This window comes from Apus apus, chromosome 5, assembly GCF_020740795.1.
Source record: "Apus apus isolate bApuApu2 chromosome 5, bApuApu2.pri.cur, whole genome shotgun sequence".
NCBI classification, from domain to species: Eukaryota; Metazoa; Chordata; class Aves; order Apodiformes; family Apodidae; genus Apus; species Apus apus.
Window position 1 is genome coordinate 55,142,868 of NC_067286.1, and position 144,179 is coordinate 55,287,046.

General features: G+C 42.5%; 2 protein-coding genes across 8 annotated transcripts in view; one reads left to right on the plus strand and one right to left on the minus strand.

Annotated features, from left to right (window-relative positions):
- The window catches only part of AMN (amnion associated transmembrane protein), a 21,435-nt gene extending 5,753 nt beyond the window's left edge, over positions 1 to 15,682 (plus strand). Inside the window, exons 4-12 of the mRNA XM_051622425.1 lie at positions 5,639 to 5,726; positions 7,107 to 7,342; positions 8,783 to 8,920; positions 9,027 to 9,135; positions 10,225 to 10,307; positions 11,226 to 11,412; positions 12,754 to 12,928; positions 15,196 to 15,298; positions 15,572 to 15,682. Coding sequence (XP_051478385.1) covers positions 5,639 to 5,726; positions 7,107 to 7,342; positions 8,783 to 8,920; positions 9,027 to 9,135; positions 10,225 to 10,307; positions 11,226 to 11,412; positions 12,754 to 12,928; positions 15,196 to 15,298; positions 15,572 to 15,682 — 1,230 coding nt within the window. The remainder of the gene's footprint in view (positions 1 to 5,638; positions 5,727 to 7,106; positions 7,343 to 8,782; positions 8,921 to 9,026; positions 9,136 to 10,224; positions 10,308 to 11,225; positions 11,413 to 12,753; positions 12,929 to 15,195; positions 15,299 to 15,571) is intronic.
- A 6,005-nt stretch (positions 15,683 to 21,687) lies between these two features.
- CDC42BPB (CDC42 binding protein kinase beta) lies at positions 21,688 to 114,911 on the minus strand. Of its 7 annotated transcripts, XM_051622418.1 has the most exons (39): positions 114,420 to 114,911; positions 85,995 to 86,086; positions 73,789 to 73,872; positions 70,090 to 70,185; positions 65,583 to 65,731; positions 61,907 to 62,000; positions 60,404 to 60,604; positions 58,390 to 58,638; positions 57,358 to 57,437; positions 56,272 to 56,438; positions 56,053 to 56,172; positions 54,516 to 54,649; positions 52,963 to 53,205; positions 51,180 to 51,290; positions 50,476 to 50,720; positions 50,189 to 50,294; positions 49,724 to 49,848; positions 48,825 to 48,930; positions 47,134 to 47,282; positions 46,442 to 46,536; positions 46,275 to 46,354; positions 44,786 to 44,836; positions 43,577 to 43,666; positions 43,046 to 43,120; positions 42,529 to 42,634; positions 39,977 to 40,113; positions 39,251 to 39,390; positions 37,613 to 37,694; positions 34,181 to 34,397; positions 33,725 to 33,787; positions 30,347 to 30,943; positions 27,615 to 27,712; positions 27,419 to 27,503; positions 27,148 to 27,268; positions 26,941 to 27,058; positions 25,968 to 26,006; positions 25,722 to 25,833; positions 25,557 to 25,627; positions 21,688 to 23,460 (listed from the first exon to the last, which is right to left on the minus strand). In XM_051622418.1, exons 1-39 carry the CDS (start codon positions 114,595 to 114,597, stop codon positions 23,329 to 23,331), a joined length of 5,238 nt encoding a protein of 1,745 aa, XP_051478378.1. In that variant the 5' UTR covers positions 114,598 to 114,911; the 3' UTR covers positions 21,688 to 23,328. The 7 variants fall into 7 exon arrangements, with proteins under 7 accessions (XP_051478378.1, XP_051478373.1, XP_051478372.1 ...); XM_051622413.1 differs by lacking the exon at positions 44,786 to 44,836 and having other exon boundaries at positions 27,148 to 27,265; XM_051622412.1 differs by lacking the exon at positions 44,786 to 44,836.
- Positions 114,912 to 144,179: the final 29,268 nt, after the last annotated feature.

Here is a 144,179-nt window from a genome sequence, read left to right on the forward strand (position 1 = left end):
CCTGCACTGCCTCCCTGCAGCCCGGTGAGGGGCCACAAAGGCTGGGTGAGGGTTGGGAGTGTGTGAGGCACCGGGGTCTAGTGAGGGGCACCTCACCCAGCCTTGTTTTTTCAGCTGCCTAATTGCAAGAGCAGAATGTACTCGGCTTTGCTGCAGGATGCTCCTGCTTGGCTCCTGGCAGAGACTGATCTCAAAATGCCAATTGCTCTCCAGGGGCTCTGGCTGTAATGAATTGCCACAGTTCGTGCTAGTCCTGGGCACTAGAGCTCCCTCCCCCCTGCTTCCCAAACAGCAGGGTAATGAGACACTCGGAAAAGGGATTGCTTTTCCTTCTTCTCAGGTGAAGGTAAAAAATTTCTCAGGAGTGCATGTGTGTGTGTGTGCCAGCACTTAATTACAAGCCTGAGTCCTGCAGGCTTTCTGTGTGCCCTAAGAAAGGGGTGTGGTAAAACAGCCTTTTACAGTCACCTCCTCGGGTTTATTTGCTCCTTGCAGGCTAGTTTCCAGCAGGAGGGGTTGTTAAAGCCTGTGGTGAGTGGAGCAGCTTGCTGGCATCCCAGGCTGGAGTGGCTGCTCCATGGACCTGCTGCCATCCTTCACTGTTGGAGATGCCTCCCCTACTCACACCTTGAGCCACTTTCCAGCACTCTCTGACCCTCTCTGTGGAGGGAAGTTCAAGAAAAGAGCTGAACTAACCTGAGGTAGATTTGGCAAAGGGTTTTAAGCCTTTGTGTGCCTTCTGCATCTGTTCTTCAAGTGTCTTGGGCTGGTTTACTTTAATGGTCGCCCTGAGGGGCTCCCAGTGTCCCTGTGTCTCCCTGGGACATCAGCACCCTGCTTGGACCTGTGTGGCTCCACATCTGGAGGTGTGTGCTGTGGGGCTACAGTCAATTTAATGGCCTTTCGGGGACTGCTGCTTTTCATAACCCCTCATGGATTTTACTGGGGGCTGTTAGATGGTGGGTGGTTTGGCAGGGAGTGTGCCAGCCAGCACCCACATGGGATGGCCAGGAGCTGTGTCTCCTTTATGGGAACAGGCAGGAGCATGATGTTTTGGGAATCTGATGTGCCAGGTCACCCCTGTGCCAGGGATGCGGTGGCAAGACCAGCTTGGGCAGGTGAAGTGAGGACCCTGCATACCAAAATACAATGTAAACCATGATGAGGAGACAGGGCAGGGGAACCAGCTCCTGCATGAATGAGAGCATGGCTGCACTGCTGCCAGAGGACCCTGCCTCCTCGAAGGCAGGGCAGAGCAGCCAAGCACCTCGTTAGCTCACAGGGGATGATGCTGAAATAATGGCAACTCACCAGCCCACTGCTCCTTTTCCCATGCTCCTGTCTGCTCCTGAGGGCGACAGCAGATGGGCAAGGGGACATCTTCTGCACACTGCTGATGGGTCCTGTGGAGAGGAGCACTAGCAGAGCAGAGCAAGACCCTCTGGCCCGAGTGGACAATGGAAAACCCTCACGATTCCCACCTGTGGGCAGCAGGGGTAGGGGCTGCCTGCCTGCAGCCCTGGCTGCCAGCTGCGTGCTGCCACTGCCCCAGCAAAGCAGGACTGGGAAAGATGATGCAGGGATCATTCTCTTTGGGCATTAACACCTGTGGTGTGTTTACAGCCCTCCATGTTGGAGAAATAATCCACTCGCCATCCTACCCTAGTGATCGTTTTCAACAGGGCGCCACCAGGACTAGCCCCAAAGCTGTCCCCCAGTCTGGGTGCTGGGCAAGAGCATGTACCTGGGAGCCACATGCAGTCCTGATGGCCATGGACCTGCTTGCTGGTGCACCCATGGGTGCAGCACTGCAGAGTCCAGCACACCTGAGGAGCCTCAGCATTGTGTGATGGAGACGGTGGCATTGTCACACCCTAGCAACAAATGCAAATGTGCTGGTGCTGCAGATGAAAGCAAGGCTGGGGAAGAGCTGGCTGCAATCACGAGCATTGCTCACCTAGGTTCAAAGCAGAAGTGCTGCATTTTTTCCTGCAGTGGTGATGGTGACATGCCAGTTACATTGCTGCTGTCACTCACCTCAGCCTGATGCTCAGGAATGAAGCAGAGCTGGAATGTGCTGGATGCCCATTCAAAGCCACCCACTACAAAAACCACCTCTCAGGCTTTTGCTATTTTTTTCTTCTGGATTTTGGAGGTTAGTTTCATTTTCTCTTACGCATTGGGCAGTGGGATTTCTTCTCAGTGCTGCAGTGCTGGGGTTGCAAATGTGGTGACAGGGCTGAGAGCCATGTGGGGTCTTTCCTCTTTTTTTTGCTGACTTTGATGAGAAAAATGATGACTGTGTTTCAGTTGTCATTACACTTGATAATGATGACCAAGGAGATAAATCATTTAGCAGTGTCAGGGATGGGAAATGACTAATGGGACTCTAAGCTTGCTATATTAATGGCCCTGAAGTATGGATTGGCAGCAGCAAGGGAAAGCAGATGAAACTGCCAGCTTTTTGGCTCCTGTTCTTAGGTACATGTCATTGTGCGGTTCAAAATGTACTTGGAAAGTAGCCCAGCCTATATATGCAATTTCTATACTAAACTCTCAAATGCAGAACGCCACTGCCCAACCAGAATTTCCGTTTGTCCTCTGCGGTGAGCTGAGATGCTTAACATATGGCAGGAAAAAAGAAAGGGCAAATTACTTGCAAATTAGGATCCACTGGACAATGGAACCACTTCTGAAATGCTGCCCCTGGGGCTGCATCGTGAGGAGGACTAGTGGTGGATGGGCAACACATCTGCCTTGTTGGTTAGGGAGCTGTAACTGGGGGCCAGCCTCAGAAATCCCTGCTAAGAAGTAGAAGCACAGGGCTCTTCCTGCACTTCATGTTTGTGCTAACTCCATCCCCTGGTTTGCATTGTGTTGTGTTGCATTTTAACTACAAGGCTGGTACTAACAGCATCTGGGCAATCCTAGAGTGTGACAGGGTCAGCAGCTGGGACACCAGGTGTGCTGTGAGACTCTCATTGCCCTCTTGTTCTCAGCTTCCACTGGGCCTGGGCAGTCCAGCCAGCCTGGGGCTTTGGCCCCAGCGGTGGAGGGGGATTTCCTGTGATAGCTGGAGAAGCTACATCTTCTGCAGATAGCCCAGGGGCCAGTGTCCTCCAGAGCCCCTGCACAGGAGCTGTAGGTGTCAGGCAGGTTTAGCATGAGGCTTTTCCCTACCTCCTCTCCTGGTTGGCAGGGTTGGGGCTGCCCCTGCATCTGCTCTGCACCCCACCCAGACCCTGCTCCCCTGGGCCCTCCCCAGGCACAGGAGTTGGTTGGTCATTGGGCCAGCATTTGTGCATTTATATGTGCACATGTGTGTGTATCTCTAACCAAGCAAGACCACCTCATCCTTGTTCTTGCCACACTGAACTCAGCCACGCTGTGTGAATGCTCACCAGCATAATGTGCCACAACGCTCTTGCTTTGCTCCCTGGAGCAGCCTCAGTGATGCAGCTTACAAATGTAGGCACATCTCATTCTAAGAGTTGTCTCTGTGGCTTTTTCCTCCCTCCAAGATAATTTGTGAAGATCTGAAAGAACAAACCCCTTGACAGGAAAGCTCTTTGTGTTTTGCATGGCCACTGCAGGGCATTTGGGAAGCTCTGACCTCCAGCCATAGTCGAAGTGTTTGGTAACTACCGAGGAAAGAGCTGTCAGGCAGGCAGGGATGAGAGCAGGGACTTCCCAAAGCACTGGTCTTGATCCTGCCACAACACTCAAAAATGTCAGCTTCTGCAGCCTGGGAAAACAAGCAGAGGCCAGCCAGTCATGGCCCAGCCAGTCATGGCCCTGCTGTGCCACCCAGCCCCATCACCAGCAGCTGCTGTGTTTTTTCTTCCTGCACCTTGTGAAAGAAGCTGGTAGCATAGACCTTGCCCCTCTCAAAGCAGGCCAGGTCCTGAGCCTCAGAATATCACTGGACATGGCTTTTATATCTGCATCTAAAGGGCATGTTGCCATTTATATCCTGGCCAGACTTACAGCCTCTTTCAGTGCTTCAGTATCGGATTAATAGAAATTCAAGATTAATAGAATTTCAGAGAATCTGGTGGTGTTGTTTCCAGTTAGACATGACACATGCTGTGGTCTCATGGGCCATAGTCCATAGATAGGCAGAAACTTCTTTCCTGGCCAGTGGGCAAACTCCATACCCTTGGGGCAGACATTGCCCAGACCTCAGTTGTTCACCACCTTGTCATCCCTTCTTCTCCAGCCCAACTTACAACATTGCTGAGTCTGAAGCAGGAGCACTGCAGGGCTCTTCTCAGTGGTAGCCAACCTCTGCTTCCTGCTCTGGCTTCTCACAGTTCCTGAACCAAGAGGGGAACCTGTGCTATGGCCTTCAAAGCATCTTGCCACCAAGGCACTAAACTTCTAAACTGCTTCCTAAAGCTTGGGGATGAGGAGTTTTTGCTATGTCCACCCACCTTCCAAGGTGGTCTCTGTGTAGGGCAGAGCATCCTCAGATAAGGCAGCCCCAAGGACAGAGAGCTAGCACAGCCACCCACAGCAGTCATTTGTAAGTCTAGCTATCTCTAACCTACATGCATATTTAAAGACCAATTAAGTAGAGGAAGCCTTAAAATCCCATCTAACGTGCTTCTGCCTCAGCACAGGACCCAGTGCATAGGCCTAACACATTCCTGGAGGACTTCCAGCTGCTGTCTGGGAAGTGATGCTAAAGGCCCAGAGAGACCAAGTTATAGCAGAACAGAGTCTTGAACACCACTCACTCCTTGATACATTAAAATACGGGGGGAAAACCACCTTTCTCTCTGCTAATTTATAAACCTAAAGTAAGATGGGCTGAGCTGTGTGAACCTGTGTGCTGTGAACTAGTTGCCTGACTCAGTTGTTTGCCAAGTCCTGTCCTGGGGTTGACAGTGCCAGCTGGTGATGGGATGATGATAGGATGGCCACAGCTCCTTGCCAAAAGGACTGCCACAGCAGAGGTTTGTCCTTGTGACTCTGAGCAGAAGCCTGGCTGGGCTGAAGCAAGGCAAGTGGGGTGACTCAGACTACCTGCTCATGATGTCTTACCCAACAAGAAGAGAGTCTAACTGTGGCTGTGCCAAATGCCAATGTGTGCTTTCCTTAGTTCATGCTGAGTGTGAATCCACTGGCTGATACCTCACCAAGCATTGCTTGGGCTCCCGAGTTATTTTTTCAGGGAGAGTAAGAACCACCTTGGAGGTGGGTACCCATCAAGCAATAGAAGTTCTGGGCACTTGCAGAGTATGTCTGTGTTTTTCATGACATACCAGTATGTAAAGCCACTCCTGAGCTGCTAGACGTGTGTGCAAGAAGAGGAAGGAGCAGTCAGAAGAACTTATTTTGCTTTTTCCTTCTTCTCACTGCCCTGAACACTTCATACTTTTTGGTGTTACTGGAAGATAAAGTCAAACTGCCTCTCCCCATTGGAGCACCCCCATCTGTAAAAACAGGAGCTGATAGTTTCCCATTAATGTGGGGCATGGCAAGGGTAACTCCTAATGACTGTAAAGTGCCTCAGAGACAGCAAGTGTAATAGGCAGCCTAATAATTAGCACTGTTATTAGCTCTGTTATTTGATTGCAAGCCTGGGTGGCTGGCAGCAGGACCACACAGTAATACTCTGAATCCCTTTGTCTAGTACCTACCCCTGAATGGAGAATTCGTGCTGGCGTCAGGCGCAGGGTTCGCAGCTTTCGATGGCAGCTGGGATCCAGGCTGTGACTCAGGTATTTTTCCGCCCAGACCAATCACCCCATCAGCCCATGATTAGTCATACAAATTTAGCCCAAAGGCTTCTACAGAGGTCTTTGCTGTCCCACCTCAGAGCAAAGTGAATCACTCCTCTTGCAACTTCTGCCTTTCTTTTGATGACCTCCCTCACATCAGATCTTTTTTTCCTGCTAGATCACCTGTCTTCTAAAAAAGTAATTATGGTGGGGAAGCCTTTGAAGTTGTAGCAGAGAGGCAAATATTGTTTGTATTTCACCCTGCCTATTAAACATGTAGCCACATCAAAGCCCTCATTTTCTTTGCCATGGTATTTCTAAAGAAAACTGGTTAGGAATTACACACCGGTGAGCTGAACCACAGCCGTGCAGCTCGCTGGCCTCTGGCCCCATGCGTATGGGCACCTGGGAGCAAGAGCATCCATCCCTCCCCTCTGAGCCTCCAGCCCAGGGTTGTCGTGGCTGAGACAGAAGGTGGTTGTTTCATCAGCGCCTGTTGTTAGTCTGAAAGCTGTTTTCTAGAGAGATGTAAGTGGGGTATTTAAGAGCTACCTCATGCTTTCAGTGGAAGTAAATTTTTAGTTTGGTAGCTGAAAAGGAAGAGTCCAAGCAGAGCACCTGTGCCTGCACACTTATTTGTAAAGAAAGAGAAAAAAGAGAGAAAAAGCCCAAATGAATCTGCTCAGAGGAAGGACTGGAGCATCAGGCTGTCTGGAGCCACTCTGAAATCCTTCGTCCCTGTAATTTTTCTGATTTGGGTCTGTTTGCCCCACACCGGGGATGCTGTGGCAGCTGCGCTTTATGCTGATCTTTTCCTGCTGACCATGTGTTGCTGCCTTGAAATCAACAGGCATTTCTGGGGCAACTTTCACCAAGGGATTCTTCTGAAACATGATTTTAAAATTAATGCAAATAATGCTGTCAATGAACACCTGCAGCTGCTGGGGAAGGGTGAGAAGAAAGCAGGGCGTTGTGTGATGATACTAACTGTGACCAGCAGGGAAACAGTTAATTGTTAAATAATTAGTGGTTAAACAGGGCACTGGTTTTGGGTTTACCAGACCAGTCACATTTCTGCAGGCCTACCAGGCTGCTTGGAAACCGAAACATAAATTATCATATACGTGTTTATCCATTTCGCTGTTATTCAGCATTTGTGCTGCTGTTCCCCTCCCTAACCATAAGGATGAGCTTTAAAGAAGAGGGGGGAGATAACCTTGTGAGATCTGGGGCCAGAGGCCAGCCCTTTGCTCCCAGCCTGCAGGGTGAGCTCCTCAGCTGGGGGGTAAAGCAGTGCCTTGTTTTACCCATCCAGGTGCATCTGCTGGGGCTGTGTACTGGGGTCTGGGTCAGGTTCAACCTTTCTTATTGCTTTTCCAGGTGCAACAGTGACGTTCACTGATGCTGAGCACCACAAGTGGTTCGACCCCACTCTTTGGCAGGTTGTGTCCCCTGACGGGGAGCTTGAGCCAAGCGGGCCCATCTTCTCTGTGGATGAGGAACGTGTCCCGTGCCACTATGATGATGTTATCTTCCAGCCCGAAACCTCCTTCCGGGTAAACATCGACTCATCACAGCAAGTGATTCATCTCCGCAGCATCTCTCTCATGGGCCAGGTATCGTGGGGATGATGAGAAACCGGTTTGACACCTCCTTGCCACAGCCCCGAAGTGGGTCAAGAGAGGAAGGACCAGCTGGGGATGGAGGACCAGAGCTGTGGGGGCCGACGGACCAGTCCTGCAGCACTGCAACACCATGGGCTGCTGCTGCTGTGCATGTTCTCAATGATTTTTTTTCCTCAACTGCTTTGTTATCACCTCCCTTCCTGCAGTGGGGGAGCACAAGCCATTTCACTATTCACATTTTTAAAAGATGGAAAGTGTGCGTGGGTCAAACCACCAGCAAATGGCATCGTCTACAGCAGGCAGAGGCTACCCCCTTCCCAGGCACGTGTCTGCAGCCATGCTGCTCAGGGACCCTCTGGGGACACCTTCCTCCCATCCCTGACCTTAACATGGCTCATGGCTTGGTGATTGTTTCCCAGCTTTGCTTCAGTACTGCTCTTTAATTGATTGGAGGGATAATTATAGAAACACTGGCAGCTTGCTGTGCTTCGGGCCGGGAATCGGGCACACAACGAGCCCGGTCCCTTGCCAGTCGGAGGAATGAAAGATCACAGGCACTGCAGCAGTAAACACAGGCTTCTTCCAGGAGTGGGAAATGTGGCAGACATTTCATACGTTATTTATTATTCCTACTGCCGTGCTGCCTGGAATCTGCCATTTCGGGGCCAGGCGTTAGGTAACTGCTTTTTGAGTAATAAACTCGGTGTCCAGGCAGGTGCAGGCAAATCTGGACCAGGCAGCACCCCAACAGGGCTTTCCTCGGGCACGTGTAGCCCCAGGGATGCAGAGGTGGATGGTTATGGGTGTTTGGATGGTGCTGGTCCTGCTGATCCCTGGGGACTACCCATAACACATCATCACCCCGAAATCCACCTCTCCAGCTGGCTGTGCCCTGGGCAGTAGATTGCTGCTGAGTGATGAGATGGAAGGAGAAGGTGCTTTTTATTTTTGTATTTCCTGAAAACTGACCTTATAAGCTACTTTGACCCTTTGCAGCCGGCTCACTTCTTGCTCTGTGTGGGGCAATTTCATCCCAAGATACTAGTGCTGAGCCCGCTGAATCACCTCCCAGATCGATGAAAACACCTCAGATCCAGCCTCTTCTTCCCAGTATTTAAAGCTGGTAACTTGAATTTGCTGGGCCAGTGGAAAGAGGTAAAGCAAGAAGAAGAAGAAAACAAAAAGCTCAGCCATCTCATAATTTATTTGTGGTCCTTTTTTTGGTTTTCAGTTACAAAGGGTTTTTCTGTTGGCTCCATGGAAAAGCCCAAATGGGTGTATTGGCAGGATCTCCCTGTTGCACTCACTGCCTGTGATGGGGCTGCCCCAATCTGGCCATCAGGGGATCCAGGGGGCAGGGCTGGGTGCCTGGGGACAGCAGTGGGACCTGGCTGGGGATCCTCACCTGCTTTGCTGCTCTTCCCTTCACAGGAGCTCAGCAGCCCCAAGGCCTGGGCTGGATACCTGCGGGGTCCCTCTGCCCAGCTGCAGTTCCATGGCAATGGCACTCTCCAGGTGACGGGCACTGGCTGTCCTGACAAATCCGGCTGTGCCTGCGGGAACGCCCTGGTGAGCCCTCCAGTTGCAATTCTTTTTGGGGGGGGATACTGCAATCTAGGGGGCTGCCTTTGCGACGTGAATGGCGAGGGAATGATGCTGCCCTGCTCTCCCTTAGGATGGTCACCGCATCTGCGCGGCCCTGGTCGGGGCGCCGGGGAGGCAGTGCCCAGCGCCAGCGTGCCCGAACCCTTTGCAGCCCCTGGGCCACTGCTGCGAGGTCTGCGGTGAGTGGGGGGCACAGCCCTGCACCATCCCCCCCTGCCACACTGGCTTCCCCAGCCCCCTTCCCCTGGCTCTCAGGGCAAAGCTGGGTGCAGGGGGTGCTGGTGGGTGTGGGCTGAAGTTTTGCTGTGTCACTGTTCTTGTGGGTTCCATCCTCATCTCACGTGCCACCCTCCCAAGGCATCTCTCTGAAGAGTCAGCCTGGCTTTTGGGAGCTTGTTCTGAGCCACAGCCCTTTGTCCCTGCTTCTGGTTTATTCTGTCAGGATGTCACAGCTCGTCAAGCTAATAGGGCTCTGCTGAGTTTATGCAGCAGAAAACAGTCAGAAGAAATGCACCTTTTTCACTATAATGTCAGCTTTCCAATGGCAAGTTTGTTCCATTTCATCTAAATAAAAACATGTAGATAGACAAGTGTTCCTTCTGCAATGGGCTCTTTTCCATGAATCCACCTGTAAGATTGCTGAGGGGAATTTTTCGTGCACAATTGGACCTAGATATGAGGTATGTCATACCAAATTCATTAAAACAGCACCATATGTTTCTCCGATGTGCTGCTAAAAGCAGAGCCCCCTAAAGCCTTTAGGAGAACCTAATATTTCAATAAATGCTTACTTGCATTTTTTTTCCAAGGAAAATATTTGACTCAATGGCTGTAGTGCAGCAGCACAGGGAGTGCAGGTGTCTCCCCACTCCCCTCCCTCCACCTCCCTCTAAAGCCAGGGTAGCATTGCTGGAACACAACTTTACAGCCCCAAAACCAGGTACATGCAGAGCTTCCTGAAGGGACATGTGGGAGAAATCTTTCCAGGGAAAGCTTCTTTCTGGAATATGGTGGAAACCAAAAGCCTTTCATCAAACCCAGTCGATAGACCAGCAAAGGAGAGAGAGATTGTTGGCAGAGATGTTTATTTGGGCTGCACTGCCCAGGCAGGGCTGTGGAGGTGCCTCTCCTGAGCTCAGCCAGACTGGTTTAATGGAGGTCCTAGAGGGTCCCCAGTGCCATTGATGGCAGTCAGAGCTGTGCTGCTGTGGCAGATTTCTGCTTGGGCCTGGTGACCATCTCATGTCTGTCTGGTTTTGGGTTTGCAGGAGCCACCATTAACCTGGATTTCACTCCTGATTTTGACCTGCAGAAGTACCAGGACAGACTCGTGCAAGCCTTGCTGAGCCAGGTACATCAGCCCACCGAGCAGGAGGGGGCTAATGAAACCACAAGCCACTGGCCACATCTGCCATGGCTCAGTGCTGGTGGGGCTGTCTGGGGGACATGCAGTCCCAGTGAGAGTTCAGCCTCACTCCTCACCACCCTACAGGGCTCACCCCCACATTATGCCTCTTGGATGTGCCAACTTGCTGTGGGGCTGACACAGCCTCTCTTGTTCCTCACCATAGCCCCTCTCAGCACAGGGCAGGACCAGCATGCAGAGAGGGAAAGATGGAGGGGGGCTTGCTGGAAATCCTGGTCTAGAAAACACAGGAGGTCAGTCAGGAGGTCAGGTCTAGATAAGATGGGAGGTCAGTCCATGTGGCTGGAATCATGCAGCAGGGATCCTGTGGCCTCTAGGAGATGGCTCCCAGTGCTGGGCTGCTTTTTCATTCCCAGTAGGCAAGCACTGGGTGGGTGAAAGGGCACAGGTCAGCACGCAGATGCATGCTCTACAAGGCATCACTCCATGCTGCTGCTTGTCAGACACAGCATGACATCCCTCCTCCAGGCTGGGCGCTGCCGGGGGAGGAGGCACATAGGGAGGATGGATACAGGAGTCTTGTTCTGTTGATGCCGAGCTGAAAGCCTGCTGCCTGCCCTCCTTACAGCTGCACACATCTTAGCCTTTCATGGGTGTGTTACATGAAATTGCACTTGTGTCCATGGGGGGGACACCACGTGCTGGTCATAGTTGGAAGAGAGGGGAGATATGAACCTCTCATTTGGGAAAGGCACAGCGGTAACAGGGATGGCAGCTCTGTGGTGGCACTCACATGATTTGTAGGTGAGCCTTGCTGGTGCATCCATCATGGCTGTCTGTAGAGGTGACTAATTCTGCCTACCACTCTCATGGCTTTTACGTGTCTCCTTCTGTTTTCAAAAGCCCAAGTATGCCAACGTGCAGATGGCCATATCCAAGGTGCACAAAGTACAGACCTTCCTGGGAGTCATACCCCGAAGCTCCACTCCTCTCATCCAAATTGTGCTGATCGATGATGGAGCAGGAGTGCAGACTGGCACCACTGCAGAGCAGCTGGCAGCAGACATCATGGAGGACATAGCACAGCATGGTAATGCCACTGTCTTCCTCAGTGGCTCCCCTGTGGGTGCACCAAAACCCACTGCTATCCAGAGCTCCTTGTGCCCTGCCAGCAGCCTATGTGTCCAGTTGGGTTTTTAATGTCTCCAAGGATTGACACTCTACAACATCTCCAGGCAACCTTTCTTGTATTTAAGTGGAATTTACCGTATTTCAATTTTTGCCCATTGCTTCTTGCAATTCTTCTTCTTGCCCTTGTGGCCAAGAAGGCCAATGGCATCCTGGGGTGCATTAGAAAGGGTGTGGTTAGTCGGTCAAGAGAGGTTCTCCTCCCCCTCTATTCTGCCTTGGTGAGGCCGCATCTGGAGTATTGTGTCCAGTTCTGGGCCCCTCAGTTCAAGAAGGACAGGGAAGTGCTTGAAAGAGTCCAGCAGAGCTACTAAGATGATTAAGGGAGTGGAACATCTCCCTTATGAGGAAAGGCTGAGGGAGCTGGGTCTCTTTAGCTTGGAGAAAAGGAGACTGAGGGGTGACCTCATCAACGTTTACAAATATGTAAGGGGTGAGTGTCAGGGAGATGGAGTTAGGCTCTTCTCAGTGATGACCAGTGATAGGACAAGGGGTAATGGGTGTAAATTGGAGCATAGGAGGTTCAAGGTGAATATCCGAAAAAATTTTTTTACTGTAAGAGTGACAGAGCACTGGAACAGGCTGCCCAGGGAGGTTGTGGAGTCTCCTTCACTGGAGACATTCAAAACCCACCTGGATGCCTTCCTGTGTGATGTACTCTAGGTGACCCTGCTCTGGCAGGGGGGGTTGGACTAGATGATCTTTCGAGGTCCCTTCCAACCCCTAGGATTCTATGATTCTATGATTCTATGATTCTTGCCCTGCCACTGGACACTGCTGAGAAGAGCCTGGCTCAACACTCCAGCTGTGTCTCACCAGAGTAGCCCAGAGGGGAAGGGTCAGCTCCCTTGACCTGCTGGAAACCCTCCTTCTCATGCAGCCCAGGATGTAGTTGTCTTTCCATGCTGTACCTGGCCATGGTCACTTTGGTGCCCACCAGGTCACTGCAGAGCTCCTTTCTACCAGAATGCTGCCTGTGGAGGCAGCTGTGTAAGATGGCAGATGCTGATGAGCATGTATGTCACAGCCTGGTGGTTGTTGTGTGGGTAGCAGACCCAGATGGTCTTGTCCTGGTTGAGTCCACCCAGCTCTGTATCCCACCTCCCATCCTGGGGGAGCATGAATCAGCCAGGCAGGCAGTGCAGCTCCCAGCTGCAGGCTCCCTCTGCCCTGGGCACAAGATGATGTGCAGATGTATTGTCCTGTCCTGTTCTCAGCCCTGTTTCTTCCTGCCCTTTCCCAGGTGAAGCACTAGGCATTGCAAGCGGCAAAATGGAGGTGGCCACTGGCAGCAGTTTCAGCGGGCAAGTGGGGAGCCACACACCAAGCGGGATCACGGCGGGGTTGGTCCTGGGGCTACTCTTTGGTCTCCTGCTCCTTGGAGGAGTCCTCTTTCTCTACAGAAAGGGAAAGCTAAGGTAAGGATGGGGCTTCTGTTGGCTGTGTATTGCCAGGCTTCTTCTACCTGGGGGCAGCTGTCATGCCAGGCTGTCCTTCCAGCTAGCCTGGTGGCACAGGGGCACACAGTTCTGCCCAGAGCTCCCGGAGTCTGCTATACCAACTATTACTGCTTCATAGAATCACAGAATGGTTTGGATTGGAAGGGACCTTTGAATGATCATCTAGTCTGTCCCGCCTTCTTGTGGGCAGGGACATCTTCCAGTAGACCAGGTTGCTCAAAGCCCCACGAAGCCTGACCTCATTGAACACTTCCAGTTATGGGGAAGCCACAAATTCTCTGGGCAACCTCTTCCAGTGCCTCATTTCCCTTGTACTGAATTATTTCTTCCTTATATCTAATCGCTGTCTACCCTCTTTTTGGTTTAAAATGGTTGCCCTCATTGTTCCTCATGGTTTATTGGAGGTGAGGTGGCTGAAAGGCACTTTTATATTCTTGGACTGGTACCTCAGCCTCCTTCATAGCCAGGAGGAGTTGCTTCTTGGCATGGTGCAGCGTGCTTTAGCAGGAGCAGGGCTGCAGAAGCTCGCTTGGAGCTCTGCATAGCCTGGTCATGCTGCCCAGGGACATGTGCTGTTCATGGTAACCAGTAGCTTGCAGCCCTGCTGGGGGGTGGAGGCTTGAAACTGCCAGCTGCTAAATAGAAGTGCATCAAAATAATTCAAAACACTCATCCCACAGCTTTGTAGCCATGAAAGGGAGTGACAGCATCCAAAAGCAAATGTGGCTTCTGGTGCATTAGTTGCTTGTGTTGTGCAGGTCCCAGGGGAGAGATGGCAGGATGCATGGCCTGTGACCACACTGCAGCTGGGACCCAGTCAAAAATGTTCCTTCTCCATCACGTTTTCCCTTCACAGCTTGGAGCTGGACTCCAGCAGTGAAAAGGGCATCTCAGCAGTGCCCACAGGAGAGTTCTCAGGGCACCCACATCTGCTCCCCTCTCTCATGCATCCACCTTCATGAGGAGGGTTTTGCAGGGCTTATTCATGGATGTCTTTGTGTGTGTAACCATCTGCTGAGTGGCTACTCCTTGTCTCACCTACCTGACTGCAGGCAAGCAGGGAGTGGGAATTGCTTAAGTTTGCACATGCAAAGTGCACTGAAATCTGCCAGGGGTGGCTGAGCTCACACTGGCCATGTCAGAGGCTCACAAGTCGGGTGATCTTCTCACTCCCAGTTCCTCTGCTGGGGTTTTCTTGCTGCAGAGCAGGCCGGGGATGCTTGCCCTGCCGCTCAACACGTGCTGACATGACATTTCCTAGCAATAAACCCATGTCTTCATTTAATTTCTAAATAAAACTCCCAGCCCAGTAATTGCTACTTGATGATTTATCTTTCACTGACACTTCTTTGGAGGCTGGACAGGCCTTTGAAACCAGCTCTGTCAGCAGTGAGAGGGAAGTTCATGTAGCTACAGCAGACAGAGCTGAACCTGAGCCCAGGCCACATCCCTGGCCAACCTGCTCCTACTGTGTGTCCCCAGGTGGCTCCAGGGCAGTGCCCTTTTGAGCAGTGCTGCCTTGTGTCATGGAGGCATCCAACACCAGCAGGGATGCTGAGAATCAGACAGGAGGCTCTGGGAGCCTACAAACAGTTGGTCTCCATGCAGCACAGTCATCCTTACCACCAGCAAAACAGTGAATTTAGCTCATTTCCACCAAAAAGAGCCTGGTCCAGCCTCACTGCAGACAGCACAGCTCCTCTGGTTGCATATGTAGAGCCTGTGGTCACAGTGGTCAAGTGTCAGTGGGCTCTCAGGACCTGCAGTGATGTGTGTGTGGAACCACTGCTGAGCCCACTCGCAGCAGGTGCCTGGTGCAGGGGGGTGATGACTGGGACCCTTAGGAGAAGAATAATGAAGAAAGTAATAAAAGTAGTGATAGTGATTAAGATGATAAAATGGTAACATGATAACAGTAATGATAAAAGTAATTAATGCTTGTTGAGATTGCTGTGGGAACAGGTGTCAGCTCTGTGGCAATTCTTTTGAGGACACAGGGGGAGAGAGATGGTGCTGAAGCAAAGCCTGTGCCAGAGTTGTCTGCCTCTGACAAACTCTGGATGCAGCAGATTTTACCAGGGTAAGGATACAAACACCTCATTTCAAAGACAGCCTGAATCTTTGCCTCCGTATTTTCCCATCCACCTCTTGAAGATGCAGTTTCATCCGGGGGAGCTGCTGGGGCAGGAGGGATGAGGGTGGGTGATGCGCAGGTGTCTCCCCAGGTTGCCCACCCTGCGCCTCCCCCGGCCCTGGGACAGAGCGGAGGACCCAGCATCCCCTGCACCAGACAGTGACAAAGGCTTCGACAACCCCATGTTTGACGTGGTGAGTCACCACTGCCTGGGGACACAGGGGTGCTTGTGGCTGTGGGCAGGAGGTGGTGGGGACACAGCCAGGACCCCCTTGAGTGCCAGTGGGGCTGCAGGGGTGCAGTGCTCATGGTAGGGATCCTCCTTTCTGCAGGCTGGGAGTGGTGGGTTGTGGGATGGCCCTGGTGTCTCGCTCCTGGGCTGCCACAGGGACTCAGTGCTGGGTGGTTTTGCCACAGGTTTTGCTTTCCTTCCCAATCTGTTGCTTTTCACTCACTTGCTGCTGCAGGAGCCACCAAGTGCTGACCCTGGAGAGGAAACATCCCAGGAGATTGCTCCCAAAGACCACCAGATCTTCTACCTCAACCCTCTCTACGACGCGAGCGAGATGGACACCTGATGGTGTGGCTTCATGCTGGGGGCAGCCATGACCTCTCTGGGGACACTGCTGCCTCTTCAGCCTCACAGCACCTCACATCACTCCTGGTAGGATCTAAAACACAAGCAGATCCCACCTGAATAAAATTGTCTGTGTGGTGATGGAAACCACAGCAAACCTTTGCCGTTAGGGCTCAGACACACAAGCACAGCCTCCCTAGTGTTGCTTCTCGGTTTTAAATTTTATTTTGTAGGTATCAGTCTTTTAGACATTTCAACATTGAGATTTGGGTCTCAGATGATATCTGGGGAAGTTTGGGTCTAACTCAGCACCCCATGCTTTAGCCAGCACAGTGCTGTATTTGCCCAGGGCACGCAGCAGGTTGAAGGATGCATCCCTGGATGCATGACTGAAATCCAGTGCTCAGACACATTTCAAAATGTGGCCTGGAGCCTGCAGGGCTTGGACCCAGTAGTTGGGTTTAAAAGGAGGTGATTTTGCTTTCCAGCAGTGTGTTCAGTGCTGGGGTATGTCTTCACAGAGTCCCGTTTCTCCTCTCAGGGACCTCACTCCTGCCCCGTGGGCACAGGGGTCTGTCCTGAGCAAACATTTCCTTCCTCCTGTGCTGAACCACCTGAGCTTTCTCCTTTCCCTGGCACCTGGGCTCACGGTTCTAAGACCCTCTTGGACCTACCTAGGGATTTATCATGTTATTCCCTGCAGTGGGAGAGTCATCTTTTTGTGGTACAAGGGGAGAGAGTTTCAGTGGCAGCTTTAAGGGTTCCCTGGAAAGATGCAGGCAGGAACCCAGTGGCTGGGGAGAGTCGCTCTGGCTCATCTCTGACCAGGGTGGGGGTAGCAGCAGCACCAAGGGACCTCGTTAGTGGTGGTGTTTGGGGCCTGGTGTGTCTCACATACTCACATCTGCCTGCAATGTCAGGCAGTGCTTCATTAAGGGAGTAGATCTGATGGCTGAGGCTGTAATTATGGAGATGTATGTAAAATTATGCAAATTTGCACTCTGCTGGGTTTTCAGTAGGGCTTGTTGGCATATTCCATAAGGAAGAAGCTATTTTGAGTTTATTATATTTTGTTCTAGTCTCTGGAAGACATAATCCCTTCTCAAAGACCTGGCAATTCATCATTAGGCGCATCAGAGCCCTGACGAAAGGTGACGAGCAGCACACAGGGGTGAGACCAGCCCTGCCCACAGGGAGACCTCTGAGTGGGCTGTGTGAGCAGGCAGGACAAGAAACAGGAGCCAGGCAGGGCTCAAGGCTGCCTCTGAGCCCTGGCTTTTGCCGTTGCTCTGTGCGCTGGGACAGAGTTGGGGCTGGAGTCTGTGCTGGGGACACAGGGTGGGGATTTCACCACGTGTCTCTCCTGAGAGTCCCCCTTGGGCAGCACAGAGATGAAAAGCAACTTGCCCTTGCAGGAGCTTCTGCTGCAGCTCTCAGGCACTTGGTGCTGGAGGACACCATCACCAGCCAGGTCAAAATGCAGAGGAAGCCACTGCTGCAGGTGGTGGCTGACACTGGCAGATGACAAGTGACACTGGTGACAGTGACACCATCCCAATATCCTGTAGCAAGTGCATCTCTGTGGAGAGAAGTGAACCAGGGACAGGTCCCCAGAATTCACCCCATAGCCCGAAGAAAATCCCTGTGATGTGAATCCAAGGGACAACCCCTCACCCCAAGGTAGACAACACCCCACTGCCAGGGGGCTGGTGCAGACGTAGCGCAACATGTTCAGCCCATGCATTGCTTGCTGTTGGGGTGACAGTGCCATGATGTTTCCATGGTGCCTGGAAGGGCAGCTATAGCATCCATTGGCCACCTGGGATGGGTCTTGCTGTGGAGAGGTAAGTTCTTATCCTTTACTTGGTGCCTATGAGAGCCTTTCTGTGCTCTTTACCCCTCCCTCTCCTGTTTTTGGGCCCCTCATCCTGGCATCCCCGTGACGTGTGCTGAGTGAGAGGCAAGAGCATCCCATGGCTGCATGCCAGGGGAGGGAGAAGACCACCTGGCAGCAGCAGGGACCATTGGACAAGATGGTGGCAGGATGGTATCTTTCCCCTGCGAGCAGCTGAGGACATCAGGTCTGCACCTGCCAGGGATTTCAGTGTGAGCTGTGGGCAGGCATGTGCCCTTGGGCTGGGACGGCCTCGGGCACACACAGCTGATGGCACAGCTGGCATGGTGGGCAGCAGGTCACCCTGCAGCAGGGATCACCACCTGGCCACCCCTCCGAATTGGGGTGTATGGATTTGCTGCTAGAGAGGCTACATGTTTAAAATTCACTAGCAGCTCGAGGTCACTTCCACTAGAGGCTTTAATTAAAGTAGAGATCAATTTCTGTCAGCAGACTAGCAGAGCACATTCTGTACTTTTCCTTCAGGAGCCACGTTCCCTCGCTCGTACAGAAAGCGTCACAGGGAGGGGGGAGCTCTGCAGGAAAAGCTGAAGCACCGGAGTCACTTTGTGATGCCAGGGCCAACAGCTGCTGGAAAAGCAGCTGCATCCATGATCACTACCCTGCTCAGCAGGATGCAGACAGCCCACACTGCAGGCAGGGTAATGCAGTGGCTTTTGGTAGGTAAGGGTCTCCCCTGGGATCCTGCCTAAACAAGGAATTTAATTCGCAGACATCTTTGCTAAGCAGCACATTAGATGAGGGGTTTAGGTCACCCAGGCTGTGCATGGCACTGCTGGGCACCTGATGGCTTTGTTTTTCTCTTGGTTTTGAGAGTCAAGGGCCCCCCGCTGTGACAGACTACCACAAAATGCATTAGTGTTATTGGCAAGATCTCAGGAGTGATTGCTTCCCGGGGTTTTAAAAGAAAAAGCAACCTGCACACCAACTCCTGCCATTGTTCCTTCCCTCCACACGTCACAGCTCCTCACAGAAGTTGTGCAAATCCAGCTTCAGACAGTGCAGCAATGCTCAACATACCTTCCAGCCTACAAATACACTTGTCCCTATTTATTTATTTAATATTTTTGTTTGTTTGTTTGTTTGTTTGTTTTAGCAGGAGGTAGTAGAAAGGGAGGGGATCTGGTGGGGGTGGCACCACTGGAGAGCCAGGGCTGGCCAAGGCGCTGTGGGGTGGCAGCAGAGCTGTGGCCACCTCCTCCCCCAGCGCAGGGCTCCGCACTGCTCTCCCTCCTGGGACCTCAGAGCAGGGACTGCATTAAGAAACCGGAAAACGGGAGATGCAGCAAAAAAATCGGAGGGATTTATCTATGAGAAAACAGCCAATAAAGCTGCACAAACTTGTGCAGTCAGGTGACCAAGAAGAAAAAAAAAAAGAAAAAAAAAAAGAAAAAAAAAGTGCTGCAGCTTATTGGGGCGCAGGGAAAATATTTGCTGCAAGGACTGGGAGCTGGCTGATTCCTGAGTTCATGTTCCTCCTCTGGCTGGAGCGCAGCATTGCAGCTCTCGCTTGCTGAGCACGTCCTGCTGTCTTCGCCTCTTGTCCTCAGCTAACCCTGCCAGCAACGCTGCGCTGAGCATCTCTCGGCGCTGGGACGTGCTCTGCCACTGCTTGGCTTTCTCTGGCATCCCACAACAGGTGAGCAGCCGATGTCCAGTCTCATCACCCCATGTTCCCTGAAACACGCTAAGGAGGGCTTTGCAAGGCAGCTTTGAGCTCAACCTGGCTCTTTCCAAGCACTGTGTCTTCCCTCCTGCCTCTCAGTACTCGTGCCCATGATCCTCCTTCCCCTGAACCAGAGCCCCTCTGACCCCGTGCTCCTGCCCTGTCCTGCCAGTGGCAAGCCCCAGGTGGTGGGGCAGCAGCTCTCAACCTCTGTGAATGGGGCTGCTCCCCCCTGGGCTGGCGTGGCAGCACCTGCAGCTCCTGACCCACGGGCTGCCAGGAGCTCCAGGACAAGCCGAGGCTGCTGAGGAGGGACAGAAGGGGACACAGAGAGGGGACTCACATTTAGAGGGGTGTGAGCAGATGGCAAAAGGCAGTCCACGACACCTCCTGGTGCTGCAATGGAAGGCGAGGGCTGGGCAGGGGAGCTTTACTTTCTGGTATGTCCTCCTCACTCCTGCCTGCTGGAGCCACTTCCTACAGAGCAGGCAGGGTGCAAACTGGAACATGAGATGCTCCAGTAGCCCAGCATACAAGAATACCATCTTTTTTTTCTTTTTCCTTCTAAAATAGGCTAAACTCTGCAGCAAGACAGGATTTGTGATCATGATGTGAAACCTTCCTTTGACTATTACTTTGCTTAACTGCACCCAAGGGTGCCATTCAGATCCCACAGCCATCTCTTCCCTCGAACACTTCCCTGCTTCTCAGTGCTTTAGGATACCAGTGACAGTTCTTAAGATTTTTTATGCATCTGGTTTCTCCCAGGGAGGCCTAATCTGGCATTAAGCAGAAGAGGGAGGGTGCTTGGACCTTCAGCATTTCCACACTGAAGTCCCCTCCCTGTGATTTGGCTCTGCTAAGCATTTACACAGCAAACATAAAGCAAGTGTTTCTGCACACTCCCAGCAGACTGCACCCATTTAGGAAGCTTTAGACAGAGGTGTTGGCAGACGGATTGTTCTTGGGAAGCGAGACCAGAATGTCATCCAAAATGCACAACATTTTGTGGCAAAGATCTCTGCTAGAAGTGACCAACACGTTCTGGTGAGCTCTACACCCATCACCCCAGCTTCAGGACCTGGTGTAATGCCTCTGTGAAAACGAAATAGGCAGAGAAGCTTCTTGTTCCCTGCTTAACTCAATTCCTCACTTGTGATACTAGACTGGTAGCCTCCAGGGAGACGAAAGTGCACTGTCAGAAGAACATTTCACACTGAGTCTTGAATTTCTGCATTTCTTAAATTTCTCCTGAGGGCTTAGGAGGACTCTTGAGGTAACCAGCATCAGAAGCCTTAAGGGACTAAGAAGATTAAAAAAGGGCTGTGGTGAAGAACTTGGGCAGGAATTCTGCTCAGCCAGACTTGAGGCAAAAAGCAAAAAAAAAAAAAAAAAGAATAATGTATTCATACTGAGCAATTAATTTATTTTTCTAGAAACATTCTCCTGCTTAAATTATAACCAAGTCCTGGCACTGCTGAGTGCTATGATTTAATACCCCCATAATTAAAGACTTTGTTGTCATCCAAAGTCCTCACTGTGCAGAGAAAAATCAGCTCAAGAGCAGTAGAAATGTTTTTTACAAGTCAAAGACTGATTAGCATGAGTACTTGTGAGGCAGCTTCCGGCACACAGTCCTCAAACCTCCTGTCAGCTATCACCCCTATCCCCAGGGCAGAGTTTGGGTGCACCTGCCCCAGCCTGCTGGCCTTGCCCACATAGGTTTGGTCAAGCAAGGATCAGTGGGTTCCAAAATACTAATTTAGGCCTTCTCCATTAACATAATCTGGAGTAAGGTGGGCAAGACAAATCGCGAAGTAACTCAGGAGCACTTGGGCAGGCTATGAGGGTTGACAGATGCTTACCCAGGACATGCTAGAGAAGATGTTGGTGCTGTTCTAGGTACTGTGAACTCTCCACTGCTCAAACACTGGAGCATGAGGGGAGCTTTAAAAAATCCCATTTATTAGTCACTGCACCATTCACACACCAATACTTGAAACGTTCCTAAGTATTTCTTTGGGACTACTGCTTTGACAACAAGTCAAAAGCCTTTATTGTTTTATCACACTTAAAATGCCTGAATAGAGCCTGCAGAGTCCTTATGACGATTCAGGCATATGGAAATAGTAATAGAAATAATTTATAAATTAATTAATAGGGCCAGTGACTTGATGAAATGACAACTCTAACACAAACCGAGGGCACAAAACTTCAACACTGTATTCCATCACAAAGACTTCTATTGCTCCTCAAAATGCATTTATGGGCAAAAACACACACCTTTTTTGTAGCATTCAGGTAGGGACCTTCAAAGTATCTTGCAGTTTATGTAAAACATCCATGTGAACAAAGTGAATTTACCATGAAACTAAAGCAAGTGTCAGTTGCAGACTGTTTTCACATGTCAAGACAGACGACTATGAACTTTAAAACCTCCCTCTTCTGCTTTATTGACAGGTAAATTGTTCAAAAATGTTCTCACAATTCAATAATTACAAAGACTTAGACTTACATTAAAAAAGTAAAAACCAGAAAACCCCCAAAGCAGTAGTGTCCAGCTCTAACTGAGCCCCTTTATCAAGAATCTGAGAAAAAGAGCAAGAACTGTCGAACACTTAACGCAACAGGATTAAATGTTGACTAGAACTCTCAGTTCAAACTAAAGATAAGTGCACGTCCTATACAGTGTTTCAGAAAAGAACATTAGCCATTGGTATATCATTAGCCCATTTAAACCAAATTTTAAATAAGTGACATCCAACTGTCATAAAATTGGCACAGAAGGCACACTAGTGTGACAATGACAAACTGGATATGCCAGCCACTGAATTAATTACAAGCCTTTAATGAAACATGGTCACAAATCTTTGATTACTAAACGTATAATACATGGAAGCATGAGATTAAATATACACGCAAAACATCACCACTGCACGTGGGCCATAGCAAAATATACAGGAGTGTGTTGTGCATTTTTCTACATGATCAATACTTGATTAATAATCATGGGGTCTTCATGCAGGTGAGGATACAATTAATGAGAAAAGCAGCACCCCCAGTTACACATCCTTCATGTTCCACTTTGGTAACCAATAAAACAGACTGATGTTGTAGTGTGATAAAGTCCCCTTAGATCAAGCAGACTTCGAGGGCAATGCGTCCACAAGAAGGCTTGTTAGCTAAACCACGTAGTGTGTCCTTACACCAAAAAACCCAGGAGAAACAAACTCCTCAGAAGGAAATAGACAGGAACTAGGAATAATTTTTTTTTTTTTTTTCACAGCAGTAATTACCAATATTTTAAAAGCCCTGACTAATGACTGATTGGTGAGGACTAAAAAGCAGGGTGTGGGTAAAAGATAACTGGCAGTAGTCCTATGTACAAGACTAAAAAGTTGGTAGAAAGATAGAAAGACAGTTACGCAGCTGTATATGTAATGGCTAAATTAATTAAAAGGCCACAAAACCATAACCGACTTTTATTCAACTTCCTGGTGATTCTATTGATGTTGGAAACGACCTACAGCTTCCTAGCATTCTCCTTAAGATTTAGGAAACAAACAGTTACAGGAAAAAGGGAAAAGTGTATTCATTTGAGGATGTAACTAGACCTGCTCGCGTTTCCTACGTAGAGGTCCAAATTGTGTCTAAAAGGATTTCCTGCTAATGAGACATTACATCATTCTATAGAAAAATAATATTCCTGATATTGTAGCAACATTATCAGTATCTCTCTCTATTTCTTTTTCAGCAAAAGAATAAGACTATTTACCGGTGGCCTTAAATGCTCCTATGCAATCAAACTGTGTCACAGCTGTGCAGAAAGGAATCAACCATAACTGAGCAGTGAACAATTCTGCATAAAAAGCTCAATTGCTATTTAGCAAAGAATTCTCTTCATTTCAATAGTCTGTATCTACAATTTGGATATATAATTATTCTTGTACAACACTAGAGATTCAGTGTCAGTCTTGGCACTAAGCATCTGAGACAGCTCTGCCCTGCTCTTGAATACTCCATGGAGTAGTAGATGATTAAAGCCAGAATGGTGAGAGCGGTAGTGTTATGCATCACAGGTTGACTGGTCCAGTCCATCTAGTGTAAGCTGATTCCTATGAGGAGAGTTGGGACTCGGGGGACCACTTGGGTTTGAGCTGTTGGATGGAGTAGAATGTTTGGTGGAGTCCGAGTCAGGCTGTCAACAAGAAACATTAAAAACAGAAATTACTTAAAATAAATTCTTTACACTCAAAAGCACTCAAAAACTAGGGTGAGCAATACCTACACAGCAGTGTGTATTAGATTAATTTAATAGCTAAACATTCATGCAGATAATTCCGTTATGGTTGGACTTGATCTTAAAGATCTTTTCCAACCAGAACAATTCTGTGATTATTGTCAATATGCTGTAGTGCACTCCTCAAGGTGACATTCTGACCTAACAGGAATGATGGCAAAGTATGTGAAAACTGCTAAACCCCAGGCTGCTCTCCTTTACCACAGCAAAGCTTTTCTGACAAAGCCCACCTGTCTGTTCACTGTTGTTCTAGATTCACCAGCTCGTGTCTTTTAAGCAATTTTTAAAGCCCACGAGTAGATTTATCTGCCCATATAAACACGTAAATAATGACAGTCAAATCATCTTCAGTTTGGTGAGAAAGGAAGGAAACAAGCACATGAACTGTTTACAAAACAGCAACAGCAACAAGCGTGTGAAGTGCCTGACAAAAGAGTGAAGGTTGCCAAGTATCAGGCTGGAGATCTGGAAACAAAATATACTTACTGGAGACGCCCTACATCAATATCTAACAGTCTATCCACAGTTATTTCCCCAGTGTCAGATTGGTTGTTGGATATTTGCCTTCATGGACAGGTCTCAGTTCACCAGGATGGCTGGCAAGTTTCCCCGTATTTTGGTGAGTTACAACTCTGAGCACTGCACATGTTCACAGCTAATGAAATACTGCATGGGAGAAGCTGGTACCACTGCAGTAAGTTACTTTCAAGAAAGGGAATATATATTTAGCAAATAGACTGAAAGGTAACTTCCTTCAAGAATGCTGTTCACAAGGTTTTGCATGGATCAAACAATAATAAGATCATCTATAACAAGATTATCCTAACGTGATCCAGGTCATGCTGAGATAAAGCCAAAAGACATGGGAAAAATACTATAAAGCCAAACAGTGGCAAGAGAGCTTCTTTTTTCAAGTTTCAAGTTATTAGATTTTTTAATTTAAGCAGTTGTGAGAAATTTTAAGATCTACCAAAAAAGAAAGTGTTGTAAAAAACTTAAAATCCACCACTACTTATGACTACAAAGAGCAATAAATCATTAATCATGGATTGCAATGGAATTTAGGAAGGATACTGAAGAATAACCATTTGCCATCAGCACCTTGGAAAATTGAGACAGTCTCAGAAATACCTGTGTTTAGAGATCCCCATTTTCACAGGCTTTTAATGGCTTATTCAAGGTGACAAAGGAAGTCAGAGCATGGCTCTGGACCAATGCTTTAACTTGGGGTGACCCAAGGCAACCTGCAAAGGCCTGGCTTCAGGAAAACACCCTTCAAAATCCAGAACATTACATGGGTCTGTAGCCGGTTACCAAAAAACACTACAAAGTTGCAAAGATACTGATGTAGTTTGCCTCCCAGTCATAATTCCTAACATTTTCCTTGCACAGGCAATGCTTGAGCAAAGCTTGGAAGCAGCTACACCCATGACAAATCAAGGAAACACAAATTATACGTTTTCTCTCCTTAGATTCAGGGCCAACAGGTTTGTACATCCAAGACATTTTCAGTTTGGTGACTACTGGCACATAGTTTTACTCTTGCTAAAAGCAGTTTTACATATTTTAAAATATTACTCCTTCTCAAGTTACATGACAAAAAGTCTTCCTTAAGGCAGCACAGAAAATTACTTAACTAGTCGTATTACTTTGGTATTCTATGCTAATAGCCTGGAGAACATTTTTGAGAGTTTTGAGGACATTTCATCGATTAGTCAAATTTCCCTTGCCTACAAAGCTTAAGCCAAGACATAATACTTCTTAAAATATCATGAAAAAGAAGATCTTTTCACAGCTTTGCTTTTGTGATGGCATATCTAACTTGCAGTTGTATATTAAAGGATGGAGAAAACATCTGTGGAAGAAAAACATCTCCATAAAGACCATGGTCTTTAGGAAGTATTTCCTTAGAAATTTAATTTATTGGAAAAAGGCAATACAGCCTCCACAGCAACAGGACATTGCTGGTCTCCACTGAACAAAAGCTACTTTACCTCTTTGTCAAACTCCTGGTCAGGGTCGGACATACTTCGGGAAGGCATGGCTCCTCCCACATCACTGCCACCTGCAGAGAAGGCAGGAAAAAAGGGCAGGATTACACCTCTTGCTGAACCCATAAATTACAGCTCAGAATGGACAAGCTTGCTCCAAAGCCTTACCTGATGAGGGCCATGAGATATAGGATTTGTTTCTCTGCTGCTGCTGCTGCTGCCGTGAGAGGTTGGCTGTAGATGGACAGGGTTTTTCATCCTGTGCAGCAGGCAGGACACTCTACAGTTGAAATGAAACACCTTGTTAGCCAGCAACAAAAGCTATCCAACTAGGAGTTGTTACTCATTAAAACTTTACTGTGCTTTAGAAGTTATTAGAGCAACCCAGTGTTGGTAGAAAAACTCTGAACTTACTTGACCACATCCACATATTTTCAGTAACAGACACAAACCCTGAGAAAGACAGAGAAAGAACTAAGCCCCATAGCAGCCACTGGAACCTGTCAGCTAGCAAACCCTCTATGAAGGGGCAGGGAGGGACTGCACCAACAGCTCTGCTTTCCTTCCTCCTCCTGCTGAAAGGACAAATTTATTACCCTCATCTGGGCTAGGTGAGAAGGACAAGAGAAAGCCTGAGTAGCAGCTATAAAATGGAGGGTACAGAACATAAAGGTGTACCTTTGCCCCTTCCCCTTGTGGATTTAACACTAAAACAGCTCATAAAATGTTGTGTTTGCTAAATACAAAATAAAAGTAAAGCTATAAAGCCCTGCAACTTACATGCTTTTAGTTACCTCCACAGCATCAGATTTTTTACCCCTTGCTGTTTGCTCTATAATCAGCGCAGTGCCACAAGCACACCATCCCAGCTCCTAACAGTTTGTAGCTACTCCTACCCTTGGCTAGGGAAGCAGAGGAGGTACAGGAAGAGGAAGAAAGCAGAGGGGAGCCTTGCAGTGAGGAATGGCCACTCTGGAGAAAGATTTCAGCAGAGTTAGGGCTTGTGTGATAGACGTGCTCAAAGCCTGCTGGAGGTGATAGCAGAGCAGAATGCTGAGAGGATGAGGGGGAAGGAAATTCATTCTGTTATTTTAAGAAGACAAACAAGAAAAAGGAAGGAGGAAAGACCGATTATTTACAAAACTACTAACAAGGTCCCAGCAGTGACATCTATTTCTTTCAGTGTCTCATTCGTAAGTCAGCTAGGATTATCCCCTTACACAGGATTCAGAAGCATTGCAAATCAGGAAGGTTCACCTTTCTCAAAATGATTAAATGAATAGTTTGGTAGAGAGAGAATACTTGAACCCCATACAGGTCATCTTCACAGTTTTTCTGAGCAAGAACAAATGCACATATATCTCCCTAGCTTTTAAATATATTTTACCAGTGGGAGGTCCATGAGAACCTGCATTCCATCTCCGGGTCCCATATGAGCCACATGGTTGAAATTCGTTGGGTTAGAAATCATCTTTGACCTTAGCTCAGGGTCTCTAAGCATTTCCCTAAAGGAACAGAGTGATTTTTATTATTAGCATTCCCAGTCTGTCCATGTCCATGGATATTAAGTTACATACCACGATTAAATTCTTACCGCCTTTGCTGTAACCGCTCTTCCTCAGGAACCTTAAATACAAATCTTCTTTTGCTCCTAGTTCGAAGCATTTGCTTCTTGCTATTGTCAGATGTTTCTGGTACACTGAGGGCAGCTCCTGCTGTAACATCACAGTGCAATTTCACATAAAGGTACATGCTGACCCAGACATATCCAGTACAAGTTTCATCTCAAGCAAAGGTAACATTGCTTAAAAATACCCTATGAGCTTTGTATCATTTTCCCACTTCTCCCCTTGTTCAGAACTCACCTGCAAACTTGTTTTTGAAATATATTAGTCGGGGTGGCTCGCAGTTAAGGAGATTCAGTGTGCCATCCATGTTTAATGGTCTGATCTGTTTTGAGGAAGGAGGCAGAGAATTAACTGAAGCCTAGCATACACTGTGAAGAAACATCTCATTTGCAACGAACCCCGTGAAGTTCTATATTCAAAGAAAACTACTCACCCTTCGCAGGCCAATAGTCTGGACCCATTCCATAGTGTTAACATCAAACACATCGACACCATATTCACTATACACTGTTACGTACGAAGAATTGCAACCTGCATAGATTAAAAACATACAGAAAACACTAATGTGGCTTCAGTAGTCCAGAACTGACATTTTTGAGCAAAAATCAATAGTTACAAGTTTTACACTCTGTGCAAGATACATTTTAAAACACTTTTTCCCAGTCCCTTTTTCAAACAGATATTTTTGTGATAATAGATTTGCTAACAACAACTGCCAGCATCATGGGGAGATTTAAGTTTGACCCTGTCAGTATTTAAAACTTCAAATTATGATTTCAAGAAATTGCAGGGTGTCATCTGAAGTTTTCAGATGCATAGAAATTTGTTACTTGGTAGGAACTGAGCAGCTAGCTTTTCTACAGATGCAGATTACTTCATTTCGGAAGCAGAAAACTATATATACATCTGCTGTGTGCAGGGGAAGAGAGGGCCACCATCTGTGAGGTGGGTCATGAAGTCATGATGCAGATCTGTTCTCAGTTTCCTTCCTCTTTTGCTAACAATTATCTAGCTTTGGATGTTCATGTATGCGTTGCTTTCATCAGGTTGACAGAAAAATGTCACAATGCTCAAAGCCCACAACCCATTTTCTCAACTCAACTTTTGTTTTTAAAGCTTAAAAGGCATCAGCAGACAAGTTTATTTTAGGTCAAACAAAAAGCAGAGATCACTAGAGCTCCATATCAACATCCTTCTGCTCATATAACAACTGTGTCCTGATGCAAAGAGCAGCTACTAGAAATTTATGGAATTTAAAAGAGAAAAGAGCTGCTTCAATTAACAAAAGGAAAATAACCCAGTAGGACACTAAACACATCACAGAATCTTCTCAGAAGAACTGAGGTAAGGTTGTGGTGCTATTTTTAAAATTAATTCACAGAAAGTTCTGGGCCACTATCATAAATGTGTATGCCAGGAGTGGTTTATGGTCAAGTATTTATTCTATGGGGTTATGGTTAGCTTGGATGTCCAAATCAAGGATACCACTGAGCATCAGACAGAAACATCAACTGCTTCTGCCTGGCCAGCTGGTAGCCAAGGTCAGCCCTGCCCAGTCAGAGCTGATAAGCTTGCTCTGATCTCAACTGGTTCCCAGTGAAATACATCAATGTCTGCACTGGGCTTGCCCACACTACAGCTTTGAGACCTGCTGGCTCTGAGTCTTTGTCCCGTGCCACACTCAAGCTAAGCAGCCCCCCAACACCCACGCTGACTCAGCATAGAACCAACACATTAGGCTGGTTGAACCACAAGCTAGACAGGCCACTCAAGAGAACAGAGCTGACTGTTGTGATGCAGACCTCGGCTTCTCCTAGCATGAGGGGACTGAATGCCCTAAAGACAAATTCTCCATCATATCCTAAAACTTCTCTGCAACATGGTCCTTTGCCACAGCAGAAACTGCAACAGAGGGAGAACTATTTCCACTTGGATGATCTCCTGATGGGATAGTTAAAAAAAGCCACCATCACCAGTGACAGACACCAGGACTGAGGAGGGAGGATGAGGCTAATGGAAAGGAAAGTAATCCAGTTTTCTTTGGCAGCAAAGTTGCTCTTTCTACAAAAACAGCCCTAGGCCAAAACCACTCAGGACTGCACATATAAGAATGCCATAAAATAGTTTACAGTAAGCACAGCTTCTAATAGTAACAGACAAAACAATTAACTAGTTTGCTGAATTGCAAAAAACCTGTAAAGCTGATAAGGGAAAAGGAAACATTAGCTTTGGCTAATAGCATTTTAAAGTAAATTTGCAAATACATTGTTTCCTTAGGCCTTTGCTTCAGACTTCTGTACAAAACTAGGTCAGAATAAAGCAAGCAAACTATTTCAATTCAAGACAATTAAAATTAAACAAACTGCTATTAGAGCCTGGCCTGACCAAGCCAACTGCTCAGTGTACTATTTAAACAGAAAGCAATCTCTTGCTTTCAATCATACAAAACACTTAATTGCTATTTGAGCTTCAAACAGAAATTCTGGTTTTAAAATGGACTGCCTTTTGAGTACCAAGTACTGAGAAACATTCTGCATGTGTCTCTATCCTAATTAGCTGACAAACCAGTGTGCCTGAAAAGAGCAGAGGAGTTGAAAAATTACCTGCCTAGATTATTTTTGGAAATTCTCCCCCTAAAAACTTTCCCAACAGGGAAAAAAACGCAAAACATTTCTGTCAAAAGCAAATTTTTACCTCTTATTTTGTTATCTTTATGAACCCTTAGGGTTGCAATTACATTTTACCTTCAACTTCCTATTGAACTTTTGAGTACAGGTCACAGAAGACATCCTACAGACAACTAGACATTCACATGCTCTAGGAGAGCAAAAACCTTTACAGAATTTCACAGACCAGTAGTCTTGTACTGTCCTGCGTTCGGGACTACCCTCCGCTCCATAAAAGTTAGTTCACATTGCATTATTTATTCTTCTGTGTCCTGTAACAAGCCAGGATGCTTCTTCTCTTGCAGCATCCAGGACCTCAGCCCAGCAGATAGCCAAGTCCAAAACTCCCACCAGGAAGAACCGTGTATCCTGTTAACTCATCAAAACTTAAACTGCAGATACTGAAAGACAAACTGAAGCAATATAGAATACAATGCTGATCATTTTTAGACAAGTAAAGCAGCAACAGGGATATGGCAACAGAAAAACATATACATACTACAGGCAACAGGAGTTGCAGGCCACATAAGTTCCTGCATGCGTGACCTTCGACCTTGCGAATCGACGTATACTCCCATATGGCTGAAGCAAAGCAGGTATTCCTCATTACTGAGCTCCACAGCACAAAGGGCGTCAAAAGACTGCTGTGAGAGGAAGATAAGCGAGGGGTCATTAGGATTTACCAGGTTTATAGATTGTCCATCTCCCTGGATGGTCAACAGAGAGAACCCAGACTGGTAGCCAACACAGAGCTTGTCCTTGAACACTGCCATCCACTGTACAGTTCCTGGAGCCTGGATTTCACTGAATTTTTTGTGGAAAGGTTTAGTTCTGTGAATTTCGTAGCAAAAAACCTGTCGCTTGACAGCCACAAACAAACAAGTCGAAGAACTCTTCTTTAGTGTTCCTGTCGTAATCAACTGGCAGCCTTTAGTTTCTGCAAGCTTAATGTCAAAGTTTCCTTCTGACCCATCCAGAGAGGCCCAGGGGTAAAGGTGAACATGATGGTTCCGACCACAGATGAGGATGATAATTTTCTCTTTGGGAGCAAGCTCTATCTGGTACACCTTCTTGCAGTCAGCAGCTCGGACTATCACTGCAAAGGAAACAAGAGCTGACGTAAGTTAAACAATAAAACCACCACACTGCAGTGTTAGATACTGATCTCTGAAAATGAATCTAAAGGCAGACACACACAGGTATAGCTGAACACTTATTACACATGCTCATTGCTCTTTTCTTAATTCTCAGAACAATGCAACAAAACATTCCTGCAACTCTTTCTAGGGATATAAAATCTTGCTTCAGCAACATTTTGAAGGGAAGGCTTTTAACCTCTAAGATAAATGGAGAAAAAAAATAAATATAATAATATCTGTACTATCTATACACTGCAAGGTGGTGTTTCTTCTGAAACTGGTCCCACCTTCAGGAAAAAACATCAGCACCTTCAGTAAATTATGGAGAGAGGACCAGAAGACCAGATTAGCAGAACACAAAGAGAAGAAATACAAAGGATTTAATGCTGTTTTTTTCTCCCTAGCTCAAACTTCTGCTTGCCATTTAATTTATTTGTCAAGAACTAAGTGATACTCTGACCAAAGACCTTTGATACAAGCAGCTGGCAGTTAATTAACACTGAAAACTGCAACTGCCATTAAATGAAAAAGAGATTAAGATTTATAAAAAATGCTATTAACACGCAGGAACCGGTCACAGAAAATTCATCCAAAACATGTTTTAACTTAAAACCAAAATCATTAACTTGTTTTCACATTTACATATGAGACAGTGATGCAGATAAGAATTCCTTTACGAAATGACCCTTCAAATTACATGTACAGTTTTCTTTTATAAAAGAAGCTGTCCTGGAATCTCTGGAATTACTTGCATCTAAATTATGTTTATATCTAAGTACTTAGAGAATGGTGAGCACTGGAACTTTACTCAAAGGAATGGTATTTGTTACTGCTAAAAAGAATTTCAAATATCTGCTGTCTTTGTGTATAAAGTAGTTTTTCCTGGAATTGGCCAATGGCTTATTCTAAGCAAGAGGAAGCAGTAACATTTTGTTCTTTGCCTTAAAACTACATCCCTGACTTTGTACTTAGATTTTGGTTTGAAAGTCAAATCTTTAAAAACCTGTATTCACTGCTGTGTTTTAAACTGAAATGCAAGTTTTAGCATGACTACACTCCAAATTTCAAACAGTCACAAACTAAATTGTATTGAAAAAATGAAATTAAAATTCTTCCATCAAGTTTAAATTTAAAGAAATATCTTCTTTGAAATTTGAATGACAATGACTACAAATAGTCAAAGGGATATCTCTGGAGTGTCCCAAGGAATTTTTTCCAAAGTTGGAAAATGGATGCAGGCACTTTTTCATTTTACAAATCTCTATCACTGACCTCAACATCCTCAACTCCCAGACAGCTAAAGACACCAGAAGAACCTAAGCTCAGAGATTATAAACACAGGAGAATAAAGCATTAGTTATTTTATAAGAAACAATTCTACCAGAGAGCCAAGGCTATTAGCTCTTATATCACACAAAGTATGGATTCAGAGTGTTGATTAAATTTAGAGTGCCTCAGGAGTTATAAGAAAGGATTATTTCATCACTAGGTATGTTTGGTGCTTTTAAAGTCAGAGAGAAAGAAATAACTACTACTTCCTATGTTAACTTGGAAAAGGATAAATATTGGTAATTAGTGCACTTTAAATCTGTGCTGCTGCTTAAGAATGTATTACTTCTACAATTTAACTCAACTGTTTTTTTCCTTTTTTGTTCATCAGTTTGTTCAAAATACAAATACCTTATTTTGGAAGCAGACTGCAAAGTAAATGAGACTTGTTCTTTGCTTTTCCATGTTTAAAATTTGATTTTGTTCAGCTTGACCCCCGATGATGCCCATGCTCATGTGCCAGCAATCCTTCTGCTCTTCACACTTTGGACACCACACCAAGGCATGTCTCCCATTGTTATTTGTGTTTGTGCTCAGAACATCAGGTTAAAAGGAAAAACACTTCCCTTAGGCTCTGACAGTGATGCCTAATAATTCACCCGTAGAGGGATAGGCCTGGGCTACCCAGTGACTACACAGCACACACTCTGCTGTGGTACCTGGAGCACACTGACTTTCTGGAATGGACATGGTAAGAGTCTTCAGAAATAACAGGCTAGATTGATTCTACTTTTCCCAAGGCAGAGGGCAGAGCGATTAAGAAGAGGAAGGAAAAAGCAGGTTCAGGACGAAGCAAGGGGTCAGGGAAATGCAGAGGTTAATGGAAAGGGGCAAGCAAGGCATTTATTTGCTTTGGCCATCATCAGCCTGAAACAGAATGTGAGTGGTTGTCAGATTTCTGGAAGAAATGACAATGATGCCTAGTGGCTTTAACAGAAAGTCTACAAACTCTTGTGCTGCTTGCACTGGTTGCCTATATTCTAATTCATGGCAGCTTAAGTCCTCTGATGGTGCAGGCTGGAACAAGTCTCCTATGTCACGTTTTTCTCATTCAAGTTCTATTTAGTAAGTGCCTGACAATTCACTGTGTGTCAACTGCCTCTGTGTGTGCTGGAGCATTTTGCTACCTGCTGTGGGAACACAGCTAAGGAGAAAATGTGTCAGAATATGCCCAGTAACCCATCCCTTTAATTTCAGCCAGTCAACTGAGTGTAATGATAATGACCAAATTAGTGTTTGTATCTCACATTCACTTCTCCTTCTCACCAAATCACTGAGTGCTTAATACTTACTGTGGAGAACTTACTATAAACGAAGGGCTCTTGTGGAACCTATATTATACCAGCACTAAAAGTGATGGAGTTCATTATTCTTTATGTAATTACCATATGCATTAAGGCCCCACTTACCATCACGGGTCACCTCTATCACATACAGTCCTTCTTCCGAACCAATTGCTATTCTATCTCGATCTAAACCAGGAAGGAAAAAAAAAACAACAAACAGGCTAATAAATTCAGTTATACTTAATTTTACCTTTAAAACAGATTGTTTGCTTTAAACAGCTGGAAAAAATTTCCAGACAAACAGACTTTCAACAGTAAATCAATTTTGGTTAAGTTCACATGGTCTGCCAAAGAATGCTATATAAGGTATTCCTAAAACAACTAAACAGGATTGTTTACTCCATATGGATAAAGAAATTTGAGTATCAATGCAAGATTAGCGATTTTCCCCCATTATTAAACTGCTATGAAGGAATTCAGCTGAGGAATTTATTTCAAGGTGTCAGTGCTCTTGTTACAGAAGCCCATCTAAAAGCTCCAACAACTCTCACACACTTAAAAAAGTTAAAACAAACATACCTACAATAGCAGCAGCTAAACTTGCTTTAATAAGAGGCAGTGTACTGTCATAGGCTTCTTGTGGAATATGCACAACCTGGTTTTTCAGCCTGTTTTTGTGCAGGATTGACTGCAACCCTTCTAGAATTCCAACCCACTTTCTCTTCTCATTCTCATTTTCTGTCAGGATCAGTAGAGAACAAGACTTCGAAGGCAAACCTAGGAGAGAAGCTGTCACCTTTTAACAGATAGAGAAAGTGAAATTAGTAAGAGTAGTAAAAGCCCTTTTTGTCACTATTACATAGTTCACAGAACTGTGAAAGTAAAATACACTTTTTCATAACAATGCAATGATGTACCCATGTGATATGCAATGGCAAAAATAGCCACAGTGCTCTGAAAAAATCTCACGTGCCTCAGTGGTTTTGCTTAAAAATACTCAGTCATGTTTAATCATCCTGAATCCTAAAATATGGGCAAGGAATGCTACATTCCTTTCCTAGTAATTGGAATTAATACAAACGAGCAAAAGGCATCTTCCTGATCTAAACAGAAATTTCAGTAGCATGCAATAATTTATCCTGATCCCTTTGCCCACCAGCTTCTAGTAACTTACTGAAAATGACACCCATGCTGTGTCAGATGCATTTAAATCCAATGGAACTGCTATGTTCTAGATTTTGATTTGGATACTTGATTTTCAAAATATTTGTCCTAGAGGGAAGAGTATGTCATATCTGCATTAAAAGCTCTGGAGGAAAACAGCCTTTGAGACCTAAGTAATGCATTCTCCCACTTCCCTAAGTGAAAAGAAAATCAGAATGGCTTCACTTAATTTTCAGGAAAATCTCAATGGAGAATGTATTCTCAATAGAAAAATAATCCAGTAACTTCTGTTGGCCAAAGTATGCATCTACTAATTCTTAATGTTAGCTCAGTGTCCTGGTTGAAGAGACCATAAAAATTGTGAGATCATGGGAACTATGTTTTCAGCCACCAACAAACAGGCCATCAGCCAGTATCAGCTCTCACAACAGATTTTTAGAATAACAAGAGTCTAACAAAAAAAAGGAGCAAAAGGTGCAAAAGTGCAAAACTGAAGGCTGTGATTATTAATACACAGAATAACACAACTTCAGCTTATATATCTTGGCAAGAAAATCACCATAAAAGATGGATGATGTGGTTATGTAACACAGACTTTCTGAAAGAGTGAATTAAGCAAGAATATTAATCTTAAAGAAAAAAACAACACAACACACAACTGGAGGTAAACTTGGGACAAGAGGACAGAACTCAGAAGTAAGATCAAAGTGAAGAGCAGTAGGAAAAGAACTAGCTTGCAACTGCTTATAGCTCGTATTACTCTGCATCAAGCTTTGTTCATGTCCTAAACTGTAACTAAGCATTAATATTTTAAAGATGGATGGAGGCATAGTGGATATTTCCAAATTTGAAAACAAAGCAAAACCAGACTCCAGTGATGGTCTTCCCTTTGAAGTATCACCATGTATTACTCCTCAGTCTTTTGAAGGTGGCATCTTACATGCAGCCAAATGCAGGAAAATGGGAGAAGCTGGTCATAACAGATCAGTATTTGCTATGAAACTCAAGGCTTCTTAACTCAAACTGCTAATCTGTGGAAGGACTCCACTACAGACACTCTTACAGTATTATTAAAAATTCATTGATGGCAGCACTTAAGACTGCAGTGTCTGGATGTTAGGACAGCCTAACATTCTGCTTTAAAAACTGGTTACCAAGGAGAAATGTTCGAATTTGAGACATGTTCTTCCTCTTCTCCATTTTATGGAGGGTCAGAAATGGGAATAATCTAGTGTTTGCCAGCATTCTGGTGTTGCTTTCTGCTGGAGGAAGATCCAAAAAAATGAAAATCTATCTTTGGTGGGCCATCAATAACATCACATGTGACATGAAGTAATTAATATAAAAGAGGGACCATATTTTTACACAGATGATGAAAAGTAACAACTTTAACTGTTGTGTAGAAGCCACTCCATGTCATTATGTCAGCAAGATGCAAACCTAGAATTAAATAAAATTGAGAAAATAGACTCTCTTGTATCAGGTATCACCTGTTTCCAGTTTTAGGAGTTCCTTCTTTTGAAGTAAGGCATAAAACTGAGAAAAGTTGTGGGCTTTGACAGCACCTTCTCTGGTTCCTGTCAACAGGGTATCTAAATAGATATACTCACACAGCAGGCTTCTCATTAATTCAGCAAATCTCTTTAGCAGGGGAAAATCTTATCAGATTGTGGAGACACTCTGTCATATCCACAAAAGTATTCTCACATGAGGATATTTGGAAAAAGTTTATTTTTTTTTCCTTAGGTACTCTTTCAGTTAAAAACTGCAAGCAGAAATTGGAGCAGCAAGTCAAGCAGGCTGAACTGTACAGATGCCTTGTTCTCAAACAAATCAACCACCATTTTGCATAGCTCATTTTTACCTCCCAGAAGCCCTTTCCCATAGTATTCCACACTTGCTAATTTGAGAAGAGAGCAGGCAGATGGGAATTAAAAAAATGTGTTTATGAAGAAAAGGAAAACGAAGGTTAAAGTAGCAGGAAACCAGAGGATGAAAATCCACAGCAGAAAATATTTCAAAAAAAAAGGCAGAAAAGCAAAGCCACAGAAGTATTCAAGGAGCAAAGACATTTTTTAAGCAAAACCCTAAAGTACTAAATGATTTGGATTGCATGGGACTGTCGGCTCCTTGGCTTCCATGTTCCACTGATTTGATTCTAAATGACTCAGGATCTGAGATGCTGAAAACGGGGAGTTTCAGTATTCAAAAGTGAGGGATTGCAGATACTGGCTATTACTGTACTCTTCTCTATATTTTAACATTCCAGATTAAATATATTTCACAGAACAAAAGGAATTTCTTTCCTACATTTAAAAAACTAAATACAGCATTCAGATAGAACATGTATCACGAAGGATATTGTAACTAATTATTTTCTGTTAATTTTTTTCCTACTGTATTTAAATAAGAAACTAGGGAAACTGAAATTTCAAATGTATTTTTTTCTACAAGTCAATACATGGCAAATTAGAAGCAGTGAACAACAACCAGCTTCAGCCTATTCTGTTACAGTGTCAGTTCCTAAAGCGAGAGTCCTCCAAAGCAAAGAAAGAAAAACCAGGATCTGGAAACACCAATGGGAGAGGAAACAAAAATATACTGAATTATAGTAAAGAAAATTAAACAAAGCCAAACTTTATATACAAGAAAGCATCAAAAGAAGACTTTTCTTCTTTATAATACAGTTAAAAGAGGAGCATCATATTGTTCTTTTAAACATTTCAGCACCCATTGTAAATTCTTATAAATCTGCATTACTTAATAAACATTAAATATGGATAATGTATCAAAACAAAACACCAGTATTTATTTTCTGTTCTCTTTAAGATAAGTTGGTAGCCATACCCTGAATATACAAGGGATGTCTTTACGAGTTGCGTGTATGACATCGGATGCCAGGACAGAGCTCACACAAAAATCTTCATCTCTAGTAAGAAAGAGAGCAAGAGAATCACGTGTATGCACAGATCAGCATTATGCAGCAAGATCTAACTGACACCACAAGTGTTTCAATAGGCTGCAGTCTCCTAACAGCACACAGAGGTCACAACTGCCATCACTGCTTTGTTATGCTCTAACTTGCTCCTTGGCCCAAACGACTCACAAGCTTTAGTTATGTTTCTACAACATTCAGTAGGTGTAACTCAGTCCACCTGAAGTTAAGTGGGGTGGCTTCGTGTAGTTTTGGTTTATCAACCACACCTATTCTACAATTAGCAGCAAGATTATTGCTCTTCCAGCCCAGCAGACACATTAGAAATGAATAATTCATACCTCAATGTGTAGCAAGAGAGGGGCCTTTGGAAAAAAAGAAAAATCACATAAAAAGCTCTTGGCAACATAATTATAGTTTGTGGGATTCAAATAAAGGTTTTCAAAACAGCTGGATTTTATTCTCTTATTGCAGTAAAATAAACAGACATCAGAACAACTTTTGCATTTCTGAGTGCTCCACCCCAGAGGGCTTGCCTACACTAGCCTTCTTAAACTGAATTTGACCAAGTTGATCACCATAATTGCCAATTTTTGTGTAAAGATGACACTAATGCCTGAAACTTGCCCATGCTAGAATTCATAGCTGTGGTGGTTAACGTCTATTAAAACATCTAAAAATGCTCAGAAGACAGACTCAAAGAGGCAGCTACAATAAGCAGATGAAGAGCATAGGACGTTGGCATAATATCTGGCTGAGTAGCTTCAAGCAAGGTTCTGATGTGAATGCTGTTACTGCAAAGCCTCCAACGCCTCTGCTTCTGCTGCCAGCATGTCAGAGAGAGCCGACACTGGCGGCTCTCAGAGGGTAAATGTCAGAACAGAACAGCAGTACTGGTGAAAGCCCGTGGTTCTGCTGTCTGGAAAAAGTATAAATCAAGGTGCTTGTGCATGCAAATGTCATATTCAACAGAGACTGAAGGTGCTGTAGCATTTAAAGATATTACACTTTCTTGGTATTTCCATAAATTGACATAAAAAAAACTTCTTGGCTATTTCGATCAATGTAAGTCTCAGATCTTTTGTAGACAGTGTTCAGTGGTTCACAGGGTTCATCATGAAAAAATTACTGCTGTGAGAAGGCAGGGTGAGAGCCACTTGCACTATAAATTAGTTGCTGCTTTTCTGAAGACTACTTCAGTTTTTCTAATGTTTCTGAAATTACTGGCTATGAGATGATCTGTGACTCAATGTTGAGGTCAGAGCAAAGGGGGAAAAAACAAACTACCAAAATCTATTTGTTTGCCATTTGAGCACATGGAATTCTAGGAATACTGTAAACATTAGTGACTGCAGTGTAAGTTACTATAAAGTCACTTCTCGTTCAGCCAACTCATTCAGCCTAAATTTAGCTGCAGCCTATATTCAAAACACACAGGTCTTCTCAGAACAGAGCTCTCATGATCTTAAAGTTTCTTGTGTGCTATAAATAAATATTCCTGTTACGGAAAAAATTATAAAGAATTTCTACTCTGTCATAATACTACAAACCTGAGATCCAAGACTTGACTTGCAACAACTCCAGGCTGGGTGGATTTTCCTTCAGGCACATCATATAAGAACAGTTTGCAGTCACAGACAACTGCATAAGCCCTCTGCCACCCTTTCTTAACTCCTGTAGGCTTTGGGACCTGCGTATAAATAACTGATTGCTTATTAAATGTAAGCACATGCAGTAAACACAGAAAGCAGGGACATTTAGAAAAGCTTATATTTCAATCAACAGAATTTGAACACGTTCTATTTGCCCTTCAAAATGGAGTGAAAAATGTCAAGTAACCAAGCAATCATTTTTCCTCCCTTAAGTTCAACCATTCCCTGTTACAGTTTAATAAATATATTAAGTTAGTATTAGGACAAACAGTGGGGCTTGTATATTCCACAAATGCCAAATGTTAGGACAGTTTACCTTTCATATTATGCTTACATCAACAATAACAGAAATTCTTCCTTAAAGCTTGCTTTTTCTTTCCCCTTTGCTTCTTATGAGATTGTAGCTACTAATCTACTAACCTTTACCTCTTGTAGCAAAACCAACCTCTTCTCCCACATCTAAAGCAACAAAGGTTAAATTAAGTTACACAGATGGCACATAAAAGCCTTGAGGCTTTAGCACAATTTAGGAGAACTGTTTAAACATACTTAAGAGGTTCCAAGCTGCATAGCTGTAAGTGAAGTTTAGTATTCTTGTCTTGTCCAAGAACAAAAGACTGTTACCTTGACATAACCTTTGTAGGCAGTTCCTATTCCTCTTTGCACATCTACTCCAAGAGGCCTTTTGGCTTGCTCAGGGGGTATAGGGCAGACCTGAGGTGCACTATCCTTGCAGGAAACATGGCATGCAAATGAACACACTGAGTACAAAAGAGAAAATCCACAGTGAAACGCGTGTATGAGTCAAACATAACAGGAGATTAATTTAGTCTACCCTTATGCTTAGCAAATTAATTAATCACACTGAAATTGGCAAATACTGCAATAGCCCACTATGCTAAAGGAGTGAACACAGATCTTGTATGAGGCTCTCCAAAGTGCTTTTATTCTCTTTTTTAAGCCTATTGCTTGCATAAAGGGCAGGAACTGAGTCCACATTTCAAGGCAACTTATGACAGCATTTTCCAGAAGGAAAAGGAATTGTTCAGCCTCACTGGTGCTACACAGCAACTAACCCAGTCACCAAAAAGTATTAATGAAAGGGGAATAAAAATTATGGGGCAGTGGTAGGAGACAAGATAAACACAGTAGTTATTTAATTTGATCCAAGCATGTGAGAATGCTGCGAAGACAAAGTAAAGCTACACTGACAAAAAAACCAGAACAAGTTAAACTATGAAACACAGGCAATGGACTTAAAAGCATCATAAGAAGAAACGAGGGGACAAAGACTGAAATGCTGTGTGGTGGAAGGGGCATATCTATCAATATATATCAGAACTTAAATAAGGAGGCAAACATCTATCCTAATCATTGCACCCTTTCTTCCCATTTATACCACTTTGTGCTGCACCAGCAAGGGACAAAGGTCTCTTTGTCTGTAAAGCACAAGACAGCACACAGAAGCACCACACAGAAAAAACTCAGGATTTATGCCATTTCACATGAGACAGACTACAAGAACTGCAGAATGAACTAATATGTTAATATGTTATATAATTTCTGGGCCAGATTTTTCCACAGTGATTTTGCCTGGTTTGTCCCAGCCACCCTGTTTCTACCAGCAGACTTGGGAAGGCAGCGGAGAGCACCACAGCACTGTGATCTATCCTGTGCTTCCTTCCTCCTAAACATATACTATCAGATGTGGGCATGCAGCAGATAACCCATGTAAACCTAGTCCCATAATTATGAAGGGTGAAAGGATTCCAGAAAACCTGGAAACAGCCTGCTTCTGCTCAAGCCATGGACCGGGCAACAGATCTCCTCTGCACCATGCCCAAGGAACAGCCAGGAGTGGAGGACAGCCCAGAGCAGGCTACTCTCTGCTCCCAGAAAGAGGACAGGGATTACTAAAGAGTCACACATGCAAAGTTCTGTAGGAGCTGCCCAAGACCACTTAACAAGTCCAGCTCTTTCAGGAGGCATCATAACTATTTGGGACTGTGCATATCAAGGCACACCAGTTGCAGAAGAGGGAAAATCCACAGGATATAACCAGTTTCACAGGCTTCTTGGAAGCATAGCTGTATTTTACCATAGTCTCCAGCACTAAAAAGAGGCAGAATTGGGAAAAGCAAGTGATTGGGAGTGAACACAGCAAAGTTTTGTTGTACTGGAGTCAACTCTATTCTTACGTTAATGCGACTCTAGTTTTTTCTGTAGCTATCAAGATCTGGAGTAGAAGAGGCAAACTGGAAAACTAATGATGAGGAGCTTCATCAAAATACACAGGGGAAAAAAAAGAGTGAAGCTGACAGCTACACTAAGGGAAAAAGACAGTTTCAGACTTGCAGGAAGAAATGCAAAACAAGAGTTCAGAACTGTCAGCAACAGAAGACAAAAGGCAGCCCTAGGGCGAGTGCTGGCAGAGCAATAGGTGCTCTCAGGGAAGAACAGCCAAGGAAGACCTGCCAGGAAAAAAGCCCTGAAGGGCAGATAAGGCAATCTGAATCTGATGCTGAAGATGTCAGAGGAGAGGGTGCCACTATGAAGAATTAAGCTGGGCACAGAAATACAGTAAGGCTATCTATACTGCAGTGCATTGAACAGATTTGTGGACTGCTTACAGGCTTTGTGGTCTAATCAAGACACAGATAAGAATTTTCCAAGAAAAGTACCTCGGTATACTCACACATGGAACTCAGTGATACATACATCAGGAGACAGCATTCTAAATAAAACTATTGAAGAGCAAAGCAGGCTGCAGGCCACAAAAACTAGCAAATGGTCTTCTCAACATACAGGGTTTATGATCCAGATAGCACAAAACTTAGAGACTCTGATCCATGTTATCAGAGCATTCCTGCAGTCTTTTTTTCTATACTACACAAACAGAGATGATTCCTGCCTCCGCTGCCCCTCAGCTCACAGCGTAACAGCAATAAGGGTAGCAGAATTAACTAGTAGTATGAATGGGAACCATGCTGGCTTTTATTCATTCTTTGACTTCAGAAGTATGACCATGCAAAACAAAGAAAAGGAGAGTCATTCAGTGGTAGCCAACCCTCTCTTTCACTCCCTCCCCAAAGAAATGGTTGCTTTAAAGCACACCAGTGTTTTGGGATGATTTTTTCAGGGTCTTGCTGAAAATACAGAAAGTTCTACTGACTCACCATCGCAGGCATAACCTTGTCGAACTAATCCCACCATAAGAGAGGTGCAATGACTACACTGGGTAGGGCTCGTGAATGACTTGATACTGAGCTGGTGAGCTTTAGGCTGAAAGATACATTCAGGATAAAAAAAAAAAACAAAACACAACAATTTTTTTACTTTCTGCATTCATGAAATGCAAGCATCTCCCTTCACCACCCGCCCCCCCAGTATATCAGAGTGTACATTATGAAAACTGGGTTTCCTTTAGTAAATGCAGCTTGTAAAAGCTGCTGCAAGACAACAGTAACAGATTTCCTTCCAACTGCAAAAGACACCCAAACCCAAACCTACAACCAAATACTTTTTCTGACAAATCCAAAACCATCCACTTGCATTTAGAAACCTTTTATTAAAAACACAGACCTAACAGACATATGACAAACCCAAACAGGACAAGAACAAACAAGAAGGGCTAATTTATAAAAGATATTTTTTCCTTTGCTCTTTAGAATAAGGTTAGCACAGTCTCCCTACCTTTGGTACAGCTAGAGAAATGGACTGAATGGTGGGGGAAGGAGCAGCAGGCATCCTCTGAAGCCGAATTGGTTCCTGAATCACAAAAAACTGTAATTGAGCAAAATGAAGCTTCAAGAATTTGTTTTAAGATTTTTTGTTTAAGGTGGCAAAGCTTACTGGTTTATGTTTGTTTTTTTCTTTCTTTTTTCCTTTTTTGAAAATCATAAAAAATTGAATCGTTGTAAACATTGCCATTCTGATTTAATAAAAACAGATTGTATTTTAAAGCACTCACAGGAAAGCCTGCACACTAACAAACAAGCAGCAATACAGAAAACATATGAAAATGAGGTACATTAACATACACAGAGCCAGCGAAAAGGTTTCATTTGCAACTGTCCTCAAAGCAGGGACAAATAACACTGACACATTGTGAATAAGCAACACTGAATCCTGGTCTTCATAATGAATGCTGCAATATATATTTATCATGAACAAGACAGACTTTCTAAGGAATTATGCTTCAGGGTAAAGTAATAGCTTCCTTACTTCTTGTTGTTGCTCTGCAGTTACAATGGAAGTAGATGGTGAAACTTCTGACTTGGGACCCTGCATTTCCTGCTCACTAATAGAACTGGTCTGCAAAAGCAAGAGTAAACATGGTAGATTAGATACCACAGATCTGATGAATTGTTCTTACATCAACAAAATCGAATTTCAAGGTCCCTACAATTAACAATTCACAGTAAAAATGAAGTGAAAACCAATGCTCATTTCTGTATGCAGCACACATACATTTAACAACTTTTCACTAAAAAAATAATCTCCCCTGAAAACAAACCCTGCTTCCTGACAAAAAAGCTGTAAAGCTGGAAATATTGAAATGGAAAACATCATAGAAGGCAGCATAAATGCTGTAACAGCCTTCTTTTCCCAGCATGGCTGTGTCTAATCTCTTGCATACAGGTATGAAATGGTGTTTGAGAAGCTTGGCAATCATCCACAAAATAGCTTATGTCTCATGGTATCTTACTACACTAGGATTTTTGTAGCACACAGCAGTCAACAATTCTTTAAGAAATTAAAAAGTTGTTTAAAAATATTTTACTAAAATGTCTGTTATTAGAAGAATCATGTCTACTTAATAATGTTATCTTGTATTTCACTAAAATTTTATTCTAGCACTCATGGCAAGCCTTCTATTAATTTCACATTTACATTAGCAACTACTAATTGCCAGCACAAGGGGGAAGTATGCTACAATTGCAGAGCTAAAGAAGCTGGGTGTGGAAGCAGAATACTGTATTGCCATAATCTGAGGACATCATGAAAATCATGATTAACAAATATCAGATTAGACTTCTCATAAATTATGTAATTGGCACTATAGGCAACAAGTAATGAATCACTCGTTTCCTAGCAAGTTTAGACAGGAAGATGGCTCAAGTTCAGTTAGCTCACTAAATATGTTCAGATTGTTGTTAATTTTTTTTTTTTTGGTGATAAATTGATTGGTAGGGCTGGGCCACTGCAGACCAGACTGTAGTATCAGGTTAACAATTAAAAATGCTAAGCATGATTCAGCTTTAGCCATATAGACAGCCAAAATATAAAACAGTAAGCCTGTACAGACGTATTAAAAGAGAACTTAACTAGCTCTATTTAGTTGATTAAGTTACAGAGAAGAAGCAAATATCTAATTTTAGAAGGTGATTTTTACTATGACAGGTCACAACAAAACTACTAGCAAAAACTTACTTCTTCCCAAAAGGCTAGAAGAGAAGATGTAGACGAAGAAGAAACAGAATCCTTTGTTGTAATGGATATGAGGGATAAAAATGATCACTTATCACCCACAGGAAAACTTTAGATGGTATATTAGTAGTCTAGTTACATAAAATGTTTTATATGGCCAAATGATATTTATTCAAACTAAATCAACCCAGAGCAAATGACACAGACTAACTTTATAAGAACGCATGGAAGAAATACTGTTAATGGAAGCCATTAAATACAGAATCAGCAAATGTAATGTAATTAATAAAAAAATGTCACCTGCATTTCCATAGTGACTATATATTTGTTTCAGGATCCACAGAATGGAATCTTGATTAGTTATGGACTTGATATTCTACATGTTGTTATTTTAAGTATAGCTGGTATTTTTTAATGTAATATTTGAAAATACCAAGGTCAATATTACTATGTACAAATAGTGGCATATATCATGCTTCTCTCTCTTCCCTTCAGCTAATCCACATAGTGCATCTTGCTGCTCCAGCAAGAAAGTCAGTGTGGATATTTTTGTGACTGGGAAGAGCATGTTATGCAAAGTATGCACAGGCCAATATCCCAGCATGTCCATAGGTTTTCTTTCTGACAAGAGTGACAATTTGAAAAATATATAAATAAAAAAAATGAAACCAAAACAAATTACAGTGAGTACACATTTCAAGATAAAAATATAACCAGATTAATGAGGTTTTAACCTGAGCCCCTTAAACTCAGCTCCACAAACATAACAGCTTATTCTCTCCAGTTCCAGTTTTTGTTCTATCCTAAGCACTTTATTTGTTTTGAAAAAAAAATCCCAGAAAATCTTCATGGATCAAGAATTCATGAAGTAAGGAAATGTGATTCAGTGTTGCATTTAACAGCTGCTTCCTCTGGGAATGCACAAACCTTTTTTAACTGGAACTCCCACTTGGAGCTGTGATTTGTATGATTAGTTTTCTAAGGATCAGAGGGTGTGTCACGATAAACTTATTGTACCAACATCTGTAGGTCCTCTGATTCTCTTCCCAGTTCCTTCTACTCTAACCACTCCATTAAGATCTGGAGCCAACAATTTTACATATCTGTTTGAACACTCTTTGAACTGCGTATTTTCCCTTATATTAACCAGTATCTTCCAACTGCAAAGCATTTAATTCCTTATTTGTAACAGGGTGTGTCAGCCTTTCCAAAGAACCCTGAATATGTATTAGTCAGTCAAATGTTTGAGATTAACCTAAACAAAGAAGCTAGAATGGGAAATAATCAGTATGAACTTTTGGGAATATTTCCCAAAGGTTCCCTACAAAATGCCAAGCAATCTGACATCTACTAGACATGCAATTCTGAGTCACAATCTTTTGACTTATATGTCAGATCCCAATGTGCCATATAACGCTCAAGCATGATTTTATGTAATAAAAGTATCATTCAACTATCACACTTCTTATAGTTATTTTATGTAGTAACTCACTCTGAAAGTCAAATCACGTGCAAGAGGAGAGGTGTTGAAATACTCAAAAATGGAATCTTGAAAGTCTGGAAGTTTGAGACCTAAAATGCAAAGCAGAACAGGCTTAGCTAAAAGGCAACATCACAGGTGGTGTTAGAACTCTGTTAAAACATAGAAACTTTAATTACCTGAATCTGTTCTGTATTTTTCTTCCAGTTTTTTCTTCAAACCTTCCATCTCTTCCAACAGTTCCCTATTTTTGGCTTCTGATTCCTTTAATTTGCTAAAGCAACACAATATGATCATAATGCAGTCTGAACTATCTCAGAGACAGGAATGCCAGTGCATAAGGAAAATTTTGGAAAATTTTTTCTTTTTTATTTTTTTTAAGTACTGGTGGTGTTTTATTATCATATTTTTTTTAAGGCTGAATAATTTTATTTTTCCTATGAGTAGGCAACCTCACTACTTCAATAGACAGTGAAAACTATATTTGAAACTACTGCTACCACTGCAGATACCTGCCAAACAAAATTATTCTAATAGCAGTTTGGCTTTTAATTTCCAAGAATATCTGCTCTCCAGTTAGTCTAAGAAAAGTTACTGCATTTGCTTTGAATTTGCTCTTACACTTTTTTTGTCCTCAGATGCCCAAGATCCGTATCTTATTACCTAGCAACTCATAGCAGTGAAATGTTTACTTGAAGCAATTTTTACAGTTCTCATTTGACTATGTTAGAAATGTGCAGTTTGTAGAATGGTTTTTTCCTGGCAAAGTCCAATATGCCAGGCACATGGAGCCATTTTAAGGAAGCTACTATTCTAACTAGCAATTTAAAGCAGTGCATGAAACCCCAACCAGAACCAAGGCCCTTGTTACCTTTCAAAAGACATGTTTGCATCTTTAACTTTCCGTAGCTCTTCTTGAACTAGTTGTTTGGCACGAATTTCTGCATCAAGGGCAGACTGTAATTCCAGCCTAGCTGACATATCCAACTTCTGACTGCGTCGCACTTTCCAAAGTGGATCCTGTTGCAGTAAGTTACTGAATATTAGTATAAGCAGTCTAAAGATGTTTCTGTTCTTGCTCAAATACATGAAAATAGCTTTCACGCCGGTTCAGACAACTTTCTTTAAATTAGTTATAGGACAGTCTGCTTCCTACATGGATACTGGTCAATGGTTTGACTTTTAAACACATAAATGAAGTAATGAGCCATTTCTATACTGGTTAAACCACTAACACAATATTCTTGAAACAAAAACACTGGATTGCTGAGAAACTGAGAGAGCCCATTGAAAAAGGCTAGTTTTTATTGCCCAATCTAGGAAGAGTGTAAAACTTGCACAGCAAGATACTGGACTGTCAAGCATTAGAGAAATATAAATACTTAATGTAAAACACACTAATATAAAACATACTGTGTGTGGCGAAAACATGAAAAAATTAAATAATCTTGGGTTTTGAGACACCCAAGATACCAGTTTCCTAAACATTTCTTATACTGGTGGAGCAGCATACACTATACCTCTGCACACACCATGCAATTCCACCTTAATACCCCCAAAAGCTAATTTGTAGTTTTGGGTAAAAACGCTTTTTCAAGCATTTTTCATTCTGGACTACATTTCTGATATTCCTTTATGGATACCCGTTTAGTCACACACAAACCTGCAAGTAACAGTCAAGAAAATCTTTTATGTTGAGAAATAACTGCCTTAGATCAAGTCCTCCTGAAATTACAAAACCAGTTGTAATATAAAGAACAGACAGTTCTTTATTCCAGCAATAGCTAAGAAGAAAATGCCAACTGCGTTTGATCTGATCTTTGTTCCTATTAAACCTCTCAACATTCTAATCATCTATTGACAATGTAGCCAAGTCGTAACTTTCTCTTATTTTCTCCTATTCATAGGTTTGGAAGGGATGAGTAACTTATTATCTGTATAAACCAGCAGCAGATGCACTTTTTGCATGGCAGACTGTGCTGCCTGGCATTCCTAGGGACGTGGGCTTCCGTGTCTAGCTGCTAATGGGTCCCCCTTTCCTTACAGAGGTATTCACTACCTGCCAAGGCAAGCCAGTGCTTTAATCCTTGAAATCATACTCTTTTGTGAGGGCTCTTCTATTTTGCTGATTTTTTTGGAAATTCATGTTACTACTGTATGGGAAGATTATGGCATAAAGTCTTACTCTTCTGCATGTAAATAAAGCTACACTGCTCTCAGTGTCAGCAGGTTGTAACAAAACCAACTAGCTGATGCTTGTTCACAAAGGAAAACTTGCTTTGTTATCCCACTGTAAAAGCAATTAAAAGTTACTCACTTGCACCTAACATGCTGAGGTACATTTCTCTACTCCCATGTAACACTCTAACAATCAAATTCTGATAATATGATCCAAATGGATTTCAGAAGCAATAGCTAAAATCTAGACAGTCATTAGCAGAGCAGAAGATTTTTTAAGAAAAGAATTCTGATTATGATGAGATGTTGATAAGACAGTAGCTGAAAATAAAGTAGCTTCTTAAGATATCCTCAGAACAACCTGAATACTTGCTATTTTCTTACCAGTGTTCGTGACCCCAGACTGGAACTTCTCAATGATTCTAGTTCTTCTGTCATCTTGGAAGCTAATGCTTGGAGATAGCCACGAGCATCCTTCTCATCACTTACCCTATTGTGTAATTACAAAAACCTGTTACTTTACAGTTTCATGCCTCATAGCACCAAACACTGTACCACCAAACAATCAGTGTCTGCACTGGATTTAGAGACATAGCAGAAATGGACACTGCAGGAAAAAACTCTCCCAGCAACAGAAAACTGAATATATCCTAGATTGCCTGTTTCAGATTTTTTTTCTATCTGATTCTCTTGATTGTGGCAGTTGTCAGGGAAACTGAAGTTTCCCTTCTACCATCAGCAAGAGTTCTGCAGAGATTCACTGTTACTGTTTGGAACATGATTTGCATGTTGCTTGTTCAATTTTCATAAGGGTTACCTTCAAGGCCTTCTTGTCTTGCATGCTGAAAACACTTGCACACAGCTTGCTAAAATAGCAAGTAACAGAGGGAAGAACTGACCTGTGAATTATGTGAAAGTACTTATCTAGTATAACTAATGAGGTTCTATATGTTAACACGGACTTCTTAAATAATGACCACCTTCCTGAATTAATTTATCAAAATATTCCAAATTGGTTGATTTAATGATCACTTTAGAGACTGAAGGAAGCTGACACCAAAATCCTCTCCTTCGTACATAATAACATTTGACAGTTTCACTTGTCATTACTACACAGCAACACTAGAAAGCACAAGAGAAACAGTTAATCCACACTCAGAAGTACCATGCTTTTGTTGGTCCCCAACACAGAGAAAGGGCCTAGCTATATATTAACAACAAAAAAAGCCAGTCAAACCTGAAAAAGTTGAAAGTGGTCATCTGGATCTCTAAAAAGCACATACCATTGAATAATTTCTGCAATCTGAGCTTCCCAGTGAGCAACGGACTCCTTCTTTGCTGCTAGGTCCTGGAGCTCATCTTCTAGCTGCCTGTTCTGTGCTGTTAATTTGTCCACAAAGGAGCAAAGCTGAAATAAAAAAATAATTTCACCCATGGCTTATGTCAGTTTCAGACTTTTTACATGTGCATGCATCTACGTATCTATAGAACCTTAACAAATAAGATCTATCTGGAAGTTCTAACAGGGACTAAAGAACCAGTTCCTCTTTTGTGGAACTGGAGAACAGCTCCTGAGCATAGAACAACACATTGCCAGTTAACAAAAAAACAATCCAAAACAAAGGAAAAGAAGAAAAAGCAAGTGTAGAGGTCACTGAGAATTGTTCTGATCAGTGAGTAGACTACTTCAACATCAGAAAGTAACAAAGAATTACATTTTACTTAAAAATGTTTCCTAAAATAATTACCCTCTCATTTTCTGTTGTTAGCTTTTTGTTATCTTCCAAGAGCATAGATCTTTCACGCTCATATTTCTCTTTCATTGTTCCTACTGCTTCCTCCATTTCACTGTGCCTGAGGAGAAGGACAAGAAACAGAAACAGTTACACTGTAACACTGCTGAACCTGAAGACTGGGATTTTCTAAAAGAAATAAACACAGTTAAGGCGATATACCACCCTGCATAGACACCTATGCAACACAATACCCAAACCTCCAGATATCCAAAGCTAATGAATCACGCCCAAAATCTTACCTCTCTCGCTTTGTTTTCTCTAATTTGTCCTTTAATATCATGATCTCCTTCTGCAGTGCAAGCTGATGGCTCTCTGAATCGTGTACTTCCTTTTTCACATTTTTTACTTCCAAAACGTGTGACGCTTCTCGTCGGACCAACTCCTCTTCATAAAATAAGATTTTCTTTTCCAGCTCAGACTTAATTTTGGAAAGCTCCTGCTGGTGCTCTAGTGTGGCACCTGCTGTCCGGCCACCCTGCTTCAGCTGCAGGAGAAGAGAAACCATCAGGAAGAGACTATAATCTTTATATTTCAAGAACATGAATTCAATTTAGAATTGCTGAATTGGTGGCACTTAGGCAAATTTTTTATCTGGGCATTCAGTGATTTAAAAGGCACCTGTCTCCCAGCACTGAGCCCCATAAATGACTGCTCTGATTACATGACTCTAGTGAGGGGTTCAGATGGATTGCAGAGATAACAAATTTGGATAACATCAGTTTAGTATCTGCTTATGTTCATAAACTGGAGATTTTCAAGACATTAGTTTCCAATGATATATTAAAGTACTTTGAACAGAAAACCTCCAAAAAAATCTGAACAGGTTAGGTCAAGCTTCTAGTAATGCTGCAGTTTTTAAGCTTCCCACAGGCATCAACAGTTGAGACAGCAGAACTACTGCAGCTCTTGCATCATGAGTAAAAATTTGTCAAAAATCATGAACCTTCAGAGCTTCCAGTTCATTTTCCAATTGCTTGGAGAAGACCTCACTGTGCTCACGAAGCTTGCGTTCTTTTGATGCTTCTGCTACAACTTCTTCAAGTTGGGCTTCCAGCTGCAACAAGAGTAATTTTAAGTCACTTCAACACAAGACAGTGCTATCTGTCTCATTAACTTCCTTTCCTCCATATGGATGAGTTTTTCCTTATTTCTATTTTATGTTACACCACTACAACAGTCATCTCAGAATGTAATGATCATGGTTTTGCCTTCATTGATTGAGGCATCCATTTCACACAGTAGAACTATTACTACATGACTTTTTGTACTGATATGAAATACACAAAGTATGTGCAGGAATAACTGCACAGGTTCTATTAATGCTAAGAGAAGGAAATGCCACCAGGAAGTCAATGCAGTTGTGAAAAAAGAGTCTCCCACATTTGCAGGTCAGCTCCAAGCCTCAGGACCTACTAAGGCAGCTTAAAAGTCCTGGCCTTTAAGCCAAGTATTTTTAAAAATACTTCAGATATGAACACTGAACAATTTTATTTTGCAATTATGTAACAAAATAACCTTGATCATCCACTTACTGACTTCAGAAAGCTTATCAGAAAGACAATTTAGTGGCAACTAAGGCAACGGTTGCAATTCAAGCAATAGTAGAACAGTTTTACAACCTGACAGGAAGAGTAAGATTTATTTTTCTGAATTCAAATTCAACTAGCAAAGTTGTTTTTAAAGGGAGTGTATTCAGAATTGTGGGCCAAGACAATCAACTTATAGACTCTGTTCTGAATTGAAGATTGATACAGGTGTTAGGAAAAGGAGAACAGAGGATTTTGTAAGAACAAAGACAGGAGATTATAAAGCCCTGCATAGAAATATTTAACTGAGTAAGAAATCAGGCTTGAATGCCTACTGCCCTTCGAGGTGCCACAGCCCTATTCATCAAATATGGTGCAACAGACACCTTTGCCTTTCCCAGTTAATTACCACTTATTATTCATGAATAAAAGTCTGAGAAACTTTATCTCTTACTGCATTTTCACAGACTGCCTTTCAATTTGCTAGAAGTTTCCTAGCAATGTCTATAAAGTTCTTGAACGTATCTTCTACATTTCATGCAGATAATACATAAAATTTCATAATTTTTCAGTGATTAAAACACTTTGGGTTAACCAAAATAGCTGTTTCTTATGCCCTCTTCTGGTTATTAACTTAAACTTATGTAAAACTGCCAGCTGTCTAGAATGCTAGTTGGAAACTGACTTGCTTAAAGATATTATATTCTCTACAGTGGCTAACTACAGAGGAAGGAAAACCACCTATTTAGTCTGTATCATTATTCCTCCCTCCAGTTGAAGAGAAAAATTCAGTTGAAAAAAATTTTAAGTCAGAATACTCCAGCCTTAAAGCACATGAAGACATTAAGTTTTCTAGGTTTCAAGCTGACTTAGGAGTCAAGAATCTATACAAATCAAAACCCAAGAACTAAGATGCTTGGCATATAGCAAGAACAGATTTCCCCAGATTAACACCAGCTTGAGTACAAACCAAAAAGGAAACTCAGTTAATTTCCTGGTATATCGGTAAACCACTTGGAAACAAAATCAAGAACTATTTTGTGATTGGTAGCAAAGTTATATGGAAGAGTTAGTGGGGTAAATTCTTCTAGATAAGCAAAGTAAATTATCATTACCAACCCTGGTTTTTCAATACAATCACAAATGAGATACAGGATAAGCAGCAGCTGAAACATGTTATTGTCAACTCTATCAAGCTACCTCTTTTCTGATCTTCTCCAATTTACGGATGTCCTGTCGCATAGCATCAATCTTCTGCATGCTCATTTCCACCTCTTCTTCTTTGTCACGAAGTTGACGGGACAGCTTTTGCTTTTGGGACCGCAAGTCTCCCATCCTCTCACTGAGCTCAGCAAACTCCTGCACAGCCAGCTTCCTCTGCTGGTGCGCATCCCTCAGTTCTTTGGATTGTGTCTTTAACCTCTCCGAGGCTTCTACAAGTTGCTGGTTTAAATAACAAATATAGCAATACAAAAGTAATTTGAACTCCATATATTCTTTCCAAGAAGAAAGGAAGTGGACTTAAATGAGCATGACTTGAAATTTCAACCACCTCAAATAACTTTTAAACATTACTTAATTTATACAGTTTTTTGGGGGTAAGCAGCTGCAGTAACAAACCAAGACAGTAGTTATTCTGCTTCCAGTGTGGCAGCTGCACGAATACCTTTGCTGTTACAGAAGGTTGACTTACAAATCTGACTACACAATTCCACTTCAATTCTAAATAACTTACTTTCAGATTACCACCATGTACCCGCACAATAGTAATCTTTCTTTAAAGGAATGTTTTAGCAGAAAGTTCATTTGAGGGAGCCATCAAATACACTGTACTGGCACTGAGATGCTGCAGCAAATCTTGTGAAATTCTTCAGAAAACTGAAGAAAATTCCTTAGAGCAAACTAGGCAGCTCTAATACTTCAATTGAAAGTATAAAAGCTGTTTCCTTTATAGCAAGTAGTTAACAAAAATTAACCATACTAAGCTAGAAATTGAATGTTCAACAGAAAATAATTTGAGAGTGGGGAACAAATATAAGAGAAAGAGCACAACTACACAAGAGAATTAATGTATATTGGCCAAAGGATTTCTAAAACATTCTGCTGTTCGTAGTGACTTGAATACAGGTACATTTTTTTATATTATTTGAAGTGGTATGTAGTATATGCAAACTCCTACTTACTTTACTGCAAAATATTCTGCTGACTTAAACTAAGATGCTGTTATATTTTAGGAAGCAAACGAAGATGTAATTTACACAACAGTAATAAACTCAGCCATTACATAAAAGTCATTCCCAGCCTCAAGCAGTAATTAACCTTTTGGTATTACAAAGAGTAACTGGGCTCAAGCTGGAGCAATGATCTAGCTATATTAACTTTTTCATACATATAGACAAATATATGCCTTTTTGTATCTACAGGACTGATTACTAGCCACAGATCTGAGTTTAACTCCTGTCTATATTAAAACAATTGAGAAGAATTAAAATGTTAAATCAAAACTATTATTAAGGTGCTTGTTCCATCTAGCAAAATACATGTGAAATAAATAAGGTACCTATCAACTCCCAAAAAGGAAAGTGTGCTACTTTGGAAAACTACTGCACTGCTAACGAAATTAACAGGTTCATTAACATCTCAGTGTAGTATTTAAAAGCAGCGCTTATATCACTAAAATTGCAATCACAACAAGACTGTTCTATAGCTATTTACATGACCATTTTTAAATGTATCTATCTTCGGATCAATACCTTATGAAGATCTTCCTTCTCTTGCCGCAACACTCTGCACTGCTTTTCTAGTCCTTTCAACTTGTGCATGGAGTCTTCGTGTTCTTGTCGAAAAGCCACTGCATCTGCAAGCTGTCCTTCCAGTTTACTTATATCTGCAGATTAATCCATATTAAAGGTAACTGGTCCCAAGTTTATGCCAATAAAGCAAGCAGCATAACTCAAGCAAACTGGCATCAGTTTGGAAAATCAGCTTCTTTCCTGTTCCCATCATTTAAGACTGGTTAAGATAATTTTGGAGCATTGGCAGCTCTACAAGATAATTTTTAATTTTCTCAGCCTATTACAGAAAACCTCCCTAAGACTGTGGTCTCCTGAAATGAAAAAAAACACTTAGCACAGAGTTTTGTTTTGTTTTTGAGGAATGTAACTTCTAGCCCTTGAAAACACTGAAATAAACTTGAGTTGTTGAAATTCCAGTTCTAGTAATTTGTCTTCTAAATAGTTTTCATTATACGACAAGCAAGGCTACAGTCTTTAGTGTGTCCAGCAAGACAGGAAAGGACTATTTATTTACTAGAGTAGATAAGAACTCACAATCTGAGAAGGAAATACCATCCTGCACGAGGCAGGCTGGAAACCCAACTGCTCATATCGCTGGCAGTACATTCTCCTGGCCACTCCCTCTTTACTCTCAAAGAAAATTAAACAAATTTGATTTTAAATTACCACCTTTAATCTTACTATTTTGACTCAAACTTAATTCCAGAATATACAACAATAGCTTTTTTTTTTTTTAAGGATAACCTACTCAAAAAAGCTGAGCTGATTTTTGCAATGCATGCACCTACAAAGGGGGTATGTTGCCAAACTGTAGGAAAAAAAATAAATCAGCAACTCAACACCTGAACTCACTTATGCTATACTACAGCTCCTATAAACCTATAAACCAAGCAATTAGAATTCAAAACTACCATTTTGTTTATCATTGATTCCCACTACAAAATTAGATGCTAGCAGGAGGTTTGTATGGATAAACTAACAGCATTGTCAAGTAACAGATTTTCAGTGATATGAATGAGTCAGTCTTGTCTCAGGATAGATGCCAGTATTTGTTTTCCTGCAATGCTCAGTGCTTCCTAATTAAACTATCACCAGACAGAACCACACAGGGAGCAGGAGCTCAGAAATATTTAAATGTGTACTATTATTACACATCCTCCCACCTATCCCCTTATGTTACTAAAGAGCAACCAGTCTTCTCTCCCAGTTGTCTCTTACTCCTAGCTCCATTAAAACCCTCCAAAACAATACCTGCCCTTCCTCCCCTCACCCCAAAAGAATGAGGAATAAGAAAACAGGATCTCCTGAGATTTCTAGAGACATAACAAATAAAATCTTTAACTGAACCCATCTAGATAATTCTAGTCTAGAATTCAGTCTAGACTCCCCATTTTAGCCCCTCAAGAACATCAGTTCTACTAATTGCAAAAACACAGTACATATTTAGCTACTCCTAGTACATGAAACTGCATTAACTATAATGCCAGAGGCTTACCTGTTAATTTGTTCTTCAACCGTTCGATTTCTTCATTTAGTTTTTTAATTTCCTTATCACGGCTTGTATTTACTGGAACACACACTGGTCCCTGGAGGTTCTGCACTGTCTGTGTGGATTCTTCAAATCAGAAAAGGAAGGAGAATGTTTTGAATAAAATAAATTCCAATTTCTCCTAACGAGCAGAAGGAAGAATCCAAACAAACATAAACCACTAACCTTGCAGTTTTCTGTTCAAATCTTGCTTTTCTTGCTCTAATTTCCGTATTTTCTTCTCATAGCCTTCTATTTGTGAAGTGTTCCTTAAGTCACGCTGTGCATCCATATCTTTGGTTACAGTGTCAGACTGCATCACACTCTTTAAAGTGCCTCTATCAGATAAAGAGCTGAAAACAAATATATAAGTTTTAATAAAAAACCTCACAGTGGTCTACAGCAGTGACATGCTGGGATTCCATCAAATACTCGCTTTAAATTTACAAGAACAACTAGTGCAGTAAATGTTACTGTAGAGACAATTGTCAGGGTAGATAAACTGATTATTCCCTGCGTATGTTGCTGTAGAATTAAGATACCTGCATTCAGGACTTTAATGATGTAGATATATATTCATATTATAAATGATGGAAAATGTCGTCTCTCTTATACCAAAGACTGCTACTACCTGACAGCAGGTAAGTGTACCTGTACGGAGAGAGCCGAGGAACAAACCCCAAGGTTTAGTTTGAAGCATGACAAAGATGGATTTAAGTTAAGCCACATGATTTCACTACAGAAAGGTAACAAACCCCAGCAAAGGGAAATAACGGAGAGACAAATAGTGCAGAACAGCTAGCATATGTTTAAGGGATCTCTGAAGCCAGATGGAGGACAGTTCAAAGATGTGCAGTCAGCCACATTTTGTCCATGCTCAGAACCACCCACATTAACTTAACCTACCAGCAGGACTCTGGACCACTGAGCTAATTCTGAGCTGTTCCTGACAGACATGCAACATGGACAAGACTTGCTCCCAGCCTCTCAATACACAAACAACAAGTTTATACTCAATTACAGGTGAAATATATAGTCCCATAACTTTCATTCATTTCATAAAGATAAAATATTAAACACAAAAGTATCTAATCTTTACAGGCATGATCAAAATATGTTCAGATAATTGTAAAAAAAAAAAAGATGTGGGAGATAAAAGGTTTATCCACAGGTGCACCTATGGACATAATTTTTCTACATGTTTATGAGAATTTCCCAGTATTAGCTGCATTTGGGAAAAAAAAATTAATAACCAAGATATCCTTTGCTTACCTATCAGTTGTGTACGTAAACCCAACAAATGGCAAATGCAATCCAGAAAAGCCTGAATGAGAACTTGGTGGCACCACTTCCTGCATGAAAAAAACCACACATGAAAATCCAAAAGAGAACCCACACAGAGAAAAGGCATTTGATTTAACCTCAACAGTTAAAGAGAGACAGCTAATGGAAAGACTTTTCTTAGCACACACCAACTGACAATTGGCAGTTATGTTTATTGTAGAGTCTTCCATTGTTCCTAGATGAACTTTTTTTCAGATTAGGTCATGTAAAATAATGACAGAATTTAGCAGCTTCTTGAACTGGCACTTGAAAGGGCAGCATTTCAACAAGGTCAAAGCACAATGCAACCAGTAAAAGAAACCCCGAAATTTCAATCTCCTAATTAAAAGTGACCTGGCACCAAAATGCATGTCATTTGGTTTAGTGTGCTAGTTTCTGTTAGATACATAATAAAAAAAAATATGCCAAAAGCTCTTCATTTCTTGGAATACTATCTGATGAACAAATTACCACAAAAGCCTTCTGCTCCTCCTGACTCTAGTTTGTAAACTACTACACAACAGAAATGAGGAGTCCAACAAGAATGTTCTAGCTCTAAAAACCAACCTCCTGGTTCTTAAGTGAGTAGAGAAGTAGCACTGTGAGCTCTCTCACCTGGACAGCTGTGACAGTAGGCTGCATAGAGAATAGATGTGTGTTTCTAAAGACAGATTTATTTAATTTTTTAGCCTTTGAAAAGGAATAATTCCAAGGGCAACTGAAGATTTTTTCCCCACTGAAATGTTTTAACTTTCACCATGTAACACTAGTTCATTTTGGCAAGTGGATTTAGGAAAAGCAGCTCACGATTTCTAATAACCCAAAATGTCAAGAGATTAAAAAAAATTTCACATTTGAAATGACTTATTTTTTGATCTGTTACATTACTTATTTTGAAATAAGTTCTCACTACATCACAGTACATCACAGTGCAGCAAGGTTGCATACTTGCATTATTAGTATTTAAAAACAAAGACTCACTGGATTTCTTAGTACATCATCATCTACATCAAAGTTTGAGGTGTCAGAAGGACTGCTAACATCTGGAATGTAAGGTGCTTCTAGGTTTCGAATATTATCCCAATTAAGTCCTTCAAAAAATGCATGAGACTTAAAATCCTCTATTCCATTCTGTCCCAGTCTACGCTCCCTACTGCAGATAAGTCGCTGAATAAGATCTTTTGCTTCTTCAGATACATCTGTAACATGGGATGGAAACTGAAATCGTTCCTAGAAGACAAAACAAATAGAGAAATTATTTAGAGAATGAATCCATTTTGTCATTTTCAATGGTAACTTCAAAAAGAATGTGTTCCAGTAAAACTGGAAATGAACAGACAAACATTGCTGTAGTTCCAGCAAGCTGTGGCAGAGCACAATGAAAGTGATAGACTTTCTATCCCTGGATTTTAAGGACAAGTAATAATTTCTTAAGTTCTTTAAATCAGATGTATTTGAAACTAAAACTTCAATCACAATAACTCCATTGGGAACAGCAAATTTTTTTTAAAAAAGATACACAGGAATTTTGACACATTACAATTTATTAAAGATCATAGAACAAAGGCAGATCCTCACTGGCTTTCTTTGCCACAGATTCACCAGTCTCCTGAAGATACACTCCTCCCATGATGGTAGCAAATTCTTTACAAAATGTTATCCTTAAGGGCGTATTTTTATAATTTATAGGTTAAATACATGTTATTTTCTAATCAAAATACAATTTACATTTAGCAAAGATTTGTATTGTCACAAACAAACAGAAGATGTAAAAATTGTACTTATCACTAACATCTGAAAATACTCTAGATAAAAATTGGCATGTTTTTTTCTGTATTTTAGCTTGTTACTACTACCACTGTACAGTCAAGATGGGCTTTTTTGTTTTTGTTCAATAAAGGACAATTGCATATAGCTATCCTTTTATAATCCAACTTTTCAAGTTTAAAATGAGATTATTAGGGACAAAACCAGCATAATTGGAATTAAAGTAAAACTTCAATTGAAAAACATAAAATCATATTAATTGTGTGTCCAAATGAGATAAAAATATTAAATCTGCATGACAACAACTTCAAATTTCCTCCCAAGTAGTTTATGAGCCAAGTAGCCAGAGATTACTCTGGTTACAACTGCAATCAGTTAGTTTATTGAAGAAATTAAAGTGAGAGAGAGCTTAATATTCATCACAGCAAGGGTGTCAGCTCTGCCAAGGATTTTGCATCTTATCCATCACTGCTTCCTTGTGAGAGCACAGCATTGTAATCACCAGTAAACTGCACTCATCCTGGGGAGAAGAAAATGAAACAATACACCCTTTGCAACAACTTCTGGCTGCCTAGGATGAGTGTGCACATAAACACATCCTCCTATTTCAGCTCCTGAAAGGACACCATGAACTGTCTTATTCTGTACTGCTCAAAATGCACCCAGAAGTTCCAACCCTTCTCCGCCACACTGACTCAAGACAAACCCCTAACCTCATGTTCTTCACACAGCTCAAGTTAATGTTTTTCTGCCACTTCCATTTCGGGCAACTCCCTCTGACCTCATGTTCTTCATGCAGCTGATGTCTACACCAGCTGACTTGCCCGTTCCCTTTTTTGTGCTCTTATCAGTGTGACAGAAAACGTGTGCAGCTGTGTAAATAATGAGCTACATAATTTCTCCTGCACAGCCCAAAGGAAACTTTTAAACGGGCTCTCTTGGTTCAAACTAGGACACGGGCCTAACATAAGAGTTAATTTTAAATTTGATTTTGTGATGAATGCTTAGATTTTCCAACAATAATAACATCAGCCTTTAGAGAAAGATTTTCATTTGACAAAGAAGTAAACATTCCTAAAACCTGAATTTACAAACCTACACAATATGGCTCTAAATAATCATGAAAACACAAAGAACTACCATCACTTCAATATCTTTAAGTGATGACAGTTTCTCTGTAAACATTATAATCTCGGTGAATACATAAGAGATTTAATATTTCTCTTACTTCATGATTCATAATCTTCCCATAGGTTTCCACTAATGACTCTGCATAAAAGGGTGTTTCACCATAGAGCATTTCATACATGCAGACACCCAGTGACCACCAGTCACATTCAGGCCCATATTTTCCCATTCCATCTTCCATTGCTTGTAGTATCTCAGGGGAGATGTAGTCAGGCGTGCCCACTGCTACTGATGACTGTACCTTAAAAATAAGACAAACATAATTCTTGTAAGTTTTCAGGTTCTCTCAACAACTTTCTCACTCACACACTAGTATTTTTTTCAAACAGACACACCAAGACATGATTTTGGAAAAGGAAAAGATTTACAAAATTGTAGCAAGATAATAAGGAAGACATTAAGAAAGTAGAAAGACTGCAAAGATTAAGTTCGGGTCTATTTCTACATAAAATCAGTTGATACATTTTACTCGGAACACAGCAGAAACCTGAAATAGGCATACTTGTTGGGAGAATGCAAAAAGTCAAAAGGAGAAAACGTTCTGCCTTTGTATCTATTTATACTTTAAAATTGCAGTTGGGTGCCAGAAGTTGAAATGAGGAATGTACAAGAAGTGAGTTTAAGTCCTATGCTCAAGTTTTACAGTTTAATTTGAAGATACCAAGGGCAAGTAGACCCCTGTTTTTATTAAGTCAGAAATTGGTTTAAGGCTTGTTGCTTAGTTGTGCAACTGGATACAATACAGGGATAAGGTGGGGAATTACCCTGCACCCAAGCAGCACGGAAGCCCTGACCATTAGGGCAGTGGCAGAACAGCCATGATCTCTAGGAATATATTCTCAGGATTTACATAGTTATAATGGCTCCTTCCAATTCCTTCTGCTTTTTAAGATGGTTGATCTTTGACAAGCATTTTATGACTACAGAATGTCACCAAGACTTGAGCAATGTTGCATGCCAGATTTTGTGAAGACTGGCACCTCAGGAAGCACCCGACACTGGGCAAAACAAACAAAAAAACCCACTTCATGAATGATTTAGCTTTTAGGAGTGTATCTAATCTGGTTCACAAGATGGTCAATTACCATAATGTTGCTGTTTGATTTGTAACAGGTGTGCAAAATAAACTGCTTATTAATTATCTTCTAATTTTGAATTATTCTACTTCAGACCTGTCATGGCTGCTAGGTTCCCGGTCATCTATGATTCCAGCACATAAATAATAACAAACTTCTATTCTTTTTTAACCAGGGTTATTGGACAGCTCCTAAAAATCTCATGAGAACTCAAATGGCTAGTAGGAGAAAAAGATGCAAGATAGAAAAACATAGGAAAGGATAACTTTAAAAAGTAGCAGCCCATGAAAAAGGAGATGAAGATGTAAAAAATGTTTCTATGAATATGTTGAATTATACATTTCCCTCAATTTTTAGCATGTCATTAAACTTACAGTCTATCACCTCCCTGATGCATGCTGACAATATCTATTAGCTTTAGGACCAGCAACTCACTTAAACCCATTTCAATTTCTCTTAATACATACTGTGCCATCTTCACTCATTTTCAGACAGGATCCAAAGTCTGCCAATCGTATGTGGCCATTCATATCCAAAAGGACATTATCAGGCTTTATGTCCCTGTTATAACAGAAAGAAGTGAAAAGATGAAAAATATATACTATTAGTTCTGCTTGTAAAGATTAATCTTGCATCAGAATAACAAAGAATTTTACATTGGATACCCACTGATGCAAACTCTTTTTATTGTGCAAGTTACGACCCTCTCTCCCTGCCCAACTTTAAACTTTGCCCACAATGCCTGAGATTACATCAGATTTTCAAGCTCATCAAAGTTGAACTCTGAATGGTCAAAGGAACAAGCAGAACAATTACAGTGAGTCATACCAACTGTAACAGATAGGCAGTTTACTTCACCAACATAATTTCAAGGTTACATGCATCACAATTTATTGTTTAGAGGCAAGAAAGATAAAAGAGAAAAGGCAGTACTATAATCTCAATTTTTTTTGGCCAAGATTTATAACTAAAGTCTATTTTTCTAAATTTTGTCCAGCATTTCTGTGAGCCAGTGTTTTCCATTTGCTATTCAAGACTTTCTATACACTGCTGCACAGCACATTTGCTTCTATGGATACCTAAAGACCTTTGCATCCTGTGTACACTTGGCACTTACTCTACAAGCCACTGAATTCCTGCAGCTCTGGGATCAGATGCCATTTCAACAGGTTATGGAAACATTAGGAAGTCTCTAATATCAAACCATGTCTTTCCTATTCTTACATATATATAGTAGTATATGAAATGGTATACAGCATGTTAAATCTACTAAATTACATGGAACTAAGATTCCCGTTTCATTTTAGCTCATTACTTTATATTCTTTTTGACATCAGGAAGGCAGCCAAAAAGGACTTACTAAAGAGCATGTTAATTGAATTTAGTCCACCAATTAACCACATTTTCTTTCACCACTTTGTACTCAAATTCACACAAAATAAAGTACCAGAAAAAAAATCAATCATCCAGACAACTTAATAAGACAGTCCTGTGCTGTGCTTTTAAAACAATTAATAGCCTCAGAACACCCCAAATCATTTTAAGAGAACCTAGCTAAGATGTTGGGAAGGTGGTATGAAAGGAAGAGACAAGAGCAAGTGCAAAAAACAGAATTAACTTAGTTATGAAACAATTCTGCAGGCTAAAAAGGAGAATATTCATGTCTCCCAAGGTAACATGTATTAGTCTCCTTCTCTTTCTCTAGCCAACACCATCCAGGATCAGCTCCCAATATGCTAGCACATCACCAAGCCATTTTGAAATACCATTTAACTAAGCTAGTAAAAAACCATAACCAAACCTATAATTGACTTTTTTTTAACATCACGTTTATTAAAATATAACTATCTATTGGTAATAAATAAATCCACATATGTTTTATGTTAAATCCCCATCAAATGCACATTGGTCTTGCTGCACCATAAAATGCTGTATTTCTTTTCAAATGGGAAATTCCAAATGCTACTATGTGTACTCAAAAACTTAAAAATCATATAATGGCTTCAACTTAATTTTTGGGAAGAGACTAGAATTACTAGAAATGAGGAAAAAAAGGGTGCTCTAATACACCTTGCTACATAGAGGTGGAAGTTGAAAATGTCTGATTTTTAAGGTGCTGAATTCCACAGCTTCACACTTGAGACTTTTGAGAAAAACTGGTAATTTTTTCCAACAAAAACTTGAATTAACACCTTTTAACCAAGGACTAATGCTTTGAAATTAATTACTGTTGCTCATTATCAACATTAAGACAAAATGGTAAATGCCAATCCATGCCTGTCAACATAAATTAAATGCATACTTACTTTTAATAATACACAAAAATATGTGCTAACCCAGAAAATTAGACCATCTCACTATGTTTTTCCAATAAACACATTAGTAATTTTTCATTGTTAAAATTATACCACTCATTTCAGTTCCAGATATTGTCGACACTCCCTTACAGTCCCATGAGCACACTTCAAGTGCAGTGGGTGCAGAGGACTATTCAAGCTTATATACAACAATTTTAATTATTTTTTTTAAAGAACACTGCTCACAGCCCCATTCAAAGCATGAGCCAATCTCATCCAACACCTCTCTGCTCTTCTGCTTTGCATGCAGATCTCGCTTGCCTCAGGGAACACTGTTTCTGTTCAGAAAGGCTTAATGCCTCATCTCTGAGCTCCACTGTTTCCTATCTACAGCTAACAGGTCATATAAGCCTTTAAAGGGTCCTTGAAATCCCCTCCAGAGCAATCATGCTTCCTCCTAATCCATTCCAGTTGCCAAGCAGTAATTTCTTGGGCATTCATACATCTCCTATTCAAAGTGTATGTTTTGGCCTCAGAGCCATTCATTCTTTCTGCCACAGCAGACATTCATTCAGCCCCATGCAAAGATGTGGCTGGTCAGTTAGTCAGGCCACCTTCCTCAGAAATGTGTGCAATGGTGCCTCTGGTGCACTTCTGAGTCTGTAACAGTTTTAATTCCCCACATTTTGTCTCTAACTCACTCTAACTCACTAACACACTAACTCACAGAAGCATTACTGATTTAATGTATCTTTTATCTCTTTAATTTTTGAAACCACAATCAAAGTCCAAACAGAAGAGCTCAAAGCATTAGTTTCAGAATTCCCTGTGTCTTTTAAACTTTAGTTGTAAAAACAACCACCTTACATACCTAATGGTTTTCACCCATAAATTTCATAAAAGAGACAGTAAAACTGTCTTTATTTTACAGACTAAGAACTAAAGGCACAGAGAGGTAAAGCCACCTGGCCAAGATGCACCTGGCCAGGGCAGCTACAATGCTAGCACAAAGTCCATTTCTCTTGAGCTGGGAACTCCAGTGACCTATTGTGAAAATAACTGTATGGCCATAAAAGGAATTAGCATAATTTTGCTTTCTAATTGACATATCAAATCTGAAAAGTAAAGGGATAGAAATTCTCACTTGATCAAGAGTCTCGCAGTGATTTAAGCAAGTATTTATCAAGTGCCTCTCCTGCCCTACTCACTGCTCTTCTGAAACAGCTCCTCCAAGAGGAAGCCAGAAAAGCAGCATACAAAGCATGCTCTACCTTCCTGTCCAGTTTTATGACAGAGAATAGGGAATTTTCTTAACTACTACAGAACACAACCTAAGTCAACATGATGGCAGGCACTGATCTGGACTATATATCTTGTGTGCAGAAACAAATAGACAGGCATATGCCTACTCATTACAAAAACCATCTGAGGATGACCTCAGTTAAGTAGATACACTGATGTTATCATGGGCTGTGTGTAAATTTTGCAGAATGTCTAAACATGTGCAGAGAACTCACACTGCTTCAGACTTCTAGGTAGGCTTGGATAAAGGTAGATAAATATTGATGAAGTGACAAGACTAAATCAAGAATCCTGATTAAAAATAAAAGCCTTAGTAAAAGGTTAGTCAGATAAATGTCACTGCTTCTAATATCAATCCATCAAAACCTGATATTTAAAATGTAATCTTAATGTAATATAATGTAAAGCTATTATACAGAATATAGTAAGTACCCACAGCTGTTTGCCTGTGGCTACTGTGCCCATTTGTATACATAGCAGTAACTTTAGGATTAACATTGCATAACTCTGCAAGTATTTTCTCCCAAGTGAGATGGTATTTTACCTGTGCACATAATGCAGCTCATGTATGGAATGTATAGCAAGCACCATTTCACCAATGTAGAACCTAGCCATATCTTCAGGAAGTTTGTCTTCAAACTTACTGAGAAGTGTCAGTAAGTCACCACCAACATAGTAGTCCATCACTAGATACTGAAAAAAGAGAAATAAAGCAGTTAAGTATTGAGAGACAGGAGGTAAGAAAAAACATTCAAGCTCATCAATTTTCTGCTAAAAAAAACCCTTTTACTGTTGTGGGTATTTTTCCTGTGCCTGGGGAAAACTAAAAAATGGTAATCATTTGTGTTACCTTTATTTGCTTATTTACTATAAAAACATATCAGATTACTTTCATAACCACAGGATGGGTGATACATCAGCAGTCATTTCTTACCATAAAAAATCCTACACAAGATATGGCAGCAACAAAAGAGTAAATCAGGGTGAGTTTGTTTCTCTTAAGAAAGAAAATGGCCTATCACAAAAACTAATGAAGGTTATCAACCCTTCAACAGACAATTTCCAGAGGATGTAGGAAGAAAAAGCTAGCTAAAACTAATACTTGATGCAGCTTGGTCTAAAATATACATTTCATTACTACTTCTAGTTTTGGTACCATTTCAATACTACTAGTGGTTCCGAAAGTGGGAGTTATCACATCAGTATCTTCAAACATTGGCACATGCCATAGCATGGATGCAGAACATGGCTGGCAGGAGCTTGTCAAGACAGAGGCACTACAGCAGTAGGAAACTTAAAAATAAAACATGGATGTTCTTTTGAATACGTTTCAATGGAAAAGTAAAAAGCCTGCTAGGCCAATCAGCCATTATCCTATCCACAGAAAGAAATAACACACATAGGTCATGTGAAAGAAAAGGACTCAGACTTGCTATTTGTTTCTCATACCATAAAATGAGCATTACATTTTAGGTATTTCCTAGCAATATCCACCTGAATCTAGACTTGAAGTACAATGACTCTACCTAGTGCTACCAGCTTTAAGCCATTTTGTTCCAAGATGCACTGATACATGGTTTGAGAAATAACTTCTCTTCTTGTAGAAATAACCTTCTAAATCAGTCATCTTATTTTTCTCCTCAAGGTAAAAAAACCCACAATCCACTGTCCCTGCCACAGATTCATCTTCCACAAGGGAAGAAAAATTAAACAAGATAGGAACCTGAAGGAACACAAAGTGCAATACTAACCATTTCCTCACTATTTTTTGGCTTAGAAGAACAACTCTGAAAGGCATAGGTTTTGATATTCTTCTCCATATTATTCTAATTATAGCTTAAACTGATAGGCAAAATTTCTCACATATGTTGAAATCAATCAGTTCATATTGCACAACTCATCAAGGAATTTTAAACGTGTTGCAACACTGTACATACACAACAATTATGTTTTAAAACAAAAGGTTACAGAGAAGAACCAGCAATCTTTTAAAAGGGATGTTGTAGAGTATTTTCTCTCAAATTCAAGTATTTGAATAGGCTTGAAGAGGCTTCTGTGGGAGCAGAAAAGGCCTGCCTGTCAAAGCGACATGGTAATGCACTTTCCTCAGCTCCCACAGCATTCATAACTCAGCAAGAATTCAGCTGACCCGTGAAATGAGGCACCTGGATCAGAGAAAGATGGAAGACCTCTTCTGTAAGAAAGTCAAATTTTATTCATCTTCTGATTTATGATTTTCTTGCCAGGAGGCACACCTCCCCTCATAAGGGGTAAAAATAAAGGGTATTAAGACTCTGAGCTATCACGTTTGTCCAGGGATGTGACTACATCAAACAGAAGGAGAGTAATTTGAAATCAAGGAAAAAAAAAAACACTATCAAAATTCTCTGTTGAATACTCAGGACCCTTTAAGACTCTGACAGTACACACACACACGTCCTTCTTCATAAACAAGATTAGGAAATAACATTTTTCTGGTAAAGCACAAGAAAACTAACAGATTTGAATTTGGAAGAGATTAAGAACTTCAGGTCACATACATGTTTCTAATATTCCTGGACTATGTTTTACCTACTCCATATCCGTTTCAGCAAAATCACCAAAGGGGTAAGCTTTCTAGGAACCCAAAAAAGTCATGCTAGCATTGCCATGTAACGTCATTTAAGAGTTGGCTGTTTAGAAAACACTATCACATAGTGTATTTGCCTTGAAAACATTTTAAAACTACAGATGCAGCACCAGAAAATGAAATCAAGAACACAAATTTTCATTTTAATTTTGTGCTTCTTGCTTATATATAAGTTCTGCACCATCACAGGCTGAAACATAAAATAAAGCGAATAAAATTCCAACTACTTCTAGTCTCTGCAAGGGCAGCTACTACTTTTCTACCTTAGCATCTCATAATCTCTTTATTTGTCTCACTCGGAGTCCTTTATCATGCAGCCAAGGGAGGATGGCAAAGCCCTTGGGGTGGAAAGACACCAAGGTTCTCACCCTGCTTTACAGTTAGCCTTATGTGTTTTAGCATTTAAGAATCCTTAGCTAGAATGCACCAACATCACTAGGAACAGACACCAGAAACTTGAGCTTTCTCTCTCAGAGGACCAATGTCCACTGCATGGCGGAGAACCAAGCTCTGTTCTTGTTTTTTTCTCACCTTTGCATTCCATTCTACATGGCTCAAGGATGAGCAGCGCAGCTAAAAATTAAACCGAATCTGCTCAGGTTCTGTAACATTGCAGCACTCCCCAAAGATGTGAAAAAACGTGGCTACAAACTTCCTCGTGGAACAGAGAACTGAAAGGAAATCTTTTAGCTCCTGGGCAAGTGAACTACTAAAATGGTGTGGAAGAGAACCTTCGGTTCAAGTTTTTGGGTGAAAGTCACTTCTTGATATGTTTCACCTTTTCTTACACATATTTACAGTGGAGTGACTGAGATGCAGATATAATCCATCTGGGAGCACCAGACATTTACCTGAGGTGGATGCTGAGTAACAAACCAAATAGGAAGGCAGTGTCTCAGCACATGCACAATCAGACCTCAGGCAAGCTGGGCATCTGCTGACTTTGGCTGCCAGGCAGAGCTGTTGCCTTCTTAGATACTGGATTTTAAATTAGATACTAGATGTCTCAATTCTGCTGTCAAGTGAAACTTCAACACCTAAATGTCTTCAGTAACTCGGTGAAAAGAAATGTATTACACTGCTATGGCTGGCTTAGAACGGATTTATATAAAATGCTATTAGCAACACCAGATCTCTCTCTGTACTGTCATTTCTACTGCTTGCTATTCTGCACAGCTAACAATTTTTTTCTTAGGTAGCCCCATTCTTAAAACTACTTGGAAATACTACATTATAGGGTGTTTTAGATTATTTTTATGCAAGTTTAAAGGTTGCTTGGTACTGAAATTGGTACATTAGAAATTATGGACTATCTTCATGAAGCAGTGGCAGTGGTAATTAAACTTTGAGAAGTTGAAGATCTGCACCTATCACAAAGCATTCAGTGGAAATAGCCATAAATGAGGGTCTGAGATCCCACTACTTATTTGCTTGTGATGTGCTTGTTATTCTGAAAATACCTGTAACATGACAATCAAAATAATTTGTTTTGTTCAAGCACCTGGGAACAAGTTTGAGTATTTTCTAACTCCTTAATGAGCTTAACTCCTGAACTCATTGGCAACCTTTTATCAATATTTTTTATTTATTTATAATAATTACTTGCTATTGTGGTACTCTCTAAAAAAATGTTAAGAAAGTAAAAACTTTCGCCTTACAGCTATATCAGTTGTTACAGAAATGGCAGGCTAGCAAACCTAGCCTTGAGAAGCCACATGGAAGCAGTATGGCTCAGTACATTGCAGATGTTGGGACTTTACTGACCTTGCTCCTGACCAGCACTCTCTTGACTTCCATGACTAACATAAACATAGCTTGTTACAGTTCTGGTAGCCCATCATTAAAAAAATGTAATAGGAGTAATGAATTTGTTTATGAACAGTTGCTAAAGTATCTCAAACTACTGAGATGACCACTCTGCTGATTTAAAAACGTATTTTATGTATAAACACTTTTAAGAAACTATGTTTATTCCTGAGACTTTTAATGTATCAGTTTAATCAGTTTTTAAAATAAAATTTAAAATTACTTTCGCTGGTTTTAAACAAAATCTTGCTTCAAAAGAAATTCAGAAAGTTTGAAATAAAAATATTTCTTACTTTCAGAGTTAACACCTCCCAAATTATTTAATGGTAATGTTATCCAAAACTTTAAATTTAAGCATGAAGTATTTTATGCAAGTGTAGATTAGTTAACCTAAGGTGCTCATACAAAACTCTATACACTATAGTACTACACTTCTTTCTCACTCTCCTGTAGTTACAGTCAGCCCTTCAAAGTATCTCTTTAAGGAGGAAAGAATGTTGAAACACTGCTGCAAGGCATGAAGTGGACCTATTTATTGCACTAATATCCTTAAATGTACCAAAAAGAAAGTTCTTCCATAATCTAAAGCTTTTATTTGCTGATGAATCAAACATACCAAATAGTTCTCATCTTGAAAGGCATAGTGCAACGTAGTAATCCACTGACAGTCTCCATTCACCAAGACATTTCTCTCCTCTCGGAAGCAAGCTGTCTAAAAGGAAGAGGGGGGTGGAAAAAGCCATTGTCAACATCAACAAGTAGTTTTCACAACAAGAACATATATAGATGGTTTACGAGATTAAATAAAATTACTGAGAAGTTGTCTCTATAAATTGGAATTCAGCCTGCACAAGTGAGAAATCAGAGTCTCTGAAGGTTTGTAGTCAGGCATTCAGTCACTCTAATCCTTACTGTGACCTTAAAAAAACCCCACAAACAACCAACATAACACCTGTCCCCCAACCATTAAAAAGCCCACAAACGAATTTGAGTCAACACTGACTCAAAATTAAAATAATTAAAAATGTATTTTTAAAAGCCAGAAAAATGAAAACCTCTCACTGCAATCTGTAGCAGACAGATAACTGCTCTAGGAACATAAGTCTGGTTCATCCGAAAAAGACCTCTGTGAAAATAAGAGTTTCATGTATACTTTCTTACTTAACAGTTCCAGACACTGCCATTTCACTAAAGGAAATAAGCAGATTTTACTATTACTGTCTTATCTTTGTCCAGTATAACACATTTTCATTTTCAATAATCTTTTCTCTACTTCAAATAGCCTACTGCAACACTTCAGAGAAGCAAGTTCTGTGGAACAGGTTTTCTCAGCATCTTTACATAAAAATAACTTTCATAAACTTCAAGCGAGTCCTCCTTAATAAAAATATATTAATGTTTTTATTGGATCAGAGCTATCAAGATGCAGACCTTGGGACTTTTTCATAACTCTCAATTCAGAAAGCCATTATTAGGCTATTCAGTAGCTGCAGTTCAAGTGCTTGTGTTCTGGATAATAACTGATTTTTTTTGGTCATTGCCACTTGTCCAGATGTCTTAGAAAATGTACTATGGAAGGAACATCCCTGGGAAGCCCAAGCCTTGCCACACACTGATTGCATCCTATAAAGGATTCCCAACAATTTTTCCCCCTAAGGAAGCAAAAGTCAATTTACATTTCTACTGATGATGACCATACTGTGGCCACGTTGTAAAGTTAGTAATTACTGGCACAAAGAAATGTAAATTGTATTTAAATGTTAACTGAGAGTGGCTTAACGGTTTATGAATGCAAGGCCAAAGTATCACTCAACAAAAAGTCTGGCAGCAAGAGCAGTTCTAAGTAATCCTATCCCCTGCCCGCAGCACCAGAGCACAGCACTTCTCAGTTGTTCTGGCACAGCGATGCAAGGAGGCTGCCCACACAGAAAACTAGTTTGTTTATTTTCAAAGACATCAGTTCCTTGATCCAGCTCACTTGCAACCTCAAACAGCAAAGGGCTGTTATGAACACTTCAAAACCAGTAATGCTGTTGAACACTTTGCATCATGATTCAAAGTATAAAACTCCTTCTCTGCTTACACTAGCTTAAAAGGCCTTGAGACGTGCCTTGAAAAAGCCTGACAGGCTCCCTAACCAGCCAGTCACGACTTATTTGGAACTGTCAACAGTAACACTAACGACTATGTATTTTACTGTCAGAACAATGAATACAAATGGTCCACCTTATCAACATAAATGGCATGCCTATTTTTTCTTGCAACCCATTCACAGATGTCAGTTCACTAATCTTTCCTGTATTTTAGTGGTTTCCAACTACGTTTTCTTCCTCCAGCTGGTACACAAATAAGCAGTGTTTAGGTAACTTTTGGCTACATTTAATAAGTAATAAAATGCTTCATAATACAATTCACAAAATAAATACAAACCAATATAACAAATTGCTTCTCAGACCACTCATAAAACACCCGAAGTCTGCTTGCCAGTGGAACTGCCTGTTTAAGAGGCTACTGTATTCCCACAGGCTTAATTTTAAAATCTAACAAGTTTTACCACATCTGGGAAATTTTAACACCCAGATGTTTAATGAACTTGATATGCAGGTTAGAAAATCTTGCTTATCCAGAAAAGCTAAATCAAGTGAGCTAACCAAACAGGAAAAGACAAAGGAACATAGCAGAGAAGACAGTTCCTTTATTGTTCTTTGTAGATGAGGAAAATCAGCTGAAAGAGAACCTGACTGTTACTTGTCCTAAGTGTGTATTTGGAACCTTGTTGCTCATTATACCTCTTTCCTGGTGGAGAGGCTCCTTCTCTGGAGATTTTCAAGACCTGACTGGATGCGTTTCTGTGTGACCTGCCCTAGCTGATCCTGCTTTGGCAGGGAGGTTGGACTAGATGATCTCCAGAGGTCCCTTCCAACCTGTAACATTCTGTGATTCTGTGATAACCCTCTTCCACCTCTTGCCTGCCTGTCATAGAATTTGAATACAATTTCTAAACAGCTGTCTTCTCAGAACATGTTTACATGTAAAAGCTGCAGTTATTTAGGTAAGCCATTTAATTAAGTCACTTTAAAAATGACTGAAATAAGCCAGCATAGCTGTACTTCCATTAGTTTGAGTCTCCTACAAGTATTTGGGCTTAAAAAAATTCTATACTAACCACTGAATTAAACCAACTGAAACCTGTATAGAAAGGGCACCAAATGTCCCCCAGACAGGAGAAGGCTTAATGCAGAACTGCTGGTGCAGCACAGGCAGGAGCGTCAACACAGCTCCAAGGAAAACCGAATGGCAGCGGCTGCTGTTGCTTGTGAAGAGGAGTGTGGAACGACGGACAGAGTGTGACTAAATCAGGCAAATGCAGGGGCTTAACAAGAGGGAGGAGAATTATTCACAGGAAAAGAGGTGGCACTGACTCACTGAAAGGAAGGGAGGGACTAGGAAGGGCAGGGGAGGGAAGGATGTGTCTGGAAGGGGCCAGAAGAATGGGCCAGGGAAGGGTCAGCAGGCTCAGTTCTCTGAAATCAGTCCGTCTTCACCCCTTTACAGAACTGCTGCCAGTACTGACAGACTTCACCTATTTCCCCCTAAAATCTATTGCTCATTTAACTGCTGATTTATGTAATATTACATTTGCCATACGGTTTTCCTTTACAGTGCAAGAGTAGGGATTCTAGAAATAAGCCACTTCCCATGGCACATTCTCAGCAGGTCCTTCCCTAATCTGTGAAGTACCCATGCACATTTGCATAATTTGTTTTGACAACGTACATCTCCCTTCATCAAAAATACCGTTTTTGAACAGTTTTACCTTTTTAACATATTTTGGTTCATAATCTGAATCCATGATTCCAAAGAATTTAGCTATAGTTTCACCAGTTATACAAATCCTGTTACAAGCTGCAGGATGTAAAGCTCCTTAATGGATGCTTTCTGAATGCAAGAGAAAAGAGACCTTTTCATAATGTTTTTGTATACAGCTGTGAATGTTACAGTAGCACCAATCTCAGCTTTCATGTAGTCTCTCACTTGCCTTTATTGTAAACAAAAATCTGGCCAATAAATTCTACCCAATAGGGTAAGAACTAGGGCAGACTGTCTGGTAAACGAACACACAGTAATGCTGAGAACAACAGATGCCTGGAAGGGACTGTCAGACTTGATTGCATTAAAACAGCTTAAGGAAAAAGAAAAAAAGAATGAAGCTCCTATGCTCGTGAAATAATTCTTCCTAATCTGGAAGAGCTTCAATGTAATTTTCCTAATGCCATTTTAAAAATTCTTTGCATTAGCAAACCGTATTACTTACCTCTGCCCTTTTAAGCATTTCCCATTTATTTAGAATTTTCATTGCATAAATGCGCTCTGTGCACTTCATTTTAACAACTGCAACCTGAAATTAGAAGATAACTTCATTTAACAAAAGCATGGTCAGAGAAATACAATATTTTAAAAGTTTAATATCAACAAAACAGTAATGAAATAATTTATTAAGGAGCCATCAGTGATCTGCTCACATATGGGTAAATTTCAGCTCAAATCTTTGCTCCTACATTTCTCCTTCATTACTACAAGGTACTTGATGCACAGCACACCATGGGTGGCCAAGTGCTCATGATCAAGTACAGGGGATGATAGAGGAGGAGTATGAAGCTTTTCATATGAAGATGTGCAGTAAAGCTGCATTGTTTGCCAAGAACAAGAGATGCTTGTACACCATGTCTTCAGCCAATGAGGCAACATTCAAAAGGGCAGCCTGTGAAAACAAGGAAGGCTGCTGTCAATAGAAATACACTACATTTGACTAATTTGTTTTCACATTTCAAGTTTCAGAAACTTGAAAGATATTTGCAAATTAACATGCTTTTTTGTACTGTATGGGTATAGCTAAAAAGAAGCAAAAACAGTATTCATTTATGTATTCATCATTTTGCTTGAAGCATTTTACTACACATTCTTTGTATTAGATTGCTCAGACTGGTCTATTATGAACAGCAGTTGTGCACATAGTTGTACAGTGGAAGAAAAAACATACGAATACTGGAACTTCAAGGCTTAGGAATGCAAAGACTTTATTTTGACCAAGACTTGTATTCTCCAAGACCAAAACTAATTCTTCTTGTAGTAAAGCCATCATTTCCACAAAATTCTTCTAGTTGGCAAGGAAAAGCAGGCATCGTGACTAAGACAGCAACATTTTCACAGGACTGCTTGAATATCTCTGCTGCTTCTCAGCTTGCCTCTATTTCAGAAGTAGAAAACCAACTAGCTTTCATTGCTTTTATCAGAGCTCTAAATAACAGTGGGAAAAGTAACTAATCACATCAGCTAGCTTCTTCTCTTGCTTAAAAACTCTTACAGATAAGGGATTCAGGAACTGCAGCAACTCTAAGAAGATACCAACTATAAAACAAGGTTGGATTAATGTATCAAGAAGAGCAACACTATGAAGTCAGAAGCTCTGAGGAGGGAAGAGGGAAATAAAATACCTCCCTGCACCTTACCAGTAAAGAAGTTCCAGATGAGGGGCAGGGAGGTGACTCCTCTTTCAGTTACACAGGTATGGGATATTCACATTTAGACAGACACCTGACTTTGCAGATGAATACCTAAGCCACCCACCCCTCCATGTGTGAAGCTCCACACACCAGGTCATGTAACAAACGAGCAATACCTAGAACACACCTGCCCACAGAGCCATGTAATGGAAAGGTATCTTAAGAAAAGCACTAGCAGGTATCCATCACAGGATAGACATGGGAATCTGGCCCTAAATGCAGCTGGGAAAGACACAGCATGAATAAACAGCTTCTGTAAGCTATGTAGAACATCCACAGCTACATTATGTCCCAGTGTCTTCAGGCCTATGAACACCTCCGGCAAACACTGCTTCTGTGGCAGGGCAAGGATGAGTAAGATGAGAATGTCTCATCTCAACATGAGGTTCTTTGGGACGTATGAAAGTGTTCAACACTGACCTTTGGTAATGGCCTAAAACATTTAGCTTTGTTCCTATCCTCGTCACGGCCTTGCAGTCAAAAGCCATTGTAACAACCTCTCTGCACACCCTTAATTGAATTATTTGCCTGATACAGCTGAAGACACACTGTAAGTCAAACTCCACATTGAAAGCTTTGGGAAACTGCAAGATGCTGACATTACCTGCTATATATTTTAGCCTCTGTTCCATACAGAATGTGATGACTCTGGAAATCCTACCACCTCCACTGAAGGGACAGACCAAACTGAGCAGAAATGAACAAAAGCTATGAGAGCCCTGAAGTAGGAACACTCAGGTTTCATTGCACCACAACACTAGAACTGCTCAGCCATTTAAGTACAAATACAGTATACAAATCACAACCCAGATATGCATCTACTGCACTTTATTGAAGGCCATCACTGTCTGAAATCACTGCAGGCTGACAGAAGTTTGAAGTGTGCTCTGCTGCTGAGGAGTGATGTGAGCCTGGAACATGGAGGACATCACGGAGGACACGCACAGCTGAGGAGCTGTGCAAACCTCATAACAGAAAGTGATGAATGAGAGCAGGCCAGGACAAAGGAAAAACAAAGAAGGAAGCCAAATCTGTAGGACCTACTTAGCAATTCCCCAGTTGCTATCTATCTTAGTGCTGTTTCTTTGCAACTGAAAGAACTGCTTAAAAAAGCCCAATTTAAACTTTCTGGAGGAAGAGAATTGTCTTCTGTGGAAGAAAAAGTGGAATGAATATAAGGAAAGTTGACTCATATTTTCACCAGTGGTTATCGAGTTGTGGCACCAGTAGACACACCGCTGCTTTAGTTTTAAGGAGGACAGTTGGACAGCTTAATGTCTCAGCAGAAAAATAAACATAATCATACTGCAAAATGGGTAATTCCCCAATAATTTAGTCTCTCTGCATGAAGGGGCCTCATAGAAGTACCAGAACTTTGGCCTCACTAGAGCTGACTCCTCAAGTCACTCTAATAATTAGGATTTTTTGTACATTTTAAGAAAACCAACAGAAATTAAAAGCCCAAATCTCACTGATGTGTGAACTGAACCCAGGGAAACACAAATTCAATTATGTCTTGAGAAACTCAGTATTATTATAAGCAAGAATATTGTTGCAATACTGCAAAAAAAATCCTACATCCATGGTTCCATAAAACACAACAGCGTTTTCTCAAGTTAGCTTTCTTTTACTTCCTTCATCAGGTGGCAGCATTTTTAAGCTTACTTTTGTCATATAATGCTTTGGCTGCTTCTGAGATGCCGTGGTGTGCTTGTTTTTTCTTACTTTCATATTAATTCCTCTCTCTCTGGCATACTTCAAATTCAATTACAATAACCACACTGACCACTTTGCAAGATCAAACAGAAATCTCTTATACTGCAACTGTGCTAACCATGGAAGATGTCAGGTTTAAAATATAACGGCTCCTATACAACATACTGATCCACCACATCTACAAATGTAAGAAAAAATGTTGTGTTCAGAGGTATTCCAATGGACACAGATTTGTATACTGTTGCAAATGTCTAATTTAAGAACAAAAGCATTGCTTTTCTCTTCAAAGTTTTAAAGTCTACTGGACAAACACATGTTCATATTATGCACAAACTGTAAAAGACCAGGATTTAACTTTGGTGCTCACTCTTCATTTCCAAGGCTACTACAACACTGCAATAGAAGTTCAAAAAAAGCATGCTAAGGATAATGAGAGGAAAAAAAGGGACAATCAGAGTTATAAATAAGTTTCTGAAGAAGATTCAGTAGTCTAAAACATTCCAGGCCTAGAAGAGGTAACAACTGTGATAGGCATATAAAACCAGGAATGTTGTGGAAAAGATGAACGGAGAACAATTTGCTGTTTCTCATAACTCAGAAATTGAAAAACATTAAATAAAATTTAAAAAGCTAGCAAGATTAAGGAAGCATTTTTGTCACACAACAGTTCTGGAACTCAGCCACAGGCTGCTGTCTACACCTAAGTATTCAGAAAGTATTTCTGTACATGCTCAATACCTGAGTAACACATGTAGCAGCAGTCTCAGAGACTACTGACCACTGAGTTACAGGTGTGGTTAGGGAGTTCCTGAACCCTCTGCTGCAGGAAACTGGTAAGGTTCAGCTCTGCTTTGGCCTTGGACTTTTCCCACACCTCTCTACCAGGCCAAAGGGATGAGATATGGGCTAACTAATCCACACACCTTTGACCCAGAACAACTGTGTCAAATTAAGAAAATTAAAACTTGCCCAACTTGCCTTTCACTGTGCTAGGCTGGAATGGAGAGCTGAGGGTTCCAAACAGTGAACATCCACAGAGTGGTTTGGCAGAGATTTAGATGATTCTGTTTTACCAAGTCTTAAAACACTGGTGAGGAAAAATTCCAGAGGCAGGGGGTCCCCACCACTGCTGCCCCCCTTCCAGGCAAGCCCCTATGGGTCTGAGCTGTCAGCAGACGATTTGATTAATGTCACGGTGTCTCGTCATGCTCAAAATTCGCAGCAACTGGGACACTGTAATCAAGCACGTTTCCTCAAGGACCTCAAAAAGCCTAATGAATCCCACTGCCTACACGTCAACCAACTTTAGACATATTTATGTCAAAAAAATGTATGAGAACTGGAGCTAAAGCCTAAGTGAGAGCCAGTTGTAGCAACTACACACAACCTCCTATGGGATTTGTACTGCTTCTGCCACCCATTTTCTTCCAGTAATTTTTGCCTCAAAGCTCTGTTGCACTTGCACTTCAATAAAATAAAAATGGAACCAAGATACTAAAATAACTTTCTTAGACTTTGGCAAGAAGTAGCATTTTGCTTTTTGAATTGTTTCACAGAAGTATTCCCTGGCCTTTTCTTATTCAAAAGCCACTTGATACTGACATTTAGTGTTGCAGCGTGCAAAGCCAACTCAGGCCAAGTTCCACCTTTCCTCATGACCTGATGACATCCACAGGGTGGGAATATGAGCCAAATCAGTCTCCACAAACATGACAGAACTTCCCACCACTGTACTCTGCCCTTTGAGTGACATGATCAGCATCAGTAAGCAGTATCAAGTTACAAATTTTCTTTTATGTAAACGATAAGCACAGGGTAAAAAAAGTGGAGAAACCATTTAAATGCAAGTCTGGATTTCCAGAAAACAATTAGGATAGTTAACAAATAGACTCTCTACTGGAAAGTCTGTAAGTTCTTTGAAGTTCAACTTAGAAACCATACTGGGATTAGCTTAAAAACAAAGGTAAAATACTATTCATGTTCGTGGCACCTAAAATTTTCAGGTAAAACTTACCCTGAAGGACTGGACCTTCAGGGATAAGGTGAAACTCAAATGCAAAAGTTCTCAGCTGAACAGAAGAACGTTGACATACAGGTGTTAATCCTGCAATCAGCTCATAATGACAGGCAGTTAAGAAAAAGGCAAACACTGGAATTCACAGACAGATACACACCACTAGGGAGGGGTAAACATTACTGCCCTGTAGAAATACAAACTCATTGGAAACTCCACACACAGCCGCACCCCAGAGAAATAAACTTTATCTGAAGCAGGTGTGACAGAGGACTGTTGAGGTGATCAAGGAACTAAAGAGTCTCTCATACTACCGTGGGAATGGAAAAGCTTTGCTTGTTACAAAAAAAAAAAGTCAAAAAGTGGATTTGATTGCTACCTAAAAGTAAAATTGGAAGGAAGAACATCAGTAATAACCATGATAAAAGATAGAAGATCTGCATAGGCAATAAAATTACATGGATAAAATCGTGTCAAATTACCATGACTTACCCTTTGGCAGAAACTTGGAAGGGCTTTAGACATTTGAGCAGAGATTTTAGACAAGCCTTTCAACCAGAATAGGAGATGAAATGTCATTTCAGATGTAAACAGTTTATCCGTAATGTCTTATTACCAGATTCGTAATTTAATATTACAGTAATTTTCCTCAGTTAAGGCTTGCATTTGCTACTTCTTACTACACTATTTCTGTCTCATGCTAGTGATACCTTGGACACTAGCTACTGAAAAAACACTGCAGTTAGCTGCTTTATTCTCCTGATACTCTTGGATATGAGAGGTCTTTGATATATGGCTCATTAGGTACCAGTTTTAATACTGCAGCTCTGAGAAAAAACTGGTCTGGACTGCTATATCAGTTTTTTTATGTCTGTTTTACATTTAAAATAAGCAACCACATCGTCTTTTGGTAGGGTTCATATGCCATGGTGCACATTTCCAAAGCCAAATCATTTTTTTGAACACAGTGTGCAGCTCTTCATGTAATGCAAACAAGAAATTGCTTACAAGTGCCAGCCAGAAAGGTTCTGTAAATAAAGAATAAAGGCCCCAAATAACACCTAAGCTCTTCCTCAGCAGTCAGGGGGATTGCAGAGACAAATGGTTGGTCTCTCTGCCACTACAGTGAACTCTCTCTCTATAGCTCCTTGCAACCTGCCTGTCACCATAGTAACTTGGTGCTGCCATACAAACAGACAGGGAGCTGGGGAGGACTAAGATAGCAAGCAGCTCTTATGAAGCATTTTCAAAACAAAGCACCTTCTTTCTTTATCCACTTCCACAGCAGAAAACAGCTTTCTTAGTTGTTGGGGTTTTTTTGTTTGGGTTTTTTTTATGTGTGTGTGAAGAGCAGACTGTGGAAAAGCAAAGCTAATTAAATGCTACTTCTGCATCATATTCACAACGTTTTGACTCTGAATAGCTGGATGAAAAAAGTGTCATAATGTCGTGTGCAATACTTAGAAATTCTGTTAATCTACAGCACAGGAAGACACAGTCCCTGCCAGGTACCTAACACCAATCACCAAAGCTTCTGAATAGACAAAACAGCCCAACTTGCAGTCTGTAGGCCCACTGTGCCCCAAGTTAATTTCTAGAAGTTCATAAAAACATACAAGTCGGTACCCTGCAGCTGCAAGTGCATACGAGGTGGAGAAGGCACACACAGCTCTGTCGCATTGACAAGCATGACTGTCTGCAGGAAGCTCAGGTTTTGCATATTCATGTTGAGTCTCACAGCACCCTCAGCCAGTATATATCTCATTAGGAACCACAAAATTGATCAGAAACCCATGGCACACAGGAGATCAGTCTTGTTCTCTCAACCATTATTTATTTTCCTCTGGAAACAGATTTCTACGTCTGTTGATTCCATCTAAGACTCTGACTAAGCATCCTGGGTTGAGGTGACATGTCCTGTTACTAAACAGGATCAAGTCTGTACACAACAGCATTTATATGAAAAGGTATTTCTAGGCAATAATACTTAGGTGGGGCACATTAAGAGTTTTAGTTATTTTTGTGCTAAGCGAGACCAAGCAGTTCCACCCTTCCACTGCAACCACAGTAAGCATTGCTCATTCAAGAAATCCTTGCTAACAAACAAGGGAAGGAAAACAATTGTTTCAGTCCCATGCTGCGAAATTTCCAGGAGGTGTCAGCCACATTATACAATCCAAGCCTTCAAACAAGGTACATCTTGACACAGCTCTTCCTTGAACAACTGCTCTTCACTGAAATGTGTTAATCTACAGCATTGTGCCTAAATGGTCCTTTACACAAATGACTAAGAGTGATGTCAGAGACTTTTAAGTGCACTACTAAGAGGTCAGATGAAGCTTGCAAAGGAGCAAGTGCAAGTATTTAGAGACAGACAGTCCCCATGCACAGAATCCTCTTATCCCTCTCACTGTACTGCAGCACTAGTACTGCCAGTTCCCTTGGCATGCAGAGGCAAACACAAAGCACACAGAAGGCACTTCTTAGACTGGCATAAGTTTCTCAGGTAGGTGCAATCCCACCCAGCATAGGTTCTCAGGACATTACTTCCTTCCAAATAATGGTCCTGGACAGAAGGAGTAGTCAGGCACGTGCAAACTTCAAGCCATAGGTTTGGGATTTTTGTTTTGGTGTGGTTTTTTTAAAGGTCTAAAAGCTGCAGAATTATTCTATTCTGTGTTCATATTCTTCAAATCTTCTCCTAAATATTGCGTACTTACACTAGTTAACAAAAAACTTCAACCTACACAGCACACTCATTCTTGTCTATAAAGACAGACTTCCACATTAATTTTATTAATAGAAACCAGAATTAAGATTACACAAAACCATTTCAGTTCTGATTTTACTTCAGGGTTTTAAAAAATTATTCATGTTATTCCTCATAGAGGTTGTACCTCTAAACATGAGCTATCTGCCTATATGACCCACAAAAATTAAAGACTGAAAGTAACAGCAGGCCAATCACAAAATTTTTCCACCCAGCTGGGTATACACTCAGGCAAATACACTCTAGGAAATGGGGAAGAGTCATGAGTAGTTTATCTTTCTTACAGCAAGCATTTCAAATTACATGCCATTCTGTCATGCACTCAAAGAACATTTCAATTTTTTCTTCATAACTATGTAACTTCTGAAAAAAATTAAATTATGTTCTCAAACCAGTGACTCCAAGAGTCCAAGCCTTGCACATTGCTGTAAAGGATATTCAGAAATTCAGTTTACCCTACATGCAAAGTAGCTGGCTTACTTGATGAGAAAAGGAGAACTGCATGTTTTGGCAGGTGGCTACAGAAGAAATCTCTAGGTTCTGGGCTTGGTTATTTCTGTCCTAGCACAGTAACAAGAACTTTAAGAAACAGTTTTTCTTTTGCTTTCTCAGATCTCCCATGCTGTAAGAACTTTTATTCACGTGGTTTTTGGATTACCGGTTAGGTTTTGTTCTCAGATTGTTGGAAAAAAGTATGAAGAATCAGGTTGTGTTCTGCTGGTTTGAAAAGAAGAAAGAGAAAGGCGCCAACATGCCAGTACAGATCCATACTGGTGATTGTACCTTAAATTAAATTCTGCCTTAAATTAGATACTGATTATGTGTTCACAAAGCCAAGCTCACATGTGGTCTCAATCCTCTCTCCAAAGACCAGGTTTCCTTGGCTTACATGTGTGGCAAAAAACTGACCACTGATCCTGACTAATAACTAATATAATGCCTTTGTTTTCTTTAAGCTATCTTTCTTCAAAGCTAGTCACTTACGCAAAAGTTCTTTGGCAAGACTAAAGCCCCTGGCATTCTCCAAAAAGTCCAAATTACTTAAATTGAGAGAAATGGAATGTAGTTTTCATCCTTTTTTGAAGTCTGGCAGGCTTAGCTGTTCAATGCTTAATTTAAACTACTTAATTCTAATAGGAATATGTTCAGTTTAATTCTGATTAATTTCTTCATGCATTCTAACAAGCATCTTATAGGTATTTTCAAGATTTATTTCTAGCAGATAGTTGTGTTTGGGTTGGCTTCTTTAAAAAAGAACTAGTGAATAATCTTATAACCACAAGAATCCCATCAACTAATTTCTAACACAGTTCCCATATATGTATGAACACACTATGGAAAAAATACTTACAGCTCCCCCATTCAGTCTTCTGAACTGTTGCTTTATACAAGTCAGATGCTGTGGACTTTAATTTCTTATTATGGAATATTAAACTTCATATAATTAATATTTTATAATGCCTAAAATATTTGGCAGTTATAGCAGTGTAGTATACACAAGGGTCAGAGGATTAATTCATATGCAAAAAGAACAAAATATTCTCTGGCAAGTGGGATTAAAGTATAGTGAATATAAAATCAGTGATTTCTGCATAATTAAAATTGATGAAAAAGTTTCAAGGTGCTACAGCTACAAACAAAAACTTTTATAATTAAAAGATGAACAAGAAAGCATGATATAAACACGACTGAATTTGTGAGCACTGATAGCTCTAACAGAAGGATGGCTTTAGGACACTTTCTCATTTCACTTCTGTTAAATTTTATTTCCACTGGTGCGGATGGGATGTATGAATTGCTGTAGATAAGTTTCATGCTTTTCCAAATGGAAGAAAGAATATGAAAGACATTGTTGATTCAGGCACTCCAAACACTGTTAATACAGGCTTCCATCCAGAATTTGTGTCTCTTATACACCTTAAGACTCTTGATCCAAAGCTAAAAGGTCATCCTAAACCTCCTAGCAAGTATAAACTGAAGTCTCCTGAAGTTCATAGAAATACTTCGTCTGCTGTTGTACTGAGATTTCCAGTTGGGCAACTCCTTAAGTGGAGAAGAGCATCTTTTTGAAATAGAACAGAGCAAGTACTATTGAAAACAGTACTTCCTTAAAGTTATACTGTGTGAAGGTATTCCCAACACTGCAAGGGTTCCCTTGACCTGAAACCACTTTTGATAGCTATTGCATTCCCAAGTCTAGTTCTGAAAAGATCCAGAAACCACTTCTAATCCCACCAAAAGACAAACTGCCAAAACACTAATCTAAAATTCTTTAGATATGAGTGGTCACAGCCACTACAGTAAACAATTTGGCACAGCAAGACCAGAACAAAAGATGAAAGTAGCCTGTATTGAGCCTTCCCATCTATACTGTATGCAGTTCAAGAATTTTGCTTCAGACTATATCTAGCCTGGTCTCCTGGACCAAATGTGCTTCAAAGCTGTTAGGAGAATCAATTCTGGTGATGGATTCTTATGTCCTCCTTGGTTCCAGAAGCACATTTGGTACACAACTGGAACAGAGGTTCTGGTTCAGTTTCCTCCAAAACATATCCAGCTCATGCATAGCAACATCATTCTGCATTCTCTTCAAAACTGCCCTACTGCTTTCAATCAAAACCCTAAAGGAGAGGTAGCCAGAACATACTACAGGAAAGCTGGGGAGGGACTTTTTACAAGGCCTTGTAGCAAGAGGACAAGGGGTAATGGATTAAAACTGGAAGAGGGGAGATTCAGGTTAGACATTAGGAAGAAATTCTTGAGTGTGAGGGTGGTGAGACACTGGAACAGGTTGCCCAGGGAAGCTGTGGATGCCCCACCTTGGAAGTGTTCAAGGCCAGGCTGGATGCGTCTTGGAGCAACCTAATGTAGTGGGGCGTGTCCCTGCCTATGCAGGATCTTTAAGGTCCCTTCCAACTCAAACCATTTTATGATTCTGTGATACTACTGTTTTGGTTTTCTAGGCTTTTAATCTACTCATAAACCTCTCTGCTCAGACCTCATTTCTGGAGTTAATCTGTGGCTCTCAGCCCTTTCTTAGACTTCTCATTTTTTTTCCATTTCTGCTTTTTCCCGCTGAACTCTTTGCAGTAATTTCTCTCTCTAAAAGTCATGTTCAAATAATACATGCCAGCTAAAATCAAACACTCAAAAGAACAAACTTTTTTCATGAAGTATTTCTACTATCCTAAGATAACACTCCCTTTTTTGTAACAAATGTTGCAACTCATCAAGTTCAACATCCATTTGAAAGTGAACTTTTGTCTTACAGGTCAGGATGTTACTATTTTTCTAGACATTTTACTTAAAATAATCAAGTTCCTCCAGCAGCTACGCTCATGATGATTACACACAACTGTATGTTAATTCATTACATCATTAGATGATGGTAGAGATGAAGAGATGTTCCTGAAACACTAATTTTTGTCTCAGGTGTCATTCACCTTTGTCAAAAGCAGTCTCTGAAGTAGCTTAAAATTATGTGGATGTGAAGCTATTACTTCACCCACTACCAAGTGCATGTACATCAAAAGCTCATTGTTTTCTGAACCTAAGTCAAGTAGGGTTCTGGCATTTTTCTAGCTTAGCTACTGGTCTGCCTATGATACCTCTGTCCCACAGTCAAACCACACGTGAAAGAGTTTGATGCGTCCAGGGCACACCTTGCTTAGAGACACCATGCTGTGGAGACAACACAACATGAAGATAACGAAGCCCAGGCTTTAGTTGAAAGGGTTGTCTTTGAGGTTCTCCAGAAGTCTCAGGTATCCTGTGCCTACTGGAGAGGAGATGCTCATTAATGCTTTTGCCAGTGGCAAACCTGATCAGAATTATGTCCCTGATGAGACTTTCATCAAGCGTATTAAGAAGTGATGCTTCAATCCAAGGTCCCAGGACTGGTGAGTCCTCAAGACACAAGGCGTTCCTATCATACCAGCACGATTCAACTTGCTGTCCAAAAAACAGATCCAGCTGCCTTTGATCTTCAAAGATGACAGGGAACAGCCTTTGAGGCAGCCAAATGTGTCTTTCTGCATTACCAGATTGCTACAGAGACAGGCAGATGGGTGGAGCAGCCTCTACGTTCCTACCAGAGAAGCAGTCCAGCTCTGTGTTAAATTACAGCAGCACAGAAGAGTACATATGGCAAGTGGGAGAAGAGATCCCAAACTCAGCTGTGCAGCTGCTAGGTGGGACTGCTCTGCTCATGCACACACTGATGAGACACTTGTTTTGATACACTGAAGTCAGAAGGAGCCAGTCACTCAAACAGCAGAACTGGACACTAAATAACCTGCTTCAAGGGGACCTTGCCCTAGTACGTGGCTACATCCCACATTTGGAAGTATTTTAACACATCTGTGTGAACCTTTAGGACAAGTCCAAGTTAACTGTAAGCAGAAATGCACAAATACTGAAAGTTACATTTCTACAACTGAAAGAATAAAATCTCTTACCTCACCAAATGCACCTCTTCCAATCACTTTTATAATTTCAAAGTCATCTCGATGGAGTTGCATTTCCTTTACCAATTTTGTAAATGGTCTTGCTGTTTCAGAAAAAAAAAAAAAATCAATTATGAAGAGAAATATTGTAAACTAAAATAATCCATAAAGCAGTGGTCAAAAGTACTACTCATTGCATGCCCAGTGCAATAACATTTTTTCAACTACTATTAGAACTATAGAAGGAAAAAAAATTAAATATTTAACTAGCACAATTTTTAAAAAACTACAATTCTATGATTGGTCCTGCCTTGGTGACAGCAATTAAAGTACAAAGTAGTCTTTCAGAAGGATTTCCCCCCTCCTTACTTTAGGGTTTTGTGAGTGAGTGAAGGACCAAGTGAATGGGAAACCCTAAAGAAAATCTGTTTTATCCTTCAGCCACTAAATTCTCTTAGTAAGCAGAGTTCAGCTTTACTTTTTACTATTTCAGCTAGTACCAGCTGAAGTTTTAACAACCCAGTCTCAAGAGATAGCTGTCTCTACTCAATGGCAACAAAATCATTTCCTACAAGATCTAAGGCTAATTTAAGATTTTTACTTTGAACTATTGTTTCCGTTAAGCAACATTCACCAGATCTCCAACAGACCAAGTACTGAAGGGCTGCAGCCGAAAAGATGCCCAGCAAATAACTAACCTACACATACTTTGTTCTGGTGGAATCAACCGAATACAAAACTGTTCTCAAAATACCTGGTTGATAAATTCCACTGTATCTGCAGATCCCATCAATTTTCTACTCTCCAGTTTCCATTCAGAGTATTTTATTTATTTCTTGCATAGCACAGGATGAAGATTATTGTTCAGAGAAATTCACTACTTGATTATGAAGACCAAATCAGTAAAGGAAAAAAACAGTGCAAGCTAAACTACACAAGAGTGAGTATTGTGCCTACAAAGTTCCAGTTTACACTTGTAACTAAGCACAACAAAAATTGCTCTTCTTTACCTCATCACAAACATTATTAGACTTAAAACACATGAATTTTTCCCACTTGCAACTAAATAAAACATCACAGAACTACTACACATAATTCAGCCCAGACTCCTGTTTTCCCTCACCTTACATTATGATTAAGCTAATGAGTTAAAAGCCAAACAGAACTCCTACAAGAGGGGTCACTTGATGTTACTTCAGATGTTAAAATAAACAAACCAAACTTACACACAGAAGAAACACAAGTCTGAACCAGAGATTTCAGACTTCAGTATGAAGTCTAACCAAGAAAGCCTGAAAACCCCTCAGCAAAGATTCATGTAACAGCTAATAAAAGGAAGAAACAGCTGTACTGAGGATCATCCATTCTGCTTCCATGTACTTTGGAAATGCGTTATTGAAAAGGTTTCCTCTGAAAATAATACTCCTTTCACTGGATGTTTCTTGTCCATACAAAGCATGAAATTTAAAAATGAGACTACACTAGGTTTTCGGCTAGATTCCCCATCTCAGCTGGGTAGAAATGCCTACCCAGTCTCCCCTGCCACAAGGCCATTGACACTATTAACCCCAAGCCCCAAATTATTTCTAACAAACTTAGCCAGCAACGCCAACTGAAACCAATTAACAAACCTACACCAGTCCAATCAGACATCTACACAAGTAAATAGCCCTGCCAATGGCTGTGATTTGTATTGATTATTTTACCTCCTTCCCTTCCCATCCACTCAGAACAGATTGAGGAAATGCCACTAGAGATAAGAAATAAATGTGAAAGTTCCATTATCAAGTTATGGATTGCTATTACAGAAGGGAGACTATTAGACTAATTCTGCAGAACACCAGCTTCAGGTATTAAAGTTCAAGATGAGGGGGAATAAGACCAGTAATTTTAATTCTGGGGGATACTAACCTAAGAATATATATATTTTAAAATGAAATAACCGATTTTAGCAGTAATTCTAGTCAGTAAACAGAATACAAAAAAAAAAACAAACTATCCCTTCTAGAAGGAAGTTACTATTTTCACAAGCTATCTGTGTACTTAACTAATGTTGGCTTTTAGTATTTAGCAGGTGATGGTGTTCAGAAGCACTGCAACTTCAGTTATGTTTCTTTTGGAAAACTAAGCAACAAACATGAATATCTGCCTGTGCAGAAAAATATTATATTGGAGAGGACTTCCTCTGAAATGGAAAAATTCAAGTCCTTCTCAAGGGATCCAAGACGCCTTAAAGGTAAGTAAAATTTGAAAATACAACCTAATATCCACAGAATCTCATCATCATATAGTCTACAAAAGAGGTTACGCAGGAGACCGGAGCTCAGAGGAGGCAACACACCAGTAATTCATTTAAACTGATACTTACTTTATTGGCATTTTAGAGTAAAACACTTTACACCAGGATGTGACCTGCGGCTTTTAAGTAACAGATTGCACTATCTTTACCCTCCCCAGGAGGCTCCTCAACCCTCTACTACCTAGATCAGTAGCATGCACAAAATAGGAAAAACTGAGTGAGCAGAAGCTTGCACCAAAAATATCAGAGATGTGTTTGCTGTGCTTGGCAGAATGATGCCAAGTGATATACCCATCGCTATATAAATGGTAAAAAGTTCCATCTTATTTCACATATCACTATTTTATAAACAGGGAACTCAAAGCAAACTTCTATTAATATACTGGAATGAATCACTACACTTTACTGATTAGTTTTAATACTAATATTAAAAGTGGGAGTTACAATTTGTAGTTAATACTTAATGAAAGTATTTCATCCTGACAAACAGAAGCATTAGCTGTACTGGGGATTTTGATGGCAGTGATTACTGATTTTTTTGTTATATATACTGTTGTCAAGGTAACATTAGCAGACAGTAACTGGAAGAGTTTGTTTATTCATGACTGTGAGGCTGTAATCAGAATGGGGATAGCCATTCTGCATGAAATATATTTGCATGCATCACTGCCTTTTTTCTCCAGCTGATTTTGCGTTATTGTGCTTACACTTGCCTGGAAGAAGGATGTTCTCCACAAGGCCACATGGGGAAAAAAACCCACCATAACAGACAACTAATCTTAAGAAGCCAAGAGATATAAGTTCTCAAGAATACAATACAAAACATTAACAGTCAATGTGTTGACCAATATTCACAATGGGAAGTGAAATGCCAGCATTTATTTCTTCATTGAAAACAAAGGTATGTATGAAAGACACACCACAAACAAATCCTCTTCCGATCCTATTTGCCTCTTCCCCTGATAAATGGACTAGGATATTTTGTTTGCACAAAAAGGAAACATAAGTTTGAATTATTTTAAAACCCAATTTGAAGCACAGCCACAGACAAATAGATTTGTGATTTAGGTTTGTGACCTGATGCATCTACACTGCAGTTAATTTGCATTATGCCACCTGATAGGAGACATTTGAAGACTGTTCCAGAACAAGCAAAAGCTGCAGGAAATGCCAGCAGAAACAATCTGACGAAGCAGATTGGGCACTTGTTTCTGCTACCCCAGGAATAGGCACAAACCAGCCTTTGTCAAGGTCAGAAGCATATGTCAAATTTCCTCTCATTTCTGAAAGCAGGTCAGGAAAAGATGATAGGAGTGTCAACGTCACCCTCAAAAAATAACAGCACAACTTTTCCCAAGCTAGAACGTGGTTAAAAGTGAGAAGCATTGAGGCATATTTTGGATATTTACTTTCAGAATGGTTCAGATCCTGAACCATTCAATTTATGTCAATAACTAACTATTTGGAATCATAAAAACTAGCGCCATTACAACACAGTGGACAAAAGACTACCCACTGGGCTTATGATAACTACTGCTTCAGTGGTGGTTACCCAGTGGCTCTAATTTGAGAACTCCTGTGTGTTTTGTTAGGCAGTGTGAGTTTCCAGAAATTCAGTCACAAAAATCACTGAGTCAATGCTGCCAAATGTTCAAGAACATCTGATGTTTTGTATCTTTGGCAGCTTCAAGTTTTAAATAAATACCACAAGTGCAAGAAAATAACAGAGACTTACAGGTCTCTTTCAACAATTCAGGTTGAGAGGGACCTCAGGAGGTCTCTAGACCAACTTCCTGCTCAAGTCTCAGTCAATACAGATTTCAGATCTGGCTAATTAGGGTTTTGTCTAGAAAGTCTGAAAATATACTGGACTGCCCTCCACCAGATAGTTTCACAGTTCAGAACTGATCCTGTAAGTGATTTGGGGCTTAAGTCATTATATAAAACAATGATAACACTCAAGTACACCTACCCAGAAGGTATGTCCAAACTGGCTGGTCATAGAGAAACTCATCTGCCACCACACTTCCTTGATCTATTCATGCCCTTCAAAAAACGTTGTGGTAGGAAACTATGTGAATTGCAAAATATTCATGTCAGGAAAGCAAGGAAATAACATAGATAATTGTCTGTGGAGCCATACTCCCACCAGGCAGATCCAATACTTTATTATAGATGTTTTCTTTGGAGGAAGAACATGAATGAGCAGCAAGTTTTACCACTTCCCTCAACCATTCCTCTTTTATTCTAGAAATCGAGTAACTCGGTTTGCCCTTTGTGCACCCTTTCACAAGAAACAGCATTCCTGTGATATTGCTACTAAAACAGTAGGCTGACAGGTTTAACAAGTTAGTGCTTGTACATGTCTCAGGAGATACCCACACCCAGGTAGCCCCAGCCTGCTTACTAGGGTGATAAATACCTGTTCCAACCCACATTTGAGTTTTAAAGAAGCAGAATCCTCTTGTTACCCAATTATGAAAATTGTCTTGTATTTTAGAAATTTAAAGTTCTGTTAATGCTTCCATCCTTTGTTGACTCCAATCTTAATTTTTCCAGCTATAGATCCTTGCCTCCCTTTCCCTGTGCTGGCCTGCTTTCTCTTATTATCCACCCTGAGAATGCTTTTTTTCCAGTTTGTTTTCCTGAGGGGGTTAAGCATGACAGTCTGAGACCACTCCTCCTGGCTGGTACCACTCGATCCCAGTGAAGACCCCTAATATCCCCCTCACCAAATTTCACAGAAGTTATCCAAAGGTACCCAGTTGCTTCAAGTTTTATAAAAAACCTGGCAGTGAATAGGAAAGACACCTATGGCATCATCTCCACAAAGGGAAAGGCTGCAGCAGGACTACAGCAATCACCTGCTTAGCTGGGCAACCAGCACATTCTAAGGTGCAAAGCAGACATACCTTGCCATCCCTAGTCATGGAGTGATACTGATGCAGGAGAGGGTAAAAAAGGAAGCATACAGCAGAAAAGGGAAGGTAGTATGGTGGGAGCGGACAGGGTTATTCCACTAAGCCTAGTAAAGGACAAAAATACCAATTATACCGATTTCTAGCCAAATTTCACCAATTTGCTGTTTACAAGCAAAAGGTGAAACATTGTGTGTTCTCCGACATATTTTCTGCTGGGGCTTCTACCATGCCCTCCCTCCTGTTTTTATAAAATACATACACACACACATTTCAGTTACTCTGCCTCTTGCTCAATGATCTGATACTTCATCATTCATCAATACCCATTCAACAAATAAATTAAGCAGTGCAAGACTTTGGTTATCAGTACAACGACACAAGCTCCACTGGCTTATTAAATTAAATATTGTATTGGGATACTTAATCTGGTATACAAATGTTTAAAAATCCCCTCAGACTCTTGAAGAAGGTAGCATACAAGGAAATCAATTTGCAGCCATGATTATGGATTTTGCTTCATTTTATGAAAGCCTTCTGACACATATAAAGTGCTTGACCACTTCCAATGAAACACCTCACTGGCACTTCACAGAGCTGTGAGTTTGGACAAGATTTAGATTAATCGCATGTAAAATCCTCAAAGGTTTAAAAGGATAAAACTGTCATTATCTTTAGGGATAAAGCAAGACTGAGTGTTCATAGCTGCTGCAATTTGCTTCACAAGCAGCTTTATCAGTTACAGAAGGACTGATCCTAGCATTTAAAATTTGTGCAATAGTTTGTGATAACTGCGTGAAAAACTTATCACCACGCTAAAGGGTAATGGCATCAAGAACTGCTTTGAAGAAAAGTATCGAGCAGTAGCTCTGGTGCTGATCCTATTAGGCTCGCTAAATTTGCCAGCAGAAGAGCAAGGCATTTACCTTGAAACATCACCCATGTTCACTGTTATTCTTTTGTGTGTGGCAGGCATCAAAAGCAAGTACTGCAAAGAAAGGACTGCATCTGCAGCAGTGTGCTACCATTTGCCAGCTCCTTGATCAATGTTACCACGGACACTTAGTAGCTGGCTATCTGCCTGACTAGCCCATTCATTGCTTTTCATGCTTACAATGAAAGGACACCAAGGATAATACTCAAGATTTGTACAGACAAGTACTGAGGAACATGCAGATGGTTTTGAGTAGCCCAAGAGACATAATGTGTTACCAATTTAATTCCTGCCAAAGTCACCCTTCTCTATGAGAATGAGACAGCAAGAGAGGTATTGCAGGCAAGAGGGAGGAAATGTTAGCTTATGTATCCAAGAACAAACACCAAATGACTATTTACAGTACTCAGCTATAGGATGGTATCTTACCTATGGAAAAACAATGGTCATGTAAAATAAAACCACATGACAACCAGACCTAAAAGTAATGGCATATGTTAATGCTACAAGTGTGCAAGTACAACAGCGAGAAAACTTTTATCTGAAATATAACAGAGGAGGAAGTTCACTCCCCAATTTCTCATCTTCATGTTGTATTCCTGTCACGGAATGATCCATAACTTCGAGAAGCATAACATTGTTTATAGAACCAATTCAGGCAGGGTTTGCCTTTTTTTATTATTTTTTTAATACTGAAGTTGACTTTGGAAGATAGAACTGTCAGCACTATGCGTGAAGAAAAATGTGATTGTGAACAGCATTTATTTGGGAAACCCAAAAATGTCTTACCATCCACTCAAGCTTGGTGCAACTTCATAATACTGTAACATTGTAGCATACAGCTACCAGGACACAGACTTTTTAAAGCAGGATGACACATTCTGAACAAGAAAACCTGCACCATTATGAGTACTAGCCATGGCATTTAAGAAAACACTCAGCAGCTTGAGATTAAGTTCTAACCCAACTCTCACAGGAGAATTAAGAAAGCTCCTAGAGAAACTCTGTTCCTGACTGCAGTTTGTAGTCCAGATTTTCACACCTCTTTCCAATTTGTCACATTTGTTTAGAAGAGGGAAAGCTGCCATGCCTCTAACCTTTCCCTAAGGTTCTGATCTCTTTCAGCAGACTAAACACCAACCACAGATTGCTTGGTTGTCTGTCAGCCTCTTCAGCTTTAGATGTTTCACTGACTAATCTGTGGTGCACAAGACCGAGATCTTACATCTACTTCAGTTTCAGGTTTTCAAAGGTGGTACTTTCCTTTCTCTTAAGCCTTGCTGGAACAATGCAATGAAAGTATTAGTATTCCACAATTTAAAAATCTTTTCTTCTCTTGAGTAACTGTTGAGGCCCAATGCCTTCTTAAGCTTCATCTTCAGTCCTTTTATTTTTCTCAAGGTGATATCCAGCCCAGCAGATACATGCACTTTAATTCATATATACGTTCTTGCTCCTCCTTGTTCCTCCCCACCACACTCCACTCTTGTCTGGGTCATCATTAGTGTTCATATGGTAAGTAAAACCAGGAAATGTTTCCAGGCGAAAGCTAACTTGTCTATCCCATCCCCTCCCACTGAACCATTCACCCAATATGACTCATATACAGCTGTGTGTTGGAGCCCCAGCCCAAGACAGGCAGCGGGACAAGGCTGGACAAGGGCAAAATGGCCTTTTCTGGAACTGATGTGGATATTCCTTGGACTGCAGTGAGCATGGAAGTGCTATGCAACAGCATGTTTCTAGCCAACCTACAGCACTTTAGGACAGGATCTTCCAAGACACATGTCAAAACATGGCAAGAAATGGATGACAATGAACACCACAGAATACAATCTCTGCTTAATATAGCTTTATTTGTACCTGAATTTTTCTGTACTCCTAGTCTAGAGCCAGATTTTGCAGGCGTTGGAGGGGCCATTTAAGTCAGAGCAAATGGCAACCACAAATTGAAGCACATCAGTAATGGAAAAAATTGTTTCAGGCTTCTACACGAACCACTAATTCCAAACAGTAAAATTTCAATTATTTAATTTCTTTCATTCCGTAACAAAGTTGTAAATATTGCTAAAATCCACATATTTTATTGCATGGTTTGGAATCTAAAAAGCAGAGTTAATTTTTTTTAACAGTTTGAGATCTATGTCTGCTCAGAAAAAGCTTTGATATCGTCACTTTTTTCAGTTTTAAACAAGAGATTAAGAAAATCTTTAATCTGACCTCACCTGAATTTCAATAACAACATATGAATGTATCCACATTTCATCAGACCCAGCACCTCTTGCACACCCTGGCAAGAAGTAAAACAACTCCAACCTGATGACTGCACTGTGTTGATATAAGCTTACATACACTTACATTAATTAAGAAGCCACCACCTACATCATCAATGTATGAGCAAAGTTCTAGTTTTCTGATTGAGTGTTTTATTTCAACATAAGTAAAACTTAGCAAGACAAGCAGCATGACTGTTTTATCCGTTCTGTATAGTAAGCGCACACCTTTTGTTTTCTCCAGATACATGCAAGATGTTCACTCAAGTTACAAAAAACTTAGTGAAAGCATTATGTAACAGAACAATTTGTATTTTACACTGGCATTACATTTACCATATGCCACCTCCTTTAATTTTCAAGGTTAGAGGTTCTATTAATAAGCTCTCCTTGATAAAGCACCCTACACAAATGCACTTACAGTGACAAGAACAAAGGTATCCCTTTTCTCTGCTCACAAACTTAAGAGTGAAGACATAGTTCAGCTACACAAGTGAAGTGCGTTGCTGTGACCAGAGACGCAGTTTCACAGCTCTTTTATCAGCTGTAACAAATTCAGCTGGTCTCACTGCACTGCCCCAATTTTGCTCGCTAAACCAGCAGAAACCCAACCTACCAAGACACACAACGCAATCATCATCCTGTTGTTTAACACATTGAATCACTGTCATGGAAGGGTTCGGAGGGGCAGCTACATCAGTGCAAGCAAGAAGGGTAAAGGAGAGAAGCTCTTTTTCAGAGGTAGTCATCTTGAGCAGCACAGACCGGCCCTCACAGCAGTCCAGTTGCTGCAGGGGTGGCTTGCCATGGTGCTAACACCCAGGTAGCTGCACATAAAGTCAGGTAAAGGAGCAGCGTTAAACGACAATTACCTTTTTCCTGAGACTTCAGTTCTCAGCCAGATCAACACCATAAGGACATATAATACTAAAGTGATGAGGCATCAGATAGCTCACAGTGCTATAGAACTGCACCCAATTTTATTTTTTTTTTGATGGCTCAGGGCTGCAACATTATGCATATAAATACCCTGAGCTGGTTTTCAATTTTAAGAGTTCAGATAGCAACAGCTTCTTTAAGCATAGGTGTGGCTTTCTCTTCACTTCCTTTTAAATGGCAGATGGTAGCAGGACATTTTCTCAGATATTACTCACCCTGTCTCAGAACTTCCCTGGAGCTCCAGATCTAATCAAAAGGTCAATGAAAGTCAGACTTTTGCTGCAGGAAAAGGCCACGAAGATTTGGACATGCAGTCACTGTAACCAGGCACTAGAATATTTGGAGTAGCTAAAGTTACTCAGAAGCAGAGAACAGGGGGATTATCTTTAAATCTGCAGAGCATACAAACAGGTCCCATGCTCAGATCTGCTACAAAATATAGTGCAAGGCTCTGAGTGGCTTTTTTATTGTAAATACTTTCACTACTTCCTCTCTAGACCAGGAACCCTAGAGCCAAAGCCATTCTGCCAAAGCCATTCTGCCTTGTTCTGCTCCTTCCAGTCCCCTGGCTGGGAGTGATGAAGAGGAAGACCCTTTACAGTAGCACTATTTTCACTGACTCCAAGTGTTCCATGTCACTACCAACATAACACAGGGCACTAGGAGCAGGGTCAGTCATCTGTAACAGAAAAATCCCATGAGTTTGGGGTATTCAGAAGGCAAGTGCATCTCCAGACGGCAGGATGCCTCCTGACACTTTCTTGCTCAAAAAGGATACAAAGAGAGCAGAAACAAAGAGAAATGCATCTCTCAGCCTTCCAAGGTGTGATGAAAATTTTACCCAGACAAAACAACATGCTTCTAATTTCACTATACAACTTTTCCTTAATGTCAGCACATTTTAAAATTTGTCTGTATCTACCCCTGACTTTCCATATGCTACAGTTAAAATCTAAATTGAAAAGGACAGTCTAGATTTTCAAGGGGAAAAAAAAAATCTACTGAAAATCCATAAGGAGATCGTAAATCTGGTCCTAGCTGTAGAGTTCTAGAAATGGAGTCAAACTGTGTGGTACTTTTGGTTTTGCTTAGTATTTTGAGCCCATCTTTTCCTAACATCTTTGCCATGGTATCTTTCAGAAATTCTTAAACCCAGTTCCTGGATCGTGATTTTTGACAAGCTCTCAACAGACTGCCAGGCCACATGACACACTGTTTAATCGATATGCTTCTAGGCATTCCCAAACCTCATGTAGGCTCCTGAAAGCTTATATCCTCCACACAACTTTCCAAACCAGAACATAACTCCCATTCCTGCATGCCCCAATCAGCAGCAGCCCAAGGCCCCTGAGGTCTAGCTTCTCCCTCTTCCTTGCATATGCTTAAAGCCAGCAGGAAACAAAAATGTGCTAATTGTCCTAGGCTGGCACCAAAAGTGCTGACGTTAAAATATGAAAAGTATTTCAATAATTACACTCACAGTTGTAAATATGTAAATGCCACATGTCACACCTTCAGGTCTTGCTCCTCAGCTTTTTAAGGCAGGCATATCAAGTGAGGATTATCCCGACAAGTTTTCATATCAGATGCAGTATCTGACAGAACATTCTGCTTTTAAGCTTATCACACAACTTTTCAATATTTTACACTCCTTTTTACTTGAATTTAAGAGGAAGATTATCCATATGCCATATTTTTTTAATAAGCACTACATTTGTAATTATTTTGCTCTTAGATTTATTTCCATGCATTTAAGTAGAGAATTCCTTTCCCTTCCTCATCTACAGCCCATCTAGACAGGTGTGTTGATTTGAAAACAGAAAACCAAATACCAGGACATTCAGAACAAGCTTGTAGTAGGCTGGCAATCTCAAATGTTCATCTATACCTCAGGCTCCATTCTGTTGGCTTCCAACCTTTTCCTTTACTCATACTTGAAAATAACAACCAAACATTTGGATGCCCCAATATAATACCAGGGTGAGCACCTGCATGTTAGTACAGTTTGCCATTGGAAAATGTTGCCAGTGTAGATGTACTTTTACAACTTCCCACTTGCAAAGCAGTAACCAGTGAAGATGCAGTAACTTCTCTCCAGAACTCTGACATAGTACATGGCCTCTGAAGAGACTACCAGCAGAAGATGAATCCAAAAGTAGAATAACAAAGAACTTCTGTTAATCTTCAAAATACTTTAAGCTGTTGCAATGAAGTTGCAAACTAGAATAGACATTGAGTCAACTATGTACACAAAGAAATCCAAATGGTTGCCTTTCTACTTCATTACACATCATTTTAGCTATACCCCATTCCCTTCTATTTTTCCACACAGAAACATATTTTCCTTTCCTAATTTATCTCTAGTGTCATCTAAGCAAACCTTGGCTACTTTGCCCGTTTAGTGATTGTTTTAGCTCTTAAATAATATTTTCCACTTGCACTGCCTCATTTTAAAAAGCCATTCAGTCCCAAACCACAGTATTTTGAAGACTGTCGAACTTTTCATCCTTGATACTGTGTTTCAGACATGCTAGTTTCATTTCTGATGGAGTATTGTGAAGCTGAGGCCATTTAATACTTTTGTTCCATAAATGTCTTTGGAATTTTCTAATGGAAAAGTCTGGAAGATATTCCTTTTTCATCTCAAGATTCTCCATATTTGTGCCACTTTTCTTTTTTCTTAATCTACATGAAAAAGGTCCTCAGCACTGCTTGTTTAATAACACATCATTCCATCTTTGGGTTGCCACTGTGAATCCTGCAAGGACATGAATACTAGAAGAATGTTTCTAATCTCTTGCTAGTTACATGGCCTTTAAAGCAATGTGCAAGCGTTGATCTAGTTATTATAGACAGGTACACACACAAGTCTGTGATGACAGTCTCCAAGACTCAAGTCTCAAGTCTGAGACAGCATGCAGCACTGAGGGGATACAAGCCTGTGCTTCTGAAGTTTGCATTTTTGTTGTTCAAAGCTTCTGTAAAGAAGTTCAAGTCTTGAAGAGTACTCTTCAGGCAACCGTATTAAGGTTTATAACCTAACAGCTACATCATTTCACTTTCATAATAATTTCTTGAGGCTTAGCTTTTGTTTCTTATAGAAGCTGAATTTTTAAACTAAATTCATAGCAGCAGTATCATTTTAAAAAAATCTAAATCCACAAAATCCTTAAAAAGAAGAATTGGAAGCAGCTGTGTATTGAACTACACTACTATTACCTCCATAAGCAGCAAGTGCCACTTTGTTACCATTTCTGTTATGGTGCACACGCTGCACCAGTAGTTATTCTTACCCAGGAACAAAAATGTATGTAATTATTTTCAGAAATTTTACAATAGCTGAGTAGTTTGTGCAGTTGCTAGCAAAAGTTTACTCCTGACTGACTGTTGAGCTGTATTTTAAAGAAAAGAAAGAAGTCAGGAGCAGCTACAACTGTATTATATGAAATTAAAATTTAAGAAGTTGTCCTTTTCTGAAGAACCACTCTAAGAAATGCATTTTCAAAGAACTAAGAAGAATCACCTTTCTTATATGAGCATTTTTTAACACATCAAGACCCCCAAAAGTCTAGTAAGAATCCTTCAGTTATCACACATGAAAAAATTTTATTTGAGTATCATCAATTCCACTTCTCTCCTTCAAAATTTATTTAACAGACATTTCAGTACATAAGCTCAACTTGGTCTTCTTTGAAGTACAGGCTATCACTTCTGGAAGTACTGGGTAAAGACATCTGTAGTATATCGATCAATATTTAGGACTCTAGGTTCATGCTTCTCAGACTTTTCTAATTCATGCATCTGCTTAACTTTTATTCCAATACTGCAAGTTTTAATTCAAATACTAGGATTCCTCAGTCTATTTCTGGACAAGTGTTAAAAGATTACAAGTAGACAGTGTTGATTTCCTCTTCCATGAATTGTTAGGCACAGCTAAGTTTATTTCCTTGCCAATTACTTTTTTTTTTAAATTTATTTTTTAAACACAGAAGTGTAACTCAGAGACTTCACCTAAGTCCCTCAGCAAACAGAGAGGACAGGTTCTTAAGAGTTATATGGGACATGAGGGGGGAGGGAGAGATGAAGACAAGGAGATTGAAGTAAGAAGTAGGTCTTGCCCATACTTCTCTCTTGCAGAAAGATAATCCATTGTCTTTCACCAGCTGTCACCCATTTCAGAGCTCCCCACAGAGCTCTGAAGGTAAATTACTGAAGCATATTTTCCTGTAAAGTCTCTGTATTATTTATTCTGTGGACTACCAAGCATATACTTGGAAGTAAGAGCTATTATTACTGATGTGCACCCTGACATATTTTAGCCAGTGACGCAAAAGATCATTGTAGCAACGTGTGCACAAGTGGGCACTGCTGTTTTAAAGATACCACTGCAATACAAATAGGAGGTAAGAAATAAAAAGTCTGAACAATGAAACGAAAAGAGGAAATTAAGCACATGAGAGGATGGTATTTCCCAGTAGTTTTAGGCAGTGAGACTCAGTCCAAAAAAGAAGTTATTGCCATTACTTCACTATCTGCTTTTTTCCCCAAGATAATCTGCACAGTCTGTAGGTACCTCCCAACAGGGAAGCATTACACTGCAACACAGTGTGTGCAACTTCCCACACATCAATCACAAACACAGCTGAGGGCTCACAACCACAGCACCTGACACATTGAGAACAACATTTAGAACAAAATTTCTTCTGAAAAATTTACATGCGTTATAAATTGCTCACACACAGAATCTTTGCATCAGAAGGGTAATGGACCATCACATTATATTGTACTGTCAATTCATGCCCTCATGACATAGCTGACAGTGTACGTACTCTGGCAAGGATGTCTACCAGACTTCCAGGCATTTAGGAATCCCAGGAATTTTGAAAAATCTTATTATTTTCCCAGGAGTTTGCTGCAAGCAATGTACTAAAAACCCACAGATATAAATTAATTGTATGGGAAGTCACGTGTAACTTAGGATACTCAATTAATAATTACAACACACCTCTAATAAAGGATTCAGTTCTTGTTTTTTGTCCCATTTGTACATTATCGTCCCCATCATCAACAGCACTTCCCATGCTACTTTCCATATATCAATATGATTCTGAAATGCTGAATTTATTGTGTTTTCATTTGCCAAGTGTACTATCATCAAGAAAGAATTTCACCATTAAAGCCATATTGCAAGTCCAACTTCATGTAAGTCATACAAGCTCTTATTTTACAGAGGAAACTAAAAAAGAGCAAATATCTCTCCTTAGATCTTTACAACTATGAGGAAGATTGTTGTTTTTTACCATGTTGTTAGCAACTGCTTAGTCAGACTCCTTGTAATGTCAGATATAAAGATACCCAGACATAAAGGTACCCTACTAGAGAGAGGTCCCTTTGTGACATGAGAACATATCTAGCAGAACAGCTAAACCTGTATTTTTCATAAAGGATGATTCAGGCTTGCAGTCATGCAGGGATTGCAGGCTCTTCTGACAGCTCCATGGAACAAAGCTTTAAAACACTTCAACTGCTATCAGGGCTAACAACTACACATTATGGAAACTACACTTGGGAAAAAGCACTACACATAAAAGTTAAGTTCAAAGTTCTTGAAACTTGTCTTGGCAATTCTCTCCCAGGAACAAGGAAACTGGTGCTTTTATTAAATATGTGGCAGAACAACAGGAACAAAATTTACTTTCCCATTATTTACAAGCCTAAAAGTTAGTTAAAAGCTTGTCAATACTTATGTTCAGAACACATGGTAAAACGCCAACCAACCAGGGCAAACACCTAATATTACAAAAAAATTAATAGTAAATTTACACAGGTTGTGTCAATTACTTCATCTAAAGCAACAAGAAGATTCTATTTTACATAATTTATTTTAATTCTGAGAAGCATGAAGAACTGCTCTCTATTAAAGCAGACATGACATTAAATACATTTGCTAAAACAGGAGGGAGAAAAATAAATTCTGCTGAACCACAGAATAATTTTAGGTTGGAAGGGACCCCTGGAGATGAGAGTCTGACCTCCTGCTCAAAGCTGAGATAATGCAGAAGTTCACTCAGGTCGCTCCAGGCCTTGTCCCGCTGAGGCTTATCTCCTAGGATGGAGAGACTATCACCACTCCGGGTGCCTCTTCCAGTGCTCCATCACCTTCAGGAGTAGTATTTTTCTCCCGTTACACAACATTAAGAACCTTCCTTGCCATAGCCTGAGTCCTTCTTGGCAGTGCACCCAAGAAGAATCTGCCCCTGTGTTCTCCCTAACAACACATCTGATAGTTGAAGATCCCACTCAGACTGCCCTTCTCCAGACACATCAAACACAGGCTTTTTATACATCACATGCTTCTGGCCTCCAAACACATCAGTCATTCTCTGGTGGACTCACTTGAGTTTCCCAGTGTTTTTCCTGTACTGGGAAGCCTAGAAATGGCTTCACAAGTGCTATATAAGAGCAGGAAAACTACTTCCCTCAATCTGCAGGCTACACTCTTGCTGATGCAGCACAGTACAGAGGGAACCTCCATTTCTACAATTATGCACTTCTGACTTCAACTAATTGTTTACCAGGATCCCCAAATCTTTTTCTTCAAGGTTGCTTTCTAGTTGGTCATTCTCAAACTTTCACAGCTCCACAGTGCAAGACTTTGAACTTGTCATGCTCAATTTTATGAGGTTTTACAGTTTGAAGGAAATGTAATGCTGGTATGTAAAAGGTAAAGCATAGAATGTAATCTCTGCTATGCACACCCTCAAAAAATGCCTTAACAAAACCTTTCATAGAATCATAGAATCATAGCAGTTGGAAGGGACCTCGAAAGATCATCTAGTCCAACCCCCCCACCAGAGCAGGGTCACCTAGAGTACATCACACAGGAAGGCGTCCAGACAGGTTTTGAATGTCTCCAGTGAAGAAGACTCCACAACCTCTCTGGGCAGCCTGTTCCAGTGCTCTGTCACTCTCACAGTAAAAAATTTTTTTCTGATATTCACCTTAAACCTCCTATGCTCCAATTTGTATCCATTACTCCTTGTCCTATCACTGGTCATCACTGAAAAAAGCTTAGCTCCATCTTCTTGACACTCACCCTTTACGTATTTGTAAACATTGATGAGGTCACCCCTCAGTCTCCTTTTCTCCAAGCTAAAGAGACCCAGCTCTCTCAGCCTTTCCTCATAAGGGAGATGTTCCACTTCCTTAATCATCTTTGTGGCTCTGCGTTGGACTCTTTCAAGCACTTCCCTGTCCTTCCTGAACTGAGGGACCCAGAACTGGACACAATACTCCAGATGCGGCCTCACCAATGCAGAATAGAGGGGGAGGAGAACCTCTCTTGATCTACTAACCACACCCTTTCTAATGCACCCCAGGATGCCATTGGCCTTCTTAGCCACAAGGGCACACTGCTGGCTCATGGTCATCCTCCTGTCTACTAGAACCCCCAGGTCCCTTTCACCTACACTGCTCTCCAGCAGGTCAGCCCCCAACCTGTACTGGTACATGGCATTTTTCTTCCCCAAATGCAAAACTCTACACTTGCCCTTGTTGAACTTCATCAGGTTTTTCCCCGCCCAAGTCTCCAGCCTGTCTAGGTCTCTCTGAATGGCAGCACAGCCTTCTGGTGTGTCAGCCACTCCTCCCAGCTTGGTGTCATCAGCAAACTTGCTGAGGGTACATTCTGTACCCTCATCCAGGTCGTTGATGAAGATGTTGAACAACACCGGTCCCAGCACTGACCCCTGAGGGACTCCACTAGTCAGAGGCCTCCAACTAGATTCTGCCCCATTGACTACAACTCTCTGACTTCTTCCTTTCAACCAGTTCTTGATCCACCTCACTGCCTGATCATCAAACCCATACTTGATCAACTTATCTACAAGGATGCTGTGGGAGACGGTGTCAAATGCTTTACTGAAATCAAGATAGATCACATCAACTGCTCTACCATCATCTATCCACCTAGTAATTTCCTCATAGAAGGCTATAAGGTTAGTCAAACATGACTTACCCTTGGTAAAACCATGTTGACTGCATGTTGACTTTAAGATGTTTAATACCACCCAGAAAAACAGGAGGTTTATAACTAGACTACCTGTAGCTCTGATTCTGTCAAAATCAACAGGGGCACTTCTGCTTCTGGTTTGAGCCATTCAAATGCACATAGACCTTTAACATTGAGCATAATTACTGCAAAGCCCTTTTCCTAAGAGCAGCACAAGTTCCATCCCTGGATATATATATTTATTTAATTAGCCTCCCTACCCCCTTTTCTCCTTCTCGAAGTGTCAGGTCTTTTGTCTTCACAATTCATATCAGACACCATCAACTTCAGGATGCACAAGGATCAATTATTTCTAGCCATGGATGTAGATCTGACTGGGTCTTGCCTGTCTGGGTCAAGCCTGACCAGTACAGCCCTGTTGGTACAGCACTACACCAAATCCAGTAAATCCTGCTGGCACCCAACAGCATACACAGAACGATAACAACAGTTTGGTTGCTTTAATAAACAGTAAATACTTCTAGAGGTAAGATAAAGACAGGCTGTGGGCCTGATACAGCCTCCAGTTAGGTATCCTCACTCTGTGTTATACTGCATTACGTTACTTGGAGTACTAGGCTAGCAGTATCACAGTTTAAAACCAGCTGTTTGATATTGTCATTATTCCCACTTAAATATTAACTGTCCAGAAACCAAAGGCTGAACTTAATGGCAATGGTAACTTTCAGTTACATAACAGAGCAAGTTAACACAATCTGAACTCCTCCATGCAGCAATTCTGTGACACGTGACTAAGGCTACAACTAGTTAAAGCTGGTCTGCAAGGAAAATGTTTGTGCTCCTTCCATGTGACACACCAGTCTAACTCATCTGCAACTTCTCAGAAAATACACTCTGAAAGATAAAGCATTGTGAGTTTACACAAAAATACCACATTACCCATAAAAAGCCAAAAGACTGGGATACCACAGACTCCAGCCTTCACTCTGCATTTATAACTCAACATCGAGTGGTTACTAGCTACCAGTTATTCCATTAGGCCCTTTAGATTACTTTTAGCCATTTGTACATGTAAAAAAGGTTTTTCTCCTAGCCTCCTATAAGAAGTCATATAAGGTGATGTTCTGAATCACAAAACACAGTTTCCTTTTTTTTTTTTTTTGAGGGGGGGAATAACCTGAGAGAGTAGCAGCACAACAAAGCTGTCCTAAAAGGAACCACTGATGGTGAGTGCACAGGGAGATCACCTCCTTGCCTTAAAGAATGTACAAACTAAAAAGAAAGGAAATACGGACAGATATTACATTCCCATTTCACTCAGATGCAGTGCAAGTGATCACGGAATAGATAACGGAAACTAAATTCCTCAATTTAAAATTTTCATTATGAACTTCTTACTCAAGTCTACCTAGCCATAGAAAAAATACCTTAGCTACTCATCTTCCGATACACAGTCCTACAACAGTCAGAAGCCTGCAGAACAGGTCATGCACACTAGGTGTCCATCTCTGAGGGCTAAAAACAGGCAAGGAGACCATAGCCATAGAAATGGGGGTGGAGGGAACAATGACACATGGTGATCTAACTAATCCTATCATGAAATGGGCTAAATTTAAAGCCTAAACACGCATCTTTAAAAAGCAAACCTTTGGGAACATATTTCACAATGATAATAGGATCTTCATACCTAAAGTCACCCTCCTGTTGTTCTACTCTGTTTTAATTACAGTATAATAAAAGACACTCAGAATACTCCAGCTTTTAGCATTAATAATCCAAGTCACACAAGCAGCAATAGAGCCAGCAGCACACCAAAAAGTTCCGTGAAGAAGCCAACTGTTGAGGAAGGATGTGCAAAATGAAGATAACAGAAGCCATGCTGTAACAACAGCAGAAATCCAAAGGCATGTAAGGCAATGGAGACAACCTCCATCCATCCCCAAGATACACCTGGATCTCTGGAAGGGGTGGGGGAACGAGGGACAGAGGAATTCCTCAAGAGTGGGGAAAAAGGTTTTGGGTGCTCCAGAAACATTACCATACAATTACTAGAAACCTCGTTCTTCCTCAGATGAGGACAGAGATTTCCCACACCCCACACAGGACAACTCTAAAAGGGATTCAAGTTTTTTAATGCCTTCAAAAAAAATAATAATTAAAAATTATTCTTTGCTGGGAGAGAGTATTTGCTGTCTTTTTTTCCAGTACTATGGGGTTTAAAACAATTTAGAGCATGATGTATTTTTATGTACCTTTGGAGAACCTCAAGTCACGCAAAGCTCTTCCTTAAGTCTCATCTACCCAGGGAAGGCATACAGTTTAGTTCTCTGGCTAATGGACCATCACTAGCTGGGAAATCATAATATACTAAAAAATCTCATAGTGGTTGCTTTACTTTGGGTAAAGTTACAGTATCTATAAAAAGAGTCAATCCACATTCCAGAAACTATACAGCCCCAAATAAAGTGTAATATTGCCAGAATAGCTGCAACACTCCTGTAAGACCAATTCTTATACATATATACTTAAGTGAGTTTAAAGCCAGTTTCATCTTACTTATTACTTCCTCTTTCGCTGATTTTTTTTTTTTTTTAATTAAAGTTAGAACAATATAAGCCAGGTTAATGCTGAATTTGAAATCCAGTCAGAATTGTGTAGACTTCTCTAAAATCCTGAACATGCATGTCTCAATAAAATGGCATAAAAACATTCCAAGTAAGACTTCACAAAGCAATCATCCATGTTGATTTTTGTTTTGGAGAAAAATTATAAATTATTAAAATAATTTGGGATATATCTGGAATTGATGCCACTTCTGATCTTTTCTTTTGTTGGCCTTTTTGGGAAAGACAGCTATACATATTCAGCCTTCAATGGCAGTGCACTTAAGCAAATTAAGAACTATACCCCAGTCTTCATTAATGCACACCTGATTAATAAACTCCATACATTTCCAATTACTCAATATTTGGTGAAGACCTCCCCACCATTTTCCAAAGCTCAGACTCCTTTATAAAGGTCTCAGGTTGGGCATCCAGAGGTACTAGTCACATCTGAAGCTCTAGGCCATGGTTAAGTAATAACAGGTTTCAGCGTTAAGACCCTGATGACATGAATGACAGAAATTAAGATCTCAGGCACTTCAGGATGCCTAAGGCCTCAGCTGGCAATGATGGATGCACACACTTAATCTGAATGCACTCTAAGTACATCTACACACATGATTACTGAGGTCTATGCAAAATCAGGGCTTAAGAAAAGAGTGTGTAGTTTCCTACTGAAGAAAGTTACATTCATTACAGTGAACAAAGATCTTTATAAATGAAAGCTTGTATTCTGGCAATCTGCATATGCTGATCAGAAAAAAAGAGTGGAATATTTTAGTATTAGGAGACAGCTAAAATGAACAGATCAGACTGAACCACAACCCAAATATATAGACCTGGAAAAGCTTTTTAAAATTAAATCCCCTTTATTAAAAAAAAAAAAAAAACCCACAACTGCAACAAAAACAAACAAACAAACATAAGAAACAACCCCCATAAAAAAAAAAACAAACAAAAAAATCAACCAAAAAAACCCCCAACCCCTAGAGCTTCAGTGGGATGTATCAGAGAGCACAATACAAGCTCTTTAGTAACTACATCAAGACTATACTGGAATTGTCAAGCATACTTTATGAAATACTTAGAAAATTAAACTCAATTCTGCTAAAGGCTTATCCAGGCAAAAACACAGTAAAAAGTTTTAGCAAGTCCCTTCAATTTTTCTAAACACAGTTGCTTGTGGTCCATTATCCTATTTTATCTTTTCGGACATTGGTAATGAAAAAGAAGAACCCATAACATTTTTCCTAATTCTGGGCACTCTATTCTGTTAACAGCTCAGATAAATTTGCAATTGTTTAGGTAAGTATTACTATTCTTCCTTTTTGTAACACCCATCTAAACACAACTTGCATGAATTGTTGCAAGTTACATGGAACGGATAAAATGTAAGTTTCATAAATTCATAAATTTGATAAATCTGTAGTACTTTAACATTCCCAACTAATTTCAGCTACAGAGCAATATTCCCAAAACCAAAAATCTTAATATATAACCATAAAGTAAAAGCAGCTTGCTAAAAAAGGCTAACAAAACAAGCCTCTACAGTTATATGACTCACACCGTTAAAATAATTTGTTTCTAGTAGGTGTAGAAGAAACTGACTCACTCCCACATGTGAATTAATTCCAAAATAAAAGGTTAGTTCAACTTGATTTGATAAAAAAAGTTCAATACACTGAATCTGCTGACTAAATCAACATCCAAGCCATTTCCACTGATAATGCATAACTGTGCCAACCATGGAAATTTTAATTACGTATATCAAGAGGGGTTTTTTTTGCAGGAAATTTTATCTTAGTATTACCTATAGAAAACTAATATGAAAATAATTAAGATTCGTAAGTGAAACAAGTTAGAAAAAATGTTAGATTTATGAATGCTTATAAAAACTTACTTCTGCATTATACCTTACCATGTACTATAACTGAGAAACTACGAGCTGCTCACTTTTTTCCTATATGAAGACAAATTTATCAATCACTTATTTACCCTCGAGTTTTCACATATAAATAAAATGAAAATACAAAATATAGGTTGCAACCTTTAACATACCACATAATTCCTCAAGCCCTCACTAAAGACTGTTGGTATTTATCAGCAATTTATCCATGGGAGAAAAGTGATAGTGACTTCCCTCTATGGAACAAAGGACAAGCATCACCCGGGATGTCCGTCATCTCAACAGCACATGCCAATGTGTTTCTCATCCTCCAGACCACACTTCTTTGCCATTGTCAGAACATGACTGCAGCATTCAGTGGCAGTGTTTCGCAGCATAAAGTTTTACAGCAAAAGCCATTAAAGGCATTGCTTCATTCTAAAAATAGCAGATGAGAACAGATGTACTGTAAAGGGACCATCACACATACAGCAGTAGGCTTTGAACCTCATTGCCTTCAGGTTACTAGCCCTGACTACAATGCTATCAAAGCTAACATGGCAGTTTAGGCTCCTCCGACATTAATTACTTACAACTTGCATTTTTGAAAAGAACAAAACCAGTCTACTCAAAACAGAGAATGCAGGAAACCGGGATTCAACAGCCATGCTCTCGTTATTCTTACAGATGACCATCAAAGACTTAATTAGTGAAGGCAATCCAAGCTATGGTGCCCCATCTCCAACCACAGGAAAGCCTTCTGGGAGCAGGAAAGAGTTCCAGCTGCATCCACACTGTGCACTATGCACAAAGAAACCATGGCCACCACCACCACTGACCTTTCCAGAACCTCTGCAAGATACCTGCAGCTTCACCCTGCCCCAGCAGGCTCTCATCAACACCCTCCCGCCACTAGCTCTGGTGTAAGGGATCTTCACAGGCTTTGGTGAATAAAGGATGGAAGTGGAGGAACTTAGGCCAGAATCTGAAATTCTTGCTCATCAGCTGCCTTCATTAGCCGACCACACTCACCACTCACTGCACAGCTTTTGCCTGCACAGAGAAGGACATTATACAAACCAGCAGAGCCTGAGGTCTCTTCCTGGTTTTCTATGCGTATTTCTGCAATCAGGGGATGGGGGAGGAGTGCTAAAGGGAAAAAAGAGAGGAATTTAAGCCCTCAAGTCAAGAGATATGACATATGACAAGTGACAGCTTTTCCCTGTGTAACCCAGAAAGGCCAAGGAAACAGTCCTCATAAGTAACCCTCAATGTTCAGCAAATCTAAGGTAATCTCAGAAATACTTCAGGATAGTTTCTGTCTCTGCACTCAGGAGGAGTGCCAGCACCCTTACCTACCACTTTCTCTAATACATCAGTGCCTGTGGCAGTCAGAGGGCCAGGTGTACCCTGAAGCTAGTTTTGAAGATGCTCTAATGCAGACTTGGAAGACTTTCTCAGGTCCACATATACACTTCTGAATACAACTGCTTTCAGACAGAGAGTAGAGGCTCTACTCTCTTCTGACAAGACTCTCCCTTCCCTCATCAGATTTTTTTATTTGAAAGGTTAAGGTACCTCTTTAAGTAGAACTCGAGAAGGAAAAAAACAGGTCTGGGAGTAGACTTGCAAAGTCCACTGATTCCCCCCCCCAAACAGCAAGATCCAAACTTGAAGCACCAGTCCTGACAGCAAACCAAAGCTGTGAATCACTGCACTAGCATGAGAGTAACCCTTCCTGGTTAACTTTCCATGCATGGTTTTTCCATCTATGGTCCAGCCTTAAGTGTAACAGATATATATCCAAGAGTGACAGCTCAAGGCTAGGCTAGAGTGGTTGCTTTGAGCACTCTGTGTGCACACTTCTCCCTCTTCTAGCTCAGACTGGGAATACACTGCTGTTTCTACAGCAGCATCCACTGCCTATTATGCCAGATTGTCTTCAAGGGCACAGCAGCAGGTGCCTAGCCAGCCTACTTGTGCTAATCATCTGCAATCTCCTTTCTTTCCCCACACCTTCAGCCCCTTAAAGTAAGTTCCTCTCTGGAAAAATAAAAACAAACAAAGAAAAAAAAAAACAACAACAACCCACCACCACACAAAAACAGAACAGCCACCTAGCTGTGCAGCAGACCTTGCACAAACTGAAAACATGGAAGATAATTCAGCATTCGAACAAATACCTCAAAACACATCAGGAGAAATAATCTGGACAAGTATCCCGTGCACCTGTTTCAGGGAAAAAAAAATCTTACATTTCAGATCAGTCTCAACTACTCTGACATTGGTTCTGAGGTGTTCTCACAGAAAGAACTAGCTAGTACATAGTCCAGGAGCGAGACAACGCTGAATGAACTATGTGGGGACGTGTGCCATCTTGCCTTCTGTAGCATGCCAGTGGTACAAAACAGGGTCAAGGAAACAAAGGCTGGAGCAAGAGACTCTATGCAGCACCAAGAGAATTTTGAATACAAATAAGGCCCATTCCTGTTAGACTTTTCTCTGAACATGCTTGCCTACTGGCTGCAAACGATGCCAAGAAGCTGTTCAAAAACAGAGCAGCCGGTTGTGCCAGTCCCTGCTGACTGGAAGTAAGGGGCAGCAAGCACCAGCCACAGCCAACTAAGATAACTCCTGAAAAACAAGGTGATGTCAGACAAGCACCAATGTGATGCCAGCCAGCAAGGTGCCCTGAGAGCAGCCATTCCAGCACAGGATTATGAGAGATCCAGATCCCTCAGTATAACAGAACACGGGGCTCCATAGGGAGGAACATGCTGTACCTGAAAGCCAAAGGACAGCTGATGCCTGGACAGATGGCTGCTGAGCCACAGCCATGCTGCTCCAGCACTCCTGTCCTTCTCTTTGTCACGTAAAACAAAGGACAGCATATAATTTCTTTTTTTTGCAGGAATAGACTCTTAGAGGTCCACCTGCACTGCATAGACAATACCAGCCCACAGCACCCAAGCCCTGGTGTCCATCACAATCCATTGCATAAGACCAGAGCCAACCAGCCTCCTCCATGCTTGCTGATAGGAAGTCTTCACTGGTGGTCTAGGTCAGCTTTACCAAGAAGAGTACCTCCACAGATTTGCACAGCCAGGCAGACTGTTTAACAGGCTTTCTAGGACCCAGGACTGTCCAGTCCCAGCATCTGCCCAGATGCCAGCTAGGTTGCTCTCCTGACAACTGGAAGGACAAGCAGAGATGGTCAAGCAATTTGGCCTTAGAGGCACAAAGGCTGTAGCAGCCCAGTTCCGCCAATGATTTTCAGAGAGAAATGAGCAAGTATAAGTAGAATAAACAGGACTCCTCACTGTTAGGATTCCTCACTCAAGGAACAGCAGATGTAGCAATAGTTTAAAAGACATTAAGCACAGACTTGGAAAATTCTTTCTGTATGTGTAGACATGGGTCTGCCTACTAACAGACTCAGACTCAATTCCCACTAAGAATACAGAGCAGTATTTCAATATCTGTTTTATAAAAAAATCAGTGATAAACAACTGGGTGAGACCTTATTCAACAGGAGGTATAAATAAAAATAACTAGAAGGACCTTGGAATTCCTCCCTTGCAGATCAGCTAGCTCCTCCCCAAAGATATGTGGCATAAAGATACATATCTGATACTTCCAGTATAGGGAAAAAATATAGTTTGTTTGAAAGCTCCATTCACCATGGGAAAGCTACAATTGCCAAGGTTAAAATGGCAGATTCTTACAACATTTCTAAAGCAATGGAAGTCACAAGCTGCCTCAAGGCAAAAGGCCACACCCTACACTCCTCTATGGTTAGCAAATAGGAAGAGGAATTTTGAAGAAATAAGCCTGTGGCAGGAATACCAGGAAGCAAAAGCAGGATTTATAGGACAGAAGCAATGAGATCCATCATTTGGTTTACCAGCCCCTGCAGGTGAGATGTGAGGCTTCTACAGTAGTTGAATAGGGAGAAGGTGGCATAGAGTCTCACAGGATAAACATGGGACTTAATTTTCTGGACTTCCCACTTCCTTTTTCCCCACAATCACCAGCTCCCAGGACATGAGCAGCATGATGCTGCTGTCAGAGGGCAGTGATATCCACATCCAGCAGCAACACCACTCAAGCCAGCATCTCCTCAGCAGCCCACAGCCAGATAAAAACTCTGCCTCAACTACCACGCCTGAACTCTATTTTCTCTAGGCAATTAAGAATGCAAGCAAGTCCATTAGCCACGCTGAATCACTTTAAGGGAATTTTAGAAGAGTGATACCTCACACCCAGTTTTAAATCCAAAATAGTAAAGAAACGCTTCTTATATAACTCAGTTTAATTTCACCTTAATACCTATGCATCTTATTTCCGCTGACAGTGACAAGTCTCCATTTTGTCAAAAAGAAATTACTTCTGTGTCTAGTTGATAAAGAAACATTGATCTTCAAAGTATATTCCATATATTTAACAACACTCTCAAGCTTCTACAGACATAACAGCACACAAAACTTGAGCACATCAATCCAGAATATCTTCTAACAGAGAATCAGGCTGTAATTAAGACTGCACATCATGACATGAGGAAGATTAGCGTGTTTGGCATGATATTTTCCCTATTAGCTGGAGGCAGAAACAAGTTCCTTGTCAGTGGAAACATACTGTGAGGGCATTAGGACACAGATAAAAGGAGTCTCGTTGTTGGCATTTATTTGTTTTTAACAGCTTGAAGGAAAGGGAGGAACACACAGTATCAACTGTAATTGGTTTAAAGGGTATTCCTTGTTGGTGGAACACAAATATACAGAAGCCCAGATTTAGGCACATCCCCTTACCATCAAGAGCCTGGATTATAAACTTTTATCCTTACTCTGCAGCACCAGATGGTAGCTCACATACATTTCAATTATTTATTGAATAGGCACTTTGTTATACTAGGGTAATCCCACACTGCAGTAAAATCTACACACTGTTGTTATTACGAGCTATACTTTTCATCAAGTCAGTAACCTTTTCACTTTTGGTGAACACAATAAATAGAATTAAAATAAGTGATTTTATAAACAATTGGATAATTGGCCTCTCCATCACACAGAAAATGACAACGCAGGGATCAATCAGTAAGACACAACCACCAGCAGTGCTATAGAAAAAGCATATCATTCTTTGGCCTGCCCCAAATCCTTTCCTCAACTTCAGTGCTCAAAGTACCATCGTGGTCTCTACCACATTTAACAGTTTGGAGGTGCTCACTTGTTCAAGCCACCAGCTTGGAAACAAGAGTATAAAAACAGATTGCACTTTGCTGGAGATGCACAAAGCTCCCAACACAAAACAAATAATCAATGTTCTCCAGGCTGCAGCCTTGCAGGGCAGATGTGATAAAGTGGTTAATTATTCAGTTGGCAATCGCATTACTGACGTCAATAGAAGAGTCCAGGAAGTGAATCCTCTTAGTTTGTTAGTGTATGACAAAGAGTGGTGGTCCCCACAGAAATTAAGGAGAACCAGCTGTCCCCTACATGTTAGTCCTCTGGTCTGTAGTGCTAAGACATATATTAGCATTTACTGAAGTAAATCGGCCACTCCCTCTCCCTTAGGAAATCCTTTGTTTTGTTGGCTTTTTTTTTTTTTTTAGGAGACCTCTTTAAAAGCCTAATTAACTGTACATGCATGGAACAGCTGATAAACGGGACAATATACTCGTGAGCAATGATCTCTCTTCCATTCCCTCCAATTCGTATTCCATGGGGAAGTTAAGTCACCTTCATCATACATTATCATTCATAACTTACTCAGCTGAATAAACCAGTCAGCCACCATGGCTGTTTTAATATAAATTCATTTAGGCACGAAGCAGGGAAGGATTTCTACTATCCACGTACCTGTAGTCAATAGCCCTAACTAAATAACACTGGATAGAAAACTTTTATCCTAAGCATTATCACAAGCATCCACGTTTTCTTTTGTCAGCACGCTCCGGACTATTGGAGGCTTCTCATTACCAGACTGCTTAACAGTCGGAAACCATTAAACAAAGCTGTTATAAAGGCTGCCTAGAATTGCTCTGTCCTTCGGGGGCATGCCCAAATTAAAAAAAAGACTGCATGATGAACGGTAACTGTTGTTCCTCCAAGACAGACACACGCCCTCTCTACGAGCAACAAACGCAGCACACGAGCAGCATTTCAAAGCCTGGGCTTGATGCTCTCGCCCTCCTTCCCTCCCCTCCCCCAGGTAGGAAACCCTTCGAGGAGCCCTGGATTAGCCTGACATTTCGGGTTAAGCCGAGCAGGGTTTCAGGCCAAGGACACTCCGGTGCTGCTCCGGCTGCCAAGCGGTTCGCCCGGGACCGAGCGGAGCTGGGAGGAGACCCGCAGGGGTCAAGGCCCGGCTGGCGGCGGGGGTGTTCCCCAGGGAGCCCCGGATCCAGGGGCGGTGTCTCCCCGCCCGGCCCGGCAGCAGCGGCGGGGATCGCCCCGCCAGGCCGCTGGCCGCCCCTCGGCCCGGCAAGCCAGGCAGCGAGGCTCCCACACCGCCCCCCGCCGCCCCCGCCTCCCCCCCCACCGCCCCCCGTCCCCGCGGCCCGTCCCCGGGCTCACCCCACTCGAGGAAGTCGGAGACGTATCGGTCGCGGCGGAGCGGCGAGTCGCGGCTGCACTCGGCGTAGACGCCGACCAGGAGGTCGAGCAGGGTCTCCACGCTCAGCACGCTGTCGTGCCGCTGCGGCCCCTCCAGCACCAGCTGCTCCAGCCGCTTCAGCCGCACCTTGGCCGACATGGTGCCGCGGCGCCGGGCGCTGCGCCGGGCAGGGCAGGGCAGGGCAGAGTCGCTCGGGCGCGGGGAAGCCAAGGCCCGGGGCGCCGCGCTCAGCCGCGCCGCACCGCCCGCGCCCCGCGCCGCCTCCCGCCCCGCCCGGCCGCGCCGGGGCCGAAAGGCTCTTTCCGCGGGCTCCGCCTCAGGCCCGGACGGTCCATGGGCCGGACCCGGCCACCTCCCCCCCGCGGCTCCGGCCTCTCCCCGGCGGCTGGGAAGGAAGGGGCAGCGCTCCCGCTCCCGCGGCCCCGGCAGCAGCGGCCCGGCCCGGCCCGGCCCCCGGCGCGTCCCCCGGCGCGTGCCCCGGCGCTCCCCGGCCACGCCCACCACGCAGCGTCCGCGCGCTCCGACGTGGGCAGGGCCGCGCGGAGCCGCGGAGGAAGCTTGGGCCGAGCGCCGCGCCGTAGCGGGCGGGGCAGGGGGAAGGGCCGGGCGGGCCGCGCGTTCCCGTCGGCGGTTTCTCCTCCCCCCGCGCCCGGGCCCCGGCGTGTCCCGCCCCCACGGGGCTTCGGGAGCCCAGGCCTCTCCTCGCCCGTCGGGCAGGGCCCGCGGCGCCCTGGGGAGGGTCGTTGGCCCGTCCCGAGCCGCCTCTCAGAGGTCTGAGGGGACCCCGCGGGCCGCCATCCCCACAGGCCTTCGCTGGGCGCAGCCCGCCCGGGGCCGGCGTGAGGCTCCGCGGGCTTCTCCGGGCGCGGCTGGAGCGGGGCCTTCCGTTTCTGTGCCTCGGTTGCCATTCGCTGCTCTGCCCCTCGGCTTGCTTTGGTGGAGCACCCGGAGCAGGCGAGGGGCTGGCAGGGCAAGCAGAGCCCCGCAGCAGGACGTGCTGCCTGGGAGATGAGGCCTTTTGCAGCTTTTAAAACCCGCCTGGTGATAGAGCTTTGTTTTAAAGCGACAGCAGCTATCCTTGAATGAGAAGGGGTCTTAATGTAAGGCACTCAAGCTTTACTGCAGTGCTTTTTTGTTGCATTGCAGCTTATTCTGAGAGCTGTTCTCTCTGAAGGCTGCAGCACCTGAAGGCAAGATGCTGAGTAGCTCAAGATGGGAGTTTACATCTCTAGGAATGTAGCCAGTCAGGTCCAGATGCAAAGCTGAGCTGGGAAGGATGCCTTTTCCTTGCTTGTCTACCCTGGCAAGTAGATGGAGCACTGTGTGCTTTTTGAAAGTCATCACACCCCAAAGAGTGGGAGCTGAGTGCTGGTTCTGTCAGGCCTGGGAACCACCTGCCTCCAGGAGCTGGACAGGGGTTTTGCACTGTTGCAGTTGCCAGGGGTCCTCCACAGTCAGATGAGACATGTTGGTCATCATTAGAAGGCCTGGATGTTCTAAACCATCACCTCCAGGGGCAAGGGTTAGACCAAACCCAACCAGTGCTGTGGGCAGGAAGCTGACCTTTTCAAAGGTTCAGGAGCATAACTAGGCAGAACTAGATGGAGTATTGTGTAGCAGAAAGTATTGCTCCCAACTTTACAGAGAGGTCCAGCAGGTGATTACAGAAATACTTGTTTCTAGGAGTCCTCAGGCATGTCTGATAGATATCTCTTTGATACCAAATACCTGTTACATCTGAGAGTTCTTCAGGTACTGTGATCTGTGTTTGGACCTACTACCTGGATCAAGAAGGTACGGGTGTGTTGGGACCTGGTACTTCTAAAAAATGCAACTCAATAGAAGATCGTATGAATCGTACAGAGATACTGAAACCCTGTAGTTTTAAAACAATGAGAAACCACAGTGGACTAAAATAGTTTTGTTTTGGTTTTCTAAATTACTTTTATCTCTTTGTACTTCCTTCTGCAAACATCCACTTGAAAAAATATTCCACAGTGTATCTGGAAGTTTTTGTTGTTGTCTCTTGGTGTTCCTCCCTGCTAACAGTTATTTCACCTGACTGACCTCAAACATTTTAACAATTCCATTTGTGTTTGTGGTGCTGTTGCTTTCTTTAGAAGGAGAATTTAACATTTTTGGCTTATTACCATATTGGAGACTCCTTTTTGGGCAGTTGAACAGAGTAATGGGTAGGGAGGACAGCATTTTTAAGATCTTGTTACAATATATTTTTCCCCTTCATGTCTGCTCCTGCAGATGGTGGTTATCACCACGGAAGAGATGATCAAGGAAACTGCAGCTGGATGAAGAAATAGCCATTTTCTGTCTACCAATCACTTAGTATTTCCAGCCCCCCGGTCTGTTTTACATTAGTATAATTCAGGGATTTCAAGAGCTATTCCTGACTTACACCGGTCACAGGGAAGAATCAGATCCTGTGCTGGGAAAACAACAGATGGGTGACAGATGATATTATAGCCTGCTTTAACAACAATGGAAGGTTTAGTTCATCAGACCAGCACGTGAAGGATTATTTCTGAGCAATACTGTAGGTATTCCACAGTCAGTTGAAAGATTTCAGAAAAACTGTTGTGAAGAGTTAAAAGCCTTCTGTATATAATAATGATGTATATTGTATAATAATGCTGGATTTTCACAGCAAGGTTTGCAGTTACAAAAAACCTGCCTGTCTGAGAGGTGATGTTCAGTATACATAGTAAACATTTACCTAAGCTTGAAGATGTAGCTGAAGGTATTCTGCTTCTGTTACTCATCTGTGCCAATTCTATATTCTAAAAATACATGTGATCTGGCTCAAATGAATTAAATGATCCATCTTACTGGTTCCTTTTTCCTGTCGTATATTTCAGTGGAAAAATAAAATACAGCCCCTTTTTTTGGGTCTGAGCTGCTTTTCAAACTAATCTGATTTTTTAAAATCCTCCTCTTTTTTCTATTTCTTTTTTTGTGTGTGTGAGGAAAAATGTAAGCAAACAGGTTCTCATATATTTTCTGGAATCATTGTAGACTTGCAGAACTGAAGGCACCAAGTCCATACGGCTACTGAAAAGTTTGTTTTCAGATCCGATCAACTTTGGTCTCCTTTTTTTCTTTTAGTTTTTGGCTGTACTCCAAGTAACTTAGTAACTAGTAGAGGGAGAAATTCTGTTACAGAATTTTGATGGCAACAGGAAATAGCTGTGTCACCGCTTTATGACTTCAGGAAAATCCACCCACAGATCATTTTGGAATTGAGAAGAATGAAGGAATACAAAGAGTAGGGACAGAAATGCAAATGTAGCTCATCAACAATGAAGACCCCTCCTGTAAAAAGAAGCAAAACCAAAAAGTTAAGACATTGTAAATATCGACTTTGTCACTTTCAGAGATAATTCTAGGGGGTGTGTGTGTGGGGAAGCATCAAGTTGCAGTCTTTTATTTGCTTTTTGTTTTAATTGCTTTTACATTAATAGGCAAAGGGGAGACTCTGAACTGCTAGAAAACCTAGCTAGAAGTTGTAAATATATTTTATTCATTAAGGAAATTAGATTAAGTTTCTAACTGAGAGAGAAGCTGCCTAATGTGGAGCAAGGGAGGAGCTTTCTGAGGATTCAGAATGCAAAAGATAGTTAAATTGAAAGCTCCTGGTAATGAGTTCCTAAGGTAGAATTAAAGAAAGAGTTAAATGTGCCTAAAAGCAACCCAACTGGTTTGTATCTTGTTGTTATCACAGACTTTCCTTCCTGGAATTATTTTTTAGGAAGCTGTCACCTTTCCAGCTCTGTTTGTTTTTGGCAATAGTCTAAAAAATTCCTCCTTGCCAAAAGCAGTGTAAATCTACAGCTGTCATCCATACTGGGAGCCAAAAATAGTCAGTGGGGGCTGTCTTCGATGACATTGCATCATGTGAGCCTGAGCATTGAGCTAATATGCTCAGTATTAAAAGCAACAACAGCTAAGTCACCACCAATGTGATGTTAGCCCCAGTGAAAATTTCTTAAAGAAGACAAAGTCTGCTCTTTTGGTAGGGTGGCAGATGCTTGAGCTCGGCTTCAGGTTTTTAGCCCTGTTTGCTGCTGCTCCCTGCTAATGCACAGGCTGAGCGAGGGGGTTTCACAAATGCTCTTGTCCTTGCACATGATGATGAGTGAAGTGGGAGGAAAGAAAGGGCAGTTGCTCGTGGAGAAGTGCTGGGAAGGGCTGGGAGTCTGGTCATTTCCAATTTTCACTAAATGCTTTCTCATAGCAATAATAAAAGAGCAGCAAATCCATTTGGCAGGCTACCTTCTACTAAGTGCATTCTGCCATTAAGTGCATTTGTTGGCAGTGCTTTTGTTTTCCTCTTGCAGGCATCTAGATTTCAGGGATGGTACAACCCAACATTTGGAACTGAAGGTGAGGCAAAGCAGGGTATGAAAAGATTTTGCACTTGCTGCTTGCTTTCTTAAAGAGAAAAAAAAAACACAAAAAAACAAACCTAAAGAAGCAAAAAATCACGAGGTGTATTAGTAGAGAATTTTAGGAATACTATCCCTTCTGGCTGGTTTGCTTTGCAGGATTTAAAGAGCCGAGTGCCACCACAGGCAAAGAAACAGTGCTAATCCCTCACTTCTTCCAGTCTAGACGTAGCAGGTTCCCAAACACATTGTTTTTTCCTCTGTGTTTTTTCTTATTCACATAGTTCTCTTTCTCAATCATTTATGCCCATTTAAAGTTCACCTGAAAGAGGGGGACTTGCCTCCCTGCTGCTGTAGCAGGAAACCATCAGTCTTATTGATCAGTATGTTTCCTGATTACAGGCAGTTTCATACAAGGAGCTTGAAATGGATCACATAAAATTAACGGGCTTCCCATTCCATTCACACTTTGAGAGCAGCATTAACTGAAGTGGGCAGCTGCTTCCATCAAAATCATGATGAGGCCACTTGTTCTTTTTTTTTTTTCCCAGAATTTTTCTGAAAATGACTCAAGTGTAGGAAACTGGGGGTTTAGATGAGGTCATTGTCATGGACATCTGGAACAGAATGTCATCACCACATTTGGGCAACACAACAGCTCGATTTTATTTCAGTTCTGATTTCAAATCCACAATATCCCAAGGAAAGAATTGGCTCCATGATCCAGTCTGTTCAGGCACACAGAACTGTTGAAAGGCTGGCAAAACAAAACATAAAAACTTCCTTAGACTTGTACTTCAGAGGTCTTCAAAGGAGGTAGAAGCAGTGGTACAGGGATGATATTAAAACCCCAAATACTTGTCAACAATTATGACATCTTGCAAGCAGCAGTGCCTTGTCCTGCTCTGTGCAGCTACCATTTTGTCATCTAACAGTGTTGTGCTACTGCATCTTCATGCCTGCCAGACTCGGTTCAATCCATCTTTGTACAAAGGGTGAAAAGCATCGAAGCTAAAGGCAATTTTTTGTGCCTCAGTTGATGCTACACTAAGATTATCTGATTTTGTTTCATGGGCTCTTCTGGCTCAGCCCAGCTGACACTAGTACTGTTCGTTGCAGAGAATAAGAGGAGTTTTTGGTGATACATCCAAAAAATAGATAGGAAATATGTCCCTTTTTCTTAGCTAACATGTGGGATTAGTCCTCTTGGGTTGCTGGGAGTAGCCGTGTTATTCATATTGCATTTTAAATTAATACTGCATTTTCCTATTTTTTTTTAATGTCTTGAGAGGAATGACTGGAAATTAAAAATAAAACTTCTCCAGTCTTCTCTGTTGAACCTTTAAAAATCTGTCACTGACTTTAATAGCAGTGTTCCCATGGAGATAAGCACAATTAAGTCTACCTACAAGGAAAAGAACTAGTCTGCTTTGAATGAAATATTTTTGCATTTTAAGTAATGTTACTTTAATACATACTTCATTCTTCTGTGACAAAGTGCTCTTTGATTTTCAGAGACTGTATAATCAAAATAAAAAGCAAATTCTATTGTGTTCTCTCCCGTTTCCCCCTCCACAATGGACAATCCATAGTTAATCATTCTGTGGTAATGAGAAGTTGAAATCAGAAAATATTTCAGTCTATTTCTAAGATGCAGGCAGAGCATAAATAGCATTCAAGAAAAATACAGTTGTACACTGCCCTAAAAGCAGCAGGACATACTGCGCAGAAAATGCTTTTACTTCTTCAGTAATGACAAGCTGGCAAACCATCCTCAGCTGATGCATCTTTATTATACATTTCCGAGCACTGTTCAGAAAGGCAGAGGTGGGACCAAAATGGCTTCAATTTATTCACAGCATCCTGGGACAGTGTAAAAATAATGGTACCAACTTTAGCATCAAATATCCTGAAAGGCTGCTCCTGATAATTCTCACTTTTCTGTTCAGTAAAACCTCTTCCAAAAACAAAGTGATTTTTCTGACAATGTGCAAAAAAGACATTTTTCTCCTATTCATTTGCTCTGAACAAGGATTTCAACCAAGCTTCAGGCTGATCTCAGCTGTACCATTAAACACCCAGAGGCACTCAGTCTGGATTTACACAAATGCCACTGTCTTTGGTGTCCACCTCACCCCGCCTCAGCAGAGCTGCAGAGAAGCCCTCCATCTCACACTTGGTGCCAGCAATTACTGAGATTTGTAACAACATTGACAGCTGTTCAGAAGAGACCTGAACTTCACAGCAGTGCAGGCAAGCATGAATGCTACTCCTGCCTGACTGCCCCTCTCCCAGCCAGCCAGCCCCCCACTCCATGGGAAATACTTAATGCCCTCCTCTCCACCTCCCTGCTGGGGGGTGGCTCCCTGTCACCCCCCATGTCAAGCCTTTTCTCTTTGGGGCAAGCGATGAGCTCCTCATTGTTTATCAGAAGATGCTGCAGGAGTGGGTGGTGGCACCCACTTGGACTTCCCAGGTGTCTGTGGAGATCATGCTGCCTGCAGGAATCAAGGGGAAAGGGAGACAAAAAGCCAGGGAGAACCCTGAAAAGCTGGGCATGGACCTGATAATTTGGGATTGTGCAGCGGCTGGGGGGTGAATTCACCCCTCTCAGAAGGAGTAGCAGCAAGCCTCACTCTCCACCTCCAGCGGAGGAGAGGACAACTGCTGGTCTTGCATGGCTTCCAGCTTGCTCTGTAGTCACCAGCCCTTGACCGCTCCTGACAATAAAAAGATACCTGCAGTCCCCACACTTCTAAGGTGTTTTCTTTTTAGCTCTGTACAGTTGTCTCCGTCCAATGTTGAAACAATCCACACATTTTAGAACAAGTTTTGAAGTTTTGAACATTGAATCTGCAATGAGGTGCCTCAGCTGGGATTTCACCTTCACAGACCAGAACAAACGCAGTGTTACACGTGTGGGAACATTCCCACCAACATGGGGGAAGAGTCTGTGCCCACTAGTGTGTGTGACAGCGGCAAACACACATTTTAAGGTATCACACATGTCTTACCAATGCTTTGTTCTCAGTGACGAAAGGTCAGGCAGTGATTACTGCATGGTGCTAAGAGCCCATAGTCCCAGGCAAGGAGGTACTCCAATCAGCAAGCTCCTACGGGAAGACCAGAAAGGAGGGATTCCCCGAGCAGCTTTGGGTTCAGAAAGCTGCTTCCCCACTGTGAGATATAAGGGCAGATGTGTAGTGTAAGAGGAGGCAGCTGCTGTGATTATCACTTGTTCTGGGTCTGTTAGCTGTGATGGGAAAACAGAGACTTCTCTGAATGCAAAAATGGATACTCTGCAGTGGCCATTGCCACAGGCTGAGTTCTCAGGCTGGACAACCCAGAGGAGCATGAAGTCATGATTGTTCTTTCTGAGAGGAGCAATGATTTAACGGATACTGCTTATGTTCCTGACATTAAGCAGGAGGGAGGAGGGGGTAGATTCCCAGTTACAGTAAATTGTTGTGACTTCCTCGGAGTCAGCAGCAAATTGCAGAGACCCACAATGTCAATAACAAAACTCCCCAGGCTGATCTTCAGCTGGTAGAAATGTCTGTAACTTCATTGAAATCCACTGATGTCCAGCTGAGCACGAGGTTTTCCTATTGATTTTGCTGGGAGTAGGACAAGACCTAAATTTAATTTTGTGATGGGCCAGGAGCAGGATGCATTATTTCAAAGTGTCCATCATTACTGTAATTAATTGGTGCCTGTCCTGGGCAAGGCTGTCTCTTTCAATCATTCAAATGCTGCTTGCCAATCTATGATTTGCCCTGCAGATGTGAAAATCTGCACTGGCATAAGATATGTAAAGCAGAAGGGGTTTGACTATTTCAGGTTTCATTTAGGTGTGTAGCCTACGGTTGCCGCAGGTAACACCGAGGTACTACTTAATCATGATAACATGATTAAGATGCAAATCCACATACCTAATTTAAATACCTTTTTCCTCTGAACCATCCAGTTGGGTGTAGTTTCTAAGAGTAAATGCAAAGTACTCATGGCAGGCTTCAGATCAAGCAGAATCTCAGGGACAGCTTCCAAATGTAATCACTCACTGTTGTAGTAAAAAGTTGAGGTGACCTTTTTAAAAGTGCTGGGAGTCCAGGTGTAATGCATGATCCTCACTGCTCATATTACAGAATCACAGATCACAAAATGGTTGGAGTTGGAAGGGACCTCTGGAAATCATCTAGCCCAACCCCCTGCTCAAGCAGGACCACCTAGAACTGGTTACCCAGCACCGTGGGCCATGTCACCAAGGATGAGAGAATATCTCCAGGAGTGAAGACTCCACAACCTCCCTGGGCAACCTGTACCAGTGCTCAGCCACCCTCACAGAGAGATGTGTTTCCTGATGTTGAGATGGAAACTCCCTTGTTTCATCTTGTGTGCATTGCCTCCTGTCACTGGGCACCACCAAAAAGAGCCTGGCTCCATCCTCTTTGCACTCTCCCTTTGGATATTTAAATACATTGATAAAATCCCCTAAAGTCTTCTCCAGGCTGAACAGTCCCAGCTCTCTCAGCCTTTCCTCACAGGAGAGATGCTGTAGTTCCTCAATATCATTGTGGCCCTTCACTGGACTCTCTCCACTATGCCTATGTCTGTCTTGTAGTGGGGAGCCCAGAACTGGACACAGTGCCCCAGGCATGGCCTCACCCGTGCTCAGTAGAGGGGAAGAATCACCTCCCTCAACATGCTGACAACACTCCTCCTAATGCAGCCCAGGATACCTTTGGCCTTCTTTGTCACAAGGACACATTGCCAGCTCATGTGACTGCCATATTTTCTGGGGGAAAGGGGCTTTGTGCAAGAGTGAAAGGATATCAGCCATGGAGCCAAGCCTCACAGTTAGAGAACCTGCTGAGACACTGCTCAGCAGGGCTGGTATGGTCTCTCCTCTGAACATAGTGAGGAGCACATGGAGTTAACCAGTGTAACTCCCTTATCAAGTCCTCACTAGTCATGTCCTCCAATCTGTCTTTCCCCAAAACTATCTGATGTGTTATTACTGAGAAAGCCTCCTTGAGGAGCAGCCACCACTGAGCAAGAGGATGTGCAGCTCCCACTGTGGGATCCTGATGGTCTCCTAACAAAATACAAGGATAATGTTGGCTGGTGGCACACGTGGGGCAGCAACTCACAGTCTGAGCCACACTGTGCCCTGGGTGAACACTTATCAGAATTTTGACCCTGATGTCATGTAGTCAGACTCTTGTGTCCAAGACACCTTGTAGCATCTCCTGACTTGCCCAGATGCAGCCTGGCCAGATTGGCCATCGTCCCTTGAGCTTTATCAGTGTTGTTTTGAGTAGCTGTCCTGTCTGTGTGGGACAGGCTGTGGCATTTTAACACTGTTGGCATACAGCCTCTGGTCTCTGCAGCTCAGGTGAAACCCAGATGTCTTGCAAGTTAACATCTTGTCCTGCTCTGCCTGTGCCTCCTCCTGCCTCCTACATTTTCCCATGAGCATAAATCCCAAGGCTCCAGAGATTTCCTTCAAGTTCACTTCCTTGAGTCACGGCTGTGGGCCTCATTGATCACAAAGTATGAGGTCTAATGGCATTTTAATGGCCTCTTAGTGTATGGCCATGCAGAAGGGATTTTGTATTCCCATGGGCACACAACTAATCTTCCAGTAGTTTTGCCTGCAAACTCCTTCCCTCATCACACTGAAGGAGAACGGCCAGATTAAGAAGCCTAATGCTTTAGACTGCAGGCTGGACATGTTCTTAATATCTCTTTCCTGTAAAAGCCATGATTTGTAAGAAACCCAAGTACATCTTGGGAAAGTATCAGCTATAATATATGTAAATGACTTATGATGGAGAAAGGACTAGAAACTTGGAACATTTGATCTTACTCAGTTCAAGCCACCTCCAAAATACAGCATTGCAACCAGAAGAATATCACAGCCATGCAAAAGTTGAGAGAGCCAGAAGTCTGTCTTTTAAAATTGGGAAAACTCACTGTTTTGTAGCAGATGCAAGCCAGCTAGATATGCAGTGTGAGCATGTATTATGATGAGTCTGGGTTATTAGCAGTCATCAGTTTGGAAGCCCTCAGTGAATAAATTTCCTGTTTCAGAATAAAAAGGAGAGCATGGTATCTGCTTCATCAGTAGTCACTGCAGAAGCAAATGATGAAATATCAGGAACAGTCCATTAAGAACTCCACAGATATATGCTGTATTTCTCAAGTTTGTCATAAGAAGTAGGTGAGAGAACTACAGTGCTGAAACAGTGGAAGAAACCAAGACCATGGTAAAAGAGTCCCTGTGCTATCAATAACTACCCTAAAGAAGATCAGCTAACTATGCCACACTTAAAGGTGTGGCTGTACAAAACTCCTCAGATCAGGTCACTGTTAATAATGTCAGCCAGTTTGTCAGTATTGATTCAGGATAGAGAGGGTTCATTAGTAGCAGAACTAACGAACCTTTTTTCCGGTGGATCTGTGCTCTGTGCACTAAAGCTTTTTCCTCCCCTTGTCCTCTGTATTGTCTACACAGCAGCATTCTCAGGTCTGCTCCACATCCAGCATCCCAGACTAGCACCTGCCATTCCTGCCCATGAGTCCCGTGCCTTTATCCTCCAGGTCTGCTGTATGCCAAAGCATTTACCACTTCCTTTTGGCTAATCACAGTATTTCCAGTCCCCATCTTGTTTTCCACCTACCTCTCACGGGCTCTCAACCAAGAACCACAAGCATCCTGGCTGTGGTTTTTGCCAGACCCAGTAGGTGAGGGCTGGAGCCAGTCTTGCCCTTTCATCTGGGAGGGTACAAACACAGCATCTCTTTCCTCTATGAAATCACACATTTGCACAGAATTTGCAGGAAGGCAGCATCCCTGGTATTTCTGTGCTTTTGCCAAATTTGGTAGAAATTGAGTTCAGTAGTTGCTGGTGCAGGGGCTACAATGGCCACATAATCAGAAGACAAGTTGTTAAGAAAATCAGGAACGACCAGAACACCAGGTGCCTGAGGAGCTCTGACTGTGACTTGTAAGAATCCCAATAGCAGAAATACCTGCATGATGAAGCAGCAGATGAAGAACAGTCACAGAAATACCCCAGAGGCTTTGAGGAACCCAAATCTGGATAGGGATGTCATAGAAATGCTAAGAAGAGTTTGAAGTTTCAACTGAGTGTTGGGTGAGTCTTATGAAAGATATTGGTATCTACAAGATGTACGTAACACCTGGAAGATGATACAAAAGCAGCTGAGGATTAATATGATGGATTGTTTGCATTTAATATCCAACTCAGTCTCTTGCAGATGGATATGATATTGCTGAAAGTGGGTAAGAAAAGGAGATGGGATGAAGCAAAATATATTTATTTTGTGGCTTGCCGGACACAATGAGGCCTAACAGCAGCATGTGAGCATTTTAGCAAAGTGGCAGTGAAGGGAAGATAGTAAGTGGGAGTGAGTCTGATCAAGAACAAAAATGGGAGCTTTTAGCTCAATTGCAGAAAGGCAGAGGAACACTTTAATGAGCTTCTTAACAGAGAGGTGGGCAAAGGTGAAGAGTAAGTGGCTGTTTTCCAGACAGCAGAGCTGTTTGCAGTGGAATCTTTGAAAAAATGATGCAAAAGATGCTTGGAAAGTGTTCCTGCTAAATTAATAAAATATGGGTGGTGGAGATAAGATGAAAGTCTTTACAAGCTATCTTTATTTGCTTGGAGGTTTGAAACAATAATGGAAGGGTTGACCGTGACCTAAATTGCATGGCTGGTTTGGAGAAAGAAGAAAAGCAAGAGTGTGAGAATGACAGAAACTACTCTTCAAAGCCTGTAAAGCCTGACTGTGACACTCAGGAGGCACAGACCCCTGTTCCAGGGACATAGTCAGGCTGTCCCAAACACAGGACTCAAGACAGGTTTTGCTGATCCACAGAGCTCTCTAGGCTCAGACTGGGCAGACACAGAGACACATGAGATGCACAAGCCCCACACTCTCCCTGTCAACTGCTAAGGCTCTGTTTTTAAAGTATCTTCTTGTGTCTGTTTTTGGATGGCCTGTGAGTTTCTTCTCTGTCTCTTAACCTTTGTCACTCAGCCTCAAATCCTACCCAGGCAAAACTGTGGTATCCAGAACAGTCAAATTCCTGAGCAGCCCCCTCCCCCGTGTGAAACATGTTTACCACGTCTTAAAGATTCCTTAAATGGAAAAGCAGCACAGAAACGTACCATAGCTCATGGGATTTAACCCAGTCCTAAATCAGTATTTATGAAACTACTGCTTTTTTTTTTTTTTTTTTTTCATGCTGTAATCTCAGCAAAGTGCACCTACCACAGGCCATGTGGTGCAGATTCTGCATTCAATGCCATCAGCAGCAGTGTTGTTTCTCCCAGTTTTATTGCAGCTACATACAATGCTGATGAGCTCAAAAGTTTTCTGAATAGGACTCCCAAGTACTTGGCAGTGTATTGCATGACAGTGCTATTTGCAGCTTGGCACTTCTCCCTAATTTATTGTTTCACATTAGTCATCAACATTAAAGCCCATCTCTCCTTTATTGGCTTTGGGTCAGAGACTGATGCCCTCATTCCCTTTGAGAACCACCCAGCTCTACAGATATTCCCACTGACGTTCTAGGATCTCCAGTTCAGTTTGCAGAGCAGGTGGTTATGAAACTGTCATTTGCTTGTGCATGAAATATAACCATGTAAAAAATTTTCCAGTATATAATTTTCAGAGACACCTTTCAGAGCAGAGCTGTATTGCACACAGACCAGCTCCCTTCCTGCTTATTAAATCCAACTGTTGTCTTAACCTACAAACTTTGGTAACTAATAGTTCGTATCCCAACCTAGTCATTTAAAAATACAAGACACTACAGATAATTAACATCTTAAAAAAACCAAATGCTTGCTGGTTTGCTCATGTCCTCACCTCGTCTCATAAGCATTTTTTAAGCCAGTTGTCTATCTAACTAGATGCTTTACTGCAGTATCATACCATAGCCAATAGTTAATTAATCTTTAACTTTTCTCTTGACAAAGTGCTTTTTAAAGAACTTGGCACAAACTATCCTCTCTGTTTTCCCTTAATATCACCCCACTAACAGCTTTGAAACATTGCAGAGAATTAGTTATGCAAGACTCCTCATCATTTTACATATTTGTCTCATCCTTGTAAATTAAAGCATCGAAGTGCTGATTTACCAAGCCCTGTCTCAAATAGATTACTGCATCCTTCAGAAATAACAATATTTTCTTCTTAATAATGCTTATGTTGTTTTTCTCTCCCTCTATGTTTGACTGCATTTTTCTTCTGGGAATACTGTTTCATGCTGGGAGGTTTGGTTCAAGTATTTTTGAACTCTGCAAATACTACACAGACTCTCCTTTAATTGCCTCTGGTGTCTTTTACCTTTTTACTGGGCTGACTGGCAAGTTCAACCGGCTCTGCATTCCCAAGGTAGAGAAAAGCCAACAGATTTCTGCAGCTTCTGTAATCATTCCCCTCAGCAGAGTGAGGCTGAGGAACACCAGCCTTCATCCTGGCAGCATTTCGTTGCTTAAGTACACTTTATAGGTACTTCAACTGCTGGGGCATATGGTGCAAAGTATGTGCTGGCAAATAATTTCCAACTCTCATGGTCTTTAAGGCCTCGAGATACCTTGTTTGGCAGTCTAGGCTGTGGCAAGCACACTGCTATGTCCTGTGGCATCCTCCTCTTCCCTGACTTATGTCCACCTGAGCAGCAGGAAAACAGTAGCAGCTGATTGGTTGCATTATAGTTACCACTTTTCAACAAAGGAGGTTTTATTTTAAAATTACATCTGCCCTTTCTCTTGTATCGTGCTTGTACCTGTCATGTCGATAGTTACCAGGTAGGGACAGGAAAGGAATACAACCCTAGGTAACCCAGCAAACAAGCATATGATGGGTTAATTTTTACTGAGGAAGTTTTTCCATTTTGCAATGATTCAGCAGCACCTGCCATAGAATATTTTATTAATTTTTTTTTGTGATAATGGAATAAATAAGTAGCTTTTAATGCCCAGGAAAAAACAAACAAAACCAACAACATACAAACCCCACAAAGAAACAACCAACCAACCAACCTGGGATTTTCTTCAGCTTGCTAAAAAAACTGGCAGTTTATTGCTCCAACAAAAGCAATGTGTCTAGGAAAGCAGCAAGTACAATTAATTCACACTTGACCTGACATGAGTATCCAAAGACAGAGAGTGATCCGAGCTGCAGAGCAAGAACAACTTAATTCTTGTTTTTAGGACATTACAAAGCAAATGAAGTGCCCTGAGATGGCTTTTATATGCAGGACAGAGGCAGACCTGCCCAGCAGTCACCCATGGCACTTGGCAGGGGTGCTGTGCACATGGGCCCACCCTTCACATCAGTGCAGGCACTCCCACACTGTTCTCTCAAAGGTGGGCAGGCTCCACCGTAGCTGGTGAACCAGTGATCTCCTTCTCTCCAGGATGCTGGCACAATGTGCTGCATGGGGCAGGACTGGCACCAGCACTGCCTGTGTGGCTGGCAGAGGCTGCCTGCTGGCGGGTGTCCATGCTGGCATGTGGAGCAGCCTCTCCAAGCACGAGCAGGAGGTGCCACCAGCCCCACTGCCACAGTGGTTTGGTGCTGCGGGGAGCAACCCAAGCCCTGGAGAGCCTGGGTCTGTCCTCACTCATGCAGACTGCTTCAGCCTCCTTCCCTAGCCCATGCTTTTAACAGGTGCCTTTTATTTCAGCTTAAGGAGTGCAGCAAAGGAAACCAAAACTGATACAAGGGAGGGAGGTTGGTCTGAGGTCCCTGTAACACAGAGGTCTGCAGTGCAAGTGCAGTGCAACGGCTGCAGCCAGCAGGTGCAATGTTCTCAGCTCTGCTCCCTCCTAGGAGCAAGCTCAGTAAAAAGGGGAGATACCACAAAGCTGTCAAGGTGTGGTGAGTGAGAGCCTGGGTGTAACTCAGCAGGCAGTAGTTAATTTTTTCCAGTCTGAGGTAAGATGGGCATCTGTGGAGAAGGAAGATGGGGTGGTCCGAGTCACTCCATTGCTGACACAAGGACTCCTGCCTCTGCATGGGAAGGGACAACAGCTTGTGGATGTAGAAATGGAGCAGGGCAGCTGTGCCTGATGGAGCCTGGGCTGAACCCCAACTGCAGCCCTGGTCTTCTTAGACTCGTTCTGCTCACTGGAGAGAGACTCCTCTGGGGCTCAGTCAGAGCAGAAATCCAATTTGGATGGCCAGATGTGCCCTCTGTTTGTCCTCTCTGTGGGCATGGGGGAATTCCGCCCCTCTGAGCATGTGTGTGTGCATGACATGGGCAAGCCAGCCTCAACAAATGCTTAGAAACCTTTGAAATGTTAATCTGAGCAGTCAAAATTGGGAAGGAGACACAGAAACACATGGGGAAAAAAACCCCATCAGTAATCCATAGAAAATACCTAGTCAAAAAAGCTATGGGAGCAGTTTAGAATTAAATACCACTTAAAAGTGTGATGGTTACTTCAGCCACAAAAGGGCCAGCAATTTGCTCTTATACTGCAACAGTCCCAGTGTCAGAGCATGAGAAGTGCTGTGAGTGAACAAATATGATGTAGCTGAGTAATGGTGGGGGAAAAGAGAGAAAAAGAGAAAGAAGGATTTAGCCCTCAGGTTGTGGTTCAATAGTAGCAGACCTCCAGCAGCAAGACCTCCTCCTGCTGTTCACTCCCGTGTGTGCCTGGGTGCACGGTGCTCTGTCCCTGCAGCTTGGCTAGTGCCATTATGTGTAGCTCCTTCATCTATTTCATGGTGACACCATGCAGGGACAGGAGCAGAGGGTGAAGAAACTGCTCTTGTGTCTCAGGACCAGGTGGGAAGTGAAGCTGGCAGGCAGATAACTGCAGAAGCACTGCTGCTGGAGGCAGTGTGTCCTGAATCCCCAAGTTTGGCAGGATAGTTTCATAGAGAAGTGAGGCACCAGGTGTAGGAAACTATTTGGGTTTTCTCTCCCTCCGTGACAGAGAACATTCCATGATTAAACTGAAAGAATTCTTCCAGAGCAATCGGAGTGACAATTAGTGACAATGGCAGGCAGCTGTTGCACTGTGACCATGGCTTATTAACCTAATCATAACTGTCTCCCTGTTACCTTGTGCTCCTCCCAGTCTGTATGGGGCATCCATCTGTTGTCGCTTGTTCTGTAATTAAACCGGAAGCTCTTTGGGGCAGGGACTATATTTTCATTATATCTTGCACAAGGGGGTCCCAATCAGAGCCTCTAGCTGCTACTCCAGTGCAAATAAAGTGGCAATAAATAAGGGAAAATATGCTACTTCTCTTTGATTTGAATACCAGTTACAGCTTAGAAAGCATTACTGTTAATGAGATGTGGTTTGTGAGAGAGAAAAGTGCTTAATCAGAGAAGAGAGACATGCACTTTGCTCCTGGTGAATGCTCAAGGGTTGTGGTGAGACTGACTCTCCTGTGACTGCAGTGTGCAAGCCCTGGTATCCCATGGGAGGTTGCAGGCTTTGCCCTCAGCCAAGTGTTCAGCTGTTGGTGAAGGAGGCACCAGTGAATCTGCCACCGGTCGCTTACCCACTAGGCCAGGGCTGGCCCCAGTCAGCTGGCGGAGCCCAGGAGCTGCCACCCTAAGTGTCCCTCGTAGTCCTGCTCCTTGGAGCCATACCCAATGCCAGCTGCTCCTGGGGCATGTGCCCATGGTACCCTGTGTGCTGGTGGGTGTGCACAAGCCTGTGGGCAGGACACGGGGAGGACCTGGCGTGGGGCATCCTGCAGCTGGGGAAGTGCTGAGCTGGGGAGACTGGCCCAAGGAGCCTGTCCTGAGGGCAGCAGTGCTGCTCCAGCTCGGGATGGTGTGTGAGCAGCAGCTGGACCCTCTGCTCCACTGGGGACACCAGAGCAAGGGCAGGACACCAGGAGCCTTAACATCAGCTCAAAATAGGGGGAAAAAAACCACCAGCCCTCCAAAAGGGACCTGCAGTGCAATCTCTCAATCCAGTTCATTACTCATCTCCTCTTTCTAAAGGATCTTTTCCAGGTCCCTACAGAAGTTTATTACTTCACTGCTGTGTCAGTAACCTGCTTCAGAGGCAGCAGACAAAAGCCTGCACTGCTAGTTCATACTTCACCAGGCGTCAAGCTTCGCATGTGTCAGTGCTCCTGCTTCATTTGAAGCTTCAGGGGGCTGGGATTTTGCCGCAATTATCACTTTACTGAACGCCTCGTGGGGCCAAGACCCACCTCTTTCTCCGGCACGGTTTCAAGGTGCAGCAAGCAGGGGTCCCACCTAGGGCGGGGACAGCAGCCTGGGCAGCGCTCGCCGAGCAGCTGGTGCTGCCGCCAGCCCCTGCGGCTTCCCCTCCGAAAGCAGGCGCTGCCTTTGCCATCGCTCCCGCTGCCTGCAAACCAGCTTGGGGGAAAAAAAATAAAAATACTTCTCTCCTCCCGAAAGGAATATCGCCAACCCGCCCCACGAGCGCGGTGCATGTTACGAATATTAATACTTAAGCGCTTGGTGGAAAAAATAACCCGAGTGCCCTCTAGTGACATAGAATCTCAGCCGTGCAGGGTGCCGGGGGGATCGGTGGAGCTGGGGGTCAGGGGAGGGGCGGGCTGGGGGCCCAGGGAGGCCTCGAGAAGTGATTTCGGGGAAGAGGTGTTTTCAAGGGTGAGGATTTGTAAAAAAAAAACCTGTGGCTTTGCCACTGTAGTCTGCTGGAAACCCCGGCTGTCCATGGCAGTCAGGCAGCCTGTCCGTGCACGCTGCCCACTGAGGCAGCCCCCGGGAAGACCCTGGTGCTGGCCCCGACCTGCCTGCTCACAGCTGCCCTGGCTCAGCGGCAGCCGCCCTCTTACCCAGCTTCTCCCATTCTTCAGCTTTTTCCTGCCTTGAATTCATACTCCCCTGTGACACAATATTTTCCATGGAAACCAGTCATAAAGTCACAGACAAATGTTCCTGGCACTTCTGTCATCAGCTGCCCTTTCAAATAAATGAGGCAAGAGCGGCGGGCGGCGGCACCTCGCCCCAGCCCCAGCTCCAGCCCCAGCTCCAGCCCCAGCCCCAGCCCCAGCTCCAGCTCCAGCCCCAGCCCCAGCCCCAGCCCCAGCCCCAGCTCCAGCCCCAGCTCCAGCCCCAGCCCCCCGTGCCCCACAGCAGTAGGGCTCTGAGCCAGACCCCGCCGCCCCCGAGCACCAGCATCTCTCCGCACCCTCCGTGCAGCCCTGCCCTCCACCAGGGCAGGGAAATCTCCATCTTCCAGCTGTTCCCTCAGTGTGGACTGTGTCTGTCCCAGGCGACTCGCTAGTTTTTACGGGGATTTTCTGTCTCTCCAAGTCATGTTATCACAACTGCAGCAGGCTTGGGTGGGAGCCTACCTGTTCCTTGGCTTCTCAGTGAAAATTCGACTACTGGGATAAATCAAGTGAGATATAAACAGCTGAGCAAATTGTCAGCATCCTCAGCTGGCAGGGCCTTGCTCTGCATGCAGGCTGAACCAATGCTGCTATGGCTAATACGAGAGAGTCAATTAAACAGGGCGGCTTGACTGCCAATATATCTTCCTGATCCAATGTGATTGCTTGAAATAGAGAGGCTCTCATGCAATAATGCAAATTGCCATTGTAAGTCAAATAACAATAATAAATAGCTAAGGGTGATAATGCTGATTGTAATTGTGATGTTTATTATGGCAAAGCAAGACAAGAATGAAACACCACTGAGCTGATCTTGTAAACTGTCCTTGGCCAAGGCAGGCTGCAGTCCCAACACGCAGCCCTGCACGGTGGCAGAAGGATGGGGACATTCAAATGAGCCACATATGGTTCCTCCACAAAGTTTGCAGGTTGAGACTTGCTCTGTCAGTGATACTGGGTTGTCTAATGCACTTCAAGTACTCTGATGGTTTTCCATATTTTGTTTTAAAAACAGGCCTAAAATAAGCGAGAACAGAGTGGATTATTACTTGGCTTTTGTCTGCTGAAAGATGAGGCTTTTAATATGCGTGACCAGTTTGCAGAGCTTTTTCTTTTCCGGTGCTCTTTTGCAGAGCATTTAAACATATTGACTTGGAACCATAAAGCGAACTCCCAAACATTAATTCCACACAAGAAGCCTTCTTTTTCCCTAGGAGCTCTGATTGAGATGTAGCCATTAGATGTACTTGATTTATAAAAGAGCAACCTTGCAGCTCTGACCCCTTGGATGTTGCAGCTGCATTGTCAATACAATTTTTCAAGCTCTGACTGCTAGCGAGGGATGAGGATGTGACTGCTGTGAGGGCTGGGCCAGGTCCTGAAGGAGGACCCCAGTGTGGGTCTCTCTGGGGTCAGGAGCAGTGGGTCTGTCACTTCCAAGTGGTGGGGACTGCCCAGCAGTGCTTTCTGCCTTTCAGCTACTGCCAGCTGCAGCCTGCCTTGTGCTGTGAACAGGCAATTGTTACTGGATATCTGTGTCCATAAACTGTCTCAGAAATCACCCCAGCAGCCCAGGGAGGGCTTGTGATAGTTTTTATCCATAATTTCGAGCCAGAACCCTCTTTCCCAAGGGCTGTTTTCCCCACTCTTAAATCCAAACCCTTTATGTTGGCTTGCTTAGTACAAGCCTGAGTAGAGCTCACTACTCACACTGTGCCTGCTTATCCCCCTTGTCTGCTGCGGAACCTGCTGGCCTCAGTGGGAAACTGTGAATGTGCCCTCTAACTGTGATGGGTATCATAACCACAGCCCTGCCTTGTAACCACAGCAGGAGCAGCAGCCTTGTTGGGAAGGCTTATGGCTGCTTTCTGCCTGACAGGTATTATGTCTTTCCAGGATGTTTCTTCCTCTGTAACAGTTGTGGAGTAAGACAAATGAACTGAGCAATAAGATGCCACATTGCTGCCTGTGACTGGGCTTCTCCAGCCTGACTAACTGCAAAGGCTCTTCTAATTCAGTGGCCCATGAGTCCCCAGAGAATTAGTCAGAGTTTCCAGCACTCAGGATCACTGCAGATGAAGCCATGGGGCCATTCCTGGTTTCGCACAAGCTGACGTGTGAGCACAAGCCCTGGTGCGGGCAGGAGCAGGGCATCACGTTCACAGCCACCAGCTCTTCTAAGGACTCCTGAATTTATAGCTTCAACAGTCCAGCCTTGCAGCTTACCACCAAAGATGCAGGCTGAAATAACTTACTTTCCCCACTTCCCCCTTGGAAACTATTAATAAAAAGTAATTATTAAGAGGAAGGAAAAGTAACTTTTTTGCTGCACCATAAGATTGCCATAACCAAGGCCATGCCATTTTGCCTCTCAGCTCAGGACCCTTTGCCCAACCAGACCCCAGGCTTTGGCTTGAAATCATGCAGTCTGCTGTGTTTCCCTGTGGCCACTTTCCTTCCCCCATGTAGGCAACACTGATGTTTAATTTGTGGTCTTCTACCATTTGTGGTTATGCTTTTGCCTCCTCCCTCTGCAACCGCTAGAAAGCCCTCCCCAAATCTGCCTGCCAACTGCACTGGTCTCTCTTGTTAAGTCCACTCCAAAATTTTCTAACAGAGGGTTTGCAGTCAACAAGGACAAATGGAGAGGAGTTTAACCATGGGCAGCAAAGGGGCTGGCTTTGCTGCTGTCCTCTGCTTTGTGGCCACATTGAAGTCCCCTGTCTTGTCCTTCAACATGAAGACCCTGGGGAAGGAGGGGACTGTCCCTGGGGTGTGTTTGCACAGCACCTCACCTTGTACAATCCACCAATGACCCCACAAAGGGAGAGCAAGGGCAGACGGCACACACACTCCAGGTTCAGAGGAACTACTAAGGAGGGTTTCAGCACAGAGGTGTGGGCACAGCTGTCAACAAGGTCCTGCAGGTGTGGGGCAAAGAAAGCATGTGCTTGTGTCTCCCCAAAGTATGTGCTGGTTGCTTCTCCTGGGCAAAGGCTAGAGAGGCCTTTTGTACACTTTGTGTAACATTAAGTTCAAAAATAAATAGAACAAAAACCCTAAACATGCCTCTGAAAGAGGATCAGTGCTACAGGGATTAGTAAAATTAAGTAATTTTCTCTCCTTGGGTCTTTAGTAACCTGGTGAGGAATGAGTAAACTCTTGCTGCCCAAATGAGAAGTGAATGATCTCTGTTTACCTGCATTCACCTTTGGCTTTGATGTACAGTATCAAAATTTCTGGACTTCCTGCACTGATGGAAACAGTGCAAAGGTGCCGAAGTTTCCTTAGGATACTTATGGTGCTGCCATCCTCCCCTCCCTCCACTGCTCTCTGCCCCTTTACTAGCTGATCAAACATCTGAATTCAAAGAGGCTGATCCTGGGGTAAGTGCTATGTCTTCACCCATTTCTTTTACACATCAAGAGAGTATCTGGTCTCTGAAATAAAAATGGATCCAATAGCAGAGGAATCAAAAGGCAGAACCCAGCTCTGGTCACGGCCATTCCCCAGCCAGGAAACAAAAACCCAGTCCCTCACTGCTGCTCCCGGGCAATAAATAATTCTTGCTGAAGACAAAGGAGAAGGGGAGAAGCAGTGGGAGGGCTTGTGCTGGTTCATTTAGCAGTACATTCCCAACTTGAAATGCACCAAGCGGCCAAGCCATGGGCCAGCATTTTCCCTCTGATAAAATTATGTGTTGACAAGTGGATTGCAGGCTGCCAGGATGGAGATGGCAGCAATGTGAGCAGCTACTCTCTTTGGCACACACTGGGAAATGACTGTCATATGCCTGCCCCTGTGCTGAAGCCACAAAACCGGGGTTGGTGAGCAGTAGGAGTGAGGGCAAGGAAAGGGCTCTGCTGGCTGGTGGCCTTGCAGGGGGCTGTGCCTCAGTGCATTCACTCCCGGAAATCTGATGGCTGGACTCAGACAGAGCTGAGCTGAGCCTGTGTCTATCCCAACAGGGCCAGCTCTGAGCTAGTAGCCTGTGCCACCAATGCTGAAAACAAGCCCCATGCCAATGGCAACGACAGCAGGAGCAGGCTCCTCTTTCCCATCTCATGATGGCATCTCACAAGAGATGAGGGGCATCCCATCTCTGCTTAAAGAGGCAAGAGTTTTCACTCTCATGGCAGTTCCTGGTGAGCGGGCAGTGTGGGGAGTGGCTGGCACTGTGCTGCCTGAGGTCAGCTCTCCACTGACAGTGCTGGTGGTGTCTTTGGAAGGATCTGATGGAGAAAAGGGCTAACATGAAGTGAGGGGGCGGGGAAAGGCTGTCTTTCTGTTCACCTCTCTTACGTCCTGCACTTCTTTAGGCTTGGGTTGTTCATTGGGGTGGTTGGAAAGGCATATTTATTGTACTTTCAGTCTGACACCTTTCATCTTGTCTCCTTTCAACTGACAGGAGGCCAAGGCTGGGTGTGAGGTGTCTTGCTGAAAGACGGCAGCTTTCTGTCAACAGGGAGCATTAAAGAGGAAAGGAAGGCAGAAGAGAGTCTAAAAACAAGAAGGCAGAATAGAGTCTAAAACCAAGAAGACAGAAACCCAGAAACAGGAGAGAGAGGGGGAGGGCTGCCAGAAGAAAGGGAAGGAGGAAGAACATGTAAAGCTGTGGAAATAGACAGAGCAAAGAAAGACTGAGGGAAGAGACCTGCAGCAGAAAAATATTTATATTGCTTTGACTTTCAAAGATTTCAAGCCATCTTCCTACTGACTCAGGGTGCTGGACATGCTTTAAACAACTGCCTTTGCCCTCTGACTTGTCCTCTGCCTCAGACATGATGCCCATGATGCACAGAGCCCTCAGGGTTATGGGTGGCTCTTGCCAGCGAGGTTGGTCTCGTAGGGTTCCTGGGGGCTGCAGAAACAAAATGTCATCCTCATTGGAGGGATGGCAAGCCAGGGAGATACCTCTTGCCTTGGTCTGCCCAGATAGCTTATCACCCCTTGCTCCCTTGCCCCCTGCATGAGGCTCAGCTCACTCCCATCACTCTTTCTCCTTTCCCAAAGGCCATAAGGTCTCCTGCCCACTCTGTTTTTGCTTTTTCAAGCAAGTCTTAAGGCAATCAGATAGCTGCTTCTTTCACAGCCCAGTTCAGATCTTCTGTCTTGCTCTTCGTCTTGTTGCAGATTCTTTCAGACCCTGGCAATGCCACTTCACTAAATAACATAGATGGTAGTAATAGCCACACTAGCTTTCTGGTCCTCATGCATATGTATGTTTGTATGCAAGTACTGGCTTGTGCTGTGGGAGAACATAATCACTATAATAAAATTTTTCTCAGCTTTTGGCTGGTCCCAGAGGGTGCACACAACTGTAAAGGCACATAAAGTCCTTGAAGTCTATTACATGGGCTTACAAATTTGGGTTAGGGTCAGGCATCTCTGCACCACCTTGTACAGGGTTGGTCCATGGTCTCTTAGCACAGCTGGGCCCGAAAGTGCAAAGCTGAAGGCACCTGGACTTGTATGGGAGAAAGTCTCCCCAGGCATGGTGAGCTGGGTGAGGGCAGCAACTTTGCAAACTCTCCTGCTGAGCCACTGGTGTATGTCTGCTGACTTTTTCTGCACAAGGACTTTGTTTGCCTCCCTGCAAGCTCTTCCCAGAGGAAATCCTGCTTCTCACTGAATACCTGGCATTCTGTAGCAGAGCCAGATGGGGGGCTTCCTCCATCATCTTTTCAATGGGCAATGAGTGAGGTCAACAGAAAGGCATTTCCACTCCCTCGACAGCTCAGGTGCAGTTGATAACACTGTGATCTTGATGACCAGACCAAAGAGATACTGAATCAGCCAAAGCAAAAACCATTTCCTCTGTCAGCTTTGAACTCTTAGTATCTAATAGCCAAGGTCCATCAGTCTGAATGATACCATTTGGAAATAGCCTTGCTTTGCTTTCCCGAGTTTTCAGACATTTCTAACACATGCATATCCTTGCTTAATTTTCCCAGCAAGTGACATGTAAATAATGATTCTTGCAGAGAAAGAGCCTGTCTTTTCCACTTCACTTGCACCCTTTGTACTATGACGCAAAGGAGCTCTTGGATGGATCTGGGGCACAGAAGACTCAGCTGCAGCCAAGCACACTCCTCCTTGCTAAATGCACCAAGGAGTCCAAATAAACCTAACTGGTGAGAAGGGCAAGGCAGAATCATCACCAAATGGTACAGTTCTTTGTAAATCTACAGTACTCAGTGATTAATGTTTCTGAATAAAGCACATCAAGCATACTGGATGGCTCAGTGGCTGTTCTACATCAAAATGCTTTCTAGCTCCTTTTTCATATACTGTCACTAAGTCTTATGGAGTATCTCACAAGCGGAAAATAAGGTGAAATTGAAATAAATTGTCCTGGAGGCAGCTGCAGGCTCATGGGCCTTTAATGTGTAAAAGACTAGCAAGCATCACTTCACTTACCAGATACCATTAGCCAAAGGTTTACTTCACAAGCTCTGTACACTGTTGTTATTATTTGTGTTGTTATCAGGCCTTAAATTAACACAGAAAATAAGACTTATTTGAAACTGACACCCTAACACAAAAAAATTAGAATTGTCCTGCACTTGGCAATTTGAGTTTGAAATATAGAGGACAAATGAAGGAGGGAAAGAAAGGCATGGGTAGGTTCAGTTACCTACCTGAGTTGTTGCAGCAAAGCAGCAGACCCTAATTTGCAGCCCTGCAGCTGCAGGCATGTCCTGAGCCTCACATCAGCTCCATGTTCCCAACGTAGCTTTCGGTGATGTGTCTTTTCGCTCTTCCTTTGTGTCTCAGAATGAGTTACAGCTGGAATGAGGGATGCAGCTGGGACCGAAACATGTAACATGAGAAGGGAAAGACTAAAAGGAGGGAGTGAAGGAATGTAAGTGCATTTTCAGGTGTTTTGGGGTCACAGGGATGAATGGAAGGGGTCAGGCAACAGAGGCAGACAGGAGTGCTGACAGTGCCCTGGCAGACAACAGCACTGAAAGTGTTGAGAAAGAAGGAACTGGGGTGAAAGGGCTACCAAGCAGGTGCAGGGCCACGAGTAGTGAAAAAGGAGGTGAGAGCTGTGCTGAAGGGGATCAAGAAGGGGCAGAGGGGTTGGCAGACAGGCAGGGAATGAGGAGGAACGTGGCAGCTCTCTGAAAGTGATGCAAACTGAAGACTAAGATGAAGATTTTAGCCAGGTTGTGGGGTGGATGGAGGATGCTGCAGACACAGAGGCAGGCCCAGCCCCATGGGTCTGAGGAGCAGCAGGGGAAGGAAATGCAGCGACATTGCTAGGGACACAGCTACTGAAGACTATAGCTTGAGGGAGGGCAGGAGAGGACAGAGGATGGTGTTTTTGCTGGGGAGAAAGCACATCTGCCCCTAAAACTGCTAGTAAGCCATGAAAACAAAACCATTAAATGAGCAGCTCCCCATGGCTGGGGACACTAGCACAGATGTGAAGCTGAACACACCCTGAAAAACTCAAACTACTGTATTTTACTTTGCGGTCAGCTCGGCTCCCCTGGCCGGGTGCCGCAGCCCAGCCGGCAGTTTCATGTCACCCCGGAGCTGCTTGGGGCCGGTGAAGGGCAGGGGGCAGGGAGGGCTGCGGGGGCCCCGCGGGAGGAGGAACTCGCCGGGGCCGCGGGGCAGGAGCTTCGGGAACGCCCAGAGTGTGCTGTTTTGGGAGGCCCACGAGAGGGAGCCAGGAGTAAAGGAAAGGCGGCTGAGGCGCGGGCCGCTGCGCTCCATCCCCGCCCGGCGGGTGCGGTGAGGCGGGCGGGGCTCCGGCAGGGAGCGGGACCCCCGCACCCCACGGCCACACGCGCCTGGCGCCACCCGCGCTTGCTGCGGCTTGGGTCCAAAGGGGAATAACATGTTCAGTCACGAGGTGAAATCATAGAACGGTTTGGGCTGGAAGGGACCTTAAGGATCATCTTGTTCCAGCCCGCCTACCATGGACCTGGGACACCTCCCACTAGACCAGGTAGCTCAAAGCCCCATCCAGCCTGGCCTTGAACACTTCCAGGGATGGGGCATCCACAACTTCCTTGGGCAGCCTGTGCCAGCATCTCACCACCCTCACAGTAAAGAATTTCTTCGTAATATCCAACTTCAATCTCCCCTCTTTCAGCTTGAAACAGTTTCCCCTTTTCTTATCACTACATGCCCTAGTGAGAAGTCCCTCTCCAGCTTTCCTCTAACCCCTTCACATATTGCAAGGCCACTATCAGGTCTCTCTGGAGCCTTCTCTCCTGCAGGCTGAACAACCCCATCTCTCTCAGCCTCTCTTCATAGCATAGCTCCAGCCCCCTGATCATCTCCATAGCTGCAGGTGGGCTTGGTAACATCCCTGTGAATACCCACAGAATAGATCTAGTACATAACCTTTGCTGTCAAAGGCTAAACTTGATTCGAGTGACAAAGGTGGACACCTCTCATGCTCACCCTTATTCTGCCAGCAGTACTACTTCAGGTTTTCAGAGAAGTGGGACTTCACCATTCCAAAGTGGTGCAGCCTCAGCCGCACTTCCAGAGCAGGGTCTAATGGGTTGGGGATGGTCCCATCAGCAGCCCTTAAGCCAGCATCTTCACCCTGCCTGGCATGAAGAAGGGAGGGTAAGGAGATGAGTGTGAGAAAACTCAGCATAGCTAGTATGATGAAAGCTGACTTCCCAGCACCCACTGAAGTCACTTTGCTGGGAAATAAATTTGGTTTGGACTTGCCTTGGGAGCTCTAAGCTTGTGAGGAAGGTTAGCAGATGATTGTGTTAAACTTCTGTTGAAGCACTTCTCTGAATCTGGGCTACAGAGCTCAGCACCTTGCAGGGGGAGATGTGGACTCGGAGGAGCTACACTCATTTGATGATCAGTCCTTGTATTGCTGAAGTCTGTGGGAGACATGGTGTTGGCCCCAGAGGGCAGGGAAGTCATGGAGACCTGCACACCTCCAGCGCCACAACAGGGAGGCAGCAGCTCAGCTGACCAGAGGGAAGGAAACTCTTGAGGCTGCATTGGTAACCTGACACAGAAACTGCTGTTTAAAAAGTGACTACAACGGAAAAATAACAGCCCTTATTGAAAGGCAAGATAGTAGCTCTCTCCAGCAGCGAGTGTTCAGGGAGAGCATACAGGACCCGAGTTTTTATTACTCTCCTGAAGCTTCCTACCACACTGTGAGAGGCACAGCCAGGGCTGGATAAATAATACATCATAATTTCCAAGTCCCAGAGAGGTGACTTGGAGGCAGTTCAAAAGTTCAATGAATTATCAGTTCCCCTTGGGTTCTTTATTTCTCTTGCAAAGGATGCTATCAATCTCGATAACTCACTAGCTACCAAAAATAATAATAAGTAAAAGATCATTATGTTGAAATATGTGTTGTAAAGCAGCATAGCAATTTGGAAGATTAATTCAGTCCAGAAGGGGCAATAGCTGCTGGCTAGAGATGGGCTGGACACCAATTACTGCTCTCACTCATTACTTCCATGGACAGGGATTGGGAAAACACCTGCAGTGCATGAATAATTCTCCTTGAGTTAATATGCTTTCATTCAGCATTGATTAACTCTATTTATACCTAATCTATGGTGATTTAGCAATGTGATTCATTCCTTTATTTCTGTAACTCTCTGATAAACTGCATTTATTTGCCACCTCTGACCTCCTCACGTGCACACTGCCTATTAATCCTACTCAGCCTGGGCTGCTACTGCCACCCCAGGCCCTTCAGTAGCCATCAAATGGCTGCTTCTCATTTTCTTTCCTTCCTTTAAAAGCACCTTCTACAAAAATGTGGGTCAAGGGAGAAAATAGAGTAGAAATTTCTCTATGATGATGGAGGGGAGGGGGTATATTTTGTGCACACAATATCTGGCACTGTTGGGTGCTTGTCCTGTGGTGAAGCCCCAAGGTAGACTGAAGAAACAATGATCAAATGTGAGCCTCTTTGGGGGATTCCGTTCTGGGTGACTGACAGCTGCCAGGTAAGGCACCCTGGCCATGCCTTGATATGCAAGGCACGACCAGCTTGAAATCAAATGTTGCTGTTGGCATCACTGAGGACTACCCTGTGTGGTCAGATATTTTTTTCCCACTTCTATTTTTCAGGTTAATTTTAATTTTTATTTCTCTAGCTCCTGCTCTGAGTCAGGGCTGCAGGGTTCATGAACTGTGGCTTACTCTTCCAGCAGGCTGACTGAAGCACGTTATGGTCAAACATTGTCTCGTGAGGCTGGCAGGATGAAATCTGCAAAGAGACCTTGAGTGTACAAAATGTTCCTGCTTCTCCTGGATCAGCACGGCACTACCTAAACCCAGCACTAAAACTTGTCTTAAGATGGGATGTAACATAAAAATATCTGACTGCTTGCAAGAAGCAGAGATGCTCTTTTGCTCCTTTGCAGGTAGAGATGCATTGCCCAGTGGAAATGCTGGCTGGTGAGATCCCTTACATTCACAACAGGAGCACACACATTTTATCTGCCACAGTCTGTCAGCAAACTGGAGAAGTCTGGCTTTGCTCCTCAGAGTCATTCTAGGAATAGCATAGGTCTTGCTGAGCTGGTGGTTGGCCTGCATTTTCTTGTAAGTTTCCTTCCAGCTCTCAAAGTCCAAGTATTGCAGTGTTTAGAGCACAAAAACATCTTAAAACTTCAAAATATTATGCTGAGATAATTTCAGATCATAGGGTTACAGAATCATGGAGCAATTTATGTTGGAAGGAACTGCCAGAGATCATTCGGTCCACCCTCCCATTCAAAGGACGACTCACTTCAAGGTTAAACCTGGTTACCAAGAGTCTTTCCCAGTCAAGCTTTGAAAATCTCAAAGGTTGAAGATTGCATAACCTCTGTAGGTGACCTGTTCAGGTATTCGACCACCCTTACTATGAATATTTTTTTCCTTTACATATAATATCATATCTTTTTAAACATTCTTCTGTGCCATCCCATATCCAACATTTAGGACCTGCAGCATTTCCAATAATTTGGGCAGGAGAAAACTTGGCCTTTCTGCTCAGCCCTGCCCATGCTCTCCCTGCAGCATAAGCATGTGCTTTCCTGGTGTGGGACAGCCTGGATTCCCTGGAGAAGCTGAAATATCTCCTTTAATACCTGATCCTCGCAGCTGAGCTATGAATCTTTTTCCTCTGACTTCTGAGGGCATGTTCCTCTTTTGCATTTTCCTTTGATCATTGTTTCAGGATCTTGAGGGGATTGAGCTGCCTGCTCTGTTTATCTTGCTACCCTTTCTTCTCATTCAAGGTCTCCAAACACCTTCCCTAGGAATGAGATAAAAGCTTGCACTGAGACCCAGGCCCTTTTGTTTAATTCCCCAGCCTGCCGGGCTCTCCTCACTGGCCTTGTCAGGTTTAAATGTCACTGTATGTTTCATGTAGATGCTTCAAGATAGCTCACTGTCCTCCCTTTTCTTGCA

What these genes read in the sequence shown, in the direction of transcription:
- CDC42BPB (XM_051622418.1), bottom strand. Translation starts at nt 114,597, where the DNA reads ATGTCGGCCAAGGTGCGGCTGAAGCGGCTGGAGCAGCTGGTGCTGGAG. An exon ending in GGAAGATTATGAATCATGAA is followed by an intron (nt 58,639 to 60,403) that starts GTAAGAGAAATA and finishes TTTGTCTTCTAG; the next exon opens with GAACGATTTCAGTTTCCATC. An exon ending in ATGATGTACTAAGAAATCCA is followed by an intron (nt 57,438 to 58,389) that starts GTGAGTCTTTGT and finishes TTTTTCATGCAG; the next exon opens with GAAGTGGTGCCACCAAGTTC.